This window comes from Schistocerca gregaria, chromosome 4 (genome assembly GCF_023897955.1).
Source record: "Schistocerca gregaria isolate iqSchGreg1 chromosome 4, iqSchGreg1.2, whole genome shotgun sequence".
NCBI lineage: Eukaryota > Metazoa > Arthropoda > Insecta > Orthoptera > Acrididae > Schistocerca > Schistocerca gregaria.
The window spans coordinates 176769911-176914089 of NC_064923.1; the positions used below are offsets into that span (position 1 = coordinate 176769911).

General features: G+C 41.6%; 1 protein-coding gene across 1 annotated transcript; it reads right to left on the reverse strand.

The window, feature by feature from the left end:
• Positions 1-7996: 7996 nt before the first annotated feature.
• LOC126267536 (lathosterol oxidase-like) lies at positions 7997-115855 on the reverse strand. Its single transcript, XM_049972837.1, has 6 exons — positions 114736-115855; positions 53437-53630; positions 35683-35931; positions 15783-15966; positions 13114-13286; positions 7997-8362 (listed from the first exon to the last, which is right to left on the reverse strand). Exons 1-6 carry the CDS (start codon positions 115022-115024, stop codon positions 8150-8152), a joined length of 1302 nt encoding a protein of 433 aa, XP_049828794.1. The 5' UTR covers positions 115025-115855; the 3' UTR covers positions 7997-8149.
• Between the last annotated feature and the right edge of the window lie 28324 nt (positions 115856-144179).

Consider the following 144179-nt stretch of genomic DNA (forward strand, 5'->3'; position numbering starts at 1 on the left):
AACCGCGGTGTTGGCCGTCGAATGGCGCTAGCTGCGCAGCATTTGTGCACCGCCGCCATCAGTGTCAGCCAGTTTGCCGTGGCATACGGAGCTCCATCGCAGTCTTGAACACTGGTAGCATGCCGCGACAGTGTGGACGTGAACCGTATGTGCAGTTGACGGACTTTGAGCGAGGGCGTATAGTGGGCATGCGGGAGGCTGGGTGGATGTACCGCCGAATTGCTCAACACGTGGGGCGTGAGGTCTCCACAGTACATCGATCTTGTTGCCAGTGGTCGGCGGAAGGTGTACGTGCCCGTTGACCTGGGACCGGACCGCAGCGACGCACGGATGCACGCCAAGACCGTAGGATCCTACGCAGTGCCGTAGGGGACCATACCGCCACTTCCCAGCAAATTAGGGACACTGTTGCTCATGGGGTATCGGCGAGGACCATTCGCAACAGTCTCCATGAAGCTAGGCTACGGTCCCGCACACCGTTAGGCCGTCTTCCGCTCACGCCACAACATCGTGCAGCCTGCCTCCAGTGGTGTCGCGACAGGCGTGAATGGAGGGACGAATGGAGACGTGTCGTCTTCAGCGATGAGAGTGGCTTCTGCCTTGGTGCCAATGATGGTCATATGCGTGTTTGGCGCCGTGCAGGTGAGCGCCACAATCAGGACTGCATACGACCGAGGCACACAGGGCCAACACCCGACATCATGGTGTGGGGAGCGATCTCCTACACTGGTCGTACACCTCTGGTGATCGTCGAGGGGACACTGAATAGTGCACGGTACATCCAAACCGTCATCGAACCCATCCTTCTACCATTCCTAGACTGGCAAGGGAACTTGCTGCTCCAACAGAACAATGCACGTCCGCATGTATCCCGTGCCACCCAACGTGTTCTAGAAGGTGTAAGTCAACTACCGTGGCCAGGAAGATCTCCGGATCTGTTCCCCATTGAGCATGTTTGGGACTGGATGAAGTGTCATCTCACGCGGTCTGCACGTCGAGCACGAATGCTGGTCCAACTGAGGCGCCAGGTGGAAATGGCATGGCAAGCCGTTCCACAGGATTACATCCAGCATCTCTACGATCGTCTCCATGGGAGAATAGCAGCCTGCGTTGCTGCGAAAGGTGGATATACACTGTACTAGTGCCGACATTGTGCATGCTCTGTTGCCTGTGTCTATGTGCCTGTGGTTCTGTCAGTGTGATCATGTGATGTATCTGACCCCAGGAATGTGTCAATAAAGTTTCCCCTTCCTGGGACAATGAATTCACGGTGTTCTTATTTCAATTTCCAGGAGTGTATACTTCCTTCTTCCATCGATCAGTTGAAGTATTTTTTCTGTTATCCATGGTTTCTTCAGAGTTATTTGTACCTACCTTTTCTTTCCAACTTCTGTGATTGCCCTTTTTAAGAGATGTCAGTTCATCTTCAACTGTACTGTCTACTGAGCTATTCCTTATTGATGGCTCTACAGCCTTAGAGAACTTCAAGCCTATCTTGTCATTCTTTAGTACTTCTGTATCACACTTCTTTGCGTATTGATTCTTTTTGACTAATGTGTTAAACTTCAGCCTAGTGTTCATCACTATTAAATTGTGATCTGAGTCTATATCTGTTCCTGGGTACGCCTTACAGTCCAGTATCTAATTTCGGAATCTCTGTCTGACAATGAAGTAATTTAACTGAAATCCTCCTGTGTCACTCAGCCTTTTCCAAACAGAGTTCGCAATTACTAGCTGAAATTAATTACAAAACTCAATTATTCCTTTTCCTCTCTCTCATTTCTTGTCCCATACCCATGTTCTCCTGTAACTGTTTTTTCTACTCCTTCCTTTCAACTGCCTTCCAGTCCCCCATGACTATTAGATTTTCTCTCCCTTTGCCTACTATACTATCCTCTCAATATCCTCATATACTTTCTCTATTTCTTCATCTTCAGTATGCGACGTCTTTATGTATACCTGAACTATCATGGTGTTGGTTTGCTGTCAAATCCGATATGAACAACCCTGCCACTAAACTATTCACAGTAACACACTATCTACCCTACCTTCCTATTCATAATGAATCCTACTCCCGTTATACCTTTTTCTGCTGCTGTTGACATTACCCTGTAGTCATCTGACCAGAAATGCTTGCCTTCTTTCCGTTTCACTTCAATGACCCCTACCATATCTAGATTGAGCCTTTGCATTTCCCTTTTCAGGCTTCCTAGCTTCCTTATCACATTCAACCTTCTGACATTCCATGCCCCAAGTCCTAGAACATTACCCTTTTTTTGGTTATTCAATATGTTTCTCATGGTCACCTCCCCCTAGGTAGTACCCTTCTGAAGATTCAAATGGGAGACTATTCCGAAGTCTTTTGCCAATGGAGGGATCAATTACAGACCACATGTCCTATGAATAAACGTTGTGTGTCTTTGATGCAGTGATTTCCATTGCCTTCTGCTTCCTGTAGCTGTTGGTCTTTTCTGATTCTTTCATCTTTAGTGCCCTGAACATCTGTCCCTCCCTCCGCCCTCTTTGACAAAACCGTTGGCAGAATGAGGGTGACTTCTTATGCCAGAAGTCTTCAGCCGCCAATGATTATTATTAATCAAAATTTAAGTGGTGGCGTGTTAAAAACCCGGGACTGAGGACAGATGCTATCCCTAGACCATGGGTGCAGGTTCCAGATAACCCTAAAAAAAGAAATCAAAGCGTCTCCATGAACAAGCTGGCTCCAAGACAATAGTTGTCTCTCAATCCACCATTCGGGATGCGTGCTTAAGTAATTTGTTTCTCCATCATATACAGGGTGGTCCATTGATAATGATGGGCCAAATATCTCACGAAATAAGCATCAAATGAAAAAACCACAAAGAACGAAACTCGTCTAGCCTGAGGGGGAAACCAGATGGAGCTATGTTGGCCCGCTAGATGGTGCTGTAATAGTCACAAACGTGTAAGTATGTGGTATCACGTAACATTCCGCCAGTGCGGACGGAATTTGCTTCGTGATACATTACCCGTGTCAAAATGGCCCATTTAACTAGAAAAGGTCGATATCGTGTTGATGTATGGCTATTGTGTTCGAAATGCCCAACGGGCATGTGCTATGTATGCTGCTCAATATCCTGGACGACATCATCCAAGTGTCCGGACCGTTCGCCAGATAGTTACGTTATTTAAGGAAGCAGGAAGTGTTCAGCCACATGTGAAACGTCAACCACGAGCTGCAACAAATGATGATGCCCAAGTAGGTGTTTTAGCTGCTGTTGCGGCTAATCCGCACGTCAGTAGCAGAGAAATTGCGCGAGAATCGGGAATCTGAAAACCGTCGGTGTTGAGAATGCTATATCAACATCGACTGCACCCGTACCATATTTCTAAGCACCAGGAGTTGCATGGCGACGTCTTCTAACGCCGTGTACAGTTCTTCCACTGGGCACAAGAGAAATTACGGGACGATGACAGATTTTTTTTGCACGAGTTCTGTTAGCGACGAAGTGTCATTCACCAACAGCGGTAACGTAAACCGGCATAATGTGCAGTATTGGGCAACGGAAAATCCACGATGGCTGCGACAATTGGCCGATCAGCGACCTTGGCGGGTTAATGTATGGTGCGGCATTATGGGAGGAAGGATAATTGGCCCCCATTTTATCGATGGCAATCTAAATGGTGCAATGTAAGCTGATTTCCTACGTAATGTTCTACCAATGTTACTACAAGATGTTTCACTGCATGACAGAATGGCGATGTACTTCCAACATGATGGATGCCCGGCACATAGCTTGTTTGCGGTTGAAGCGGTATTGAATAGCATACTGAGAAAGACAGCTCAGTCTCCTAAGCTCACTGGCGTAGAAGAAAACACGAGGTCTAAAGAATTCATTGTGGCCTTGAAAGAATTACAATGATAGTTTTATAACGATTTTTAGGGCACTGTCTCTTACATCTGTTTCCGAGCTGTTTTCGAGTCTGGTTGCCATTTCAGTTGAAAGTGCCCATTTGCAAGTGCAGATGTAACTGACATGCGAGGTAGTTCCAGTTTGAAAGACAAATGTCCAGGTCATCTACATTGCTTTCCTCAGGTAGAGTTCCCAAGTCTTCAAAATGAGGTGGTAAAAGTGCTACAATATTTCGATCGACATATTTGTGTGAAAAACATTTTTTCAATTATGAAGGTAAACAATTCACGATGAGTGCAACACTGTGTGAAATTTTCTGCATCTGTTTGTATGCCAACGTTTAGTGTCAGAAAAAACATATGTCTTCAGCGCGCCGTAGTAATGAAATAATTCTGAAATTTTTTTATAACCTTTGTGAAATGTAAAACCAAGTGGTATGCAGTGCGCTTGCGCTGTCATTTAAATGCGTTCACAATTTTCCCCTCTTCACCCTCCTCCCACTAATACAACGTGGTGCAGCGGTGGAGGAAATGTGAAGCGAGGCTGAGTGCTTGGCCACCCGTATGTTAAATATTTGTCAATGATCTTAATAAATAAATTCATACATATAAATCATATTGAATTTGAAAAGGTGCTTCTTGTTCGCTTATCACACATGTTACGAGAAAATATATTTGTTTCTTTTGGCATGTGTCAAAAGTATTGCGCAATATTAGCGTCCATGACTGAACTACAGTGCGATCCATATAAACCTGAACTACTTCAATGAGTCGTAACATTTGAACCAATAAAAGGACATATTTATAATTTTGTGAGATAATACACAATTGGGAGATAACATATATACAAAGCTCTCACAGCAAATGTTGAAAGTGCCCTCCACCGGTATCGATGCACAACTGAATCACGTCACTATATTCCGTGACGCTCTGTGAAATGGAGTTCTCGCCATTGTTGATTATTTCGTGTGTAGTGACCTCACATAGTTCTGCAGTTGTCTGTGGCCTAGTACACTCAGGGGAGTGCACTAGGGAGGGGAGGAAGGGGGAAGGGGGCACAAAATTTTTGAGATTAGCCACCAAAGAAACGAGTTATAAGCTGCATGAAAGCTTTAGACATGTGACACGTTGCTCCATCTTGTAGGAAATGGCCTTCTGTAAGTTTGACATCATTCAGCTGCTCCTCAAATGTATTGAAGATGCCCGTATAAGGTGAAAGAAAATGGGCCCAACAATCCTATGGCAGTCTATGTTTACCACTGTGACTATTTAGCACACCAGTCGTTTCCAGCTTCATTACATTCGATAAAATTGTTGGTTTTGTTGTAACATCGCGCACACTGAATTCTATCAAGAATGCACGTTGTGTTGTAATCAGAGAGTCAGTCTTTCAGTATATTTTCACAAAAAAATGGTCCAAAAGGCTCTGAGCACAATGGGACTCAACTGCTGTGGCCATTAGTCCCCTAGAACTTAGAACTAATTAAACCTAACTAACCTAAGGACATCACACACATCCATGCCCGAGGCAGGATTCGAACTTGCGACCGTAGCAGTCTCACGGTTCCGGACTGCGCGCCTAGAACCGCGAGACCACCGCGGCCGGCTATATTTTCACAATAGAAACCCGCCAAGTGTGTACTGCACGTTTCTGCCAACTGAAGGCTGCGGACGAATAACTAATTTTACTCGTTATTGTCAAGCGGTCCGGACTACACACTCACAGATTCACAAACTGCGACCGACGAGACTGCGAACGAATTAATACGAGTCGAGCAAGTGCGCCATTTTACCGGACAAAGCATTTCATGTTCACAAACTGCGACCGACGAGGCTACGAAGGAATTAGCACGAGCTGAGCAAGAGCGCCATTTTACCGGACAAAGCATCTCATTAGCAGAAACAACAATCAACTTGCTAACAATAGAAGATACGATTCTCCCAGAGATAATGAGACCATTAAAAAACTTTCCCGTCTCTACGAGCTTTCGGAGGGAAATTATTACCCTCTGAAGTAGTTCAGGTTTATGTGGATCGCCCTGTATAATGCGTTTGAAACGTTGGAGTAAGAGGTAACAAGAATCAGTGAAGATGTATATTCTTGAAGGTGACTACTTTAAATGATTTGCTTCGATTCATTTCACAAAATCCATTATGTTAAACTCCTGCAGAGCTGCTACAACGAACATGGAGATACAAACTAAGCGTTTTTTCACCAGATCTTCAAGGAAAAAGATAAGTAAATTGTGCTATAGAATTTTGTCAGGCATAAAGGGATCTGTAACGCTGAACTCAGGTGTTGACTGTACATGTAAATCCCTCCAAGATTTCGGGGCCTGTATGCTGTTCGGATTCGTCTACCATACAGGGTTAACTGTTATCTCTACAATATGAGAATTTGTTATATATTAAAAATCAAGATTTGTAGGTTAACATATTCTATTGGCAAAGTTATCCCACAACATTTAACTTCGTAACTTCCCACTCGGTCGTTCCTGTGACAGGATTCCGTCTCTAAAATTGATGTACTTGCTATTTTCTAGTAGTACTTAAAGTTCGCGTCATCATCACGGGAACATTCTATGTGAATCAGAATTTCGTTAGAACCACTATAGAATAATTTGCATAATAAACAGAACACATGGAGTATGGGAAGAAATGTGAAATTAATTGTGTCAGTACGTTTACGTCAACGTGAGCTGATGCTGATGATTTTAGGAGATGTACGTCGTAAGAACATTTAACATTAAAAGTAATTATTCTTTATTTATATAATTGGTAAACCAATATTCTACAGCATTGTAGTCGTTTTCAAATCTGGTGACGTTTTAATACGTTACAGTTGAATTAGCGTACATAGTATATCGTGATGAGTAAAAACGGAATCAGTTTTGTGAAACCAAATTCTGTGTCACATAAATTGACACTTAATACAATACTTGTATTGCGTTGCTACTGAAATAAGCAAAGAGAATGAAATCTCTGGGGACAGTACTGACGGTGCGAAACATGTGAAGGGCTTATTTCAATGGTGGGTTAAGTCCATTATCTCCACTTTTCTGTCTATAATGCTTCTGAAATTAATGAGCCAAACAAACAGAAAGAAAGGTTCATCTGTAGCAAGAAGCCATATGGTTGAATATTTCTGGTATCTCAACTGCAGGTTTTTCAAAGCTCATATAACTTTAGGACTCTGTGTCTCAATATGAACAAAAATAGACTTGTACCACTATTGAAATAAGCACTTCATATGTAAGTGGCAAAATATTTATTCTTATCCTCCAATGTCACTAATGATTGAACATTGTTGACACAAGATTAATTTAATGGCAATGACTGCTTTTTACCTCAATACTTGATTATCAGATGTTTTAATTTCTATACACACCGTATGTTACTATAAATGCTTTATGAATGCAGCACCATATACAACATATCTGCAAATTAATTATATCAGATTATTTACGTTAAGATGGGTTATACACTCTATGAACAAAAAGAACGATTAAGTAATTACGACAGATTAAAACTTCACTGAATAATGGTTGGAAACGAAAAATATGGGAGCAATGAAGGAAAGCTTAGGAGAAGGAGGGAAATACAAGAGGAGTATTTAGCACAGATTCTGTGGATAGAAAAGGAACTTGGAGCGCTGGATTTGTGGAAGGATGTTTTCCCATCCCCCCTTTTTTTAAAGGGATATGAATAAAATTATTCAGAGTAATTTAATGACTGTTGTGGATGGATATGAAAACAAAGTGAATACTGTAAGAAGAAAGACGCAAAGGAGAAAGACTGACAGTTTCTGAAGAGGCACTAGAAAGAAAAATTGCCAAGGAAGGATTAGTTAAGTCCTGAAGCAAACGGAAGAACAGGAACTTCTCATCGTAGCTATACTACAGTGCATGGTTTCGGTCTGGCCTTAAGTTATAATTTTTCTGAAAGGTATCAAAATCATACTACTGTGTTAGTAAAAGCCTGTCGAATTCTGCAGAAAATTTGGCCGGAGTAAAACAGATGCCTGTGCTTGATTTTGAAGACGTTATTCGTCTGCGCAGAATTCGACCTTCCTTCTGTATTAGAAAAAGAAGTGAAAAAGAAGAGTCACGAAAAGAGTATTTATTGGTATTCCGACATCCGTAATCATGAATATATACAATGACTCTGCATTTACTTAAATATCCACAGGTTCCACAATCTAGCTGTGACAGCAGAAAGCAGCGTGGCTGAGAAGACTTAACGGCGCATGCGCTATTGTCAGTGGGCGGCCGTCCGCTTGCGAGTCGCGGCTTCTGCCCCTTCCAGCTTGTACTCGAGGGTGCCACTACGGTAGGCGCGCGGGTTCTCAGACAGCCGCTCAGTGAGGTCCTGCTGGCGCTCTTCTTCTGTAGCCTCCGACAGCGCCTTGCCACGGCCGTAGAACGTGTCTTCCGTGTACAGCCGGTCCTTCTGCCGGTACGTTCCGTGCAGCTGCGAAAATGTATTAGACGTTCTTTTAAATTTGCCCTACACAAAAAACATAGTGGCATAATGAAGGAAAACAGTTCCAACAATTCCATTAGAATTTTCAGCAATACGAGAAAACGCCGAGGAAGTATGCACACCAACGGAGCTAGACATTTAAGAAATCATAAAAAGTACCTCAAAATCAACCAAACAACTGGCGATGACTCGATAACAGGAGACTTATAAAAAAGGTCAGAACCAAAGTTTTTAAGAGACCTACGGATTTGGCTTATGAGAACACTCGGAAGATAGAAAAGATTCCAGAAGTGTGGAGACAAACTGAATGTCAACAATAATAAGCAGTTATTGTATAGTAGACTCTCTACTCGTTGTGCCACAATGCTGAAAAGAGTTTGTTGTGAAGAACCAGAGGGAAAGTGTTTCTCATCAAAGTGGTAATTTCAGATGATACTCTAGTTTTCAAAAAATCGTAGCACTAGACCCTGTAAAAAGGCATGTCTATCAGGCGAGACAGGAGGCAGAGGTATTCCTAAGGAAAACAAAATTACTTTTCAGTTGTCCAAGTTGAAGCATATTGAATATAAGTCAGATATGAGAGGGAAGATGGTTGCTTTTGAGTATATTGATGGACTAACCAAGCATACAAAATCCCTTAAACGCTACAATATCCCTCAAGTCTACCTCTTGAGAAAGCATATGTCACTAGTAGTGTTCCAATAATGATAAAAAGAAGTGAATGATCTGCAAAAAATGGTACATTTTCCTGCAGGATACCGTCACTTTTGTGATGCACTTTTCTAATGGACCATAAGATACACAGAGGAAGAGGACAATTGAGGAGAAAAAAAATGGCCGTAATTATTTATAGGTTTTTCTGGAGACCCATATCAATTTTGCTCTCGTCCTGATTCTGTCATGTGAAATAATATTATGGAAGTTTTTCTGACAGTTTCTTGCTTAATTTATTAAAATTTTTAAATTCCTATAGTTATATAAATCATAATTTGGAGAAAGGGCATATGTCCGGTCTATATAATCCACAATAATTAACTTATATGTCACATGCTAGAGTAGTTTTCTTTCCAGTATTGTGAGAAAATATGATTGCAAAACTGCAGAAAACTTTCATGTATAAACGTTGTTTCGAACTATCTATGAAGTTTATCATATCTGCCGAAAATTTTCACATTTGTTAGATATGTCCTTTTTACATCTTTTAGTTCAATTACAAATGAGAGTCATTTATACTACTGACTTGCAAAATACTTTCAAAACTTCTACTAAATGAATTAAAGAAACTTTAGAAAAGTAACCGAGAGAATACCAGATTGGTACCTAAAGGGTAGCTCATGCACAGAACCTATTTTGATCTTACAATGAAAAATTTTCCACAGAACATTAACCAGCAAATGTGTTGTAGCATCATTTATTGATATGCAGAAAGCATTTGATCTTGAAGACAGAGGAAATAGATAAAACCATGAAAGAATCTGGTGTTGAATCGAAATCAGGAATGAATGCAATATATAGGGCAAATGTTTAAGAAAAATCTCTCAGCAACTCGTAATAGAAGCTGTAGGTTCAGAAAAAAATGGATTGGGAAACCAGAGTTAAAAATCATTAAACAAAATCCATAACACTAGGAAGGAATTAAAGAAAAATGTTTAGCTTTTTCCGACGATTTTGCAATAATTTTAGAAAATCTGCAAGAAACAGTCATTCAGATAAACGTTCTGGAAATAACAATCAATAGAAGTCATCGCAGAATTTCAGCTGAAAAAACAAAATTTATGAAAAAGATAAAAAATATGCACAACATATGTAGAAACACATGTAAGTAAAATAGGAGGAGTTCGTAAATTTATATATCATGGAGGAACGGGAAAGCAAAATGGAGTATGGAGATTTTTAATGGATGTAGAAATTTGTAAAGTGAATTCACTGCATGGTTTACATAAAGCTATCTTCCACCAGAAATAAATCCCTAGAAATACAAAAGTAAAATACTGTATCACAATGGAGATACTAGAATGTTTATTTTCATATTCTGTCGCTTGCTATACACAATCTATTAATCCTACAGAAAAATCTCAACAGGATCTTTTTTGTAGGAAATATAATGTAGTTAAATTTTGTGCTAGGATATGATTTTGCTGGAGTCAACAATTTTCGAGTTATTGAAGAAAAACGCGTTTGAATGTCACTTTGATACGTTTTCCTTGAATAACTACATTAAGGTAGGACTAATAGTTTGTGCTTAACACGCAAGAGAATATGAAAATCTTGCACATGGATTTAAAAGCGCTGAGGGTTGCGTAAAGTCCATGTGTAGGAGCATCTGAAGCCCCCTGCACAAGGACAACAAAAACAATAAGGTATAAGCTAGGTATGATAGTGATACTTGAAATTTGAAGTACTAGAAAAGTAAGGGCTACTATACAAACAACAAAGGGTTGGAAAAATGGAAGCGACGAAGAGAGCTACAAAAATACACAAAAATATTAGAAATAATGGCAACATGAAGATAAATCTTCTTTGGACACCTCTACCCAATGGATGGCAACAAGATAACAAAAAATGTTGTAACTGTGGGAAAAGAAGTTAATAGAAAGGACGACAGGCATAAGAAAAGTACTAGAGAAAAACAGTAAATAACGGACAGAGACTAATTTAAGAACAATATTAAATTTTTACTTTCAAGATGGATGGAAGACAGGAAAATACAACATGGCAAGAAGATGAAAGACTTCTGGTAAACTGGGAAACAACAATGAAAGAAAAAAATGAAGTTGTGTGATTGCAGTTGGTCAAGTCGAAGTTTAAAAATGAAAGAGTTTTGAGGAGAGCATGAAAATCGTGCTATATGTGATTGATAATTAAATATGAGTAAATTCAATTCTAGAGCACTAGAGCCAAAAACTGGTGAAAAAGTTCATTTATAAAATCACTGCAGTGTCAAACTAGCGGTTGCATGAATCGTAACATCGAATCAAAAAGCCATTTGTGTTTCTGGTGAACTGGCTGTAATGATTCCTTGGGTCGAGTCTTTTATACTGACTGCGGGAGAATACTGCTGTTCCAGTTGAGGAATGATCATGAGTCACAGATACATGCATTATGCCTACTGATCACTTAGCGCAATGCTCAGAAGTGAATGCTGAACTATAGCCAAACGCAACTTTGCCATGTTTAGGAAAAGTACTAGACGTTTATAGACACCGCGTGGGTTGGACGCTATCTTCTGGCTATTGGGAACCACAAATGAATTCGTGGATGTGGACAACTTTCGTAAGAAAAAGGAAGATTTGGGTTCAATGCTACTTGAAGAACGTATCATTAGAGACATGGCACAAGCTCGAAGTAGACGGTGTGTATGAGATGGCTTAGCAGTAGCAGGAAAAACTAGGCACTGGCAGAGTGGTAGGCATAAAACATATTCTACAGGGACACCAGACGACGATTACTATGGGACATCAACACTTCTATTCGAATATCCTCTCTTCTTATTTTTCATGAATATTATTTTTCACGCTGTGTTTCAAAATAAAGGTAAATAACTGTTCACACAACACTTCCTATGTAGTGCATATTTACAACTAAAAAATAAATACATATTGTGAACAAATGAAGAAATACTGGGAGGAAAAGAAGAAAAGTTCTAATTAGGTTCAAATGCATCCTTTAATTCGTCATAAAAGAAACTTAACCAAATGAAGTCAACAACAGGTTATGATCCTGTCATGCACATTCATATGTTGATGCTGTTACAGTACATTTTGCCTTTCCTACTAAATAATAAGTTACAAATAAGAGAAGCAAATAGATAATAAATATAGTGTATCCTAAAATAAAATGGTTCAAATGGTTCTGAGCACTATGGGACTTTAACTTCCGAGGTCATCAGTCCCCTAGAACTTAGAACTACATAAACCTATCTAACCGAAGGGCATCACACACATCCATGCCCGAGGCAGGATTCGAACCTCCGGCCGGCTGTGTATCCTAATTTAAGGAACAGTAGAGGATGTTCTCTAGCCCCCATGTTTTGAATACTTGATTACATCCGACCTCTTTTTGTAGTTAAATTTTTAAATTGGCTTTGTCATCAAATCAGGTGTTAGTTAGGTCAAATGTAAGGCTCTTCTGTGATGTAAGCTCTATTCTTTATGATCTTCTTAAATGAGTTACTTCTTTTGCAAATGTTATGTGGTTCATGTAAAGCAGTTTAAAAAGACACTATGTTTTGGAATTAGATGACACAGAGCCATGTCTCAGTATAACACTTTAGACATGGTAATTACTTTCCAATTCACAACTTGAAACCTACCTTGAGGAATTAATTATATTTTTATCAATTTGCGTATTCACATGCACAAAATTAGTCACGGTCATTACATTTATTTATCTGACTTTTTCGATACTCTGGCCCAGCTTCCAGAATGATCCGTTTACAAGAATTGAAGAACAGTACGGAGTACTTTGAAGTTGTTGTTATCACCTAAGTGAAGTTCAGAAATAAGCAATTCACAGGCCGAAAACGCAACAAGCAAAGATACTGATGCAGTATGACTATGTTTTAAAATGCTCTTGGTAAGCATATTTACCAAAGAGCGAAAGATAAAGTATAGCAGACATCACAGTCACCATTCTTTCGCGTGACAGTGACTTCCGTAAAGCAGTACTTGTGCAAGAGCTACAAGTGACATTTCTTTGAATATGTAACAGAAATTCAGTAAAGTGCTATCTGCACTCACCTTGTCCCAAATGTATATGTTGAAGGCAAAGTTGACGTGGAAGTACTGGTGGTGGTTGTCGTGGAAGATAGCGTCTGGCTGCCAGGGCTGCCACCAGTACGCCTTGAAGTTGATGCCAGAGTGATCGATTATGCCATGGTAGTACGTGTAGAGCGCCACGCCACAGAAGGGGACTGTAAATCATTAATGTTGGCTCTGATTAGCACTCAGCAAATGTGTACACTACTGGCCATTAAAACTGCTACACCAAGAAGAAATGCAGATGATACACGGGTATTCATTGGACAAATATATTATACTAGAACTGACATGTGATTACATTTTCACGCAATTTGGGTGCATAGATCCTGAGAAATCAGTACCCAGAACAACCACCTCTGGCCGTAATAACGGCCTAGATACGCCTGGACATTGAGTCAAACAGAGCTTGGATGGCGTGTACAGGTACAGCTGCCCATGCAGCTTCAACACGATACCACAGTTCATCAAGAGTACTGACTGGCGTATTGTGACGAGCCAGTTGCTCGGCCAGGCATTGACCAGACGTTTTCAATTGGTGAGAGATCTGGAGAATGTGCTGGCAAGGGCAGCAGTCGAACATTTTCTGTATCCAGAAAGGCCCGTACAGGGACTGCAATATGCGGTCGTGCATTATCCTGCTGAAATGTGCGGTTTCGCAGGAATCGAATGAAGGGTAGTGCCACGGGTCGTAACACATCCGAAAAAATGACGTTTTGCCATTCGTGCACCCAGGTTCGTCGTCGAGTACACCATCACAGGCATTGCTGTCTGTGATGCAGCGTCAAGGGTAACCGCAGCCATAGTCTACGAGCTCATGGTCCATGCTGCTGCAAACGTCGTCGAACTGTTCTTGCAGATGGTTGTTGTCTTGCAGACGTCCCCATCTGTTCAGTCAGTGATCGAGACGTGCCTGCACGATCCGTTACAGCCATGCGGATAAGTTGCCTGTCAACTCGACTGCTAGTGATACGAGGACGTTGGGATCCAGCACGACGTTCCGTATTACCCTCCTGAACCCACCGATTCCATGTTCTGCTAACAGTCATTGGATCTCGACCAACGCGAGCAGCATTGTCGCGATACGATAAGCCGGAATCGCGATAGGCTACAATCCAACCTTTACAAAGTCGCAAACGTGATGGTACGCATTTCTTCTCCTTACGCGAGGCATCACAACGACGCTACACCAAGCAACGCCGGTCAACTGTTGTTCGTGTATGAGAAATCGGTTGGAAACGTTCCTCATGTCAGCGCGTTGTATGTGTCGCCACCGGCGCCAACCTTGTGTGAATGCTCTGAAAAGCTAATCATTTGCATATCACAGCATCTTCTTCCTGTCGGTTAAATTTAGCGTCTGTAGCACGTCATCTTCGTGGTATAGCAATTTTAATGACCAGTAGTGTATGTACACGTTTTCACAGCTATTAAATTATTTCCCACACTTCACTCACTGATTTTCACAAATTTAAATTACAGTTGAGATATTTCTAACAACAGCACATTAGTCAAAGTCAGACCGAGCGAGGCACCACAGTCGTTAGCATACTGGACTCGCATTCGGGAGGAGGACGGTTCAATCCCGCGTCCGGCCATTTGGTTTAGATTTCCCATGATTTCCCTAAATCGCTTCAGGCAAATGCCGGGGTTGTTCCTTTGAAAGGGCAGGGCTGACTTCCGTCCCCATCCTTCCCAAATCCAATGAGACCGAAGTCCTCGCTGTGTGGTCTCTTGCACTAAATCAACCCAACACCAACCCAAGATGCACAGTTAGTCAAAGTCAGTTCCAGTTTCACAGTCCAATGGCGAGAGGATGCAGCGAACACCTGCCCCTCCACTTCATGACTCCTTATGGTGTAAGTCTGATGATGATTTCTATGAAAATGTAAGCGGTGGCTGGAATGTAGCACTTCCACTGACCACGGAATGTTACACTTGAAACATGCAATTCCCACATTGATACCTTAGGGTAAAATAGTCAGTTAAGTATCTATATACTTTTAACCTTGATAACTTGGAAGATGCAGTAGAAAGGATACATTTTTAATTTGTGTTACACACTTCGTGGTGTCGTCCAAAGATCGAGGTGCCAAGGCAAGGTTGGTAGCTTGCGACAGAACTACGAGTAAACATAGTCGCTGCAGAAGCAACGACAAATGAGAGACGGTCGTGTAGACACGCCCACAAGAGTTTCCACGCGCAACGGTACCAGATCGCTCAGTTACTGAGATCAATGACCCTCAGCCCGGTCAGCAATCATCGCCGATGACGGCAGCGCCTTCTCTCTATCGAGACAGCAGTGCGACACTCACATTGCACAGAACTCTGCATAAATGTTAATCGTCAAGTGCACTCTGTCAGAAGAGACTAGTTCTGTATCAGGTGATACAATAATATTGAATGGCAGTAATAAACAATCATTACTTTCCTGTTGACTTGGCATGTTACAGAATTAAGTATTTCATCTTGTTCAACATCTAATGAAGTGATCTGATGTTTTATATGTTGTAGTATCATCTCAGCCCCTTCTGGCGTAAAGCTAAGAACTCACCATTGTACTGACGAGTTTTATTTCGTCTGGTGCAACAGACTGGCTATTAGGTGTAGAGGATATGCACGGTGGAGACGCCAGGAGCTGCTAGTGGACTCACCGAAGTGGCAGGGGATGACGAAGAGCGGCAGACACAGCGTAATCTGGATGTGCATGATCTCCACTGGGTGGATGGCTGTTACGGAGAAGGCCGTCGGTTGCTTGTACTTGTGGTGAAGCTTGTGGAAGTGCTTGTACAGGAACGGCGTGTGGTAGATGCGGTGCAGCCAGTAGGTCGCGTAGTCCTGTGAGGATGCAAATGTTGCAGTGTGATGCTAATCGATATCGGTACAGTTTTCCAATATTAAATCAACGTGAAAATAATCGTTGTACTAATAGCAGAGTCATCTTTTAGATGCTGTTGTAACATTTTTCTATACCAAACATTAAACTGTAAAATAAAGCGAGAAGTGCCACTGTTATTTAATATCGAGTTATGCAAATAGTCTATTATTAAACCAAGCATTAAACAGTGTTTATCCGGCCGATGTGGCCGAGCGGTTCTAGGCGCTTCAGTCTGGAACCGCGCGGCCGCTACGGTCGCAGGTTCGAATCCTGCTTCGGGCATGGATGTGTGTGATGACCTTAGGTTAGTTAGGTTTAAGTAGTTCTAAGTTCTGGGGGACTGATGACCTCAGATGTTAAGTCCCATAGTGCTCAGAGCCATTGGAACCATTTTTGAAACTGTGTTTCAGGTATGTAGGTGCTTTGTAAAACGTACTGGCTTAACTTGAATGGTCAGTTAGTCATTGTTATTACCAAAGCACACCACAGTTTGAGTCATTAAAGCGAGCAGTGCACACGATAGAGGTACAGTACTAATTGTTCGCCGATTCGAAAGTCGCCACTGTTGCGACACCTTCCAGCTCCCGCGCGTGCCTCTGCGGCTACCGCTGTTAGGTGACTCTGTAGGCGGTGATCTGTTAGCCCATGTTTTTGAGCACTTTTCATAATTTATTGTGGCCGACGCAGTCAAAAGCTTTTGCATAATCAATAAAGCAATTCTTTTGGATTACGGAGAAGGAAAGAGACTTCCGGAAAGACGTGTATCTTGCTTTATTGATTGTGCTAAAGCCTTTGACTGTGTCGGCCACAATAAATTATAGGAATCTTTATAAAACCTTGGAGTACCAGATCACCTAGCATGGAACTTATACTCTGATCAAAAAGCCACTGTGAGGACCACATATGGAGCAACTAAATGGGAGAAGATTCAGAAATGAGTACAAGGCTGCATATGGGATACTGTGTATTCAGTCTCTAATGCAGAACGCTTTATGAGGAATGCCGGGCTAGGTGAAGAAGAAACTGTAATTAAAATAGATGGGATAAATACCTGTATAAATAACTTAATATATGCAGATGATACCATACTGATGACAGAACGCGAACAAAAGTTAAAGATCTTCTTACTGAAGGTGAAAGAAGAAAGTGCAAATGCTGGTCTATGGTTGAACGTCAAGAAAACGAAAATTATGGCAACTAAATCTCTCTCTTCATGGCGTATAGGAGGAGAAAAAATGGAGGTAGTTTATGTTCAGTTATCTCGGCTCCCAGATTTCTGCTGATGTTGACTGCAGTTGTGACATCAAGAGATGCTAATTACTTGGTAGGAAAGCAATGTCCAACCTTGACAATGTTTTGAGGAGTAGAGACATAAATTTAACAAGTAATGTCCGTTTCGTGAGGGCTATGGCGTTTGCAGATACGCGGCTGTGGCTTCGGAACTGTAAGACAGGCTGAATGGCGTAGAACAGACACTTTTGAAATTTGATGTTGGAGGAAACTCCTTGGATTTCCATGGATCGCAAAGAGAATGACTAGGTCAATAATACAGCTAAAAAAAAAAAAAAAGCAGATTGATCTTTGGAAGGTCTGACACTGAAGCAACAACTTACCTACTTTGGGCACAGCATGAGAAGACATGATCCTGTGGGAAAGACATTAAAGCTGGGAAGATCAAAGGAGTAGGAGAAGAGGGCGGCAAAGGGTAAGACGGATGGATGGCATCACATGTCTGCAGGAGAAAGTGCAGGACAGAAGAAGTTGGCAGTTTTTAGTTCATGGAGTCACGGAGAGTCTGAATCGGCTAAACGAATGGAGAGAGAGAGGGAAAGAGATAGTGAGAGAGAGGGGGGGCAAGGGGCGGCGGTGCGACTGTGGCTCATCCAAGACGAAGGCGCCTGCTTGTCTTCGGCAGACTGTCAACACCAGTTCTCTTCCGCCATCAGCTTGAACCCTGCAGCGACCATCTACGGTCTCAACCCCGCCGTAGGCCCTGCTGAACCCGTTTGTTTTGCTGGATCTGTATCGTCAACGGCGGCGCTTACCATCGGGTGACCCAGTGACATAATGGCCAACTGTTCCGGGTTGTGAATCCTGGTGTTCCTCGTTGAACTCGCAGAGAGCTCTGTGGCTATTTTTTAGCTGGAAAGACTCTGGTTATGATTCAGGACACCGTTGGTATCCGAGCGGTCTAAGGCGCTGCAGTCATGGACTGTGGACAGTGCGGCTGGTCCCGGCGGCGGTTCGAGTCCTCCCTCGGGCATGGGTATGTGTGTTTGTCCTTAGGATAATTTAGGTTAAGTAGTGTGCAAGCTTAGGGACTGGTGACCTTAGCAGTTAAGCCCCATAAGATTTCACACACATTTGAACAACATTGGTATGGTTGACCTAAGCAAGTTGGCTCTTACGTGTGGCTCCACTCTTGTCGGTTGCAGTGTGTAATTGGAGCACAGTTTTGGGACCAATTCTAATAAGTTTTATTAATTGTGTTCATAATTGTTGTACCCGTGGTCTAGGGGCAGCCGGCACGGTAGTTCAGCGTGTTCGGTCAGAGGGTTAGCTGCCCTCTGTAATAAAAAAAAACTGGGCGTCAGGTGACGTCCGCCACGAACAATTGAAACGAACAATAACGAACAAAATGAGATTACAAAAAAAAGGTAGTGTCTTTGATTCATAATCAAAACGTCTTCGGCCCCGGGTTCGATCCCCGCCACTGACTACATTTTGATAAATAATCAGCATTGGCGGCCAAAGACTTCCGGCATAAGAAGTCAGCCTCATTCTGCCAACGGCCTTGTCAAAGAGGGCGGAGGAGCAGATAGAGGTTCAGGGCACTCTCTTGTCCTAGGGGTGGGAAATTGCCCCTAAAGGCGGAAGAATCAGCAATGATCAATGGAAACAACTGCATTAAAGACACGTAGCGTGTATCCACAGGACATGTGGCCTGTAGTTAAAGAAGTGTCATGATGATCTCTCCATTGGCAAAAGATTCCTGAATAGTCACCCATTCGGATCTCCGGGAGGGGACTGCCAAGGGGGAGGTTACCATGAGAAAAAGATTGAATAATCAACGAAAGGATAATGTTATACGAGTCGGGGCGTGGAATGTCAGAAGCTTGAACGTGGTAGGGAAACTAGAAAATCTGAAAAGGGAAATGCAAAGGCTCAATCTAGATATAGTAGGGGTCAGTGGATTGAAGTGGAAGGAAGACAAGGATTTCTGGTCAGATGAGTATCGGGTAATATCAACAGCAGCAGAAAGTGGTATAACAGGTGTGGGATTCGTTATGAATAGGAAGGTAGGGCAGAGGGTGTGTTACTGTGAACAGTTCAGTGACCGGGTTGTTCTAATCAGAATCGACAGCAGACCAAAACCGACAACGATAGTTCAGGTATACATGCCGACGTCGCAAGCTAAAGATGAACAGATAGAGAAAGTGTATGAGGACATTGAAAGGGTAATACAGTATGTAAAGGGCGACGAGAATCTAATAGTCATGGGCGACTGGAATGCAGTTGTAGGCGAAGGAGTAGAAGAAACGGTTACAGGAGAATATGGGCTTGGGACAAGGAATGAAAGAGGAAAAAGGCTAATTGAGTTCTGTAACAAGTTTCAGCTAGTAATAGCGAATACCCTGTTCAAGAATCACAAGAGGAGGAGGTATACTTGGAAAAGGCCGGAGATACTGGAAGATTTCAATTAGATTACATCATGGTCAGACAGAGATTCCGAAATCAGATACTGGATTGTAAGGCGTACCCAGGAGCAGATATAGACTCAGATCACAATATAGTAGTGATGAAGAGTAGGCTGAAGTTCAAGACATTAGTCAGGAAGAATCAATACGCTAAGAAGTGGGATACGGAAGTTCTAAGGAATGACGAGATACGTTTGAAGTTCTCTAACGCTATAGATACAGCAATAAGGAATGGGGCAGTAGGCAACACAGTTGAAGAGGAATGGACGTCTCTAAAAAGGGCCATCACAGAAGTTGGGAAGGAAAACATAGGTACAAAGAAGGTAGCTGCGAAGAAACCATGGGTAACAGAAGAAAAGCTTCAGTTGATTGATGGAGGAGGAACTACACACATGTTCCGGGAAAATCATGAATACAGAAATACAAGTCGCTGAGGAACGAAATGAATAGGAAGTGCAGGGAAGATAACACGAAATGGCTGCAGGAAAAATGTGAAGACATCGAAAAAGATATGATTGTCGGAAGGACAGACTCAGCATTCAGGAAAGTCAAAACAACCTTTGGTGACATTAAAAGCAACGGTGGTAACATTAAGAGTGCAACGGGAATTCCACTGTTAAATGCAGAGGAGAGAGCAAATAGGTGGAAAGAATACATTGAAAGCCTCTATGGGGGTGAAGATTTGTCTGATGTGAAAGAAGAAGAAACAGGAGTCGATTTAGAAGAGATAGGGGATCCAGTATTAGAATCGGAACTTAAAAGAGCTTTGGAGGACTTACGGTCAAATAAGGCAGATGGAATAGACAACATTCCATCAGAATTTCTAAAATCATTTGGGGAAGTGGCAACAAAACGACTATTCACGTTGGTGTGTAGAATATATGAGTCTGGCGACATACCATCTGACTATCGGGAAAGCATCATCCACACAATTCCGAAGACGGCAAGAGCTGACAAGTGCGAGAATTATCGCACAATCAGCTTAACAGCTCATGAATCGAAGCTGCTTACAAGAATATGTACAGAAGAATGGAAAAGAAAATTTAGAATGCGCTAGGTGACGATCAGTTTGGCTTTAGGAAAAGTAAAGGCACGAGAGAGGCAATTCTGACGTTACGGCTAATAATGGAAGCAAGCCTAAAGAAAAATCAAGACACGTTCATAGGATTTGTCGACCTGGAAAAAGCGTTTGACAATATAAAATGTTGCAAGCTCTTCAAGATTCTGAAAAAAGTAGGGGTAAGCTATAGGGAGAGACGGGTCATATACAATATGTACAACAACCAAGAGGGAATAATAAGAGTGGACGATCAAGAACGAAGTGCTCGTATTAAGAAGGGGGTAAGACAAGGCTGTAGCCTTTCGCCCCTGCTCTTCAATCTGTACATCGAGGAAGTAATGATGGAAATAAAAGAAAGGTTCAGGAGTGGAATTAAAATACAAGGTGAAAGGATATCAATGATACGATTCGCTGATGACATTGCTATCCTGAGTGAAAGTAAAGAAGAATTAAATGATCTGCTGAACGGAATGAACAGTCTAATGAGTACACAGTATGGCTTGAGAGTAAATCGGAGAAAGACGAAGGTAATGAGAAGTAGTAGAAATGAGAACAGCGAGAAACTTAACATCAGGATTGATGGTCACGAAGTCAATGAAGTTAAGGAATTCTGCTACCTAGGCAGTAAAATAACCAATGACGGATGGAGCAAGGAGGACATCAAAAGCAGACTCGCTATGGCAAAAAAAGGCATTTCTGGCCAAGAGAAGTCTACTAATATCAAATACCGGCCTTAATTTGAGGAAGAAATTTCTGAGGATGTACATCTGGAGTACAGCATTGTATGGTAGTGAAACATGGACTGTGGGAAAATCGGAACAGAAGAGAATCGAAGCATTTGAGATGTGGTGCTATAGACGAATGTTGAAAATTAGGTGGACTGATAAGGTATGGAATGAGGAGGTTCTACGCAGAATCGGAGAGGAAAGGAATATGTGGAAAACACTGATAAGGAGAAGGGACAGGATGGTAGGACATCTGCTAAGACATGAGGGAATGACTTCCATGGTACTAGAGGGAGCTGTAGAGGGCAAAAACTGTAGAGGAAGACAGAGATTGGAATACGTCAAGCAAATAATTGAGGACGTTGGTTGCAAGTGCTACTCTGAGATGAAGAGGTTAGCACAGGAAAGTAATTCGTGGCGGGCCGCATCAAACCAGTCAGTAGACTGATGACAAAAAAATTTTTAAAAAAATAAAAAATGTGGAATGTTATTGTCTATGTAAAAAGCAAATGTTTTCCATTTTATTAAGGCTTAATGTCCGTATCACAGCAGTATTTTTTCCCTGCATGGATAATTCAGAATTTGTAAACTAGTTTCATTAAATTTGCTTTATTGTGACACCTTTTATAAATTATTGTTGTGGCATTTTATAACTGCTGAGAGAGTTGTAGAATGTATCTATTTTACTGTTTGATATTGTATTATTTTAGATTGACTGAATGAGACTTTTGAATATTGTTGTCCTCTTTTATAGGAGTTTTTGAAATAAAAGTGTAACGTCTTCTGAACAAACCTAGCACACTCATCTAAATCTAGCCCTTGCATGTATTTATTCGGTAGCAAATTGTACTCTTTAAATTTGCTCGTCTGCAGAGGGTGGTGGCGGCGAAAGTTTGCGATCGGCTCTTAGAACATTACTTGTTGGTTCAAGCATCGCCTTCTTCTCCGAGGACAGCGAAATTATAAAAAATAAAATAAGCCACCATCTAATAGCTTAATTCGTCGCAGAACTGTAAAAGTCGACGCTGAGCAGCTAGAATGACCAGGTACAGCCTCTCGGCTCATTTTTCTTGATAACAATAATAACCGCTACGCACAGTATTTTCACGGTGGCTGCTTCATAGTTGCGGCGCACAGTGTTGTTTCGTAGCTAAGGTTGACAACGAGCGTAAGCAGTCCGTAGCAGCACGAAGTCAACCAACTTTCACCGACCAGAGAGGGCTCAAGTGAATGCGTACTATTCGTCCTCATACAACCCTGAAACTGTAAGGACTCACTATAGCATGCTAGATGGCAGTTGGTGATGGAAAACCAAACCCTGTTAACAAGTTGACGAATTATACCGGCCTATAGAATGAAGTACTCTACAAATGATATAAACGTGGTTTTGGTCGTGGAACAGGACGAAGATCGCCGACATCATCACGTGTGCCCACAAGTCGACTTTGCTTTTACCACGTAAAGGGCCTTGTTCACAAATGTGAAAGCGCAAATCAGCTGCTTCAATAACGTGTGTCATTTTCTTATTAACTCTAAATTCATGATGTTTATATGAATCCAGAATGTTGTCAGCACTACTAAACATAGTTGAAGTACCTATTTAAAATCCATAAACTGTTTTGCGCCTCATTACAAAGAGCAGCCATTTGGGTAGTTGTGCGAAGAAAAACCTTGCTCAATTGTGGCCAGTGATTTATTGTTTCTATGTCATAATGATTAAAGTGTTCAAATGGGTATATGCATGCAGACTGAGAATATATGTGTTGATACGGGTATGTGAGGGAGTGTATTTAATTTTGATTCGCTGACTCCGATGCGACTGCCATGTTTTATTAATTTTGCTTTTTTTTATTTTGTATGCTCAGTACTATGCTGAATTTTTAAAGCGTTTGTCTTGTGTACATTTTGTAGGGGAATAATTTTTGTTTATTTGTAAAGGCGCACTATGGGACTTAACTTCTGAGGTCATCAGTCCCGTCGAACTTAGAACTACTTAAACCTAACTAACCTAAGGACATCACACACATCCATGCCCGAGGCAGGATTCGAACCTGCGACCGTACCTTTGTGTGTAGAACGATTGGGTAACATCCTACCATCAACTGGCATAGTAATCTTAGTCGCATAGCCAACGTGTATATCAACAGCCCTATTACCAGGGGAGATCGTTCAAAAAAGTATGTCGTCGTTTTGCATAGTGATTATTAGACACATATGTACGGTCTGTGGTTTTCGTAGGCCTACCATTTTTCGTCATGGCGTAGTGTATACACATTGTAACTTGCGTGCAATGATCCGTGTTTTGGTGTCAATAGAAGAAAACGAATCCAATAAATATGGGTCCACAGACACATACTTTCTGAAAATTGAACTTGTTCATAGGAGGGGTTAAATGTGACGTCGGTTCCGTACAGTTGTTGATGGCTGGAATTAAATGTGACATCCATCTTTTGCAACGCATCATTTAAGGAATCACGTGGCGCTCTTTGTAGCTGACCCGATTGTCGTCGTGCGTGCGTGCTGGTTTGTGCGGAATATGCGATCCTGTAGTGTTTGAACAGCATTGGCTGCAATGATAGAGAAAGTTTGGGAAAATCTGGGGACTGGTGTCTGTGGAACGTAGAGGCCAAAGCGCGTGGCCATCCCTACAGTCCAGTAGTGTGGAAATGTCGATTCCAAATGTTGAAGCACAACATTGTGAAAATGTGCTGGTGTGACGTCGTGCAGAAACCACTCATGTAGTCTTTATTGCCACAACACATCCTCGAGAAAGGTCTTCACTACGTTGATGAGAATATACAAATAGCGAACGCCATTTAATTTGCGTGCTGGCACGTATGTCCCTGTTAATCTACTACCAGGTGCTTCTCCGCAAATTGATCTAGAAACGTTTCTGATATTCCCGTTCCGCAGTTGTTTAAGTATTCTCATTAATGTACATGTTGGCTATGAAAATTCCAAACATCATCTGTTATGAGCCCATCTGATCGGTAAACAAAATCTAAGACGTAAACAGAGATCTGCCAACACTCGAATGAGCAGTGACTGAGCTGTAATCTGTCTGGTGCTCTTTTGTGGTCTTACGGCTTGGATGCGCTTAAGATGGCACAGGCACAACAATTGTTCACGTAGTACGCTCAGACGAAGTAATAACTCACGACTTCCTCTGCTACTAATCGCTGCTCACTGATCTCAGGATTTGTGCCCAGTAAACGTAGCACACGCTCCATCTCAGGCATGTGGACTGAGCGAGGTCATCCACAATTTATCTTTTGTGACACTAGAAAACCTGTGCCCCTAAGTCGTGGATATTTTTGAGCACTGACCGACGGGCTCACATGTTACTTCCATTCGGTAAAATGTAACAGGAAATGCGCTACATCACACTGTAGATCATCTAACGCACCAACTGAAGTACTGAGATAGTAAAACAAATCAAAAGTTAGTGATGCAAGCATTGACAGAATACCGAAGCAACGACTGTGCTCATATCCGCAGCCAAACGTCTTTAAGCTCCTCCTTCGAACAAATGTCCAGACTTCAGAAAATTTGCATTTGGAGACCCTATTTATTGGAATAAACGTTCTTGTGTCGATGAATACTACTACTTCTCAGATTATTAGGCACTTTTTTAATCTTCTGTTCGTTTACAACGTAAATTACCATAAGTAATAACGTTTTTTTGAAACCAACAGCTCACTTGTTTGAATGAGTACTAGAAATAAAGTAACTTTGTTTTTCGTCACACTTATGAACACTACTACACTTAGAATTTCTGGAAGGAACATTAGCATATAATTTCTTTTGTAAATATATATTTGGTATTTTTATTTTTCTGATGTGTTACACATCCAAAAGGATGTCCTCGGTATGGGTCTACAGAACGATATGTTTATCAAATCGAAGCAATAAAATCTAAGAAAATTTTGTCTCCAATTGCAATCTAAAAACGTTATATGATCAAAGAAGTTATGCAGGAGGGATCTTGTATTCGAACTACGTTTGATTTATTTTGTTACTCAACTTCCGACGTTCCCGACTATTAACTGCCAGCCACAGCTTAAGTAGAATTTTGGGCTGATACATTTTTCCTCCTCACCGCATAGCAGTTTCAGTTACTTCCAACGTGGGAGACAAAACGTCGGAAATCCAATAGCGTTAAACTAGAGGTTTACTGCGCTTCTCTCGTTCTGCCCAAAGCGTGTTAAAAATGGGCCGAATGGCAGACGCTGTTTCAATTGAACTTTGTCCTCATTGAAGAATGCGGTATCAGTCAGAGAGAACGTAACCTGTAACTTCCTACGTACAAACAGGGTTTGGTGCACGCACATCAATCAATCTGATTCATGCTGCGTATCTAAAGCGATAAACCTTAATTTATTCTTATCTCTAGATTTCCGAGATTGCAGTCCAATATATCGACAGCTTCTCTTACCTACCTTCATCTGGTGTGTCGAGCTAGGATTTCGGTTGCTCTTTATCTGAACCCCTAGCTACCAATCTATTATTATTATTATTATTATTATTATTATTATTATTCGTGGATCTTTCACAACAATATTTGTCTGCCAGCGCTGACAACTGTCTTCCACTGCAAATACGCTAGTGAGGCGTTTCCTGTATTGGACTGGCGCGTTTTGCAACGATGTCTGAGCAAACTGATCGCTGCATTAGACGTTTTACTTAAAGCTTATGTCTCTGTTTATTGAATAATCCGGACAGAATGTTGCACATTATGTAATTTCTTTGCTTTCACTTTGAATATTCACAGCTGCGACGGAAGTCATATAGGAATCACTTGGATCTCCACAATTACAATCACGTACCACCCTCGCATTCGCAGCTTAACTAGAGTTCAGACATTGAACAATCGAAATCTATGCTAGACACACCTGAGGTACACATCTAGGAGAACTTAAATTATTTGAGAAGATTATTCAACTCGACTAAAAACATGTGGATATTATACTTCACCGGGTAAGTTTGAAATATCACGCTATTGTAACAGAACGGTTTGCAACCTAACATTTTATGCATCGTTAGTCTTAAACACTTTTTCTTCTCACATAAAACTATATTCGACAGTCCAACCAATCTGACTGTCGTTAGTTGTTTACGTGTTGTTGTTGCGGTCTTCAGTCCTGAGACTGGTTTGATGCAGCTCTGCATGCTATTCTATCCTGTGCAAGCTTCTTCATCTCCCAGTACTTACTGCAACCTACATCATTCTGAATCAGCTTAGTGTATTCATCTCTTGGTCTCCCTCTACGATTTCTACCCTCCACGCTGCCCTCCACTGCTAAATTTGTGATCCCTTGATGCCTCAGAATATGTTCTACCAACCGGTCCGTTCTTCTTGTCAAGTTGTGCCACAAACTCCTCCCCAGTTCTGTTCAATACCTCCTCATTAGTTGTGTGATCTACCCATCTAATCTTCAGCATTCTTCTGTAGCACCACATTTCGGAAGCTTCTATTCTCTTCTTGTCCAAACTATTTATCGTCCGTGTTTCACTTCCATACATGGCTACACTCCATACAAATACTTTCTGACGTGGCTTCCTGACACTTAAATCTATACTTAATGTTAACAAATGTCTCTTCTTCAGAAACGTTTTCCTTGCCATTGCCAGTCTACATTTATATCCTCTCTACTTCGACAATCATCAGTTATTGTGCTCCCCAAATAGCTAAACTCCTTTACTACTTTAAGTGTCTCATTTCCTAATCTAATTCCCTCAGCATCACCCGACCTTAATTCGACTACATTCCATTATACTCGTTTTGCTTTTGTTGATGTTCATCTTATATCCTCCTTTCAAGACACTGTCCATTCCGTTCAACTGCTCTTCCAAGTCCTTTGCTGTCTCTGACAGAATTACAATGTCATCGGTGAACCTCAAAGTTTTTATTTCTTATCGATGGATTTTAATTCCTCCTCCGATTTTTTCTTTTGTTTCCTTTACTGCTTGCTCAATATACAGATTGAATAACATCGGGGAGAGGCTACGACCCTGTCTCACTCCCTTCCCAACCACTGCTTCCCTTTCATGCCCCTCGACTCTTATAACTGCCATCTGGTTTCTGTACAAATTGTAAATAGCCTTTCGCTCACTGTATTTTACCCCTTCTACCTTCAGAATTTGAAAGAGAGTATTCCAGTCAACATTGTCAAAAGCTTTCTCTAAATCTACAAATGCTAGAAACGTAGGTTTGCCTTTCCTTAATCTTTCTTCTAAGATAAGTTGTAGGGTCAGTATTGCCTCACGTGTTCCAACATTTCTACTGAATCCAAACTGATCTTCCCCGAGGTCAGCTTCTACCAGTTTTTCCATTCGTCTGTAAAGAACTGGCGTTAGTATTTTGCAGCTATGACTTATTAAATTGATAGTTCGGTAATTTTCACATCTGTTAACACCCGCTTTCTTTGGGATTGGAATTATTATATTCTTCTTGAAGTCTGATGGTATTTCGCCTGTTTCATACATCTTGCCCACCAGATGGTAGAGTTTTATCAGGACTGGCTCTCCCAAGGCCGTCAGTAGTTCCAGTCGAATGTCGTCTATTCCCGGGGCCTTGTTTCGACTCAGTGCTTTGTCAAACTCTTCACGCAGTATCGTATCTCCCATTTCATCTTCATCTACATCCTCTTCCATTTCCATAATATTGTCCTCAAGTACATCGCCCTTGTATAGAGCCTCTATATACTCCTTCCACCTTTCTGCTTTCCCTTCTTTGCTTATAACTGCGTTTCCATTTGAGCTCTTGATATTCATGCAAGTGTTTCTCTTTTCTCCAAAGGTCTCTTTAATTTTCCTGTATGCAGTATTTATCTTATCTCTGGTGAGATAAGCCTCTACATCCTTACATTTGTCCTCTAGCCATGTCTGCTTAGCTATTTTGCCCTTACCGTCGATCTCATTTTTGAGACGTTTGTATTCCTTTTTGCCTGCTTCGTTTACTGCGTTTTTATATTTTCTATTTTCAGTTAAATTCAAAATTTCCTCTGTCACCCAAGGATTTCTACTAGCCCTCGTCTTTTTACCTACTTGATCCTCTGCTGCCTTCACTACTTCATTCCTCAGAAGTACCAATTCTTCTTCTACTGTATATCCTTCCCCCATTCCTGTCAATTGTTCCCTTATGCTCTCCCTGAAACTCTGCACAACCTCTGGTTCTTTCAGTTTATCCAGGTCCCATCTCCTTAAATTCCCACCTTTTTGTAGTTTCTTCAGTTTTAATCTACAGATTGTGGGCAGAGTCCACATCTGCATCTGGAAATGTCTTACAATTTAAAACCTGGTTCCTAAAACTCTGTCTTACCATTATATAATCTATCTGATAGCTTCTAGTATCTCCAGGATTCTTCCATGTATACAACCTTCTTTCATGATTCTTGAACCAAGTGTTAGCCATGATTAAGCTATGCTCTGTGCAAAATTCTACCAGACGGCTTCCTCTTTCATTTCTTGCCCCCAATCCATATTCATTTACTATGTTTCCTTCTCTTCCTTTTCCTACTGACGAATTCCAGTCACCCATGACCATTAAATTTTCGTCTCCCTTCACTACCTGCATAATTTCTTTTATCTCATCATACATTTCATCACTTTCTTCATCATCTGCAGAGCTAGTTGGCATATAAACTTGTACTACTGTAGTAGGCATGGGCTTCGCGTCTATCTTGGCCATAATAACGCGTTCACTATGCTGCTTGTAGTAGCTTACCCGCACTCCTATTTTTTATTCATTATTAAACCTACTCCTGCATTACCCCTATTTGATTTTGTATTTATAACCCTGTATTCATCTGACCAAAAGTCTTGTTCCTCCTGCCACCGAACTTCACTAATTCTCACTATATCTAACTTTAACCTATACATTTCCCTTTTAAATTTTCTAACCTACCTGCCCGATTAAGGGATCTGACATTCTACACTCCGATCCGTAGAACGCCAGTTTTCTTTCTCCTTATAACTACGTCCTCTTGAGTAGTCCCCGCTCGGAGATCCGAATGGGGGACTATTTTACCTCCTGAATATTTTATCCAAGAGGACGCCATCATCATTTAACCACACAGAAAATCTGCATGCCCTCGGGAAAAATTACGTCTGTAGTTTCCGCGCCGGCCGCGGTGGTCTTGCGGTTCTAGGCGCGCAGTCGGGAACCGTGCGACTACAACGGTCGCAGGTTCGAATCCTGCCTCGGGCATGGATGTGTGTGATGTCCTTAGGTTAGTTAGGTTTAAGTAGTTCTAAGTTCTAGGGGACTGATGACCACAGCAGTTAAGTCCCATAGTGCTCAGAGCCATTTTTTTTTGTAGTTTCCGCTTGCTTTCAGCCGTTTGCAGTACCATCACAGCAAGGCCGTTGTGGTTAGTGTTACAAGGTCAGATCAGTCAATCATACAGATTGTTGCCCCTGAAACTGCTGAAAAGGCTGTTGCCCCTCTTCAGGAACCAGACGTTTGTCTGGCCTCTCAACATATACCCCTCCGTTGCGGTTGCACCTACGGTACGGCCATCTGCATCTAAGGCACGCAAGCCTCCCCCCCCCCCCCCCCCCCCCCAACAGCAAGGTCCATGGTTCATGCTTGCATATTACTCTTAATTTAGCGGAAGCAGCACTGACTGGAAGAAACTTTAAACTGTGAATAATTGCCCCGAGGAATGTCTGATTGTTCGTAGCCGTTAAATCGAAGTTTGTCTATGAAAATGGTACTATTTTTTGCGAATATTAACTCTCGATATTCTGCTCGACGTGGTGTATAAGCACAATGACGCAGAGGCTGCAGAAGAAATGCGAAGAAATCGAAAAAGAAAGATTGATTCAGCATACACTTTCTTTTTGAGTCATCATTTTATTACTGGTTTGATGCGATCTCCATGAATTCCTCTCCTGAGCTAACCTCTTCATCTCAGAGTAGCATTTGCATCTTACGTGCTCAATTATTTGCGGGGTGTATTCGAGCCTCTGTCTTCCTCTACAGTTTTTACCCTCTGCAGATTTCTCGAGTACCAAGGAAGTTACTGCTAGTGTCTGAATAAGTGTCCTGTCATTCTCTCCCTTCTTATTGTCAACGTTTTCCGTATGTTCCTTTTTTCCCCGATTCTTCAGAGAACCTCTCATTCCTTATCAGTCTACCTAATTTTCATCATTCTACTGTAGCGCCACATCTCAAACGCTTCTACACTCTTTTATTCCGGTTTTACCATTGTCCATGATTCACGGCTATGCAATAGAGTGTCCAAACGTACATTCTCCGAAATTTCCTCCTGAAATTAAGGCCTATGTTTGATAAAAGAACATTTCTCTTGATTAGGAATGCCCTCTTTGCCTATGCTAGCCTGCTTGTTACGTCCTTCTTGCTTCGTCAGTCATGGTTTATGACTAAGTTCATTCTGAAGCTGTCCGGCATTTGGCGAAGTTTGAAAGTTTCTGTGGCTAGGGGTCTAATACTGAATCTTGACGTTCTGTGATTAAACTCGCGGAGGAAGCTTTTGACGATGCTGCTTTATCCGTTCTACGGAAAGGTTTCAATTTTGCAGCGTCTCCCAAGCGTTCGCTAGTGGTTGTTCTGTTGATTAGGCTAGTTTCAAACTACCTCCTGATATTGCAGAGGAGGCTAGGAAGGAAGCATGTCGTGAATTGATTGGGCATCCCAACTGATGCGCAAACATTACGATATAGAACTCTGTGCCATAAGGACACACTCAATAAGTGACTATGCAAATCACAATATATAAAATTACTAATTTAGTTTATTATTATCATTATACTTTGAATTTGTATGGCTATTTGACTGCGATAAAGTTATTATTAAAATTTAATTTATCTTATCATATATTTTTTCAATTTCTTCGCTGTCTGCAGAGCTAGGAGGTATATACTCTATGCTCATGTCTTTTTTGTTTATGTACTGAAGTTGCTGAACTTGTAAGTACATTGACCTCTAAACAAGAAATTGCTGAACTGCTTGACAGCAACATTGAAAAGCTGAAAATGGAAATTTTAATGCCAACAGTTCCTATGGTAAAAAGGACAAAAGTGTAAGTTCAACAATAAAAAGAAACTACAACTACAGATATGTTTTAATCCATGTGGGCACAAACTCCGTATGCAGCATTGTTTAGGAAGAAATAGTGACTGAAACACAGAATCTTGATTAGATCAGCAAAAACAGTGTCAACAACCTCTAGTGGTAATTGATGGTATAATTCACAGAAGATCAGCAAGCGATACTTACGTCAACAGAATAAAGACCTGCATTAGGGAACAGTGCGTCAGACTTGGAGCAGTATTCATTGAATGAAAGAAGTTTTTACATGATAAATGTCTGGAGGAAGAAAGACTAAACCTCAAAATGTTAAGCTCTCTACGCTTCAGGAAAATGTTGACAGGCATGTGTGAAACCTCTAAAAGCAAGAGAGACCAATGCATGAATATAGGGGTGACAAAATAAAGGTACGAACTGAAAATAGTAAGTGTGTATACCAAAGAGAATGCAGTGAAAATCACAGTCAAAAACAAAAATAATGTACTGATGCAATGGAATATTAACTCTTTACAGCAGACCTACCTAACTTGAATAGTCTAAAATTGATGAACTTAAAATTCTGCTTTCAGAATCTGAAAATAAAAATATAATTTGTGTAAATAAATACTGGTTAACAGAAGATTGTCTACAAGTGTTAAATAGTATTAGTAATTTTAAGGTAGCTAACAGCTTTTGTAGGAGTACCAAATCTCGTGGAGACTCCTGCATTCTTGTTGATTCATTGGTAAATTCTAAAATAAGAGAAAATTTTAATTTTTTTTTATGGAGAGAGTGTGCTTGATAGTTGCTTTATAGAGTTAAGTGGCTTTCACAAAATTTTGCAACTTAGTTAAGAAATATGGTTTCAAGTCGAAGTTCCTGAAGGCACTAGAGCAAACAGCAGATGAACGACCTGCGCTGATAATATTATGTCGCACTACCAAATTGAAAATGCGAAGAAGGAGACCTAGGTATATCAGATCATTCACCTCTGTTTACTGATGTCCCTAAAGTGGAGTTATTAATCCAGGTGGAGTAATATCACAGCGTCTGAGACAGCTGGTTTACGTTCGCTTAGAGCTGATCCGGGTTATGTTATTTTACCTGCGGACGAGATCAAAGCTACCGTTGTTTTGGACAAGCAGGATTACGCTGCAGTGTTTGCTGTCTGATTCAGCGTATCGCAGGCTCGGTGCTGATTTCACAAAATGTGCTTAGAGAAAGATTAACAGCCTCCTGAAGGAAAGTTCCTTGTTGCAGGAGACTATCAACAGTCGTAATTGTTTCTGTGCTGTTCCCCCTACGTTATACGGTATCCGTAAGTTCGTCTTCGTCCGATTGTGAATAACATCGGTGCCCCGACATATCGTGTGCCAAAACAACTTTTACTCTGTTGACCCATAGGTCGATGGCTAAAAAAATGGTTAAAATGGCTCTGAGCACTATGGGACTTAACATCTATGGTCATCAGTCCCCTAGAACTTAGAACTACTTAAACCTAACTAACCTAAGGACAGCACACAACACCCAGTCATCACGAGGCAGAGAAAATCCCTGACCCCGCCGGGAATCGAACCCGGGAACCCGGGCGTGGGAAGCGAGAACGCTACCGCACGACCACGAGCTGCGGACAGGTCGATGGCGGCGCCACATTAAGAACTCGGTGGATTTATTACGTCGATTAGAGGGAATGCTTTTGAATGACTGATATTATTGTAAGTTTTGATGTGGTCTCTCTCTTCACTCGTATTCGTCTTTCTGATTCTTTACGGTTGTTTGGGTTTAGATTTGGTGCTGATTTAACGCACTTATTTCGACATGTATTGACTTCCACTTACTATTTATTCAGTGACCAGTAACTACCAGCAGACAGATGGATTTGCGGTGGTAAACCCGTTGTCTCAATTACTGCCAATTTGTTTATGGAAGATTTCGAAGAACGCGCCTTGGAGTCGGCGGCTTTGAATCCTGCGTGTTTTTCCAGCTGTGTAAACAATACTTTTATTGTTTGGCCTCATGTCAGTGAGAACTTGAACGACTTTTTAGAAATCTGAATTCAATCCACCCGAATACTGTTTTCACAATGGAGGTGGAAAGGGATGGCTGTCTTCCCTACCTTGACATGTTGATAAGGAGGAAGTTGGATGGTACGTTGGGACATGACTACTCACACTGACGCACTGACTTGTATCTGTTGGCTGATAGTTGTCAACATCCGGCGCAACTTGGGGAGGAAGGTACTTGGCAACTTGCTTCACAGGGCCCATGTCATTTCAGACTCTTAGCAGTTTGTCAGCTGAGGTAGCCCATCTCGAGGTCATCTTTCGTCAGAATGGTTATAGTGAAAGGCAGATCAGACGAGCGTTGCGCTATCTACCAATTGTGCGCGTGGTTGATGATGATACCGAGCTGGCACCAAAGTCTACGACCTTTTTGCCTTACGCAAGAAGCGTTTCGAACAGGATTGGTCGTATTTTGCGAAAATATGATGTGAAGTGTGTTTTTCGGCCACTTTATAAGATGAGCTTCCTCGTAGGTTGAGTAACGTATAATGTTGGTTTGTGTAAGTCGGGTGTCTACTGTATTCCTTGCAGCTGTAGCATGTCATATATTGGTCAGGCTATCAGGAGCGTGGAGGATCGGTGTACTGAGCACAAGCGGCACAAACGCTTACAACAGCCAAGCAAATCCGCCTTTGCAGAACATTGTTTTGGCACCGATCGTCCTATGGAAGACAATGGAATGGAGATTCTGGCATGCACTGCCAGCTATTGGGCTAGTGTTTGTAAGAAAGCTGTTGAAATTACGTTAGTTAGTAATCTTATGAATAGAGATGTTTTTTTTTTTTTTTTTTTTTTTTTTAAGAAAAATTCAGCATAAAATCCCGCTCTCTCTGCTGTCAAAAAGCAGCGGGAAAAAGTTTATGTTGCCTCACCCATTGATCATTACTTTCTTTATGGATAACTTCTGACGCCGATCATCTTTGTCTTGCGACGGCGCCAGTGTTTACAGTATGTGTGTGCGTGCGTGCACGAATCCACGCGCGCGCGTTTGTGTGTGTGTGTTTTATCTTTCCGGAATTTCTCTGAAAACCGATGTCTTAAATTTCTTGCACAGCACTTAACTGGTGCAGATTTCGAAAATGGTAGGGTGCGCTCCTGTCGAAATATCGGCGGTTGTCGGAGACGTCACCTTGCTTCATTCCCGTAAGTTATTTGAGAACTGCCACACAGTCGCTGCTTAATGACTGGGTGCACTGTCATACTGATACGAACATTTATTATCTCTGAACTGTTTCTCGACTGTATGCAGTACAGAACGCTCTAAAATGTATTCATTTCCCTTTGCAGTTAGCATTTTCTTAAGGCGATAAGAGACCACATCCTACCCCCGAAAAACGCCCTCAGACCGTAAGACAACTCCTCAGAAGTTCACTGTTGGCACTTTACATGATGGCAGATAACATTCTCCAGGCATTCGCCCAACTCTTAGGTAGGATCGCCACAAGATATAACGTGACTCACCATTACAAACCACTCGTTTTCAGTCATCCACGGTCGAGTGGCCGCTATTTACATAACCCCAAGCGGCACTTAGCACTGACTTCAGAAGTGCACGACTTACAGGGAGGTGCTCTTGTACCCAATTCTTTTTGACTCCCTACATTCACTGTGCTAGGGAACTGCTGGTAGCACTTTAGAACTCACAAGTGATTCCGTCCATTGATTTCATGCGATTTTCTTACATCTGCTATCCGCAATGCTCGACGGTCCCTATCCGTCTGCATATAATGTCTGCCTCTTCTTGGTTTAGCTGTCGTTGTTCCTTCGCGTCTCCACTTAACAAGGGGCCGGCTGTAGAAGTTTGAAATGTCTCTGATGGATTTGTTACTCGGGTACATCTAACTACTTCACGTTCGAAGTCACGGAGCTCTCTTGACCGACGTGCTGTTACTGCTCCTCTACTGACAACACAATATTTCCTGCTTCCTGTTATATTCTTGAGTCCTCCTCTCGAGACACCTAGTTGTCAATTCCGCGTTACATAAGAGTGTCCGGATAATTTTGATCAGGTAGTGTACGTCGTTTGAGCAGATCTAGAAATTGTGGAAGTTCAGCAGTTCGAGAGACTGTGCGGCTGTGATTACACGGGAGACTCACCTGGTAGATGAATATAACCGCCCACTGCAGGAACCACCAGGTCCATCCATATTCGTCGAACTCGTAGTAGACTCTGCTCCAGCCGCCGTTACTGATGTAGCACGCGAGCGTGGCCGTGAAGGAGCTGGTGATGAGCAGGCTGAAGGAGCCCACGAGGATCTCGTGGCGCTCCAGCTCCGGCGACAGGAACTTGGTGGGCTGGCACTTCCACTCCTCGGGGCGGTCGCGCTGACGTACGTAGAAGTACCACTGCCAACAGGCGAGGACCACACTCACTCAGGCGGCGTTTGGCCAATTTTATGGAACCGTTCTGACGTTTAGGACTAAAGCAAAAAAGTGGGCAACTGTCTCTGAAAATGTCATGCAACATATACTACTGGACATTAAAATTGCTACAGCAAGAAGAAATGGAGATGATAAACGGGTATTCACTGGAGAAATATATTTTACTAGAACTGATACGTGATTACATTTTCACGCAATTTGGGTGCATAGATCCCGAGAAATCAGTACCCAGAACAACCACCTCTGGCCGCAATAACGGCCTTGATACACCTGGGCATTGAGTCAAACAGAGCTTGGATGGCGTGCACAGGTGCAGCTGCCCATGCAGCTTCCGCACGATACCACAAGTCATCAAGAGTAGTGACTGGCGGATTGTGACGGGCCAGTTGCTCGGCCACCATTGAACAGACGTTTTCAGTTGGTGAGAGATCTGGAGAATGTGCTGTCCAGGACAGCAGTCGAACATTTTCTGTATCCAGAAAGGCCCGTACAGGAACTGCAACATGCGGTCGTGCATTATCCTGCTGAAATGTAGGGTTTTGCAGGGATCGAATGAAGGGTAGAGCCACGGGTCGTAACACATCTGAAATGTAACGTCCACTGTTCAAAGTGCCGTCAATGCTAACAAGAGGTGACCGAGACGTGTAACCAATGGCACCCCATACCATCACGCCGGGTGATACGCCAGTATGGCGATGACGAATACACGCTTCCAAGGTGCGTTCACCGCGATGTCGCCAAACACGGGTGCGACCATCACGATGCTGTAAACAGAACCTGGATTCATCTGAAAAAATGACGTTTTGTCATTCGTTCACCCAGGTTCGTCGTTGAGTACACCATCGATTGCTAGTGATACGAGGCCGTTGACTCCAGCACGGCGTTCCGTATTACCCTCCTGAACCCACCGATTCCATATTCTGTTAACAGTCATTGGATCTTGACCAACGCGAGCAGCAATGTCGCGATACGATAAGACGCAATCGTGATAGGCTACAATCCGACTTTTATCAAAGTCGGAAAATTGATGGTACGCATTTCTCCTCCTTACACGAGCCATCACAACATCCGTTCACCAGCAATGCCGGTAAACTGCTGTTTGTGTATGAGAAATCGGTTGGAAACTTTCCTCATGTCAGCGCATTGTAGGTGTCATCACCGGCGCCAACCTTGTGTGAATGCTCTGAAAAGCTAATAATTTGCATATCACAACATCTTCTTCCTGTCGGTTAAATTTCAAGTCTGTAGCACGTCATCTTCGTGGTGTAGCAATCTTAATGGCCAGTAGTGTATTTCAGAATATTTTATGCTCATTCCCTTGATCAATGCAGTCCATTTCTGACGCTTCTTCGCAAATGCAGATTATATTCGATAACACCAGTTGTTTATTTTATTCTTTTACTTCTTATTTTTAATTACTTTTTAGCACTGTGAAGAATTGAGAGTCTCTGACCTTGCTAGCGAAAGATAGGAGTCTTTTTAACAGGAACAGGCTAAACCATAAAAAAGTTCAGAGTGTAAGACTGGGTCCCCCACCCCCATACTCCATGCGGTGATCGGGACGGCTCTTTCTGTCGAAAAAACAGCAGCAATGTTTGTAGAATGCTTTAGAAAGATAAGGAATATCTAGTCAAGTGTCGCTCTCCAGAGGCTGGCGTGTGAACAGCCGTTTGCCTTAGGAGCCACTCCACAAAATAATGTTGGTCTAAATTTCAGATTCAGCGACGTGATAGGTTTTTACTGTTGATTTTGAAGAGCACGCGCTTCCTCACCTATCACTGCATGCTGGGTGTTTTATAGCGCTGTTACAAAATTGTACCGTGGAGAGGGAGAAACTTCCTGCCTTCCTCCCCATCCCAGAGCACTACTGGTGAGATATAGCGAAAGGCCGAATGAATAGGAGACCGTTTATCATTTTTACACAAGTTTTAATGAACAGAACTTGCAATGTCTGCCACCATTGGCCAACGACACTCCTGCTCAGACAGAAAAAGCGAAATTTCATAGCGTCCAGTAAGAGTACACTCACTGATAGACGATGGGAGAGTAATGACTTGCAGCTAGGCAGTGGAGGATGTCGTCAATTGTACTCTAAGTACAGAGAGAGAGAACTGAACTTAGAGCCTCCAGCCAGTACCGCCACTGACTTTAAGTAATCTATCTAAGATGGGCCACCGTTGCAATCACCGATTCTGTACGTATGTGGTATTAGATCACTCCCATCAGGAGATGGTTACACAGTTTTAATGCTTTGCAACCAGCCAGTTTCTTGCAATAAGTACTTTCGTGATCTTACTGGTGTTTGAGCCTGTTTTTCCGTATTACTCCTGTAATTTACTAATCATGCTTATGGCCACTAGTCGTATTCGTGGACTTTTCATATAACTTTGCGTTTATCATGCTACCTACCTATGCGAAGATTACAGTTTTCCATTAGAACCCCACCGGCATGTGTGGCCGAGCGGTTCTAGGCGCTTCAGTCCGGAACCGCGCGACCGCTACGGTCACAGGTTCGAATTCAGCCTCGGTCATGAATGTGTGTGATCTCCTTAGGTTTGTTAGGTTTAAGTAGTTCTACGTTCTAGGGGACTGATGACCTCAACAGTTTAAGTCCCATAGTGCTCAGAGCCATCCATTAGAGCCCCTTGTACAAGTGTCAAATATTCAAGTATTAATCTTACTTAGCAACTGATCTGTTCTCTTTATCGATAATAAACGTGATTGTTACAGTAACCTATTGTTTCCGTTATAGATTAGAAGATCCCTCCTCTCATTAATGTCTCTATGTGCGTGGCGTGGTACCCATATTGTCATGCTTGATTGGTCCACCCTGTTAATTACCATTATTAAGATCTTTTTGTTGCGTGTCATTATCATTTCCCTTAATTAATTTGCATGATAAACTGTATGCTTCCCTCTTCTGTAGGCCACCATAGATCTGACTCTAGCATTATAAGGGTGTTCAAAGACGCACTATCGATACCCCACAGTAAGATTCACGGACGTCTCTGCTTTTTTACCTCGACCTTCTCGTGGTTCAGCATTCTCTCTCTGATTTGATCGCAGTTTTGTGAACCTCCCTATGGTATCATGACAAGCTTTCTGAGTCGTTAGTCGTTGTGTAACATCACTGAAGATTGCGGCTTAACATTGTGTTTAGCTCAATTCTGATTTCTAAATGTATCAATTTTTATTAAGCCTAAATTTACTTTTCATTGCTATTTTGGCATACTTCCACCTGGGATTCAAACAAATCAGAGACCTCCCCCCCCCCCCCCCCCCCCCCCCCGCAAGCAGGAACGTTGACGATGCCTTTAGCAGTCTGATGCAGCCTAAGTAATCAATTTAAAATCCTGGCGGTTTGCCACTCCTGCAAATTGGGGCACGCTCCTTTCATTTTACAAGAAATGTATTCGCAATTGTGAATACAAATGAGACTCCATATGTACAATTTGTTGGCTACATATGAAAATTTTAAACGGAGCGGGACTCGAATGCTGATTTTCTCCTTTACACGAGTGGTCACTGCCTTAGTTACTTCGTATTTGCGGCACGCGTCCAGGACCGACCCGAACCTCCACATGTTAACCATTTCTCCACGCCCTGCGTTCACACAGTCGCCGTGACTCTTGCAGGGGAAGAGACTTACCTTTTACTCTCGCGGACTTTGCGTAGGAATGTAGTAGACCGTTAAACACAGACACTGTAAACAGTAGTCCATTCGTTTCCTCCGACGTGGATTGTAAGAGCTGTGGAAGACGGCTGGGTGAGGTAGAGCAGCGTTGCATTCTAAGCTGTCCTCCAAACTTCTTTCGTCTGAGAGGTGACACACAAACTATAGCAATAACGATAAAACTGTTAAATAATAGCCTCTGCTAAGCCATCTCTTTGTTCAACAATTCTAGCGAAGCTACAACTGCAATTCGGTTTTACTTAATAATTTGCAGCCTTCCAGGTTGAAGTCATGAACGCAGATTAGTTAGCAGCGAACGTCTCCAGGGCATCAGTATTTCACCAGCGGGAGAGGAGAAGTTTTCGTTCAGTTCCTGACCAGTCGAATGTGCGGCAGTCTTAACAACTATATTACAAAACTTTCTGCAGTGCCTAGAAAAGTAAAGATTTATGTCTATTGACAGCGATACGTTCGTCGGGTGAATACGTTAAGCTTAGCTACTCTTTTGATGACATTCCATAGGTATCAGCTGTATACTGAAAGAAGTTTCTATCCTCTCTCTCTCTCTCTCTCGTAGTTTAATTTGCATAGTCGTCCGTAATAACTCGGAAAAAGTCGTTACATTCCGCAAGCTCTCATTATACTCCTCAACTACACCAACAGCTACAGTTACGTGTTATTTATGTCTGCATTGTGATTCCGCAGAGAAAGGTGTTGAGATGCTTTAACAATGGCTCAGAAGTGCGATAGTAGCTGATCTACACATGGCATGCTCTCATAAAGAAGAATCGGAAAAATGTGTAGAAATTCATTTCCTTTCCCGGACACATCATGGTTCAAGCTACATTCAGATCCAATGTTTCTATCAAAACGACGCGGACATCACTGTTTTTGAATGAATCAAATGGACCATTGACAAGCTACTTTCAAAAAGTGTTTGAGAAGTAAGAAGTCAGAAAAGTTGTTAAGAAAAAGAAATTTTTGTTGTTAGGTAATTCACATGGTAGAGGCGTTGGCCAACTGTTACAGGATAAAATAGAGTCATGTTACGGTAACAGGTCATAAGATTTTTTTTTTAACCTAGTGCAAGTCTGGATCAGGTGTTAGAAGATGTAGGTTCACTTTGTAAAGACTTCACAAAGGAAGACACTGTGGTAATTATGGCTGGGGCAGGCAACTGCATAGACAGAGACCCTAGTTGTTCTTATTCAGTTGAGACTGACTTGGTGAAGATAGTGCAGCAACGAGACATACCAGTGTTGGGCTTGTGTCTGTTCTGAGCCGCCATGACCGGCCTCATGTAAACTCTTCTGTTAGGAGAGTTAATTTGGAGCTGGAAGTGCTGCTTGAATCAGGTAGGAGGTTTCGTAATGGGGTGTTTCCTCCTGCCCTTATTAGTAGGTGGGACTACACTAGGAACATGGTCTTCACCTCAACAGGAAAGGGAACGGAAAACAGTCTGGGCTAATAGTAAATAACTTAAGGGGGCCAATATCACATGTGGTAAAGTACCAGCGTTTACAAGTGACAGAACAGCAGATTCTCTAGGGTAGGAAGAAGGTTGAAACAGATATTCACATTGACAATAAAGGACGCTAGAAAGGAAGTTTTAATGTACAAAATTCGTGCAAACAGCACCTAATTGAAATAGCAGATGTTCAGAAACTGAAACTAACAAAAAAATGTGGGTCATCCAGTAGTAATTCAGCCAGTGCCCAAAATCAGTTATCCTTATTGCATAAGAATATCTGAGGACTGATTTAATCTGCCTCTCTGAACATCATGTGACTACTGGAATAGATATATTATATGCTACAGGATTTAAGCTAGCCTCTAACTATTGTAGAGAAAATATGGACATAGGAAGAGTTGCCACATTTGTCACAAACTGCTTTAATTTCAAGCACTTAGATGCTTGTGCAATAGGTATAGTATTTCGTAATAAGTCCTTTAAATAGTAAGTACATATAGAGCATCTTCAGGGAACTTTAACTTCTTCATAAAAATCTGGAAGCTCTGTTGTCCCACCTCACAGTAAAAAACAAAGAAATAGTGGTTGATGGTGATTAAAATGTGGGTTTATTGAAAAGCTCTGTCAGTGAACGATTGTTGAAATCAATAACACTGTCATTCAACTGAATTCCTACTGTGAACGTTGCAACTGGGGTATGTAAATGATCTGAGACCGCTATTGATAATGCCTTTGTAGGCAAATCTAGGAAAAGAGACGTATCTCAAAACCAGTAGTAAGTGGGATACCTGATTATGACATGCAGCTTCTCACATTAAGTGTTGAAACTTGTCAGGATACAAAATCTATTAAATCTGGGTACAGAAGGATAATGAAACAGTTAACAATTGAGAATTTTAGGAGATTGCTCAAAGCCGTGAAATAGATAGATGTTTACAATATTTCTGACTCAAATGGAAAATACAAGGTATTCATTAATAACAATGTAATTTTACGGTTTATCAAAATTTCATTCCCTCAGCAGGTTTCGAAACCTAGGTCAACGTACCTAACAGTTATTTGCAACCGGTTGGCAGTACAATCCTATGTTGAAACTAGTATACGATTGCTGAGTGACATCCGTGTTTACAACTGTAAATATTCGTTAATAAAGTTACTTCCTGATTTGAGAATTGTTTTCTCCTAAAGGTAATCAAAATCAAACTTAAGTCTATAAAAAAACGATGGGTTGGACAAGGAATAAACGTATCAAGTGGAACACGATGGAAGCTTCATCTACTGTCTAGGAAAGCTCTGCAATGTATCACAAAGAATACTGCAAGATATTGAAGCAGGTAATCCAGATATCTAAGCAGCTTTATTATGAGGATAAGATAATTACGTCAGGCAACAAAGCTGTAAAAATAACTGAGACATTGGTAATAAGTGCATGTAGTTTGTAAACCTCTTAAACAAGTACTTTGTTTCTGTTACTGGCAGCTTGGGGTTATCAGGTTCGGTGAACAGTGCATTGGAGTATTTGAGACCAGTCTTTAAAAATAACTTCAATAAAATGGAAATAACACTCACATCTCCCAAAGAAGTTGTATCCATCATAAAATCCTTAAAATCCAAGTATTCTAATGGTTTTGATAACATATGAACGAAGTTAATCAAAGAATTCTATGTGAGTTGAGTTCTGTCTTAAGTTATTTGTGTAATCAATTTCTTATCAGCGGAATATTTCACGACTGGATGAAACATGCTAACGTTAAGCCTCTTTTCAAGAAGCGGGTTAAAGAGATACCGTCAACTATCGACCAATTTCACATTTGCCGACTTTTTGAAAAATATTTGGAAAGGTTGTGTTCAAGTACCTTCTTAAGCATCATTTGCCGACTTTTTGAAAAATATTTGGAAAAGTTGTGTTCAAGTACCTTCTTAAGCATCTGACTTCCGATATAAAGAAAGCGATTTACACGTACAGTGAGAATGGACTTAATTCGTTAACTAACAAATTAGAAACTACTGTCATTTTCCTTCATCTATCAAAAGCCTCTGACTGCGCGAATCAAAGCATTCTCTTAAGTAAATAAGAATATTATGGTGTCGCTGATAGTGCTGCAAAATGGATAGCTGACAGAAAGCAAAGAGTGTCGTTGCGAAGTACCAGAGGAGTAAACAATCAGGGTTCATCTGACTGGGAATTAATTACATGTGGTGTTCCTCAAGATTCCATCTTGGGGCCGTTGATTTTTCTTGTGTATATAATAAACTTTCGTCTGTTACATTGCCAGATGGTAAATTTGTTATGTTTTCAGATGATACGAACTTATCAATAAATAGTAAGACAAGTACACTTTTAGAGATGGTTACTAACAAAATTTTCACTCGCATTAATAAATTGTTTAAAGCTAATTCACTTTGAAAAGACCCACTATATGCAATTCAGAACCTGTAAGAGATTTCCTTCCAGCTCTTGTATTACATACGAAGACATGCAGATCTTGACAGTATTACATTTCTGGAGCTATAACTCGATGATAAATTTAGTTGGGAAAGGCATACCACAGAATTGCTGAAGCGGTGAACAAGTCTGTAGTTGCAATGCGAATGACGTCACACGTAGGAGATACAAATGATAAAAAAAGACAAGTGGAGCCGAGGCAGTTCCAGATAAGTTTCACGGTCTGACGATAATTCATGGATTTGTAGTTTTAGCTTGACGGTGTTCACTGTGGACAAACGGTAGTTACTGTTATTCTGAAGAAGGTTGGGTTATCCCAACTGAAACCTAGGTAAATTTCTAGGTAAACGATGCAACTGATGTTATTAATTATTAAAATTAAAATTAAGAATCATCTCACTTTTGGGTCTATGAAGCGAAAACTGAATCTAATCTGAACCTACATCTTTATACATTATGTCTACATTTTTAGTTCTCAACATAGTCACCCTGGCGACGAACACATGTCTCCCAACGAGACACTAGTTTGTTGATATCGTCACTGTAGAACGTTTGACTTTGTCGACGGAGCGGCTTTAACCAGTCACAGTGTATTTTTATTTCCAGTACGCAGTTCAGAGGGTTAAACTACCGTCATTAGATAAAAATTAGTGTTTTAACTTATTGTTTTATGGTACCAGAAAGTGCCGTAGATTATCCAAAAGTCGCACACACATCACACACGTCTCTTACTAATTGACATCAGTCTACCTGATTATGGAGGAGGTTTAACGCCCTGAAACGCGTACTCGATGTAAAAAGTCCTGACTGTTTACAGTAGCTTGTAGTTTCAGTTGAGTAGCTCTTAAGACATTGAGGACGGACCCCTAGTTTGCTCGTGTTACGCGCGCCTTCGGTAGCTGACGGATCGCGAGATAACTCGTGTTTACTACAAGCTGCCTTCAGACTTCATCGAATTAGGAGTTAGCACCAGTAGACAGTATAGGAAGCGTGATTGCCTTCATATACCTTTTGCTTATTTACCTTTTTGAGTGTATTTTGATATTTAAAAGATTTACCATTTCCGTCTCGAAGTTCCTCCTACTTTTAGAGTGGCGAATAAACGACTCTGGAGAACTTCTGGAGGTTTTCTCCGATGTGTGTCCAGATGTTCGTAGTGTGAATGAAAATCCGAATGACTGTGTGGACGAATGAATTCATTGATTCGGAAGACTATCTCAGTGACAGTGACATTTTTAGGCCTGTAGAGAAGCGAAGGTGGCAAGGTTGCCAAGTGCAGCTGTTTGAAATTCATTATGTGGTCAGTATATTTCCAGAGCAATATGTCTCTGTAGCTTCCGTGATTATCTTGAGCTTTGGTGACGACCTGATTGAACTGTTTTACAAGGATCAACAAGTCGCATAAAGCACTCAAATGGTCTCCTGTTACACAAATGAGACATGAAGAACTACCTCGGCTTAATTTTACTAATGAGACAAACAAGGAAAGGTATATGGAACGATTATTGCTCAACAAATCCTCTAAGAGATACCTCAATACTTTCAATACCACAAGTCGCAACAGATTTGAATAGATTTAGAGATTCAGTGTTTAGTGACAACACAAAATTGAAAAATAGGCCTGAGAGTCACTTCAGAGTCCAGCTTGTGCTGGATATTTTCCTTGATAAATTCAGGAAAGTTTACAAACCAAAGAAACAGTTGTCTTTGGGCGAGAGGATGTTTCTATGGAGACGCCTGAGGTTTCGAACGTACAACAAGTATGGGTCTCTTATTAAGATGGCTTGCGAGAGTGTCACACACTGTATCTGAAATATGGTGGTTTACACTGGAGAAAGTAAGAATTGGAGCAAGCTATTCTCTCGGTTCTTGGCCCTTATCTTGGTATCTGGCACCATAACTACAGGACTGTTTTTACAATAGCAGTTCTACTGAGTCTGTGGTACTATTACAGTGAACACAGGTTTACCGCAAACTCTGAAAGTCAAAGCATCAAGAATGAGGAAAGGTATCATAATTTTCTGTAGAAAAGGGGACCTTCTTCTCCTCGCATGGAAAGAGATGCGGGATGTCAGAATGATATAAAACATTCATGACGTTTCTGTCTCAAATACAGGGACCAAAAATAGAAAAATTGGAGAGGATATACCGGAGCCTGCGCGTGTAAAACAATACAATGCCCACATGAAAGAGTTGATCATGGAGAGCAGATATTTCTAAGGAAATCGATGAAATGGAAAAAGAAACGTCGTCCTTTAATAAACTGTGGGCTTTTCAATTCTTTTACAGTTTACAATACCCGGAATCTACAGAAAAAATATAACCACTTTCTCCTTTTGACGATGATTAGAAAAGGTTCTTGGGGCCGACAGAGAGCTATGCTCAGCCCGTTATCAACTGGAACAGGGAGAACACCACGTAAAGATCCACCTGGAAGCGTTTCAAGTGGCATGAAGCAACATGAACCTGTGTCCATTTCAAACAACGCAAAGAAAAAAATTTCCTACTAGAGCCTGTAGTTTATGCTGCCAGAGAATGAAGTAGTGAAATAAGGTATATTTGCAAATTTTGGACAATTCCGCTTCATTGAGGGAAATAAAGGGTGCGTCAAAAATGTTTACACACTTTGAACTATTATTGACGATTTATTTCCATTTCTACAAGGTTAAATATCTGTGAGAAAGTAATGTTATGTTTCTTCAACAGGTGGCAGCAGTGGCAAGGAAGTAACTACAACATGGTGGACTTGAGTTTGAGCTTTGAAGCGTGGAAGCAGGTAATTAAGTGGTACTGGAAGTTTGAGAATGTAGCTGCGGTTGGAAGACAGTGGAGAAGTGAGTATGGTACAGAACCACCTTCAAGGTTAATAATTACACGTCTACGAGGTAAATTCGAAATTCATGGAACAGTGTGTGATGTGCAAAATGGTCGATCAGGGCAACCTCGTACAGCTACAAGTGATGATTCCACAATTGCGGTCTTGGAGCTGTTTCAGCGTTCGCCTAAAAAATCTTCAAGGCAAGCGGCACATGACAGTAATGTAAGTGCTAGTAGTGTGCTACGCATTTTGCAGGAAGGCAAGTTTCGTGTGTACATTCCAAGGCTGGTGCAACAGCTAAGAGACGACGATCCAGATCGAAGGTTAACATTTTGTGAATGGGTTCAGGAGATGGTGACACGTGAACCAGGATTTATGGGTTGCATAATTTGGGACTCATAGGGCCTTTCCGCTCTGAAGGTACTGTTACTGGAGAAACGTTCCTAACTATACTTGTTGACTCCATATTCCCTGCCATTCGTGCATTATCCAGTAATGATGAGTTTTATTTCCAACAAGATGGCGCCCTGCCGCACTGCCATAGGGACGTACGAGCATACCTGGATCACAATGTGCCAGGCCAGTGGATAGGACGCAGGGGACCAATCGAGTTTCCTGCACGCTCTCCAGACCTCACGCCACTGGTTTTCTTCTTATGGGGCACAGTAAAAGATGAGGTGTACAAACGTAAACAACGTAACCTCGACACACTTTTGAATGAGATTCAGGCGGTGTGTGCAGAAATCTCATGGGACACTTTGGTACGATGTACGGATTCAGTGGTGACTGGTACTCAGAAATGTATTGATGCTGAAGGACACCAGTTTGAACATTAATCACATTTGCAAAGTACATTTAATTTTCCAATTGGACTTTAAGCTTTCTATTTCCAGAAATGTAACATTGTAGAACGAGAAATAAATTTTCTATGACGCTTCAAAGTGTGTATACATTTTTTTTTGTCGCACCCTGTATATTACGAAGTTACACACAATAAATAGTACTGGTAACCTTTGTCTATATATACGCTCTAACTTAAATACAATATGTGAAATGCCGGCCGCGGTGGTCTAGCGGTTCTAGGCGCTCAGTCCGGAACCGCGTGACTGTTACGGTCACAGGTTCGAATCCTGCCTCGGGCATGGATGTGTGTGATGTCCTTAGGTTAGTTAGGTTTAAGTAGTTCTAAGTTCTGGGGGACTGATGACGTAAGATGTTAAGTCCCATAGTGCCCAGAGCCATTTTTTTTTGAATATGTGAAATAATAGCAACTGTACCGGGTAAGGTCCCCCGATAAATCAAACCAAAGGGCTCAGTGATAATATCTGCAAATTGTCTAAGTGTTTCAATGAAGTGCTACATGTGTAGTAATAGAGCAAATATTATAACAAAGGAACAGATCAACAAATGGACGCTGCAGAAATAGGTGTAGTTGTGTGACATTTATTCTCGTGTACACTAATAAAGTGGATTATAATGATTATTTTCAAATGTATTTTACAATTATATCATGATTATAGTTTATAAAGAGTTGTACTGTAACGCATATGTTAAACATTATTGTTTCGTAATGTGGAAAAACGTTTTATGCCCAAACACTGAAAATTCAAAATAAAAAAGATGCGAAATTGATAAGATGTTAATTTGTTTATGACATATACTAACACGAAGCAGTTAGCCTGAGCAGTGTGCGGCTCGCTTTCATGCCATTTGTTCTTTGGCATTTTGTCACATCGAGTGGCATCTTGTTTCTTCCTTACTTACTGGCGTAACGGAGTTGCTGGCTTGTGTCCTTGAGTAGCAGCAGCAGCGTTTATCGATATTAGTACTGTCCTACTATCTTTGGTGTGACAGAGTGGTGGTGGTGTGTGTGGTGGTCAGTTGGTTGGGACGGAGCAGTAAGTCTCCGTGGCGCGAGGCCAGGCCGGGACCGCTGTTGGATCATGAGGCGCTAGCTGCGAGAACGACAAAGTTCGTTGCCCACCGAACCTGGACGCTGAAGTTGAATGGTTAGTTAACCTGTTATGAAACCTCAACTATTGTGACATCTCTTCGTTTATTTGTGGGTTGTTGCTCCCTGGGCCGTTCAGACTAGCAGCAACATGTGATGTGTTGATGCTGTCCGGTACGGCGTGTAGTTCGACAGCCTTTTAAGTTGTTTGGTTTATATTTTGATTAGTGTGGTTATTGTTCCCTTGGCTGTTTTGGATGCCAATCTCTGAAGATGTAGTGCTGTTCGTATCCTCGTTCTAGGCTGGGCGGCGTAGCTCCGTCTACGTTCGCCTTAATGGTTTTAATTTTGACAGACATAATCTTATGATTATGCGGCATTATTGTTTTAATTTTTAATCTGTGACATGGCCAGTGTTTGGCTCTCAAAATAATTTAATTTTTTGTTCTGAAGAAGATTCCATTACTGGAATCGAAACCTAGGTAAACGAATAAAAATTACCTTCCAACTGAAGGCTGAAAAAAAATTGTTTATTTTCTGTTAGTTTGAAGTGCTGTGCGAGGCCTTCAGCCGTGTATTAATTCGTCTTTTTTAAATTTTACATAAAGGCCTTCAGCCGTGTTAAATTAACATTTTGAAGATTGATTTTATTTTCAAAAACTTTTTTCCTTAAAATTTGTTCTGTCTGAAATTATTTGTAATCCAGGCCCTAAGCCGTTAGTTGTGTGATGAGTTATGTGTGGCCTTCAGCCGAGGATTTACATGAACCCCTTTTAATAAGGCCTTAGGCTGTGTGTATTCTTTATAGGAAAATTTTTTATAAGAAGGAAGGGGTTTATTTTAAATTGTTTGTCTGACTTGTTGTTCAGGCCTTCAGCCGTTGTGTCAGATTTGTTTGTGGCCTTCAGCCATGCAGTAAGTTAATATTTCTTTGATTAGGCTTTCTGCCATTCTGTTGTAAGTTTAAAAAGAAATTTCTTGGTTAGAAAAATTGTTTATTAACGTGTTTTAATTATAGTTGTCCTTCAGACGTGTAGTGTAGGCCTTCAGCCGCTAATTGTTTTCAATTGCATGTTTTTTTAAAAAAAGATTTTTACCTTCTATTTTTAATTGCTTTTGATTTCGAAGTCAAGCCTTCAGCCGTTCTTGTTTTTGGTGTGATTTTGAATCTTCAGCCCAGAAAGCATCTCAAGTTTTCTTTAATAAGGCCTGCAGCTGTCACTGTAGCCTGTTACAGTTCGTTAAGATTCTCTGAAGAAGGTTTTAGTATTTTAACATGAAACTGCCTTCCTTACGTGTTATTCAGGCCTTCAGCCATTGTATATTTTTGAAATGGCTTCTGGCCTTCAGCCGACGAATAATTTTGAACCATCGTAATCAGGCCTTCAGCTGTTGATTGTGTATAACATTGCCTGCAATTTTTCTAATAAGGCTTTCAGCAGTCAGTGTAGTAAAATCTTTTAAAAATGATTGAGAGTTTTTTTAAAAAAACAATAAAGTGTATGTGTTTTCTGTGCAACCAACGGTAACTGATTAGGCCCCGTCCACACATTTCCTACTTTGCGTAAGTCCCACGTTTCATAGCCGAAATACAATAACGGAAAAAATTCACAACACCGAGAAGGAGTTGTGCGACATAAAAGAAAGTTGCTAGGAGCGCCTCTGCGTATGAAAGATGACGTTTGTTCAAATTTCGCACCTGTCGCATAATAGTAGCGCTAGTAGTGCCATATGAGGTTGCAAATGAGCTTTGCTTGAAATACACGCTGCCACGGTCGTGAGCGTTAGCTTCCTTTAAGACTGGTAGTGGTGAGCGGATGTTAGTCAAGAATGTCTTTAAAACGGCAAACACGGCATTATCGACACCTCACTGAGTTTGAACGAGGTCATGTAGTAGGGCCTGGATGTTCCTCCTGCAATACTGCAGAAAGACTTGGCAGTAATATAGCCACTGTACCTGATTGCTGGCAGCGGTGGTCACGGGTGTGTGCGGTCGCAAAAGACCGGCTTTCGAACGGCCACGTCGCACTACCGAAAAGGAAGGCCATCATGTTCGGCGTATGGCAAATCGTGCTGCATCTGCAGCAGCAATTTGAGCAGCTGTTGGGAGCACAGTGACACAACAAACTGTTATAGACCGGTTACTTCAAGTACACCTCCTAGCCAGACGCCCTGTAGTATACATTCCACTGATCCAAAACCACCGCCATTTGCGACTGCGGTGTCAAGCGAGAGCTCATTGGCGGGCCGAGCGGAGGTGTGTTGCATTTGCTGATGAAAGCTGGTTCTGTCTCGGTGCCAGTGATGGCCGTGTGTTGGTTAGGAGGCCAGGTGAGTGCCTGCTGTGACACGACAGCCTATTGTAAACGGAAGAGACACTACTCAGTCACAAACATGCGACCACGGACGTACAGGCGGCGGCTAAGATCGCGTCATTTTTGTGTTTACAGCTGAAATCAGCTTGACAGACTCACGTGGAGTGCCAGTTCCACACTATGCTCTACAGATGGGATTGTCTCTGGACTTCCACCGGCCGCTAAAGTGACCGCGTGACCGGGAAATCCCTTCCACTGGGGGGGCACATTCGTTGCTCGTTTCTCATGGTCGCTTTTCGTGTCCGGTGCAAAATTAAAGCTTACCCCAAAATTGATAAACATTGAACGGTATGTGTCACTGAAGAGTCAGTAAACTCATTTGAAGCGGAAAAGTGGGACGATTAAGCGTGTGAAGACGATCCTTCGATATCCGCATTAGTTTATGAGTTATTGTAAGTTAAATGTTATAAATAATTCCTGATCTGTAAAAGTGAGTACCTCGGCAACGCATCACCCGATTGCCAACAATGAGGTATCTACAGATACATCTCGTAAAACTAAATCGGACTGTGAGCGTCAATTCACTGAAATTAGTCTCACATTTAGATGAGAAGCCGAGAAGTGGATTTCGCGCTATTAGAAACAGCTTTCTTATTAAATAAATAATCATTAAACATGGCGCCAATACTGTAAACTTACATGTAGAAAATTATTTAATGTATGATTTAAACTGCTTGTTAATAGTTGCAATTATAAATCCGAAAATGGAGGAAAACCATAGCAAATTTTTGTTTATAAATACACTACGATAAATAAAAGAAAACTGATAACAGAATAATATTTCTGGGAAAATTTCCATGTGATTTGACGCATATTGTGTGTATAAAAGGTTAAAATGAAGAATTTCAACAGCTTTCACGTTCAGTAGTTTCAACTGACTTAAGTGGTGCTTGACCGAGGTTTCGTGGGTGAACAGCACAGCGGCAATCTGTAGGAGTCCAGGTTAGGACGCCGTTGGAGGTGGTCTGACTGTATTAGAAAGTGTTAGGAGAATTTTTATATCAGGAGCGGTGAAATAGCCGCTAGTTCGCGTGTGTGAATTATTCAGAGTTCCTACTTTCGGACACAGATATTTTTCGGCCTCTGACGAACTTGTTACTTTTCGGGTTCCGTGAGATACAAACCGCACTTAAAATGTTTCACTGTGGAATTTGTAGTTTGATATACTGAGGAATTTTAACAGTTTTTAAAGATAACTGATGCAATTTATCGTGGTTTATTCAACCACCACTAACATCTTAAGAAACTCGATCAGGCTCTGAAATTAATTTATTGTGAACTGTGACTTTCGATTTTTCTATGTTTTTATCGAAAATAAACTCGAATTTGTGAAACTTTCAAAAACATCTTAGTACTTACGTGACTTTTGCATAGCAAATCCTGCCTGTATTTATATTAAATACTTGGTGGAACATTAGGTCCATTGCGACGAATAGCGAGTTGAGGCTTAAAAAAAGGTTCAAATGGCTCTAAGCACTATGGGACTTAACATCTGAGGTCATCAGTCCCCTAGACTTTGAACTACTTCAACCTAACTAAACTAAGGACATCACACACATCCATGCCCGAGACAGGATTCGAACGTGCGACCGTAGCAGCAGCGTGGTTCCGAACTAAAGCGCCTAGAACCGCTCGGCCACAGCAGCCGGCCCGAGTTGGCACCTCATATACGAAACATAGCCAAACTTGTAAATCCAACCGCATTTACGAGGGCTCATTGAAGTTTTTGTGCTGTGTAGTGTGTGGGTAAATCTCTTGCAGCAGCTGATACAGAACTTGTGAGCAGTTTAGAACTTTGATTTTCGGTGAGCTAATGCGGGAGATTATATTTTATTTCGTCATCCACACCACATGCACATTCCCATACAGTCGCATTGAAACCAACCTGTCTGCGTGCTATACACGCCGCATCTACATCTGGAGTTAAGGTCAAGGGTGCAATGTCATATGACAGCAGGAGCAATCCCGTGAATATCCCAAGCATCCTGATTGGTAAGTTCTACATCAGTCTGGTGATTAGACCTTCTACGCTGCCGTTCATGAACAGTACTACAGGGGGTATTTTCCAACAGGATAACGCTCGCCCACATACTTTTGTTGTAACCCATCATGCTCTACGGAGAGTCGAAATGTTGCCTTGGCCTGATCGATCGGCACACGTGTCTCCAGTAGTATATATAGAACATAATGGGACGATAACCTCAGCGTCATCTATAAACATCATTAACTGTCCCTGTATTGACGACCAAATGCAACGGGCATGGAATTCCATTCCACAAACTGACATCCGGCACCTCTAAAACAGAATGCATACACTTTTGCATGCTTGCAGGGTGGTTACACCGGTTATTAATGTACCAGCATTCCGTATTTGCAATGGCTTATCACATGCTTACATTAACGTGTGATCTTGCAGTTTCAATCATTTTAACGTTACCTACCCAAATGTAAACCCGAAATCTCGTTACTCTACGTTAATTATTTTCTGGTACTACGATTGTTTCCGTTAGTGTAATACCGTTTTGTATGCGGTAGGCATATGAAAGTACGGAAAGGGTATTAGAACACCTGCAAGACAATTACGTCGTGTGGGCTGCATACTGATCGGGCAGCGCACAATACCCGACCACTGTCGTAAATGGGAACAACAATAGGAACTCAGAAACCAAATACACACCAATCAAGAAAACATTTTCAGCAGAAAGGAAAAAAAGAGTGGTTTGTGAGGCACTTACGTGTAGGAAACCACCAATGCTGAAGTACATGAAGTAGGAGACGAATGAGGCGACGAGCCAGTAGACGCGAAGGTTCTTGAGGCGCAGCGCCTCCAGGCTGAGGTTCTGCCACGAGAAGTCCCAGCCCTCGGAGCCGTCGCCCAGCTCCCAGCCCAGGTAGCGCGCCGTGTGCACGGCCGTCAGCAGCCACTCACCTGCACAGCACGCCCACAACACCTCGCGTCACCACCATAGCCATAGCCGAGAGCCACGCTTTGCTACAACTAGCGTCGCTGTTGTACTGAGCGCGCGTAAAAATATTGTAGCCTTTCTACCAAGGTCGCTAACACAACTACTTCTTTTCAGTAAAAGTTCACGACATTTGTTACTGTACTGGCTGTCCCCAACCATGCGTTGCTGTGGCTCAGCCAGGTTAAATGGAAAAGAGAGAAAAGAAAAAACACAGGTTTCTAATACGAGTATGTATGGGAACTGGATATAGGTCCCAATCTCCTACTCTGCGCCTTACTCTGTCCATCTCCTCCTCCCTCTCTCTACATCTAAATCTACATTTATACTCCGCAAGCCACCCAACGGTGTGTGGCGGAGGGCACTTTACGTGCCACTGTGCGCGAGAAGAACGACTGCCGGAAAGCCTCTGTGCGCGCTCGAATCTCTCTAATTTTACATTCGTGATCTCCTCGGGAGGTATAAGTAGGGGGAAGCAATATATTCGATACCTCATCCAGAAACGCTCCCTCTCGAAACCTGGACAGCAAGCTACACCGCGATGCAGAGCGCTTCTCTTGCAGAGTCTGCCACTTTAATTTGCTAAACATCTCCGTAACGTTATCACGCTCACCAAACAACCCTGTGACGAAACGCGCAGGTCTTATTTGGATCTTCGCTATCTCTGTCAATCCGACCTGGTACGGATCTCACACTGATGAGCAATACCCAAGTATAGGTCGAGCGAGTGTTTTGTAAGTCACCTCCTTTGTTGAAGAACTACATTTTCTAAGGACTCTCTCAATGAATCTCAACCTGGCACCCGCCTTACCAACAATTAATTTTATATGATCATTCCACTTCAAATCGTTCCGTACGCATACTCCCAGATATTTTGCAGAAGTAACTGCTACCAGTGTTTGTTCCACTATCATATGGTCATACAATAAAGGATCCTTCTTTCTATGTATTCGCAATATATTACATTTGTCTATGTTAAGCGTCAGTTGCCAGTCCCTCCACCAAATGCCTATCCGCTGCAGATATTCCTGCATTTCGCTGCAATTTTCTAATGCTGCAACTTCTTTGTGTACTACAGCATCATCCACGAAAAGCCGCATGGAACTTCCGACACTATCTACTAGGTCATATATAAATTTTGTAAAAAGCAATGGTCCCATAACACTCCCCTGTGGCACGCCAGAGGTTACTTTAACGTCTGTAGACGTCTCTCCATTGAGAACAACATGAGGTATTCTGTTTGCTAAAAACTCTTCAATCCCGTCACACAGCTGGTCTGATATTCCGTAGGCTCTTACTTTGTTTATCAGGCGACAGTGCGGAACTGTATCGAATGCCTTCCAGAAATCAAGGGAAATGGCATCTACCTGGGAGCCCGTATCTAATATTTTCTGGGTCTCGCTGTTTCCGGAATCCATGTTGATTCCTACAGTTTAGATTCTGGGTTTCCAGAAATGACATGATACGCGAGCAAAAAACATGTTCTAAAATTCTGCAACAGATCGATGTCAGAGATATAGGCCTATTGTTTTGCGCATCTGCTCGATGACCCTTCTTGAAAACTGGAACTATCTGTGCTCTCTTCCAATCATCTTCTCCTCCGTCCCCTCTCTCGGACCATCATCTCCTCCTTCTTTCTGTGTCCACCTTCTCTCTCTCTCTACCTCCAGGTGCCCCCATCACCTCCTTTCCGCTTTCCATGTCCATTTCCTTCCATCCCTCTGTTCATCTCCTCTTCCTCCCTCTCTCTGATCTTGAGCCTTGTTTGTTATTACTGCAAATTCAGATCCTGTAGCAGCATTCTAATGATAATTCTATTAGCCATAAATATAATTTTTCTGTTGGCTTACAGCGTTTTACAATTTATATGTATGTATAGTTGAATATTATGTACAGCGTGATTATAATTAAACTTTCAAAACGTTGTAGAAATAACTCCCTGATCAGAATGACGTTAATCTGCAACGGAATATTATCGGAGAAGGTGGAAAATGTATGGCAGAAGAAAAAAAATTAGTGTGGAAATTGGCCAATACATGGCGCTGTATGTGTCAGAATATGTAAATGAAAACACCTGTCATGCGCACGGCCCACTGAAGTTTGTATAAACACATCGGGTACACAGCTTATCCCCCTTTCGCGTCTGCGACGTTCGCTGTGGCTGTCGTAATGCAGGATCGCGCGCTACTTGTAAAGCTGTATTACAAGAATGATGACTATGCACACGTCGCTCTGCTGAAGTTCCGGAAACTGAAGGTTCAAATGGTTCAAATGGCTCTGAGCACTATGGGACTTAACATCTGAGGCCATCAGTCCCCTAGAACCTAGAACTACTTAAACCTAACTAACCTAAGGACATCACACACATCCATGCCCGAGGCAGGATTCGAACCTGCGACCGTAGCAGCAGCGCAGTTCCGGACTGAAGCGCCTAGAACCGCTCGGCCACCGGTTGAAGAAAGGCGTTGGTCCGATGACTGCAGTGGGTCTGGAGAAAATGATTCGGAAATTCGAAAAGACGGGTTCTTTTGGTGTGCAACTTGCTAGAGGTTGCATCGATGCGCCCCTGTTTCCACGTCGAGTTCTCTTCACAGATGCATGTAGGTTCACAAGGGACTGTATTCTGAATGCCATGTCCGGGCGGACGAAAACCCTCATGCCACGCATGGTATTTTAGACGGTCATGTGATTGGACCATACCTCCTTCCATCGAAGCTCACGGGTCCCGCATACTTAGTCTTCCTACGACACGTGCTGGACCGGTTCTTGGAAGCTGTGCCATTGAATGTCCGCCAGGAAATGTGGTTTCAGCATGATGGAGCACCACCTCACTTTCCACTGACTGTCCGGAAACATCTCAACAGACGATATGGTGAAAGATGGATAGGCCGTGGTGGTCCAACCGCGTGGCCGCCAAGATCGCCGGATTTAACCCTTATGGATTACTTCTTGTGTGGTTGTATGAAGAGCCTAATTTATGACACACCCGTGAGACAGATGAAGAACTGCTTGCACGAGTTCTGGCCGCTGCACAAGACATTGAAAAGACACCAGGTGGGATGGAGAGAGTGTACCAGAAAATGCTTCTGAGGTACATTGTGTGTAACGACGTTGGTGGTCGCCACATCGAGCCGCTGTTGTAATGCATCGGTACGTTGCCGTTGGTGTCGTAGATACTGAGTTCTTGTTGCTGTCGACTAATGTAAACCATAAGGTGTAAGTCGTAATGCAAATGCGTAAGTAATAACGGAACGAGTCAGTATTTTTTTCAAATGGATTGCAACAATTGTACTAGGTCGCGTCTAAGTACATTCCTCACGTGGGTGTGGATGAGATAATCATCTGCCTTGAAATTGTCGTAGAACGGAAACGATACATTTCCGGACCTGGGTTACTATTCAAAATGTTATGTACTCACTACCATCTACATGTCCTAGAAGTTTGTAACAGGAATTTCCGATCACACTGTATGTATTCTTCATGCTTACGTCATTGGTATGGAAAGAGCCTTACTTGTGTACTCTCCCCTTCATGTCTAGAACGCATAATAAAACCTGACTTGTATACACTTGACAGGATACAACCTTAAAAAGCCGCTGATTTCTCGCTAAAGCCGGACACCTGGTAACTCCACTCCCGAAAATAGACCAGTTGACTCTCCAGTAAAGCTACAGTTGACCTTCTGCTTCGCTTGCTGTCATAGGAGCATGCAGCCCCTTAAAAACCTGTTAGACGGAAGGATATTGAACAACGCCCTAATTCCGCTCATGTGACAGGTGCTACAAAATAGCGGGAAATAGGCGGCGCGTTCTGTGCGCCCGACGGGAACTACAGTGTCGTCTCGCCGGTTAACGCCTGCTGCTCAGGCAACCCTTCTCACTCTGCAGTAGTGTGTGGAGTCTCTCTTCCCCTCGGCTATAGCTTAGGAGAACTCTAAGTAAACTTACCTCCAGAACTCATAGGTTTATGAAATTCGACTTGTTGACGTACTGTCAGATATTGTCTTTTAAGTCGTGAGACATTCTATTCGTTCTTTTCCTTTCTTTCGCTGAACTTTCCATGCCTACGTTAAGTGGTACGTCCAGAATCCTCTATAATCTGTGAAACTTGAGTTTCTTCCGGCGTATGAAATGCTCAGTCAACTTACGGGAATTCTGCTAGGTGACATCATCGACAACCATCGATATTTCGACATGTGCACACTTCATCATTTCCAACGCACCAATACAACGAAAGAGTGCTATGCAAGGTAAGTTAAATCTCCAGTAGGCGGGACTTGGCCGGCCAAGAATCATAATACGGGTTATGCAAAAGACAACACACACACACACACACACACACACACACACACACACACACACACACACACACACACACACACACACACACACACACACATCCTTAACAACTAGCACCACCCCATAATCAAAGACGATAATAGAAGTTTTCGAAGGTGAATATTAATTATGATTGTTTTAGAAACTTTTATTATTATTTTATTCGTGGCTGTAATTTTCAGCAACTGTAGTATATATTTTTCAGAATAATTTAATCGTCAGTTGCAGATATATTTTTATCATTATTTTAGAAATTTGTGTAGTCAATTCAACTTCTTTCTTTTTAAAAACGGCATTTCGGTTTAACTCATGATACGTCTTTCAATTTGTATATTCATGATCCTTGTCCATCATTATGTAATTCGCAGTTGGAGGTTCGTTGTGGCTTTGTGTTCAGGGGAAGACGACTCGGTGTAGAAAGATGGCTCGTTTGTCCTGCAGGTTTCTTCGCAGGTCTTGGAGCGCAATGTCGCTGCTTCTTGATGTTAATAGGGGCACGCGTGTTTGATGTTGTTGCTAAACAAATTATTGTCTATACTCACCACAGTTTATCCACTGGCTTTGTCTAATGGAAGGGCCGGCCGGTGTGGCCGAACGGTTCTAGGCGCCGGGGCCGCTAAGGTCGCAGGTTCAAATCCTGCCTCGGGCATAGATGTGTGTGATGTCCTTAGGTTAGTTAGGTTTAAGTAGTTCTATGATGCCCTCAGATGTTAAGTCCCATGGTTCTCAGACCCATTTGAACCATCTAATGGAAGGATTAGTAAGTTCATAAAGATTTCTTTCCATTTCGGTGTTTTCCCTGTCATTTATTTAATGTAGGTTACATAGATAAGTTAGAAACTATAGTCGCAGGTGATAGACGGAGTAACCCATATGGATAACTATTCAGGCAGTGGCTGATCTCTTGCAGGCAGGGAATGGCTTACAGTTTGGTACTAAGATCGCTATTGCATCGAAACGGTTCGGCGCGGTTAAGGTGACCAGACTAAGCTTTTGTTTACTAATTTACCAAATGGTCCCGACCGTTCGACATGAAAACTTGTGCTCCAGAGTCTCTAGTCCGCTGCACATGTCGCAGTTGTCTGTCCGGACCAGTTTATTATTGATCGGTATCGTCGTGTTTTTAACAACCACCGGCTGAGGACGCAAAGCTAATTCTGACCAGGGAGAGAATTAATGACACTTACCAGTTGGCAACTAATATTTACAACCGGTAACTTCTTATGTCAGTCATCTTTGGTAGTGTTGTGGTGCTAGCTGTTTAGGGTGTGTGCTCGTGTTATCTTTCTGCATTCACCGCATTATGCTACTTGGTCGACGTAGCCGCATCTACCGAGGGTTTAAATTTCCTCACACAGAACTCTGTCGTTGCATTTGTGGCTTGAAAATAGCAGTGCGTCTCCTGGCAAAATATCGGCGGTTGTCGAAGACATCACTCGGCTGCGTTCCAGTAAATTCTTTTGCTTATTACACTCTATATGTCTAGTTTTTTACCTCTTATTGTTCATTTCAGCTCCAGGGCAAGTTAACAATTCCTAGATGTTGAAACAGTATTCCACTGTGACCAACCTGTCAGTTCTTATTGCACAAGCCTTCCGTAAAGTTTTTTTTCTCACTTACTATCATTATAACTTCATTTACACTTTACCCCACACTTTTTTGATTGAGTGGCCATTAAAATGCTTCCCACATTACCGTTATTCGGAATTCCGAAGGTCCATATATACTTTGAATTGATGCTGTTGTTGAGACTATCCATTCAGGAATTTATTCTTCATTTCAGTATCAGTGTCCCACATAACGATTACGTCAAGAAATTCGACGTTGGCCGTGATCTGCTTTTTCTAGCGCCTTTCTGAGAACAGCAAGTTTATTGTTTGCTCTCCGAATCGAAATCATAAACCTGTACCTGATACGAAGGAAACCAAGTATGATATATGAGCGGTCGTATCAGAATTAACATTTTCGGGACAGCCTCAGTCACAGTGGTTAGGGCAGGAGAATGGCTGTTTTTCACACATTTTCCAATGATCATAGCATTGTAACTGTAAATGCAACAAAACCGTGTGCTGTGTCATTCGGAAGCATGAAATTTACTTTAGCTATTTCTGAAAGAAAAGACGACTGAGGATGTGTTAGACGATGATCAATTTGGCTTCAGGAAAGGTAAAGGCACCAGAGAAGCTATGCGGTTCATAATGGAAGCAAGACTAGGAGAAAATCAAGACACATTCATAGGATTTGTCGACCTGTGAAAAGAGTCTGACAATGTAAAGTGGTGCAATATGTTCGAAGTTCTGAGAAAAATAGGGATCAGCTATAGAGGAAGAACGGTAATATACAATATGTACAAGAGCCAAGAGGTAATAATAAAAGTGGACGACGAGGAACGAAGTAATGTAGTCTTTTGCCCCTTCTGTTCAATTTGTACATCGAAGAAGCAATGATGGAAATAAAAGAAAATTTCAGGAGTAGTATTAAAATTCAAGGTGAAAGGATGTCAATGATATGATTCGCTACTGACATTGATATCTTGAGTGAAAGCGAAGAAGAATTACATGATCTGCAGAATGGAATTAAAAACCTAGTGAGTACAGGATATGGACTGAGCGTAAATCGAAGAAAGACGAAAGTAACGAGAAGTAGCAGAAATGCGAACAGCGAGAAACTTAACACCAGGATTGATGACCACGAAGAAGATGAAGCTAAGGAATTCTACTACCTAAGCAACAAAATAAGCAATGACGAACGGAGCAAGGAGGACATCAAAAGAAGACTAGCTCTGGCGAAATCGACATTCCTGGCAGAGAGAAGTTTACTGGTATCAAATATAGGCACTAATTTGAGGCAGAAATTTCTGAGAATGTATGTTTGGAGCACAGCTTTGTATGGCAGTGAAACGTGGGCTGTGGGAAAACCGGAACAGAAGAGAATCGAAGCATTGGAGATGTGCTACAGACGAATGTTGAAAATTAGTTGGACTGATAAGGTGAGGAATGAGGAGGTTCTGTGCAGAATCGGAGAGGAAAGGAATTTGTGGAAATCACTGACAAGAGGAAGGGACAGGATGATAGGACTTCTGTTAAGACATCAGGGAATGACTCTCATGGTACTAGAGGCAACTGTAGAGGAAGACAGATTTGAATCCGTCCAGTAAATAATTGAGGACGTAGGCTGCAAGTGCTGCTCTGAGACGAAAAAAAAAATGGCGCAGGAGAGAGATTATGAGACAGTAAGATTAACAGCTATAGAAACAGTTTTACCGAAGTGTGTTGTTATTCCGGATAAACTTGTACACGCCGTTCGTGTTCATAATGTGCCTGAGTGTGGTATGCTTTGAAACTCTCTGTCATACAGAGAGCTCTCTGAGAGCATCACAATCGGTACGCCGCACGAACGTATGTCTTCGGCGTGCTTTTCCCTTTTGGCTCTTACAGACTTCGGAGGATATTTTGAAGTAGGTGTTGTGTTGGTGTGTGTGTGTGTGTGTGTGTGTGAGAGAGAGAGAGAGAGAGAAAGAGAGAGAGAAAGAGAGAGAGAAAGAGAGAGAGAAAGAGAGAGAGAAAGAGAGAGAGAAAGAGAGAGAGAAAGAGAGAGAGAAAGAGAGAGAGAAAGAGAGAGAGAGAAAGAGAGAGAGAGAAAGAGAGAGAGAAAGAGAGAGAGAAAGAGAGAGAGAAAGAGAGAGAGAAAGAGAGAGAGAAAGAGAAAAAGAAAGAGAAAGAGAGAGAGAGAGAGAGAGGAACACGCGATCTAGTGTGAGGAAGAGAACTGTAAACACCGAGCAGTAATTCAGTGTATATATATTTCGTACCGTCGTTATTCGAGATTATTTTTAATTCGTTTTAAAAATATATGTATATACATAGATAAAACCAATCTGTAATATTGTAGCTGCAGAGGTTGGACACAAATGTGGAAACGTCGCGAGAAATTCATGATCGAACTTAAATGGAGATCCTAGCCAAACTTGCAGGTTGCGCTGTTTTAACGTGACCATGAACGACAACTTCGCCATGTCCTCTATACGCTGCAAGCGACAGTCATGGTCAGGACAGTATTCTGCGTAGTTGTGAGAGAATTACGTCGCAGCTCAATGAATCCGAACGTGGGCAAGTTATTGGTGCTCGCTTGCTGGGTTCCCCGTAATCAATGTAACCAAAGTGTTCGGCGTTTCTAGAGACACCGTATCGAAGATTTATACTGCATGCAGGGAAAGCGGGAAAGTATCATCCGCTAAATCACAACGCTGACGTATGTGCTGAGTGATGGTCAAGGACGGTCATTAAAGAGAGTTGTGAGGAAAAGTATGAGGATGATAGCTGCCAGAGCCGCTGCAGAATTGAATGTCGCACTCACGAACCCTGTCAGCACCAAAACAACACGAAGGGACGTCCATAGCCAGGGAACTGCAAGGCGAGTTAGAATTCCGAAACCACTCATTAGCCATACAAATGCCGTTAACAGCAGAGCGCGATCGGAAGCCTAAATTTTGGACTATGGAGCAATGGAAGGAAGTAATGTAGTCGATAAGTCTCATTTTGCACTGTTTCCAACTTTTGGCCTAGTTTATGTCCCAAGAGCGAAACATGGAGGGGGCCTGGTGGTTATTGGGCCAGTCATATCATGGCCCTCCTTGGACAACCATCGTTACACTGCAAGATCGCTTTACTGCCAACGATTATGTGACCATTCGTGCTAATCAGGTCCATTCCATGATGCAGTATTTTTTCCCGCAATGGTGCTGCTGCGTTCCAAGACGACAGACAATTTTCCATCGTCCAGGACTGGTTTTGTGAGCACAGGGATGAATTATCGCTTGTCCGCTTGCCATCAGTTAAGAGATATCAATATTATTGAGCCTTTGTGGTCTACTTTGGATAGAATGACGCGTGATCGCTATCCAGCTCCATCATAGTCACCTAACCTGCCACTGCTTTGCTAGAAGAATGATATAAGATGGAATGTGGAGAAAGCTTCTCTTTCTGCTGCCTCGATCGCGTGTATTTACACTGGAGTACTAGTTTCGACAGGACTGAGCTGCCATCTTCAGATCCACAGAGTATAGCATAATTTCATAACCTGCACGCTGTGGATCTAAAGATGGCAGCTTAGTCTTGTCGAAACTAGTATCAGTGTACATAAACGCGATCAAGCCCATAAAAAGCTTGCTATCAGAGTTTTCCTAAAACGGAATTAAGTGATCTACATCTACATCTACATGAATACTCTGCAAATCACATTTAAGTGCCTAGCAGAGGGTTCATCGAACCATCTTCATAATTCTCTATTATTCCAATCTCGTATAGCGCGCGGGAAGAATGAACACCTATATCTTTCCGTACGAGCTCTGATTTCCCTTATTTTTATCTTGGTGATCGTTCCTCCCTATGTAAGTCGGCGTCAGCAAAATATTTTCGCATTCGGAGGAGAAAGTTGGTGATTGGAATTTCGTGAGAAGATTCCGTCGCAACGAAAAACGCCTTTCTTTTAATGATGTCCATCCCAAATCCTGTATCATTTCTGTGACACTCCCTCCCATATTTCGCGATAATACAAAACGTGCTGTCTTTCTTTGGACTTTTTCGATGTACTCAGTCAGTCCTATCAGGCAAGGATCCCACACCGCGCAACAATATTCTAAAAGTGGACGGACAAGCGTAGTGTAGGCAGTCTCTTTAGTAGGTCTGTTACATTTTCTAAGCGTCCTGCCAATAAAACGCAGTCTTTGGTTAGCCTGCCCCACCACATTTTATGTGTGTTCCTTCCAATTTAAATTGTTCGTAATTGTAATATCTAGGTATTTAGTTGAATTTACAGCTTTTAGATTAGACTGATTTATCGTGTAACCGAAGTTTAACGCGTTCCTTTTAGCGCTCATGTGGATGACCTCACACGTTTCGTTATTTAAGGCCAACTGCCACTTTTCGCACCATTCCGATATTTCTTCTAAATCGTTTTGCAGTTTGTTTTGGTCTTCTATTGACTTTATTAGTCGATAAACGTCAGCATCATCTGCAAACAACCAAAGACGGCTGCTCAGATTGTCTCCCAAATCGTTTATATAGGTAAGGAACAGCAAAGGGCCTATAACACTACCTTAGGGAACGCCAGAAATCACTTCTGTTTTACTCGATGACTTTCCGTCAATTACCCCTCTGACAGGAAATCGCTTTCCAGCCCACATTGTCAGATTTTTGTATGAGTTTGCTTTGAAAATCATACAGGAACCGATTTATCCATTCAGAAATGACTAAAACCGCTTATGAAGACCAATCGTACTAGGCATGTAGGCATAGTAAACTTGCAAACAACTGCCTGCTGCATCGCCGTTGCTGGTTTCATCTTGCAAAACAGTTCGCCATCGTCTGTGATGTGTCCAGAGTGGAGTTTACCATTGTTAACAGATCATGAGTAAGAGCGGAAGACAAGACCTTAAGCACTACAGGAACATTTAGACATGTATTTAACGTACGGCGCAGTCGGGTCTAGTGCCCAAAAAAGTCGAGCGCTTGCACAGTGAAACATTTCCTAACAGGCACCAATCCAATAGGAAGAAATTCGTTGCTCTCAATACAAGTTTGAGACAATACGAGAAACTTGGTCGTTCACGCCAAAGATAGTCGGCCGTGGATCTGACCGTATTGTTTTTACAACGGAATTTTTATTTCGTCGGTGGTGTTAGACAGTGGAGAAAATTCACGATTACGCACATACCAGTGAGCACATTTACCAGAATACAGAGCGGAGAGTAGTGCTGCAGCATCAAATACAATGGGGCCAAATGATTTTGAAACCAGAGCTCAATTATGTCAGTGCATTGTTTTGTTACGCACAAATAAAGGGTTTATGTATAGAGTCGCTGCTGTCGCGTAATTGTTGCTCTGAGCTGAAGTTGCTGTCGTGAGTTGTAGGTTGTTCATGACAATAAAAAGCGGAATATTTGTTTCTGATAATTAAAAAAATGGTTCAAATGGCTCTAAGCACTATGGGGCTTAACATCTGAGGTTATCAGTCCCCTGGACTATTTAAACCTAACTGACCAAAGGACACCACACACATCCATGCCCGAGACAGTACTCGAACCTGCGACCGTAGCAGCAGCGCGGTTCCGGGCTTAAGCGCCTAGAACCGCTCGGCCACAGCGTCTGATAATTAGTTCCATGTCTCAAAATACGATTTAGGATTCTATATGTTTGACATTGCATCAGTTTCTAGGCGATCTGTTATATTGTTCTTGAAGAAGCCAAGTTTGACAAGATCGCTAGTAATTCTTCTTATTATAATGACCGGTTTCGACATATTTACGCTGTCATCTTCGGATCTTGTAACATTATTAGTTGTACACGCTTGTTAAAATACTGAAACCCACACAGTGATAAAGCATAAAATAAAACGTGGTGGGAAACTTTAGTATGTCACAAAATAAATGTGACTTTCAGTATTGTACTATATTCAGGATTCACTGCTATCCTTTATATTTGGGACATTCTGTATTATTTATCATCTTCTGTTTTATTTAACGTCTTCCTTTGCAAAGAATTTGTTAAAGAAGTAATCTTATTGTCACATATCTGGAGAAACAAATTTAAAATTGTATTTACTGGTAAACAAGTCGTGAATTAGTTAATTGTTCTAGCCATCGTGTAGATTTAAATAGGAAGACGAACTTTCGTGATGTAATTGAATTATAGATTAATATTAATAGAAGAACGTAGGCACTGAAACCACTTTGCACGAATGTGTTAAGAATATTAACTACCATCAACGACAATTTACTATCGTCTATGCTTATTAAGACAATAAATTAGCAAAATCGGCAGGAAAGCCGAGTCTTCGAAAAAAAAGTTACTTTAGCAGTGATGCTATGCAAGTATTTTTTATCTAGTGCTCCAGTACTACCATTCATACGAGAACACTTTTATATCTAAAAGAATTACATTTTTTTAATTTCTGGCATGTAGGTCTGTTTGTAATGAACATTGTTGTTTATGACGATACTGGCAGGTATTTCCAGTCTCTGACTCTAGATAGTATGATCACTTGTATGATAAGATAAGCTTTCAATTCGTTTCTAGATTTTAAGGAAGTCCCAGTTTCGTCTTTAATGTCGAATTGTCGAAAACTTTTGCTACAGAATATGACTCTGAATTCTTTACGAGGAAGCCAAGTTCAGTAGTGAGGTCTTATGTATTAAAATTAACTGATAATTCATTTTTATTTTTACCCACAAATAACAACAAAGATGAAATATTTTGAGAGATAAACGTAAGAAATCACACCTCTCTGACGAGGCTTGTATGGTTGATAATCTTATTTACATGATATTCTTATTATTTTCATGTATCGAGATGAATATTTTATTCACTATAGTTCCATTAGAACAAAAGATAATGTATAAGATAATGTGGAACGAAAGACTGAAAAATAAGACAGAAACTTTGACTTCAAAGGCAAAACATAATTATGAGAAGTTCTAGGTGAGTATATCAATGATTCCGTTTCATGGTATTATCCAAACGAATATGAAGAACGTTTACAAATATGACTTTATTTGGGTTATTAATGTTTTATCTTTGGTGTTTGTTGGCCCTTGTATAAGTACTGTGATTGCTATTTTTGCTGAAAGGAGTGTTGGCACAATGGTAGCCTCTTTAAGAACTGATGCTCTTGTCTGTATGAGTAAAAATAAATTAAAGTTGCAATGTTCGACTAAAACCACGTCCTTATTATTTAACATATCAGCGTTTCAGCCACTACAGTTCCTAGAAGCATTTACCTCGCGCATCCAAAATAAATTATTCTGTTTGGCAAGAGTTACTTCAGTGTAAGGAATGCTATGTTTGTGTGTGTGTGCTGGTTCATATTTTCTGTGTGCGTGTAAGCGTGAATATGTGTGTGAGCTTTATTTGCTTATGCGGGTGGACACATGCGAAAGTTCGCGCTAGTGTGTGTGTGTGTGTGTGTGTGTGTGTGTGTGTGTGTGTGTGTGAAGGAAGAGGTAAGCCAGAGGGTGAAAAAACTGAGCAGCACATCGATGTAACGACGTTAATTAAGCTGGAAGGATGAAAGAATAGACTAATATGTAAAAATGACACTATAGTCGACATCATCACCTTGAGAGATTCAGTTAATGTATAGATATTTAAGGCAATTCTCAAAAAATGGTTCAAATGGCTCTGAGCACTATGGGACTTCACTTCTGAGGTCATCAGTCCCCTAGAACTGAGAAGTACTTAAACCTAACTAACCTAAGGACATCACACACATCCATGCCCGAGGCAGGATTCGAACCTGCGACCGTAGCGGTCACGCGGTTCCAGACTGTAGCGCCTAGAAGACAATTCTCATTTATTTTTCCGTCTCAGTTGCACATTTTTGATTAGGTTACTTGTTTCAATTGTAGTACTCTGATAAGTTGTTCTGAGTTGACAAGACGGGAAGCTGACGGAGCTACTTAGATACGACAATGATCCAGAATGATCGAAACGTCTAATCCAATTAAAAATATGCAAGTGAGACGGAGTAATAAATGAGAATTACCTTCACTATACAAATGAGTATTTATTTGTTCGTTTCCTATACTTTCCTGTACAGTTCATCCGATTAAGACGAAAGTTTGTTGAGTTATAGAACCTATGAGCGCAATGTTTCCTATAGGGATAAGAATCACCTGTCCTTACAAAGAAATAAAGGCACCGCATCGCATGTCGGGAACAGCTAGTCTTATATTTAAAGACGAATGATTATTTGTTCTCTTGATAAACGTTCCTTTACCACTCTTCTCATTACGATGAAACTTTGTTGAGTTGTACACACGCCCGCGAAGGTTTTTGTATGGGTGAAAAGTGGGTGTCAGTCATTATCTGAATAAAAATGCTGTGGGAATAAGATAACTCTACTACCACTATGGGAGGCGGGAGGAGGGGGGGGGGGGGGGGAGGGGAAGATGAGAAGAGGTGAATTTAGAAACGACCTTTTGGTAACTCTTTACTGTAATTAGCTGACTTGGAATACTTTAAAAATATGTATCGCAGTCTGTCTCTTATTACCGTTCTTTAATGCGTCAAACACGTCGTGAGAATGAGCGCTACAAAAAGCCAATAATTTTGCCAGCGTGATTTGGGTTCAAAGATCATGCCACGACTTCATTCACCAGAGGTACATTTCACTTCCTATCTAGAGTCGCGTAGTGTAAGATAACCATGGAAGTAAAAAAGGAAGGGAAGATGGCGCTGTACGTCATTTAGAAACCAGAGGGACGAGGCCTGCCACAATTTAAAATAGCCCTTACCGGACTACTATTTGCGACCGCTTCTTGTTCATTATTTCTGTAATGTGCAAGCAACAGCTGTTTCAAATACTAAAAATTACCTACGGTGCTTACGTGAATAAGTAGTGTCAGGAAGGCAATTTTGAACATTTTTCTGTTATTGAATGCGTATTTGTTCTAGTAATAGGTCATATTTGGCCTCGTTAACGTAACTTGTTTTTCGTTGATGTATTTCGAACATCCAAGAAGAATAGGCTTTGATGTGGAAAGGACGCTTTCTTAATCCATTTATTTCCACTTCTACTGTATTTATAGCGATAGCAAATAAAACTGAACTTCGAAACCAACGCTTTACTTGCTTACTAGTACTGCTTCTTGTTCGTCAAATTTTTAGCTTTAAATTCGTATGCAAAACATTTGTTCGTGTTTGCTAGGAACTTACTTACGCGTTCTTTTTTTAGCCCCTAAAAGTGTGCAACGAGGAAAGAAGCAAGGAATGCCTGTGAAGAAAGTGAAGATTATTGAAATGTCATCGAGACAGAACTGCGTTGGGATTGATAGGAAATCTAACGTTAACCGACAGAAATAAAACCACTACAATAAAAGTAAACAGCGCAAGCATAATTCATGCTTGCAAGAGAAAATATTGTTTGTGTGGCTTCACTTACGAATAAAATGTTATTCCTTTAAACTTTAGATTGCGATCGGGTCGATTAGTACGCCCGTAAACGATGTTTACGGGTTATGCTATTTGGGATATGACCATGAAAGTCAACAGACATCCCCAACGGTCGAAACTGGGCGCAAGCACTCAGAGTGGCGTCACGGGGAAATATCGCCGCCGTGAACCATGGAGGTATAAATGCGGTGAACTTAATGTTTTTAGGTTACATGGCGGACGTCGGCTTCTAGTTTGTAACGTAATGAGAACTCCCTTTTTTTATTACCTCCATGGAAACAACGGATAGTCAGACAGTTGTTAGCAATAGTCCTTTTTTTCCGAAACAATTGAATATTCCTATAATTACACGTCGACGCACGATTTAGATGAAATTTCAGAGAGAAATTTCCTAGAGATACCGATGAAATATGTATGCAAGTATGTATGAAATATGTTACATGTATATGCGTGTGAAAAAGCCGGAGACAGAAAACTAGTAAACAATAAAAACAATACGTTTGGATTTCGTCAAATGTGCCTCAGATTCGCAGCTTTGAGTAATTTTGGAATGTAAAAAGCTCATACAATCAATATCTTTGATTGCTATTTTCTAGATACGTTAAATGAAAGAGATATTCAGCAAGGCGAACAGTATTGGATCTTCTCGTCGGATGGCTACACGTGTTTCCTCTTGATATGTGCTGTCAGCCACGACCTTCCATCTGAACTTGCCCGAAACGTAAACTGACACGATAAAGCGACGATACCTAATCTATCCCAGATAATCAACTAGAGACAGCTTGGCCATTATCTAGTGCTACAATGTTATCGAAATTGCTTGTAACATGATATTCGCAAAAGTGGTTGAGAACCAAGTTCCAGTATTTCACTGATTATGAATATGCTGGTATTTTTTTCCCGTAGTTTTGGAGTATCAACGTATTCGTTCTGGCTCTGTCTGTCGCACTACGTAAGGGTTCTTATCTGCAGTACAAAATTTAGATTGGAAATATGCAGTACTTTGGAAAGACAGTTCGTATTGTGAAAAAAAACCTGACAATCAGCTACCAAACACTAAATAAATGGATAATTTCATGATTTGTACAACTAGCCGGTTGCTACCGGATTAAAGTTGATCTTGGTTCGACACCGACGATGGATATCTTCATCAGAAAAAAAACGAAAAGCAATTACATATAAAAGATTCCCCCACAAAATCCAGCTTTTGTCCCTCTTCCGGCCAGCAGGTAAACGGAGCGCGCTCGGTCCTACAGGCGGCCACAATGGGACGGACCGGTTCCGGCGGCGGGCTCTTTGTGGCCCACGCGAACGCGCAGTCGCTAACGGCTCACTTCGACGAGTTCTGTGACCTGTTCTGCCAATCGCTGTTCCACATTATCCTCGTCTCTGAAACTTGGTTGAAACCAAACATTTCTTCCGACGCTATCCGAATCGCTGGTTACTCTCTCCTAAGGGCAGATCGTGAAACACGACGCGGGGGTGGTGTGGGTGCCTATGTTCGCTCTGATCTGACACCTACTGTACTATGCACATCGGATGCAAAGGGCGAAGGAGAAGCAGAGTTCTTATTTTTCGAAATAAATACATCAAATCAGAAACTGCTAATTGGAGTAATCTATAAACCTCCAAACGTCGGTGCCATGTCCTCCTTTCAGTCTGCCCTGTCCTCACTCGTGACACAGTATGAACACATAATCATTATGGGCGACACAAACATCGACTTACAGTTAAAATCTCCCTCTGCCGAAAAACTAAGGCGACTGTTCCACTCCAATGATATGAGTTTAACACCGCTGGACCCAACTCATCACACGTCACACAGCCACACACTCATAGATATAATAGCAACAAAGCGACCAGATAAAATAATCCGCGCCAATCAGACATCCGCTCCGGGACTCTCTGCTCATGACGTGATATTCTTAAATTACTCAGTGCATACTACCAAAGAAAAATCTCACTTGGTAACCTACAGAAACTTAAAAAATGTTAACCATGACGCTCTTCAAAAGGATTGCTCAGACATCCCTTGGCATGATATATGCAATGAACCGACTTTAGACGGAAAAATTCGGCAATTATGTAGCAAAATTATTGCACTGTATGATAAACATGCTCCTCAACGCATTGTCAAGGTAAAGAGAGCTCCTGCTCCATGGCTCACCACTGCATTACGCCAGTTAATGAATAAACGTGATGCTGCACACAGGGCCTTCAAGCGTAACCCAACTCCCGAGGCGTACGAAGCTTATAGGAAACTCCGAAACAGAACGAAGCAAAGCGTGAGAAATGCCAAAATCAGACATGCCCGCTCTGTCGTATGCGGCATATCAAAACCTGCTGCACTGTGGAAAAAGCTGCGCAGTTTCGGTATAGGGAAGCGAAGATATGACGCTGTTTATCAAGCGTCTGCAGAAGAATTAAACGATTTCTTCTCAACAGCTGTAATCTGCCACGCAGCGACAAATTACCAGCCCCAAGATATCAATCTCTTGAGAGACAAGTTTTCCCTAAAACATGTCACTACCGGCACAGTACACAAGGCAATTATGAGAATCTCTTCCGAGGCAGTAGGAAATGATGGAGTGAGCATTGGCATGATTAAAAGCGTCGTAGCCACTATTATTCCAGTTATCACAGACATCTTCAACCTGTCTCTTGTCAGTAGTATATATCCTACTGAGTGGAAGCAAAGTTTAATCCAGCCTATACCCAAGACTGACAATCCTAAGTCGCCAGATGACTACAGGCCGATCAGCATACTACCTGCAATATCTAAAGCCCTAGAATACATCGTCCATGAACAGCTGACGGATTACCTCAAAACTCATAACATCCATGACGAATATCAGTCAGGCTTTCGAAAGCACCATAGTACAGCAACTGCATTAATCAAAGTAACTGATGACATTAAACATGCTATGGACAGACGTGAAACTACTATCCTAACACTGCTTGACTTTAGCAAGGCTTTTGACACAGTTGACTTCGATATATTACTAATTAAAATGAAACAGCTGAATTTCTCAATCAGCGCAATACACTGGTTCGACAGATACCTCAAAAACAGAAGTCAACAAGTCGTTTGTGGGTCGGAAAAGTCATCATGGAAAAGCGTGCACTCTGGAGTTCCCCAAGGCTCCGTCCTTGGTCCACTACTCTTCTCACTGTATATTAATGATATTTCTTCAGTGATTCACTCCTGCAGATACCATCTATATGCTGACGACATCCAACTGTACATAAGTGCAAGCCCCAAAAACATTGCTGGCGCAGTAGCGAGTATGAACGCAGATCTTTGCTCTGTTTCTCGATGGGCACAGAACCTAGGTCTGAAACTAAACCCCAAGAAATCCCAGGTCACACTTATATCTCATCCAAAGTTAATCAGCCGGTACTTTCGCGAAACGGTCCCTAAAATACTCCTCAATGGTACCCAACTACCATACCAAAAAACAGTAAAAGACCTTGGAATAATCTTGGATGAACACCTAAACTGGGAAGAACAAACAGTCACAGCTTGCCGGAAATCGCTCTCCTCCCTACATGCAATTAAAAAATTTAGAAAAATATTTCCAACCCATGTTAAACAAAAATTAGTCCAAACACTAGTCTTGCCTAATCTTTACTACTGCGATGTAGTTCAACACGGCACAAATAGTGAAAATTCTAGATGCCTCGAGCTAGTGATGAATGCTTGCGTCAGATACGTGTGCAATATTCGGTTGTATGATCATATCAGTCCTTCATACTCCCAGCTAGGTTGGATACGCCCACATAAGGCACGCGATCTCCACACGATGTGCTTACTTCATCGATTTCTTAGCCACTGGTGCCCCCAATACTTATCTTCTCACATTAAACATCTATCATCATTCCACAATCGCAATACCAGATCGGATACGTCTATCATCTTGGCTGTACCTTTACATAACACAAAATCTTTCTCCGTGTCATTCTCCATCTCAGCCATACGACTATGGAACGCACTCCCCTGTGATCTGCGTCTTATCCAGAACTACTCAACATTCAAGAGGGAACTCAAAACTTACATATTAGGGACGGTATAGCCACCATTGTTGTGCCCCTAACATCTCTTTCTTTCTTCTCTCCATCACAGCCTCGAATTTTACCATTCTTTTTCTCTTCCTCTAACCTATCTACCTCTTATATATCTCTTTCACCCCATTCTATCGTCTTATGTCTCTGCTCGATGACAATAACTCACAAGCTGCAAGAATATAACGAAAAAATTCCCAACTAACTGACATTCACAAAAGAAATGTATGTTTACTTTCATATACTTAGTCACTATTATTATTATTATTATTATTATTATTACTATTATCATTATTATTATCATTATTATTGTTGATTGTTATAATTATTTTTATTGTTATAACTATCATTGTACTACTGTTATAATCTCAAATTTTTTTCGTTTGACATCAATACTGCATAATACGTTAAATGTTCTTAATGTTATTTAGAAACTGTAACTCGTTCAATCTGAGTATGCCTGGTTAGGTGTAAGAGAGGGCCTGAAGGCCCTAATCTTGCCAGGTAAAATAAATGCATAAATAAATAAATAAATAAACTATTAATATGGAGGGAATGCCAGGAATCGATGGTTATTATACTAAACAAATTTATAAGGTGACTATCCTCACATGTAGTGACAGTTGAAAACAGATTTACGAGCAGAATGATCTCGTATTATAAAATAACTTCTTAAAATCATGTTTAAAATCACATAAAAATTACAAGTATTGGAACTGACATAACAATGTTCCTTGTCAGTAAAAATTATAACTACAAGACGCAGCACACTGTACACCCCTAAGGGCTGTAAGAGAAGAACAGGACTCAGGTGTCTATAAAATTAGCTGTGACACATGTCCAGCCTATCACACAGGACAGACAGGATGAGCAATTGCTGTCAGATTTAAAGAACGTCTCTAGGAAAGAACGGTACAAATATATATAAATCGTCTTTTGCTGATCATTTATTAATTACAGGTCACAAGCCTAAGGAAGTTCATGACATCAGTATCCCTCATACACAAAAGAAAGGCTTCAGACTTGATGTCCTTGAAGAATTAAAAATTTTCAAACATCTTTGTCTTAATGATGGTTTAACTCTGAATGATCAGTTGCAGCTAAGTAATAAAAATTTCTTTCATGGTAGAAAGCCCTTACTTAGAAACGCCTAAAGTTGGCATCTCTTTTCCCTCAGAGTAGACTCTAAAATACTGTCTTCCTCTCTCCTTTTCATTTATTTCGTTGTAATTCATTTACATACAAAATGTATAGGTTATTTGCCATTGAATTGTCCTAGGTAAAATTTTTATTTTGCCTAATCCAGTATATAAACCTGTGAGATGAACACTAATATGCTATTTAAAATATTGTTGTTGACGTGAGCAGCTGATTTCGTCGATTGTTAACCGTTGGCGAGACCTGTTTCTTGTGCACATTGTAGCGACTGCTCCTCTTAGTCTGATGCCACCTCCATTGTCTGTTTCCTCTAACAGCCCTCAGCTACAATAGTTACTGACAAGTACCATTGTTATGTCAGTTACAGTGCCTGTAACTTTTATTTGGTTTCAAATATGATTATAAGAAGTTATTTTATATGACGAAAGCATTTTTGTTAGTAAATCTGTTTTCAACTGTCACTGCATGTGAGTAAAGTCACCTCACAAATTTTTCAGGTTTTAACACTATATCGAAACCAGATCCTCCATATCGAAACCAAGACAAGTTAAATCTTTATGTAACCGGTTCGCCGTATTATACAGATCATATTTTTGGACGGTTGCTGGCTCACAACCATGTTTAAAATTTAATTTAATTTAATTTTTACTTTCTGTCTTTGTAACTGGTTTTTCACCAAGGCGGTTTATAACAAGGTGGCGTAATGTACAATTTGGTGAATCTTTTTAGTGTTAACGGTACTTTACAAAGTTGGTGCGACCCTGGTCATCGCGACTGAAAATTAAAATTTAATCAAATGACCTCAGCAATAATAATTAGACTCAATCATATAGTCATAGTTCCGTACGGTCAGCAACAAAGACAATGAACGAGGCTGCAGCGAAAACACTGGACGCCTCCAGACGCTTGTTCTCAATTTCCCAGCATGCAAAAAAAAAAACAAAAAAAAAAACGGATGATCAGTACGACGTCCATTCGCCTACAAGATCGATTGAAATGGAGCCTAAGTTTAATTTGTAGGAGTCTGAGAAATGAGATAGGCAGTTTCCGTTTCATAGGGACAATCCCGCCATTTGCCTTGATTCATCCCAGGGAACAACTGAAAATACAAATCTAGATGTGCAGACGGGCAAACTCGAGTCCAGTCTGCCAACCATTAAACCATCTCTCGTTAGGTGCGGCATCGATGAGCTCTCGCAGCTTAAGTTGGTGGGAATAAGGCTTTGAAGACGGTAAAACTGTGACAAAGAAGTATTGAAATTTTGTTTCAGGCATTGTCTGAGGACCTTCTCCAAACAACATAATACAAATGTAAAACAATCAACACACGGTAATGCATATTTTTTTCTTTTTTTAGTTAACACTGTTCTGACTGGTTTTGATGCGGCCCGCGACGAATTCCCCTCCTGTGCCAACCTCTCATCTCAGAGTAACACTTGCAACCTAGGTCCTCAATTATTTGCTGGATGTACCCCAATCTCTGTCTTCCTGTACAATTTTTACCCTCTACAGTTACCTCCAGTACCATGGAAGTTGTTACCTTCCTCTTCTCAGTGTTTTCCATATATTCCTTTCCTCACCGATTCTGCAGAGAACGTCCTCATCCCTTACTCTACTAGTTCACGTAACATTTTTCTGTAGCACCGTATCTTAAATGGTTCGATTCCATTGTATTCCGGTTTTTCCGCAATCCGTGTTTCACTGCCATACAACGCAGTGTTCCAAGCGTACAGTCTCAGAAATTTCTTCCTCAAATTGAAGCCTATATTTGATTCTAATAGACTTCTGTTGGCCAGGAATGCACTGTTTTCCAGTGTTAGTATGCTTTTTATGTCCCCCCTCCCCCGTCCGTCATGGGTTATTTTCCTGCCTATTTTATATTATAATAGGTAGCAGAATCTACTTCGTGATTAACTATTCTGATATTAAGTTTTTCGTTGTTCTCATTTCTCCTACTTCTCAGTACTAACGTCTGTTTTCGATTTACTCTAAAACCAATTTTTGTACTCATTAGACTGATGATTTCATTCAAAATATCAAATAAATCTTTTTCACTTTCACTGAGGATAGTAATGGCGTCAGCGAATCTTATGATTGACAATCTTCTATCATGAATTTCAATCACACTCTTGAAGCTTCCTTTTATTTCCTTTATTGCTTCTTCAGTGTAAAGATTGAACAGTAGGGGCGAAAGACAACCCCCTCCCTTGCTCCCTCTTTAACCCGGTCACCCGTTTTCTGTCTTCCCGTATTACTGTTCCCTCTTAGTTCTTGTACATATTGTATATTACCCGTCTTTCCCTATAGCTTATGATTGTCTTTCTCAGAATTTCGAACGTGTTGCACCATTATACACTGTCGAACGCTTTTGCCGTGCCGACAGGCGCTATGAAATGTCTTGATTTTTCTTTAGTCTGTCTTCCATTATTAGCTGCAACGTCAGAATTGCCTGTCTGGTACCTTTACCTTTCCTGAAACCTAACTGATCGTGATCAACAGATTATTCTTGTCAGAAACCTGGATGCATTAGTCATTAAGCTGATTTTGCGATTCTTGCACCTGTCGGCTCTTTACTTCTTCGGAATTGCGTGGATGATGTTTTTCTGGAAGTCTGATGGTATAACGGCAGTCTCATATATTCTACACACCAGCGGGAGACGTCGTTTCGTTGCCACTTCCCCCAATGATTTTCGAAATTCCTATGAGATGTTGTATGTTCTGCCTTATTTCATCCTGATCTTCATCATTACTTAATTGTAATCCGAGTCTAGATCTGCTCCCGGATACGCTTTACAATGCAATATCTGATTTTGAAATGTCTGTCTGTCCTTGGTACTTCATAATCTAACTGGAATCATCCCGTATCTCCTGGCGTTTTCCAAGTACACCTTCCCCTACTCTGATTGTAGAACAGAGTATTCGGTATTGCTATCTAAAATTTGTCGCAGAAGTCAATTAATCTTTCTCCTCTCTCGTTCCTACTACCAAGCCAATTTTCTCCCGTAATCCTTTCTTTTACTCCTTCTCTTACAACAGCATTACAATGCCCCATGACTACTTGATTTTCATCTTCCTGAATTATCCTTTCAATATCGTACTCAATTAGCCTTTGAATATCCCCATGTTTCTCTATTCTTCATCTTATGCTTGCGACGACGGTATGTATATCTGAACTGTAGTTGCCGGTGTTGGCGTGCTGTCGAACCTGATGAGAGAAACCCTATCACTGAACTGTTCACAGTAACTCACTCTTTGCTCAACCTCCCTATTCTTAACGCATCCTCCTCCCAATATAATATTTTTTGTTATTGTTGATGTTATCCTATATTCTCCTGATCAGATATCATTGTCTTCTTTCTCCCACTATTTCTAGTCGGAGCCTCAGAAGTTCCTTTGAAACGTCCCCTTTAGAAAAATTATACATGACTGCTAAAACTGACACACAATATTTTTTAGCGCAACGCAATCTGAATTTCAATAATCCCTACAAAAGAATGGCCGTGACTAACATATACTTATGTCATAATTTTTGTAACACTGATGTATATGTTATTTCGATTCTTTTGTAAAGCCTATATTACTGCAAATGTTATCTGTACTATTATGTTCTTTAATGATATTTTTTTTGTACCTTTGTTATTGTATTCTCATGTTATAAAATTGTAATTGACACCAGTTCATCAAATTAAGTAACTTGTAAATTACATTTCACTGCACACGTTTCTGTTGGTCATAGTCTATGAAAAATATGTGAGAAGTAGGGACTGATAGTGTTTGCACGTGTGTTAATAATTCAGTAAGAGGCTGGATAACAGCATTGCTGGCTGTAAGAACATTTCAAAAATGGTTCAAATGGCTCTGAGCACTATGGGACTCAACTGCTGTGGTCATCAGTCCCCTAGAACTTAGAACTACTTAAACCTAACTAACCTAAGGACATCACACACATCCATGCCCGAGGCAGGATTCGAACCTGCGACCGTAGCAGTCGTAAGAACATTTCAAAAACAATTTTTGTGAGTGCACAAGTGGTGGTTATGGACTTGCTATATTATCCGCAAGACTCTTCAATGGTGATTGTGCACCTGCACAGTCAAACAGATGGCTGCTGGCCATCTCTACAAGGACTACAGTGGGTCTACACCTTTGACGACCCACCGATACCACTATTTCTACAAGGACTGCAGTGGGTCTGCACCTCTGGTGGCCCACCAATACCGTAATCTCTACCAGGACTACAATGGGTCTACTCTGTGATGACCTACCTACCAATATTCTTCAAAACGTCGACTGACTCTGTTGTGGGTTTGCTCTGTTGTGGCCCATTACCTGTCTGCATGTCAAGAGTCAGCACTGTCTTTCTGTTGGAAGGACAACACTACTTCTTCAAGACTGCATGGAAATCCACATTTTTTTTATTGCTCAGTCTTTGAGAAGAACACTACTATTTTACTGTGATGAATGATCAGGACTGTCTATATGGACTGTGAGAAAATTTTAGCTTTTGACCAACATTGTATCAATAAGTGTGTGCATTTGATTTCTTTGCTATTGTAATCATAATTATGAAAAAAAATTTCAAATCTGTATTGGCCACTGCCCAAAACAATTTGTATATTTTTTTTGTGGGGAGCATGGGGGCTATGTAAGTAGGCTGTTTAGGTTTTTTTATTGGTAACGCCGCCGCCACGTAGCGCTCTGTATGAAAATCACTGGCTGTGCCGTGTGCAGTCTGTGGCTGGTTGGCATTGCTGTAATACTCGCCATTGTAGTGTTGGGCAGCGGCAGCTGGATGCTAACGGCGCGTAGCGTTGCGCAGTTGGAGGTGAGCCGCCAGCAGTGGTGGACGTGGGGAGGGAGATGGCGGACTTTTGAAATTTGTAAGAATTGGTGTCATGAACTGATATATATATTATGACTATAAAGGTAAATACATTGTTTGTTCTCTGTTAAAATCTTTCATTTGCTAACTGTGCCTATCAGTAGTTAGTGACTTCCGTAGTTTGAATCTTTTAGTTAGCTGGCAGTAGTGGCGCTCGCTGTATTGCAGTAGCTTGAGTAACAAAGATTTTTGTGAGGTAAGTGATTTGTGAAACGTATAGGTTAACGTTAGTCAGGGCCATTCTTTCGTGGGGATTTTTGGAAGTCAGATCGCGTTGCGCTAAAATATTGTGTTTCAGTTTAAGCACAGTCTTGTATAATTTTTCTAAGGGGACGTTTCACCTTTTCAAATTTTCTATCTTCCCTACCCCGTTGAAACTTCTAACTTTCCACGCCCAAACTCGTAGAGCGTTATCCTTTCGTTGGTTGTTCAATCTTTTTCTCATGGTCTCCTCCACTTTGGCAGTCCCCTCCCAGAGGTGCGAATGGCGCACTATTCCGGAATCTTTTGCCAATGGAGAGGTCATCACGACACTTTTTCAATTACAGGCCAAATGTCCTGTGGATACACATTACGTGTCTTTAATGCAGTGGTTTCCATTCCCTTCTGCGTTATCATCTCGTTGATCATTGCTGATTCATGCGCCTTCTAGGAGCAGTTTCCTACGCCAAGGTCACCTTGAAAGCCCTCATTGACAAGGCCGTTAGCAGAACGAGGGTGATTATGCTGGAAGTCTGCGGCCGCCACTGCTTGGAATTTTTGTTCAAACTTTAAGCAGTGGAGATGATTGAACCAGGGACCCAATACGTTTTGATTACTAGTCACGAACGCTATCCCTACATTAAGAGTGCAACAATTTCTTTAATGTACCATAAGTTAAGCTCCTATTTTGATATTTTGTGCCTCGCGGTTGAATGGAAATTCGTTCCTTTATTATTTGTGCAAGAATTTAGTTAATAATCAGAGTGGTGTAAAAACGAGTGACAAACTGATACATTGTATCGTCATGAAACAAAAAAGATGAAAGAAGTTATCAAGTACCTATACTGCAAAAAGATACAGTGCAATATTAGTGATAAGATTAAAGTTACTACCAGTGCAACGACACAAAATTTCACTAAGGGAACAACGCTCTTGTTTTCATTTGCACAAACTAAATACTTTCAAAATCTAACTTAACATGCAGTTTATATTCTGTAGCTAGTATGGTTAGATTATTCAATGCTCCCCAGTTTTAGAGGCATTTAATTAAACTTAATTGATTTCATATCAGAATGGGATCCATGCAACGTAGTCTATTGTTAATGGCAGTCATATTTTGAATGTGGTGCAAATAGCTGGGTAAAGATGCAAACGATATTTATTTGAGGAACGTGGTGGCAGAACATACTATCAACACAACCTATAACGAAGCGTTCGAAATTTGCGTGTTTAGTACCAAAACATGCTTTAAGGCCCTAAACATAGACCTTCTATAATTGTTTTGCAAAATATGGATTTTATTCGAACTTGGTTTTGGAAAACGCGATTTAAATGTGAAGACAAATAGATTGTATTATGAAGTTGTTGTTCGAAACCAAAACAATTTTTTAGATCTGAGGGTAAATTGTTCTAATCTGTAGAAAATTATTTTTCATACTGACTGTTCAGATTCCCTTGCTACTTGTTACTGACAGTTAACAAAGAGTAGGTCTGACTTTCTCGTGCACTTCACGATGTTTTTCTTTTCCTGGTAACTGGTTGTAAGATTTTCCTACCTCTCTTCCCAGCATAATTTGAAAGAATTTTTAATCTCACATAGGAATGTGATGAGGAAAGTATAACGTGTACTATAGTGCTCACATGGATTCTTGTGACAGTAGTTTGGAGTTTAAACAGAGTAAAACGTTTCAGAAAAGGTTTTCTTATAAATGTTGTTTTGTGAAAGAAACATTTTTTTAAACACTGGTCTTGCTTCAGCACTAAAATGAGGCTTTCTTACATACGTCTTCGAAAAAAATATTTCAGCGACTTCCGTGTTGAAATCAAACTTGGTCCTAGGAGAAAAGTCATTGCCATGTTATGAACGTCTGTCGAAAGTTTCACTTCATCAGTCTGATTTGCAAAGTGCTTTTGAAGTAGTTAGTACCTTCACTGCAAGGCAGCGAAAGCAGTCTTACCGATGACACTGCCAGTAAAGCGGAATGACTAAATACGGTTTTCCAAGATTCCTTCTCCAAAGCTGACGACGTCAATATTCCAGAATTAGACTCAAGAACTGCTGCCAAAATGAGTGACATAGAAGTAAATCATGTAGCAAAGCATCTTAAAATGTTTAATAAAGGCCAGTCCACCAGTACAGATTGTATGCCAATTAGATTCCTCACAGAATTTGCTGATAATATAGCTCCATACTTAACAATCATATTCGAACGCTCGCTGAACGAAAGATCCATACCTACAGGCGAAAGATGCAAATGTCACACCAATACTCAAGAAAGTGAGTAGGAGTAATCCGACGAATTACGGAATGACGTCGTTTTGCAGTAAGATTTTGGAACACTTGCTGTGTTCGAATATTATGAATTATCTCGAGTAAAAGATCTGTTGACACACAACACGGATACGCCCTTTTACAGTATCCAGAGAGTTGGGAACAGAAACCTACCGAACAAATACTAGTGCTAAAGCGGATTGTAGTACCAAATTCAACGGTGAGGAAGTTTCTGTGTTATACTCTGTAGTGGATCCCATGTACGTTGCGAGTACACGAGCTGGAAGGTAAGGATACTTTAAATGGGTAGGTGCTTTATGTACTTTTACTGTTGCCAAACGAAGTGCAAATTTCTCGGAACGAGTCGTTGTGAGCAATGAATTACACTACATTTATCTAGAAAGGCCGTTTCAATCACGGAACCGATTGTGACACTTTAAAAAAAGTATGTTCGACTGAATTTTGGTCTCTAAAACTGCTGCGATAACAAACGTAATGTAAATTACAGGCTAGCTTATGATTCGATTAATTAACTGAAAAGTTAATGGAGTAATGGTTAAAGTCACTACTCCAGGCAGAGATGTAGGATCAAGAGTTTGTTATCGAACAAGGAATTTACTAACGAAACTGGGAGATGAACATCGTGGAGCGCCTAAATCTTCAGCTCCCAGATCGGTTGGTCTGGGCACAAACGATATCTTTTGGGTAAGTGTGCAACGTGAAGTAATTCAGTGGCAAAATCAAAACTTGCAAAACAAGCACGTACGTTGCATACGGAGGAATGCACTTGCTCTCTTAAACAGCACTTAATTTGGTATTGTTTTTCATCAGGCTTGTTTCTATTTCTAAAGAAGGGTACTGGTCTTCATTTGTTACGATCATAACACAGCTGGTCACTTTGGTAGTCACTGTGTTTCGAGTGGATAATCACTCATCTTCAAGTAGATGAAACAAGGGTTTTTACAGAGATTTGTTCCAGTTGCTCGGACTAGTAGCCATCTCGATGTCAACTTGTGGCGTAATAATAGAGGAAAAAAATGGCACTACAAGAATTATCTCCTTGACTTCAACATTTTTCGGGGCTACAACCGGAATTATATTATTTGCTTTTCCGGAGTGCCGACAGAGAACCTCCAGTCACTGGCAAAGCGCCTTAATGACAGACTTCCGCTTGAGGAAGCATTCCTGTTTATTCTTTGAGACACCAATCCACGTTACTGAGAGCTCACAGAGTGAGATACTTTTTGTTGTTTATAAACATACTGATAACTGTTTCCTGTAGGACATGTTGAGCGAAAACCCGATAAGCTGCTCAGTATGGTGGTCGCCACGAGCTTTGCCTGTAAAGTTACAAATTTTAATAAATCTGTCATTGTGGTAGGAAGCCGGCTGCTGTGGCCGAGCGGTCCTAGGCACTTGAGTGCGGAACCAAGCGGCTGCTTTGGTCGTAGGTTCGATCCTGACTCGGGCGTGGATGTGTGTGATGTCCTTAGGTTAGTTAGGTTTAAGTAGTTCTAAGTCTAGGGGACTGATGACCTCAGATGTTAAGTCCCATAGTGCTTAGAGCCATTCGAACTATTTCGTAGGACACCAGCACCTAGAGAAATTAACACTCTGTATGGAAACCGCCAACATCTCATCATCAGTACCTGTCATTTACAGCTGTGTGAAACTGTGGCTGTCTGTTGGAAGTTGGTACCGCCTCTGTTTTTAATAAATGAAACAGCTAAGTATGGCTGCTTACAGTTTATATCTTTGTAAGAAGTCACGAAGGCACCATTTTATTATGTGAATTGTCGACAAAATAGGAACTTGTGTTTACGCTCGATTCTAATCAAAACAAATCCTTATGGATAGATTCAATAACGTGCAATCTCTGCATAAGACTATTTGCCTCCTTACTGCACCCTGAAAAGCCCCGATACATCCTCATTGGATCTTGGTACATTTACTTCAAGGTTTCTGCGGTTCCCTAGTTAAAAAGCTGAAGATGCTGAAACAGAATTACTACTGTTTTGTTATATTTATGACAATCTACCCCTAAAAGTATTTCTTTTACAAAATGTGTTACTATTTCAATAAAAGACTTTACAGGTTAGTTTATGACTCGAATAATTAATTGAAAAATTAAAATGTCGCAGACGGTACTTAGAGATAAAAATTTTTTGATTGTAATTAATTAAAGACGAAATAATTATAATGTTCTTGACAGTGGTTACGTACAGACATTTTCTTCGAAAAGTAAATACTTTTAAGTGTGTGAAAATATAGCTGATACAACGTTATCTAGTTCTGTCAAGGTAAGTTAGGTGAAATGTCTGTCAGATAGAGAAGAAATGCAATTGAATGTTCCACAGAACTGAATTATTTTTCTTTGCTAACTGACTCTAGACGCTTGACGTAGCTTACTGGGAAGTGTTTGACAGCGGTACGTCAGTCATAATCTGCTATAGGTTAAGGCAATTCTAACAATAGCAGATTTTCGAAGAAAACTCTGTTATACGTAAGCAGTATATCTGGAACTGTTTCCTAGACATTCTGTGAATCATTTGCCACTTAAGCAATTGTAGAGGAACACAGAAATGATAAATACTGGTGTTATTAATATAAAAGTGGTACAAGTAAGTTGTAGGATAATGTTTACCTATTGAGATTATTACTGCTGCTACCTATTGTTTAGTCCAAAACATTTCTCAATTTCTTTTTTTTAGTGTACAGAAACTACCGGTCACAAAAGCCTTGAAGCTAGATAAAAAGGGTTTAAGAATACGTAAGTCAAAATGACGGCCTATTTTGTCAGGTTTAATCTTTCTACTGGCATTCAGTCTCCCGTCGTGTTTCGTGCCTGCCTACATTTCTTTCTGTATCTGCTACACTCAAACTTCAAGAACCTATTCAAGCTTCCAGTGTCTGACGTACTTTACGCCAAGTGTTTGGTTTTCTCTGTCGTGTGCGTGCTGAAATTTAAGGTTTGTCGTTAAGATATTACAAGTGGAGATTCTGTTAACATTTTGCGTACGTAGTAAGTTTCTACATTTTGATTACTACAGAATTCAAAATATTTTGTATATTGTATATTTTTATTGTTCCTTCTTAGATATTCTGGAGACAGTTGGTTTTTCACCTTATTGTGAACAGAAGCTGTAGATGAAAAAAGCTTCATTATACTTTCACTATTCACTTTTTTTCTTCTTTTAGAAGTACACTTTTCCTTTAATTAAGTTTGATTCTCTACTCCTCAATTTTTGTAGCTACAGTAGAGTCTATATGGGAGCTTATGTGAAGTTTCTAGATATTATTCTGTGTTTTAATGCATCATCCCTACCAAATAAATTTCGTGCTTGCACACTTTGCATAACATTAAACTCGGCTATTCCATTTTAGTCATGTATTTTCATTATGTTAAGTTGTTACAAGTTTTTAAATACGTGTGATTCACAACAACTAAAGATGCTGTTTATTATAGCCAATTCAAATGGACTGAAAGGTAGCAAGAATAGTGCACGCACAGTATTCGACATGAAGTTCCGCACCGCCGCCTAGTAAACAAAACTGCGGAACAGGTATGTGACTAGACTAAAAAATTCCGAACTTAGATGCATTATTAATAGAGGGAAATTGGTAGAAGCAATATAAATTTTCAGTAAACTTTAAATAGGTGCGATAGCACCATTTCTGTTCCCAATGTACACTCCTGGAAATGGAAAAAAGAACACATTGACACCGGTGTGTCAGACCCACCATACTTGCTCCGGACACTGCGAGAGGGCTGTACAAGCAATGATCACACGCACGGCACAGCGGACACACCAGGAACCGCGGTGTTGGCCGTCGAATGGCGCTAGCTGCGCAGCATTTGTGCACCGCCGCCGTCAGTGTCAGCCAGTTTGCCGTGGCATACGGAGCTCCATCGCAGTCTTTAACACTGGTAGCATGCCGCGACAGCGTGGACGCGAACCGTATGTGCAGTTGACGGACTTTGAGCGAGGGCGTATAGTGGGCATGCGGGAGGCCGGGTGGACGTACCGCCGAATTGCTCAACACGTGGGGCGTGAGGTCTCCACAGTACATCGATGTTGTCGCCAGTGGTCGGCGGAAGGTGCACGTGCCCGCCTACCTGGGACCGGACCGCAGCGACGCACGGATACACGCCAAGAACGTATGATCCTACGCATTGCCGTAGGGGACCGCACCGCCACTTCCCAGCAAATTAGGGACACTGTTGCTCCTGGGGTATCGGCGAGGACCATTCGCAAATGTCTCCATGAAGCTGGGCTACGGTCCCGCACACCGTTAGGCCGTCTTCCGCTCACGCCCCAACATCGTGCAGCCCGCCTCCAGTGGTGTCGCGACAGGCGTGAATGGAGGGACGAATGGAGACGTGTCGTCTTCAGCGATGAGAGTCGCTTCTGCCTTGGTGCCAATGATGGTCGTATGCGTGTTTGGCGCCGTGTAGGTGAGCGCCACAATCAGGACAGCATACGACCGAGGCACACAGGGCCAACACCCGGCATCATGGTGTGGGGAGCGATCTCCTACACTGGCCGTACACCTCTGGTGATCGTCGAGGGGACACTGAATAGTGCACGGTACATCCAAACCGTCATCGAAACCATCGTTCTACCATTCCTAGACCGGCAAGGGAACTTGCTGTTCCAACAGGACAATGCACGTCCGCATGTATCCCGTGCCACCCAACGTGCTCTAGAAGGTGTAAGTCAACTACCCTGGCCAGCAAGATCTCCGGATCTGTCCCCCATTGAGCATGTTTGGGACTGGATGAAGCGTCGTCTCACGCGGTCTGCACGTCCAGCACGAACGCTGGTCCAACTGAGGCGCCAGGTGGAAATGGCATGGCAAGCCGTTCCACAGGACTACATCCAGCATCTCTACGATCGTCTCCATGGGAGAATAGCAGCCTGCATTGCTGCGAAAGGTGGATATACACTGTACTAGTGCCGACATTGTGCATGCTCTGTTGCCTGTGTCTATGTGCCTGTGGTTCTGTCAGTGTGATCATGTGATGTATCTGACCCCAGGAATGTGTCAATAAAGTTTCCCCTTCCTGGGACAATGAATTCACGGTGTTCTTATTTCAATTTCCAGGAGTGTATGTAAATCACAGGACAGATAACTTTTGCAGCTGTATGAGGTCGTTCACCGTAAAAGCAGTTGTATACAGGGAACGTTACGAATTTTTGCGTAGTACAGGAAAGCTTGAAGATCGCCGATGCTAAGTACAAAAATTTGCAGCTAAATGTAATGGATGAAGCACACCAACACTGTGTCACTGTGCGGGAGCGAATGAGCCACTGGAATCAGTAACAACGGCTAAATAAGCTGGGGTTGGAGACCAGAATGATTTGTGGTGAAAGATTGCACACATATACAAGGGCGAGTTAAAAGTAATGCCTTCGCATTTTTATTCTGTTTTCAATATTGCTTGAGGTATTACATGTCATGAATGTATATTACTCGGTCAACTACCCCGCTTTGCTGATACAAATTGCAACCCTTTGCTGCTAGAGGGCTCCACCTCAGAAAACTGAAAGGACGAACTCGTAGATTACATCCACACTTGAAGCACCCTTTCCTTCAACATGAAAATGCCAGATAGCACACGAGCGCTGCGACAAAAATGGTTCAAATGGCTCTGAGCACTATGGGACTTAACGTATGAGATCATCAGTCCCCTAGACTTGGAACTACTTAAATCTAACTAACCTAAGGACAACGCACAAATCCATGTCCGATACAGGATTCGAACCTGCGACCGTAGCAGCAGCGCGGTTCCGGACTCTAGCGCCTAGAACCGCTCAGCCACAAGGGCCAGCTGCACTGCGAAATCGGTCTCACTGCCATCGATCAATCCCGCCTTGGCCCCCATCCAATTTTATTCTGTTTACAGAACTTAAAGAACATCTAGGAGGGCTTCTCTTTGCAAATGATGAAGCGATACAATGAGAGGTGAGGTTGTGACTCAGTCACTTTCTACAACGACCGTATCAGCAAACTGGCCTTTCCTTCGCCAGGGTGAATATTTTAAGTAAAAAAAATATGAAGACATGAAGAATAAAGATGTGGAATGTTAATAAAGTTCGTTTTATTTAAAAAGCATTAAGAATATTTACATAAAAATTCGGAGGTATTACTTTTCAAAATGTCCTCGTAGTTCTGGAGAAGCAAATTGGTTTATAAAGGGTGCGCGCATAAATCCGGAAAAATGAAACTTTTGTTAAAAAGCAAATTTATTAAAACAAAATACAAATGGAAACGAAAACCCTTTTACATGTAAGTAGTGATATCCTTCCAGAATAACATCACTCTGTGTCACCCCCTTCAGTCGCAACAACCGCCTCCAATCTTGTCCTGAAGCGATCGCACGCATTCTTTAAAAGAGCGCTGTCCATATTCGCGAATGCTGTTTCGATAGCGGTGCGTAGAGATGCAACATTAGGATGCCTCGTCTTATTGGTAACTCTTTCGATTTTTCTCCAAACACTGAACTGTATGTTGACCGGGGGCCTAGAAACGACGGACAGGCTCCGTACCCGCTGCAGCCGCAGTGGTCCACAACCCCACGACGAATACCGCAGTCCACTTCACCCCTCCGCCGCCCCACACCGAACCCAGGGTTATTGTGTGATTCGACCCTCGGTGGATCCCCCCCTCCCCCCCCCCCACTCTTTCTCAGAAAACGTCTCACACCAGACGAGTGTAAACCCTATGTTTGGGGTGTACGCGTACGTGGAGAACTTGTTTGCGCATCAATCGCCGACATAGTGTAGCTGAGGCGGAATAAGGGGAACCAGGCCGCATTCGCCGAGTCAGATAGGAAACCGCCTAAAAACCATCCACAGACTGGCTGGCTCACCGGACCTCGACAAAAGTCCGCCGGGCGGATTCGTGTCGAGGACCAGGCGCCCCTTCCCAATTGGGAATGCCATCAGTTAGACCGCTCGGCTAACCGGGCGGGCAACCAAACATAGTAGTCGAGGGGGTACAAATCCGGGCTATTTGGGAGCCAGAACTCCTTTGACAAGAACATGTCAACGTTATCCGAAAACCAGTTTTTGACTAAAAGGCTCTTATGGGTTCCTCTCTGCTGACATTCAATACTGTCGCCAATTTCCTCAGAGACTGCCTCAGGTCCTCCTTAGCCTTTTCCATGATTGCCGCAGTTCGTGACACCCGTTTCCTCGAATGAGGTTTTCTCATCGGGTTAGCGGAATCTTCCCCATTCTCCGAAGCATTATACCTGGCCATAATATCGTAAACAGTTGGTCTCGGGTACCCGAAGAATCGAATAATTTCACTGGGCGAACGCCCAGCGCGAAGACATTTGATAATCGCTGCTCTTCGATTGTACCCTGTACTGAAGTAACTCTTGAAAGACATCGTGTCACAGAAATCCTCTACAAATTGCAGTGGCAGATGCTATAAGGAGTTCGTTGTGCAGCAGGTGGAGCACTTCAAAATTCCGAAGGCCACATTCGTAAACGACTTAAGAACGTGTTAGTTCGTCGAACATACATCTCTGCATAACGAACACGGAGCTAAAATTAGAGAAATTCTTGGCAATACATGGGGGCACAGACAGTCTTCCAATCCACATATCAGCAGCTAACAGGAGGGAAACGAATCTTGCGCTGTCTACACTCCCTTGCTACACACTGTACAGGGGCTCGCGGAGTACGGATGTTGACACAAAAGCGTAATACTTATACACGACGATTTCATTGTTTCGGAGCTTGCGCCATGTAACTGTTAAGGGGTGCGTAGCAATTTCGTCCGGTTTTGTCACATTTACGCTGAATTGGCTGCTCGTCTGCAACTATCAAAACATATTTTGATTGCACTTAGAGCCTTCAACATACGACAATCGTTCAATAATTAGTGCCTGTCCCTTGTTCTTGTCAATATTTTCCATATATTCCTTTCCTCGTCCATCCTGCGCCGAATTTCCTCATTCCTTAGCTTAACAGTCCACCTAATTTTTAACATTCTTCTGTAGCACCACACCTCAGATCTTACGATTCTCTTGTGTTCCGGCTTTCCAACAGTCCATGTTTCACTACTATACAATGCTGTATTCCAAACGTACAGTCTCTGAAATTCCTTCATCAAATTGAGGCCTATATTTGATGCTAGTAGATTTCCTTTGGTCAGGAACGCCCTGATTGCCAGAGGTGGTCTTATTTTTATGTCCTCCTTGCGCTGTTCGTCATGGGTTATTTTGCTGCTTACGAAGCAGAATCTCTTAACATCATCTACTTACTGATCACCAATTTCGATGCTACATATCTCCCTTTTCTCGTTTCTGCCACTTCTCATTACTATCGTCTTTCTTCGATTTACTCTCACTTCCTGTTCTGTACTCATTAGACTGTTCATTCCATTAAACACATCTTATAATCCTTCTTTCATCGAGGACAGCACTGTCACCAGCGAATTTTGTCATTTATATCCTTTCACCTTGAATTTTAATCCCACTCTGGACTCTTTCTTTTAGTTCCGTCACTGCTTTTTCGATGTATAGATTGAGCAGTAGGGGCTGCATCCCTGTCTTACACCGTTTTTAATCCGAGCACTTCGTTCTTGGTCTCCCAGTTGTATTGTTCCTCCTTGGTTCTTGTACATTACCCGTCTTTCCCTACTGATTATCCTATTTAGGTGCTGCAAATGTGATGCGTCTTCAGCACGTGTGCGAATTTTCGAACAATTATGACAACTCGCATAACCGTAGTGACCTAACAAAATGACGTCTAAGAAACAAATTCATTCGATTTATGTAGCTCAGATGAATATTTGGCGTTGGGAAAATAAACGCTGGTGAACGTCCATAAACGTTTGTGTGCAGTTTATGGTACTGATGTAGATGATAGTAATGTTGGGCGATGGGTAAACAGTCACAGTGTCAGGAAGTGCGGAAACTGAGCTCCATGTTCTGCCACCTCCGTGTTGTCCCGTCGCAACAGCTACTCCCGCTATAATCAGGAGCGTCACAAAACGGCAACTGACCCTATATGTACCGGTGAGAAATGCATCGGTGTGAATGACAGATTCTCAGAAATTCAAAAATGTGCTCGAAATGTATTCCATGTGGAAGGCTCACAAGACAATAACATTCGAATGAAAGCCATTTCATCCGAACTGTTTGAGCAGTTTGAGGCCAATGGAGAGGCATTTCTGTCACGGATCGCTATAGGTAAGAAACACTGAACCATCACTTTGAGCCGGAAAGCAAAAGGCAGTAGCTGATGTGGTACTGCCCGCAATCATGAAAAAGAAGGCAGCTTTCTCTGGTAATGACAAAAAAATGGTTCAAACGGCTCTGAGCACTATGGGACTTAACATCTATGGTCATCAGTCCCCTAGAACTTAGAACTACTTAAACCTAACTAACTTAAGGACATCACACAACACCCAACCATCACGAGGCAGAGAAAATCCCTGACTCCGCCGGGAATCGAACCCGGGAACCCGGGCGTGGGAAGCGAGAACGCTACCGGACGACCACGAGATGCGGGCATGGTAATGACATTCTTTTGGGATAGTGATGATGTCGTTCTCGCGGACGTGGTGCTAAAACGTTCAGCCAGTATTTGAAATGCATATGTGAAGCCGCTGGACACAATCAAGAACCGTTTCCGACACGTTCGGCGTAACAAGAATCCAAAATCAATCTTGCTCCAACACGACAATGCACGCTTACATAGACGTCTCAGATCCTGGGAAAGCATTGTCAGATTCGGTTGGAAATCGTTGCCTCATAAACCCTATAGCCCAGACCTAGCTCTCTCGGACTTTGTTTAGCAACTTAAGAATTCTCTACGAGTGACACACTTTGAAGATGATGAGATCGCAATTAATGCAGCGAAGACATGGCTAGAAACACGGGACAAGAGATTTTACTAACAAGGAATATGTGGTATTAAGCAACTCTGCCGTAAGGCCCTAGAGCGCTTAGACTACGTGGAAAAACAGTATACGTAAAATAATGCTATCTGATATTTACACTAAAATCTGACTGTTTAAGAATAAATACGTTCTGAGAAAAAGTTACGGGGCATGGTGAACGACTCTCGTACATACAAGCCTGTGAAATCCGTCTGATGTTGCTTACTACCAATTCGGAATCTGTTGGGGTACATCATTGAGCAAACTTTTTATAATTACTTTTGTGTGCTCCGCTGTATCCTACGCAAATCGATCAAATTCAAGTTGCGATAACACTCAACGTTTCACTTTTGTTCGTTGAATAACCGTTCTGTTCAGTTACCCTGCCGTGTTTGTAAAAGATGGCGTCGCACATCTGAATCCCAAAGAAATCACGCTAAATAAACTGTAAAATTCATAGTCTCCATAATATTGTTGCAGAAACCGTGGTGCAGTGGTTATGATACTAGAGTGTTGCCTGGAGGGTCAGTGTTCAAGACTCATGTCAACTGTAAACTTTTAATGTCTATATTCGGTTCGAGTACATTCTAGAAGTATTCACAAATGTCAAGATTCATTCTACTGGAATGTTCTGTAACTGTATATATACCGTATGTGTTCTGGCCGGAGGGAGCTCGCTCCGCGCTTTTGTATGTGCAAGTGCTGAATAAACCTTCGTTAAGTGAAGTTAGTGTTCGTCATTCATCTAATTACACCATCTTCTACGTGACATTGTTTTGATTTATTTGAAGAGATAACCTGGCCTTGGAAAATTTGATGAGTGGTCTCTGAAGACAAGAAATGACACGGAACCTCTTATTATTCTCCACGTATGAAGACAGAATGCGATAAATGTAGAGTTAATCACTACCACAATGTGGATGGTTAATACTACGTGGTGATATTGAATTTTTTAGGACAAACATATGTGTATGTTTTTAATTACAACGTGGTAAAAGGGGTGTTAATGATGTATATAAAATGTATCGTTAAGGTATACAAGAATAAAGTAGAAATTAAACTTTTTGCATTGTCTACAGTGTTCTCCGTCAACATGCAACGCAATTTCAACGTAACATCAAATTCAGAGAGAAAGAGAGAGAATGATATAGTAGCCGTGCCATTGTGGAGCGTGATATTGCTTGCCGTGCAGTCCTGTTAAATGTGGTTTCAATTACACCCGCTGTCTGATGTGGGTCTATCCTTGCCTGTTACAGAATGTAGCTGCAATGTGCTGCGTCTGACGGTGCGTGGTCTATCACCCGCTCTGCTTTGGGCGGCAGTATTTGTGGTTCGGAACGCTCCCCATGCACGTGAAACAATGCTGTGAGCAATATAACTCCTGGGCGCACTTTCCACACTTCACACTTCTCTTAGTTTCCCGATGATTCTTCCCGGCCATGTTGTAACGAAGAAAACCACCACAGTGTACCGCAAATCTCGCTGATTAACACTTGCAGTCCTTCTCTCTTTCCTTCGACTGCCTCGTGTTGCGGGGTCAGGCCGATTTGGCACTATAGTCACACTGGTTTCACGCTATGTGACGTCCAACTTCCTGTGCACGACTGGGAGACCTCTGGCGAAATGCTTCCTGACTTTCATTAATTTCGAACCAGTAGTTACTATGTTATATTATTGCATCTCGTCCTTTATCATCACGTAATTCGAGGGCTGGAACTTTAATAGTGGCAACTGTTTATTTACAACTCGTACAAAGTAGAAAGTTTTGCTGACTTTCAAAGTAGTCACCAGCACTGTGTATAACCCACTGCCAGCGATGTGGAAGTCATAGGATACTATACCATCCATTGCACTCCCGTGACTTAAGCCCTCTTAAGTCCAACCCGATTTCTAAACTGAAGGAAACACTTAACGACATTCGCTTCAAAACTGCTACAAATTCTTTGGGCAATAGACCGCGCCGCTCGAACTGTCAACACAACTGGCACTGCTGAGAGTATCCTACGACTTCCACATGGGTTATACACAATGCTGGTGACTACTTTGAAGGTCAGTAAAACTTCCTATTTTGTACGAGCTGTAAATAAGTAGTTGCCTCTATTAATGTTTCAACCCTCGTACTAATTCTTGAAACTTTGTAAGCAGGACAGTTGTCAGTCTTCAAGTTGAGACGAGAACTAGCGGAACATTCTTTGCCAGAAAAACGAACAGCTTCATGGGACATCTGCTACAGCATTCAGCAAAAGGGAACGCAGAAAAAGGATAAACTGCAGGGGTAGACAAAGACTAGAATACCCAAAATAGGCTAGAGAGGATATTGGACACAGTAATCATTCAGAGATGAAAAGATTGACGTAAGACAGGAAAAGTTGGAAGACAGCATTATACTAGTCGAAAGACAACGTGGCCACACGCGCCGGACTTTAGCACTTCTAGGAGCTCTTTTGTTCAGGAGAAACGTTCCAGCTAAATCTCCGAACTACGTTTCACAGGTGTTCAAGTGTCGCGGTTAAACTTGATACGAAACACCTGCGCCGAGAGATAGCCTCGTGTGTCAGAGATATGAGAACACCTGCTGTCTGCAGAGAGCTGGTATCGCCATTCTGATTAGCTCAGGGAACGGGGGGAGAATTTTTGCGAGGCCCAGTTGTAGCTAGATGGCGAGTGATCTAAGAATTCTCTAATGAACTACTAATGTTGCCTTTCTTTCAGATTGACATGAACCAAAATTGACACAGGCGACCGCTCTTAGACGTTTGTAACTGGTACGAATGCCGAGTGCGTCTGCACGCAGCCGGTGATACAGAGAAATGCGAATGTGGGCATTAATACACTGGATTTCTATCAACGTCAGCTGGCATAGCAAGAACAGGCTTCTTGGTCTAGCTCGATTCTTCTTGATGTGCGCACTGATTATAGCACAAACGGCACTCATATTCCTGTAGTTTAGGAATTAATGTTCAGGAGGTGCTTTTGAAAAATTAAAAAAAAAGATTTCTTACTTTAAAATATTCTCAGGGATGTTTATTTCATTGTAGTTTTCTTCCCAAGTTCGCCAGAAGCTCGAGTTACAAGGCCATTTGTGAAAAAGTTTCTCCGAAAACCAAGCACAGCGGGGAAAAAAATAATCGACGTATAATTTCAGCGACTGCCTAACAGGTATTATGGAAGTTATGAAAGTGTTCTAACTTGAGATCAGCCCAGCCTGTTATAACTTCTGCACAAACTAGGGCGAAACATATACGGAGCGCGCAAAGCAGCTAATGGTGGAAGCTGCTAAAGAGGCCCACTGGACCACTATGGCCACGAAGAAGTAGGAAGATCGACTTTTTGGATATGGAAGGATTGCTTTGTGGTCCAGCGAGCGCTAACTATGGGTAGTTTACCTGGACTACAACAAATGTAACCGAAAGTTTTAAACACGCTTTTCTGGAAACCGTATTTTTCAGATCAGATTTGTGGGAAACATAACTTGACATCGATACGTACGACTTTGATTGGAATTTGATGCCGGCATTCTAAATTGAATTCTCTATTAGCGTAAGTAGCCGTTTTGCGATATCTTCAAAAGTCGATTTTCGGTGTCTCGATCGTGTGTACCAAGAGAATGACATTTGTTTCAGCACGTCAGCATTTTGGTAGAACTTAATATTTTTCAGTTATTCTATGTATACCGATGGGAAAATATATTGAAAATGACTTAGCTACACAACATTATTTTGTTACAGATTCAATTGGACATCTTCGGGAATTCCCGCCAGTGACCAATGTTCCGGCTGCAAGGGTTCCTTCCGCCTGGTCCAGAGGTTACAGAGAGCATAGAGCATCCGATGTCGACACAAAAATGATTTCTTATAGAAAAAAATGTAAGGAATAAAACTATATCATCAGATTTAGCGTTACTTTTTACTGTACTCTAAAAAAATTACGAAAATCACATATTTTTCATGCGCTTTAATAGAACTACCGTCTTAAAGATGTTCATTGCCGATTGGTTTTCTTATTCTTTCCTGACTCGAACAACGCCCCATCTCTAGTGACATCAATTTTTAAACTCTTATTCTGTCTTGTTTATTCGATTCCCCTCGTCGTCCTCAATTTTCTCCCTTGATTCTAATTTTTTTAAAAAATTATCCTGTGCCCATGGATAATTTTTTTTCCTTTTGGAAGGAATTGTTCTACATCCACAGTATTTCATTATTTCATTGGTCGCTAATTTCGAAAGAGAAGCTCCGGTTTCAAGGGCGTATGCTCGCTGAAAGCAGCCAAGCTGTCATCGTATATTGCTGGCCAATTGTCGAGGAATATCCACAGTTTTCTGTCTTTCTGTCCACGGCACACTGACATCACTTCCCTGCTTGTCGATTGAGTCTATTATTTGCCACATCTCGTTGTCCAATATGCGTGATTCTTAAATTCGTAGCCAGACGCCAAAGTGAGAGTGACACTAGATAACGTTGCTACAGTGTAATTCGCGACTTTCGATAATATTCGGGATTACAAAGACTTAGTTTTGACTTGTCAGAAGCGATGCAATTATATTCACTGTTTGATATTTGTCTTATCAAAATGAGTGCTATACGCGAGTGCTAGATAAGATGAAGTGGAATTCTTCATTGACCTCTGGCTGTATGGGTCTATCTGAAAAGTAATGCCTCTGATTTTTTTTGTTAACATTCTTCATGTCTACATACCTGTGGCGCGTAACATGGCGGTTTGTATCTTAACTAAAAGGGCGTGCTGAAAATTAACGGCCCGATATTGAGAACAGAATAAAGAAATTCGGGGGCAGCCAGAATGGGTGCATGAACCAAGTGCCTTCTGCAGAGGCCCAAGTACAGCATCGGTCGTTTAGGAGACGCTGTTGTTAGTCTCTTCGTTCATCTGGGAAGTCTGTTGGACAACAATTGCACGTCTGTTCACTCGTACACATCTTTGCAGCCGTTGTTGGCCACTGTCACCTAGACGACATTGCAGTGCCTGTGTTATTCTTGAATTACGATGTAATATTCCTTTCGACATGCTCGAGCAAGCTACTTTCAAGTAAAATGTCCTGCCTTTACGTGAATATACATAACGGATGCACGAATACAGGTTGTAGACGCATTGTAGACAACATATGGAAGTTTGGGTTTGGTCGTGAGCCGTGCATGGATAGCCAAATGTTAAGGCGACCGCTCGCAATAAGCGGGATATCCGGGTTCAAGTCCCGGTCCTGCACAAATTTTCATCATTGTCATTCCATTCTGATGGTTGTCCATATTCTCAGTTGAGAATACATTTAATGCCTGTCATCTACGGCCCGTGATGCGCCACCTTAGCCTCGGCGCCGGCTTTCGAGAGGTCGATTTTACCATACTTTAACCACTACGCTACGCGACCAGTTTACAAACGTGGCTGCTTCGGAAATGCTTCCACCCTTGGTCCGAAAGCCAATCGTCATGCCCCTTTTCGACGCAGATACATCGCTCCATTCCCACATTGTGATTTCCTGTCAGGGAGGTCATAGTTCGTAGTAATTGACGGAAAGTCATCGAGTAAAACAGAAATGATTTCAGGCGTTCCCCAAGGTAGTGTTACAGGCCCTTTGCTGTTCCTTATCTATATAAACGATTTGGGAGACAATCTGAGCAGTCGTCTTCGGTTGTTTGCAGATGACGCTGTCGTTTATCGACCAATAAAGTCATCAGAAGATCAAAACAAACTGCAAAACGATTTAGAAGAAATATCGGAATGGTGCGAAAAGTGGCAGTCGACCCTAAATAACGAAAAGTGTGAGGTCGTCCACACGAGTGCTAAAAGGAATTCGTTAAACTTCGGTTACGCGATAAATCAGTCTCATCTAAGAGCCGTAAATTCAACGAAATACGCACAACTTAAATTGGAAAGAACACGCAGAAAATTTTGTGGGGAAGGCAAACCAAAGGCTCCGTATTATTGGCAGGACACTTAGAAAATGTAACAGACCTACTCAGGAGACTGCCTACACTACGTTTGTCCGTCCTCTTTCAGAATACTGTTGCGCGGTGTGGGATCCTTACCAGATAGTACATCGAAAAAGTTCAAAGAAAGGCTGCACGTTTTGGGCCTTTCTTTGAACTTTTTCGATGTACTCCGTCAGTCCTATCTGGTAAGGATCCCACACCGCGCAACAGTATTCTGAAAGAGGACGGACAAACGTAGTGTAGGCAGTCTCCTTAGTAGGTCTTGTCCAAACTATTTATCGTCTACGTTTCACTTCCATACATGGTTACATTCCATACAAATACTTTCAGAAACGACTTCCTGACACTTAAATCTATACTCGATGTTAACAAATTTCTCTTCTTCAGAAACGCTTTCCTTTCCATTGCCAGTCTACATTTTATATCCTCTCTACTTCGACCATCATCAGTTATTTTGCTCCCCAAATAGCAAAACTCATTTACTACTTCAAGCGTCTCATCTCCTAATCTAATTCCTGCAGCATCACCCGATTTAACTCGACTACATTCCATTATCCTCGTTTTGCTTTCGTTGATTTCATCTTATATCCTCCTTTCAAGACACTGTACATTCAGTTCAGCTGCTCTTCCAGGTCCTTTGCCGTCTCTGACAGAATTGCAATGCCATCGATGAAACTCAAAGTTTTTATTTCTTCTCCGTAGATTTTAATTCCTTCTCCGAATTTTTCTTTTGTTTCCTTTACTGCTTGCTCAATATACAGATTGAATAACATCGAGGATAAGCCACAACCCTGCCTCACTCATTTAAAACGGGGGTAGGCGACGAAATTGAAATTGTGACATCATCCACAATCAGTGACTAGTGAAAAGGTATGTTGATCGGCATTACGTCTTAACCGTTTTTTTTTCTGTTGATCTCATTTTGTTCGTTATTGTATTTGTTCGGGTCGGTTGTCCCAAGACAGTTGTTCAAGTTCATCGTCGATCCATTCACTCAGTTTTTATTACAGAGGGCAGCTAATCCCCACAGGGAACACGCTGAACTACCATGCCGATAGCTTCGGCTATCTGAGCGCGATTCACGTCCGACTCAAATTTCCAACTTGCTGAACACTATACACATAGCGTCCGCTGTCCATTACCTTCATTGCTGTCAGACTCTCGCTCATTCCCGCAACAGGTCGGATGAGGAGAACACCTGCGCTGAATGACCTTTAATTGTCGTCAAGGTTCCTATGTTTACATCTATTGTGTCTATTCTTTCAGACATGTCTTGCCCTAAAGCAGCATCTGTATCACAACAACCTTCCTGAAATAAACTGGCCTGCCCAGAATCGCGACCTGAACCCATGGAAGACCTTAGGGACGACTTAGAGTCTTGACTTCGCTCCAGACATCAATGTTTAACGTCAGTACCTCTCCTTTCGGCTCTCGAGGAAGAACGGCCACTCATTCCTCCAAGACATTCAGACCGTCATTGAATGTGTTCCCAGAAGAGTTGAAACACATCATAAAGACGAAGGGTGGACACACCCCATATTAATGTCCACTATTACTTATACGGATACCTTTGATCAGTTAGTCTTTGTTGTATGAAATCCCAGTAGAAAATGAAGACATTTCGCCTGTTTTGGTCCCAGTTCACTGTCCCACTGAATTATGAACAGAGATGTAAACGTACGCTTCCGCGTCCGTTGTCATAGTCAATAAAATTCTTCTGAGTTCGAGGCCGCATTGTCATCTGTACAATTCCAACGTTTCGGCCACTGTTGCAAGGGGCTTTCCTCAAGGTGTTAGCAATATACCATGAGGAAGGCGCCTTGCATGGGTATTCAAATACAGAGATATACCGGGTAATCAAAAAGTCAGTATAAATTTGAAAACTGAATAAACCACGGAATAATGAAGATAGAGAGGTACAAATTGACACACATGCTTGGAATGGCATGGGGTTTTATTAAAACCGAAAAAATACAGAAGTTCAAAAAAGTCCGACAGATGGCGCTTCATCTGATCAGAATAGCAATAATTAGCGTAACAAAGTAAGACAAAACAAAGATGATGTTCTTTACAGGAAATGCTCAATATGTCCACCATCATTCCTCAACACTATCTGTATTCGAGGAATAATGAACTTTAATTGTACAATTCAGAATGTATTTAAATCTGTCATCACTGTGAAGTTATGTAGAAGTTTTTGGCAAACTGACACACGACGTAATTATCAATAATTTATTTAACATATGATCCACATAAAGTCGTAATATGAGTAGTGTACTTGACTATGCATGCAAGTATGAGTTGTTACAATGCTTGTGAATTCCTTTAGTTTCTGTTACGCCTTTTACCACTCTAGAGTCTATTCTCCCAGCAACTTAGACGAGCTGCCATGGAACTTTTCTGCACGGGGGACAGTATGGGGTAATAAATATGTTTCTTTCTGAAGGCCCTGAGTGTAGAGGCAGTTGCTGTGGCTCGGGGTCGATGGAGGCGACAACCGTCCAGCGGCCCTCACAACAGATGGCGTCCTTGCGAAACTAGGACACTAAAACTTCAGTGCCATGAGTTGCCTTAAGAATGCTTTTTAGACAGATACGTATCTGCAGGGAGGAAACACCATGAATGCTTTGAAAGAGAAGAACGACATCATAGCAAGGAAAGGAGGCAGCCAGGTGTTCTTAATCACACTTGTAAAACGAACTCTGATTGGTTCACGAAAATTATTTCGGTTACTGGGGAAAGGGCTTCCATGTGTGTCTGTGGTTCCTGTCCTGTTGGGCTGGATGGAAAATCACGCTTTTGGCGGGAGAGAACTCTTAACTTTTGCACCCACATTTAGAGACGGTTAACATCAGTGGCCAATCCAGTCTAAGAACTCCGTCTTCAGGCCACGAGTGGCCTACAGGGACCATCCGACCGCCGTGTCATCCTCAGTGGAGGATGCGGATAGGAGGAGCGTGGGGTTAGCACACCGCTCTCCCAGTCGTTATGATGGTATTCTTGACCGAAGCCGCTACTATTCGGTCAAGTAGCTCCTCACTGGCATCACGAGGCTGAGTGTACCCATCCAAGTGCCGACCACGCCCGATAGCGCTTAACTTCGGTGATCTCACGGGAACTGGTGTATCCACTGCGGCAAGGCCGTTGCCCCATCCAGTCTAAGGGAAGAGATTTTTGTAATACGTTTCTAATTTTTCATTGCTTAGATCTCACTATTTTACTATACGTGGCTAGAGAGATTCCAACGCTGGGAGAGCCAGCACAGTTTCAGTAATAGCAGGCTGAAAAGGCTTAATCTTAGGCGACCTCAGAGAGGAGCCTTAGAAGACAAGCAGGAAGCTTCTTCCTTTGAAGTCTTGCAGCTATCTTCGCCTCCATCTTGCAGAGTTGGACTCTGTCGCAAAATGGATGCAGATGGACTTAGAGTCCACAGCCACCACTTAAGCCATTCGCAACAGTAGAACCATATGAGTACGGTGAGAATGTGCAACATTTGCTCATGCCGTGGAGAGAGGATCGTAAACTTTCTTACTTAGAGATTGGTTTCGCCTAACTTAAGCCACACTGGCGACTCACCTGCCTGTTACGGACTTAGATGAGGGAACTCGTCCTTGCGTATAACGTTCTGGATCTATTGTTTCTTGTGTGACCTTCAGTTCTATTGATTAGTGGCATTCACATTCGTTGGCATTTACATAGAAACTTTTATGCACTTTACTTACAATGTTAACATGTCCTTTTGTGATTCTCATCGAATCATTGTGCACTTAATGCTGACCGTAAACTTCTCATTTTTGTAATAAATTTGTGTGTGACATTTAGTTTCATTCGGTACCTAGACGAAGCCACTCTTCAATATATCTATGTGAGCTATTGGCCCACGTTGTCTTGTCTGTTGGGGCCACCCTGTTGTCACTCCAGACTGCAGTAGTTTCCCAGTGTGACATTTTCATTAATTAATTTCACATGATTTCAGGCGGGGCGATCTGGTTATTGCTTAGGTCATCAGTTACAGGTCTTAGTAGCATCGAAGATGTATGCTGGGCACCAAAACGTAGTCTCACAATTGGAATGTTACTCTCAGATTTTTGTAAGATTACTAGAAAAGGGAAAAGGAATCGCTGTTGAGCGGAGAAAAAGGCAACATTGAATATCGTTACTGAAAAATGCCATATATATATGATTGTTAATTGATACAGTTAACAGTACTAATCTGTCATTATGTAAATTAGTGATTTTGTAGACTTTTTTAAAAGTCAGATGTTAATATCATTGATTTTTACAAGCAGAAAGAAAATATCTAACTAGCATGCGATGGTCACGGGTTCACTTTCAGTTCTGCCAGGTATTCTTCGTTGGTAGGAGGACTGAAATGGGGTGCAGTAAGCCTCGTGATGAGAACGCAGGAACTACTTAAATGAGAAGTAGCTGCTTCAAGGTCTGGAAAGCCGACAGTGGCTGACCACATGTCCCTCCATATCACATTCAAATGGCTCGACTAGATAGAAAATGGCAGGAAACCAGTTGGCAGAGCACCGTCGTCAGGACCACATCGTGGTGTTCATTTTCTTTTATTTTTATATTTGTGAATCCCCGTCTAACCAATGCCTTACCTATCCACACTAAAGGAATTACGGGCAGAGCGACACATGGTGAGACTGCCTTCCCCGGTTCATAAGCACTGAATATCCTGACGCAGGTGTATCCTGAGTGCTTCTGCACCTCCAGTCACCGAGCTATGCTTCTCATTTACGCTCCCATCGACTTCAGTATCCTTTATCTGCCATAGCAGGTAGACCGTTAACCTTTGAATCGATACCCCGAATGCCGTACTTTCCTTATCAGAGAAGAGCGAAAAGTTTATCGTCTATTTCCTTTATACTGATGACGCCAAGAGTTTTCAATAAATGACTCAATAAGAAATCCGCAGTGTGGTTTCACATTAGATATGTTTCAACTATCTCTTTTTTTTTCTGTCGTGGACGATTAGTCAGTTAGTATCACTGGAACACATCCGGTCACAGAAAAATCGGAAACTCCAAATCAAGGTTGCGCGAGTGTTCATTGTGTGCGAGCTAGAAAACGAGAAAAGCACCAAGAAAGGAATACTTCTCCAAGCATTAGGAAAAACTGAACAATTTAACGAATGAATTACTTTTGAATACATTATGGGAGTGACAGTGATCAATGTGTTACAAATATTTACTATTAAAGACAGTCTTGATCACGATTTAATTATTAAGGTGACCAATTTCGACCACTACTGTGGTCTTCTTCAGACCATTGAGTAGGAACCTCTTTCTGCAGGAGAATCACTAGTAGTGATTTAACGAATGAGTATGAAGAAAATGAAAACAGTGAATGAAACTGAGTTCTTCACAGTATTTAGTGTCTATGAAAAGAGCTGGAATGTTTCTTTGATCATCGAAAAGCCATATAAGAAATGCGACTATGTGAAACTACTTTAATACACTCTTACTTTTTTCTGAATTTTTGAGTTTGAATGAAGCAAATATACTATGGAAACGTACACTGCGATGACAGAAATCATGGAATACCTCTCAGTATCGTGGCGGATATCCCTTTGCCTCGTTAGTGCAGCATGCGCTGAACAGGTCGTTGGAGGTTCCCCGCAAAATTATTGATTGGGCCACGCTGCCTCTACAGCCGTCCATTATTACGAAAATGTTCCCGGTGCAGGATTTTTTGCAAGAACTGATCTCGCGATTATGTACCCTAAATGTTCGATGGGATTCACGTCAGGCGATCTGGGTGATCAAATCATTCGTTCGAACTGTCCAGAATGTTCATCAAATCAACCGAGATCAGTTGTGGCCCCGTGACATTGCGCACTGTGATTCATAAAAATTCCATCGTTGTTTGGCTGCTAATGGTCTACAAGTAGCCTAACATAACCATTTCCAGTCAATGATCGGCTCAATTGGATCAGAGGACCCACTCCATTCCATGTAAACACAGCCCACACCATTATGGAGTCACCACCAGTTTGCACAGTGGCTTGCTGACAATTTAGGTCCACTCTCGAGACATCAGCTCTTACAAACTGAAATCGGAACTCAATTGGCCAGGCCACGGTTTTCCAATCTTCTATGGATCAACCGATATGATCACGAGCCCAGGAAAACGTTGAAGGCGATGTCGAAAAGCGCAAGGCAGATTTCCTTCCACAACGAAAGGGTAACCTGCTTAGCAAACTTACTTCAATGCTAGATGACTATGGGACAAATCTGACAGTCCTAGGATTTATGAAATATGGAGGATAAGCTTTTAGTGATTTATAGAACAGGTAAGTCATATAAGGGTTTTGAAGCGTAATCAATGTACGCCTGTGTCATTATTTCGACTTTAAGTTACAAGTTTATTTATCCTATATAAAGAAAAATTTACAGTTTTTGATATCTTAATAGTCAGGTCCATTATATCGAATTTCAACTTAAAACACTGTGCGCTAATTACCTCATTGTTTCACGTTATTGAACAGAAATAACTGCAATCACAGCGTCGTGATTGCAGTCAGATCTTGAACAGAAATTTTCTTGCTACTGAATTACAATTAACAAGCGTAGGTATCTGTAACCTCTAAATAGTATGTCTCGAAATCACCAAGCGGGTATTACTCTCTGCTAGATGTTCCATCAGTTGCGGAGTGGTATACATCATTTGGTTAAAGCAGCGGAAAAATGTTAGGTGCTTCTTATAATTTGCAGACTTACGTAAATTTTAATGGCGTTATGTGCATTTTTGAATGACGTTGCTAAGTTAGAAAGTGCCGTAGACGAGAAGGAGATTGCACTCACGGTGGTCAGACCAGTTTGCTAAACGTGTTAAAACCACATGCGGATTTAGCTTCAAAATGGTTCAAATGGCTCTGAGCACTATGGGACTTAACATCTGAGGTCATCAGTTACCTAGAACTTAGAATTACTTAAACCTAACCAGCCTAAGGACATCACACACACCCATGACCGATGCAGGATTCGAACCTGCGACCGTAGCAGTCGCGCGGTTGCGGATTGGAGTGCGTAGAACCGCTCGGCCACCGTGGCCGGCGATTTAGCTTCCTCCTCATCTTTTTGGCCCACATTAGTGCGACGGGATATCTCTTTGGCGCCTGCCCATAATGATAATTCATATTTTAAACATTCCGTCAAAACGTTCTGACAACACTGATGCATTCTGCGAAATTATTTTCTAGTTACTAGGGAGTTCCCTGTACCATAAACACACTAACTTAAAATTTTCATAAATTCATATTATCCCACAACAAGAGCCTCTTGAGTCGGACTTCAGTTTTAATCGCAGTAAACATTTTTGTAGGAGAATTACCTTTTTTGCACAGGTCTTAGTATGCTCGTGGAGTAGCTAATGGAGACATTTTCCGGAAGAAAGGCTCATAAGACGAAACGTTTGTTTGAGTTAGGGCAGTTTAAATACTTACTATTAATATATTTGAATAACAACCCGACTTTAATATGCGAGTACAAGTGTATTTTAATACGATGTGCACTACTATAAAGTAAATCCTTCTGTATTACTAGATATTTTGACTATGTTTCCCATTAATCAGTGTCAGTAGGTTATAATGAGCAGACATTTCTTTCGTAATATTATCTGTAGTAATATATAAGCTGACAGACCCCTTAGAAAGGTACAAGACTACAATAGTAGTAAGTACATTCACGACAAATTTCAACTATAGAAATAAAATACCATTGTCTTGTCCTGTGGTCCATACATTACGATCGACAGTTTCTATAGTATAGTTTGTATTTACTGAAGAACCTATTGTTTCTCTTCTTCTTCTCCTTCTTCCTGCCACGCATGGATATCTATTTTCAAAATAACAACTGGCTGCTGCTTACTATCTTCAAGCATATTCTGTAGCCATGAACTACTTTCATCACCCATCTACTTTAAAAAAATGCCTGATATCTTTCCTTTTTCTAGCTTCACTGGATTATAAGCCAGGCCAAATGCCGATGTTCCAAGTAAGCTGACCTACACATAAGTACTCGCTACAATAAACTCTGCTGCACGTACACGGACCAAGAAAACGTTACCCGTATCTTTAGTATTCAGATAATGAAACAAAACCTGAGTACAATATTCTACATAACCCGCTGATTAATTTTAAACGATTTCCCGAAAAAGGGGATTTAGTCGAATTAGATGGTGCTGAAGGAATTGCCTTAGAAAATGAGAATCTAAAATTAGTACACTAGTTTTGCTATTTGGGAAGCCAAGTAACTGACGACGAAAGAAGCAAAAAGGGTGTAAAATGGCTATTGACGATAGTAAGAAAAGCTTTTACGAAAAATAAAAAAATTGTTAACATCGAATATGAATTCAGATTTTAGGAAATCTTTCTGAAGGTATTCGTCTGGAGAGCAGAGCTAAATGGAACTGAACCGTAGACGATCAACAGTACCGGCAAGAAGAGAATAGACGATTTCGAAATGTGGTTTACTCGCATCCTTGTACTGTCATCGAATGGCTCCATAGGTAGAGGCTGAAATATACTGATTGTCTTCTAGCAATATGTCCTGACTTCGACCGCAGCGTCAATTTAGTTTAGTTCAAGGAAGGGCAGAGGGAGCGTCATGAAGAGCGATAAACACTTAGTCCTACCTGCCTTGACATAATATTATTTATTCCCATTCCTACTGAAATTGCAAATGGAACAAGGGAAAAGCGACTGCCATTGCGACCCATACGCATTAAAATCTTTGACTTATTCTCCTTGTTCTAAATATCTAAATAGCACTTTGGACGCCACGAAATAATTATAAAAGCTGCAGAGTGAAAATTAGATTTGGAAACAACCCATAGACTGTGGCTAAGCCATGTCTCTGGAATATTCTTTCTTCCAGGAGTGTTCGTCACGAACATTTCGGCAGAGCTGTGAAGTCTGGAAGGTGAGACATGAGGTACTGGTGTAAGTAAAGCTAAGGATGGGTCGTGAGTCGTCCTAGGCTAGCTCACAAGATGGCCACACGCCAATTCGATTGTGGTAATTTTTTATATGTATGGTACATGAAGTTCAAAACCCAAATATAAATCTGCCTGAGAACTAATTCTCAAAAAATTGTGGAGAAAATCGACTTTGAAAGCTTCTAAACGTCTGTAATATAAAGCAGGGTTGCTCAAACCACCGATCGCGATCGACAACTGGCGCGCAATGACTGTAGAAGCCGATCTTTCAAAATCTTTGTCAGAAATCTGTTTAAATGAGCTGTTTTTTTTGTAGAATACCAGTTTGTTGACAATGTGTCTTTCGCCATGTATTTTTAAGCGGAAAATCCGACAACACTGTCTGCGTTTCTTTTGCCGCCATCTATATTTGACCGCCTTTAACGCTTGCGCGAAGCAACAATCATCCAGACTGCTTGGTGAGATTACACAAGCGTATGTTTTCCATCTTCCACGACAGAGGAAATTAACTCGATTTCAAAATAACATTTTTTTAAAGTCTGAATACAATGAAGATAACTTTCGTAAAGTTTTGAGTGTGAAAATGTATATTAACATTGCAAAAGTCGCATGGCATTGTTGTTTTTTTGGGTCAACTTATCTACGAGAGGCAAAGTTTTCAGCGATGGACATAGTGTAGAAATAAAGTGACTGAGCCTCATCTTTCATGGAGTGTTAAGGCTGGATCTGGCGAAGTATGTACCGGATTATAATAGATTTGCCAATGATATGCAAAGCAAGTATCTATTTTTTTCCAGCACTTATGAATGTGTGTATTTTACTTTCTTTCAGTTGTGTTATATCTAGAGAATTGAGTAGTATACCCACGACTTCTGATGGAGAGAAAATTACCTTTTATGTATTTTGTGTAATTAAAATTGCTAACGGGGGTTACAGTTTAGTTTTGAGCCTGAACGTTTAAATGTGCTGAACTGCATATAGCAGTTATCAAGTCTAAAATGGTTGAGCACCACTGATCTCAAACGAGGTCAGTTTTTCCGACAGGTCGAGTGGCTCTGTGGCCACGTTGGAGGCTTTGGCTCGATTCATCTACATCTACATCTGTTACTGCATGAATACTCTACAAATCACACTTAAGTGCCTTTCGGAGGGTTCACAGAACCACCTTCACAGTATTCTCTATTACTCCAATCCCGAACAGCGCGAGGAGAAAACGAACACCTATATCTTTCCGTGCGAGCTTTGGTTTCACTTATTTTATTGTGGTGCCGTAATTTTTCCCGAGGGCATGCAGCTTTACTGTATGGCTAAAAAATCTCTTTCAAATTCTGAAGGTGGCAGGGGTAAAATACAGGGAGCGAAAGGCTATTTATAATTTGTATAGAAACCAAATAGCAGTTATAAGTGTCGAGGGACATGAAAAGGAAGCAGTGGTTGGGAAGGGAGTGAGACAGGGTTGTAGCCTCTCCCCGATGTTATTCAATATGTATAGTGAGCAAGCAGTAAAGGAAACAAAAGAAAAATTCGGAGTAGGTATTAAAATCCATGGAGAAGAGAGAAAAACTTTGAGGTTCGCCGATGACATTGTAATTCTGTCAAGAGACAGCAAAAGACTTGGAAGAGCAATTGAACGGAATGGACAGTGTCTTGAAGGGAGGATATAAGATGAACATCAACAAAAGCAAAACGAGGATAATGGAATGTAGTCGAAGTAAGTCGGGCGATGCTGAGGGAATTACATTATGAAATGAGACACTTAAAGTAGTAAAGCAGTTTTGCTATTTGGGGAGCAAAGTAACTGATGATGTTCGAAGTAGAGAAGATATAAAATGTAGATTGGCAATGGCAAGGAAAGCGTTTCTGAAGAAGAGAAATTTGTTAACATCGAGTATAGATTTAAATGTCAGGAAGTTGTTTCTGAAAGTATTTGTTTGGAGTGTAGCCATGTATGCAAGTGAAACATGGACGATAAATAGTTTGGACAAGAAGAGAATATAAGCCTTTGAAATGTGGTGCTACAGAAAAATGCTGAAGATTAGATGGGTAGATTACGTAACTAATGAGGAAGTATTGAATAGGATTGGGGGGAAGAGGAGTTTGTGGCACAACTTGACAAGAAGAAGGGATCGGTTAGTAGGACATGTTCTGAGGCATCAAGGGATAACCAAGTTAGTATTGGAGGGCAGCGTGGAGGGTAAAAATCGTAGAGGGAGACCAAGAGATGAATACACTAAGCAAATTCAGAAGGATGTAGGCTGCAGTAAGTACTGGGAGATGAACAAGCTTGCACAGGATAGAGTAGCATGGAGAGCTGCATCAAACCAGTCTCAGGACTGAAGACCACAACAACAACAACATTGTGGTGCTCGTTTCTCCCTCTGTAGGTCGAAATCAACAAAATACTTTCGCATTAGTAGGAGAAAGTTGGTGACTGAAATTTCGTGAGACGATTCCACGGCAACGAAAAACGCCTTTGTTTTAATGATGTCCACCCCAAATCCTGTATCGTGTCAGTGACACTCTCTTCCCTATTTCTCGATAATACAAAACGTGCTGCTCTTCTTTGAACTTTCTCTATGTACTCAGTTAATCCTGTCTGATAACGATCCTAAACTGCCCAGCAGTACTCCAAAAGAGGACGGACAAGCGTAGTGTAAGCAGCCTCTTTAGTAGATTTTCTAAGTGTTCTGCTAATAAAACACAGTCTTTGGTTTTCCTTCTCCACAACATTTCCTATGTGTTCTTTCCAATTTAAGTTTTTCCCAATTGTAATTCCTCGGTATTTAGTTGGATTTACGGCCTTTAGATTTGACTGAATTATCGTGTAACCGAAGTTTAACTGATTTCTTCTAGCAATCATGTGGACGAACTCACACTCTTCATAATTTAGGGTCAGTTGCCAATTTTCACCCCATGCGGATATCTTTTGTAAATCGTTTTGCAGTTTGTTTTGATTTTCTGTTGACTTTACTAGACGATAAACGACTGAATTATCTGCAAATAAACTGAGATGGTTGCTCAGATTGTCTCCCAAATTGTCTACATAGATACAAAACAGCAGAGGGCCTATAAGAATACCTTAGGGAACAACAGAAATCACTTCTATTTTACTCTATGACTTCCTGTCAGTTACTTCGAACTGTGACCTCTCTGACAGGAAACCAGGAATCCATTCACATAACTGAGACGATATTCCAGAAGCACGCAGTTTCGCTACAAGCCGCTTGTGGGATACAGTGTCAAAAGCCTTCTGGAAATCTAGAAATACGGAATCAGTTTGAAATACCTTTCAATAGCATTCAAAACTTCGTGTGAGTAAAGATGTAGTTGTGTTTTACAAGAACAAAGTATTTTAAATCCGTGTAGACCGTGTGTCAATATATCGTTCTCTTCGAGGTAATTCATAATGTTCGAACGCAATATATGTTCCAAACAACTGCTGCATATCGACGTTAATGATCTGAGCCTGTAATTTAATCCATTACGTCTACTAGACTTCTTGAATGTTGGTGTGACCTGTGCAACTTTACACTCATTAGTTACCGATCTTTCGTCAAGCGAGCGGTTGTATATGACAGTTAAGTATGGAGGGATTGCATCAGCATGCTCTGCAAGAAATCTAATTCTCGGTTGCAGTAATTTCTTTAAACAAAATTATCACTTTCATGAAGTGTAAAATACATAACGATCAAAAACTTAATTTATATTGTTCCTTTTTTAATTTAAACAATCTTTATTAACACTTTTATAAAGTATCGGTAATTAATGCTCTATATTTGCAACAAAACTGAATTTTTGTGTGCGACATGTAATTAGAAAGAAGTGCATGTGTTTCTTCCATAAAAATCATAATTAGATATGTGTTAATGAGCATATGTGTGGCGTATTTTGTTTTAAATTATCACAGGCATTCTAACTGAACAGAAAAAGAACCGAAAAGAATAACGAGCGAAAAGAGACTCGATTCAGCTAATACCAGACTCCAGTGTTACTGTTTTTTTTCATCTTAATGTATTTTACACTAAATGGAAATACTCGTAGAACTTTCACCATTGACTAAAAATTTGCATCGGTCAGGAAACGAACCCAGGAGTCCTACATGGCAGACGAGCATTCTACCTCAGAGACACGTTGCTAATCTATAAAATCGAACCTATGAGTATTTTAAAGACGCTTGGAAAACTTCAAAGCCGACATTCTCGAGAATTTTTAAGAGTTGCGTAGAACTGCTTTGGTTGATTGATGTTTGGGCTCTGAACTTCACGTACCATACAGGGTATTACAAAAAGATACGGCCAAACTTTCAGGAAACATTCCTCACACACAAAGAAATAAAATATGTTATGTGGACATGTGTCCGGAAACGCTTACTTTCCATGTTAGAGCTTATTTTATTACTTCTCTTCAAATCACATTAATCATGGAATGGAAACACACAGCAACAGAACGTACCAGCGTGACTTCAAACACTTTGTTGAAATGTTCAAAATGTCCTCTGTTAGCGAGGATACATGCATCCACCTTCCGTCGCGTGGAATCGCTGATGCACTGATGCAGCCCTGGAGAATGGTGTATTGTATCACAGGCGTCCACAATACGAACACGAAGAGTCACTACATTTGCTACCGGGGTTGCCGTAGACAAGAACTTTGAAATGCCCCCATAAATGAAAGTCAAGAGGGTTGAGGTCAGGAGAGCGCGGAGGACATGGAATTGGTCCGCCTCTAAAAATCCATCGGTCACTGATTCTGTTGTTGAGAAGCATACCAACACTTCGACTGAAATGTGCAGAAGCTCCATTGTGCATGAACCACATGTTGTGTCGTACTTGTAAAGGCACATGTTCTAGCAGCACAGGTAGTGTGTCCCGTATGAGATCATGATAACGTGCTCCATTGAGCGTAGGTGGAAGAAACTAAAATGAGCTCTAATATGGAAATTAAGCGTTTCCGGACACATGTCCACATAACATCTTTTCTTTATTTGTGTGTGAGGAATGTTTTCTGAAAGTTTGGCCGTACCTTTTTGTAACACCCTGTATATATAAAAAATTGCAAAAACCCAATTACCACGGGGTTTGCTAGTCAGTTGGTAGAGTATTTGTTCACGACAGGCCAAGGCCTTGGATTCGAGTCCCAGTCCGGCACACAATTTTATTCTACCAGGAAATTTCAGTTATAAAAGCTGTTTCGAAAACACAAAATTTTTCCCAGGTAGTGCATTCAGGGGAACGTCGTCTCTCATGTCTGACTGGTGATCATGTGTTCCTCCTCAAGTGGTCTGTAACAAAACCAGCTCTGTAAATCGATAATTTCACACTTACTGTTGTCACTGACGATTCACGCGTCGACAGAAGGACTAACTGCTGAAGCATTTAGTCTCAAGTTCATTTCCAAACACAACAAGAGTCATTATGCAATGTCTTTAGTCTCAAACATTTTCCGCTACTCTCATGGCTTAATCGCACGAAATGAGATGAAAAGAAATGCTATAGGAGCAAAAACACGATGATCGCTGACATATCATGTTCCTTACTGTTATCACAAGACCCAGCTCCAATGTACAAACAATAGGATTGTTAAAATCTATTCACGAGGAACTGTTAAAGAGGTGGAGTCGCAAGATTATTTTATTATAAGTTAATCCTTAGAGAAGAATACCTACATGAGTATTTTGTAAGTGGCCTTTCTCGATAAAGTCGTGTGAATTATCATAAATATTCCTCACATCTTCCACATGGCTTTCTGTAGCTGTTTGGTAATCGAACAAGCAGGCATATATGTGATGATGGATATCAAAACTATTGAGTATTTGTAATAATTTAAGCGCGTTGTCCCATAGTCTCGCCGTGTAAAACCACGCAGTGTTTCGTACCTGCCAATAAAACCTTTCATCCAGTGATAAGTGAGGGAGCTTGTTCTAAGTGACAGTAGTTTTGTGAAGGAATGGCACAGGGGGGCGGTGTGATGCGCTCTGACGTTGTCACCATGGCAGCGATTCGCTTCACTTGATACAAAACATAATTTTCCTGTGCACCACGAACAGCGCCTGGAAAACTGGTCTAAGGGTGAAATAAAATTTTAAACACATTTGAAGTGAATGGTCACATGTGCTTTCCTTAACAACAGGTTGAGCGTTTGGAATGGGTAAGATACAGAGTGTTTCTCCTAGTCAGAACCAGCAGGAAATATTCCGTTACGACATGGTCTTCTTATTTTCATATTCTCATTTTCGGCTACTATGTCCTTGAGGACCCAAGAAAATTATGACAACATTAGACAAAATGTCTCCATTTTTTGGCAGCTAAGACCAGCATTTTATCGCAAAAGCAACACTATTTTAATCTGAGAAGTCTAGTGCAGCTGGCCCCCATTTCGGAAAAGGGTGACTCAAGAAAATTAAATCCATGTGTGTGGCGGTATCCCAGACCATGCGTGTTATGAAAAGTGTTCCGCTGATTTTCTTCTCAATTTTTTCTTGTCTTCTACGAGCTTATTTTCCACCTCTTAATGACCTCAATGTCGATTGGGAATTTTGTCAGACGAAAGACTCGTGACGCAAACCATTAAAGAAGAAATGAATAGTCACTCACAATACCTGAAATATGCAGAAAGAAATGCACCTACGAACGTTTATGAATGGCTCAGAATTTTTAGAGGGTACCGAGTACATGAATAGACTAATTTGGTATCACTCCATGAAACAGACACATAAAATTCCACACTAAGCTTTAAAACGTATTAGAAGAAGCGACAAGATTCTCACATATAGGAAAATAATAGGCCAGAAGCAAGGGAGATCAGACATATATTGAACCTGGAGATAGAAAGCTTTCTTCATTGAATCAATTTACTGGCATAAAATTGCCCCCGAAGAAGTACTTGGAGAAGTGCACCAGGTGCAGTTCATTGTAAGGGAGTGAAATGCGAACCGAACGAGAACCGGTTAAGAGGAAAACTATAGCATCTGAAATATGGTGCTAAAAATGATGTTAAAATTTGCATAGACCATACCGTATGCAATGAAAAGTTAGTAGAAATAATAGGTGATAGAAGACGTCTATGTTAAATCTTTGACAGAAAAGGGAAAATTTAGCAGCAATAATAGTAGTAGTAGTAGTACATTCGTAATGGAAGCAGAAGGCAAAAATTAGAGTACATGGAATATGTGTTTGATAAAACAGGTATGTGTAGATGAAATGAATTCATTTAAGCTACAAAAAAAAAAAAAAAATGGCTCTGAGCACTATGGGACTCAACTGCTGTGGTCATCAGTCCCCTAGAGCATAGAACTACCTAAACCTAACTAACCTAAGGACATCACACACATCCATGCCCGAGGCAGGATTCGAACCTGCGACCGTAGCAGTCGCACGGTTCCGGACTATTTAAGCTACAGATAAATGAAAATAAAAATACCTAATTCCCGGCATGTCGTTGGTAAAAGGATAAAGTGTGAAAAGACAGTCTTTGTGTTTAGCTTTCTCGAAGCTATAACAATTTTTCATATGATAAATGAAAGGTTGTTGTTGTTATTGCTGTTGTCTTTAGTTCGAAAACTATTTTGACGGAGCTCTCCACATTAGTCTATCCTATCCAAATCTACTAATTTCTGCATATCAGCTGCGTTATACATAGGTTTGAACCTGCTTACTGCATTCAAGTCGTCTTCTCCTCTACAACTTTTACTCATTAAACTTCCCACCATTGCCAAATTATATATTCTTTGATGCCCGAGGACGTGTCCTAACAAACTATTCCTGCATTGAGTCAAGTTGTGCTGCAAGACTGTGTTCTCCCTAATTTGATTCAGTTAGTTAATCGATGTAACCGCCCAATCTGCGACATTCTTATGTAACACCACTTTTAAAAACCTCCTATCCTGTTGTCTGTACTGGTTATGGCCCACGTTTCACGTTCATATAAGGTTACGCTCCAGAAAAATACATTCGCTTATATTTGACATCAGTAACTTTTTGTCTTTTTCAGAACCGATTCTTTTTTCTGCAATTTATATCCTTTTCTTCTGAGCGTCGTCAGGTACTTTGCTAACCAAACAGGATAAACTGTCTACTATTTTTGTTGTCAAATTTCCTATGTAATTCCTTTAGCACCACCTGTTTAATTTGACTACAACCTGCTACCATTATTTTACTTTTGTTGATGCTCATTACAACCTCTTTTTGAGACACTATCCATTCTGTTCAACTGACCTTCCAAGTCCTTTAATATGCCATTAGCAAACCTCGAACTTTTTATGTATAAGGCAGATAACACTGGTATACCTAGGACGAATACTAACTATCGAAGTTGACATTATATTGCAACTTTAGTCTCATGTTAAAGATGTAGCACAATCGAAAGTCTGCAATGAGGAACAAAAACAATGAAAGTAACAGCAGATCGTTATTCACCTCTCATTGTGGCTCCGAGGATAAATACGGCGAGCGTGACGATGGTGGAGCGGACGAAGGATGGAAGGCGGCTCCAGATCTTCTCCATGGGCGCGTTGTACTTCTCCATCCAGGTGACCGCCATGGGGTCGAAGAACTTGCCGGGCTGGTCGGCGGCATTTTCGACGGTCTTCGCTGCCCCGTTGGACACTCCCTTGGCAGCCCCGTTGGACACTCCCTTGGCTGCCCCGTTGGACACTCCCTTGGCTGCCCCGTTGGCGACGCCGCGGCTCCTCTTGCTCGCCCCCATGTCCGCTGAAAGAGCGACGAAGCACGGCCGGCCACTCCTTTATACACAACAGATGTGGCCGTTCCGTGCCCGCCTTATCGCTACTCAAATTACTCTGCAAAACAGTGTTATCATTCACATATGATAAAGTGCCACTGCCCGTAGGAATTCACTGGCGAATCACGTAAGCCAATAAGCTATTAGAATTCCTTTCTCCGTTCACAACGACCTCGTACTTGAAGCCTAATCAGCCAATAGAAGGTTGTCGGCTTTGGCACCTGGCATGTGTACTTTGTAAGCTTTTGTGCTGTAACGGCGCTTGTTGTTCATTGGCAAAGAGCGTTGGTATCTGACAATCAAACATTTTTGAGTATTTGTCTTCTGGAAAGTTTGATGCGACTCGCCCCGAATTTCATTCCTGCAACAGCTTCTTCACTTCCGAGTAGCACTTGCGCCCTACGTCTTCAATTGTTTGTTGTATATTCCGATTCTCTGCCTTCCCCTACAGTTTGTGCGCTCTAGAGATCCCTCTAGCACTATGGAAGTTATTCCCTGATGTCTTAACACACGTCCTATCATCCTGTCTCTTCTTCTCGTCAGTGTTTTCCATATTTTCTGTATCGTGTCTTGCGCGCTTTAGAAACATCTCGCCTCCTTCGACGCGGTCTGTCAGCCTTACGCTCCCTGGCGGTTGTTATGCGCTACCTCACTCGTGCAACGGACAGGAGTAAGAGAACTTCTCTCTCGAAACTTGCTTCAGTACGGAACCAGCTGGCAGTATTGGCCGCCTCGTGCGGTGCTGATCATTTTCCTCGTTGTGTCGCCTAGGCAGCAGTGCTGTATTTAGATGCTCTGGTGACAGTAATGATACCACGACATTATGGGGAGAGTAGTGGACTTGGGTACCTTTCAGTATTCTTCTTACAAGGTACGATCAACTAAACGTTTCTTCAAGTCTCGAGTCATGCTTGTCAGTTTCCGATGTTTGCAGTTTTATCTTGGACTTTTATTGTCTGTTTATGCCCTCTGTCCCAAGAGTTTGTTTAGCCAAGAACGTTATGCATTGGCGGTGCAGTACGTTGCTGAAAGTATTGCGTTTCCGGGTTCCGCTTAATAGGTCAGGAGTCCATTACACATAGAAAGCTGCTACACGAATAGCGGGGGCTGTGTGGAAGGGATTGGGCGGTTTTTTTTAGGTTAGAGGATCTCAGGAAACCACAGAAAGGGCGTCCGTCCAAAAGGGTGCAGGTAAAGCACAGTAAGGTACTTGTAGAAACGATCGGTGTTGTAGTTGTAAATTTTCGTAGCTGTGTTGGGAAAGAACCAGAGCCCCAAGCCCTAATAGAAAGCACTGAAGCTCAAATAGTTATAGGTACGGAAAGCTGGCTACAGCCGGAAATAAGTTCATCCGAAATTTTTTCAAACGACGTAACAGTGTTCAGAAAGGATAGATTAAATACAGTTGGTGGTGGAGTATTTATTGCTGTCAGAAGTAGTTTACCTTGTAGAGAAATTGAAGTAGATGGATCCTGAGAAATAGTATGGGTAGAGGTTATTCTTGACAAGAATACTTAACTGTTAATTGGATCGTTTTACCGACCCCCCCTCGACCCAGAAGATATAGTTGCCGAACAGTTCAAACAAACTTGAGTCTCATTTCAAATAGGCATTCCACTCATACAATTATAGTTGGTGGTGACTTCAAGCTACCCTCGATATGCTGAAAAAAATATACGTTTAAATTCGGCGGCAGGCATAAAACGTCTTCCGGAATTGTACTGAATCCTTTCTTAGAAAATTATTTTGAACAGTTAGTTCATAAGCCCACTTGAAGCGTAATTGGTTGTGGAAGCATACTTGACCTCTTAGCAACAGCCGGCCGTTGTGGCCGAGCGGTTCTAGGCGCTTCAATCTGGAGCCACGCGACCGCTACTGTCGCAGGATCGAATCCAGCCTCGGGCATGGATGTGTGTGATGTCCTTAGGTTAGTTAGGTTTAAGTAGTTCTAAGTTCTAGGGGACTGATGACCTCAGAAGTTAAGTCCCATAGTGCTCAGAGCCAATTGAAATCTTAGCAACAAATAATCTTGGACTAATAGGGAGTATCAAGACGAATACAGGGACTACCGACCACAAGGCAGTTGCTACTAGGCTGAATACCGTGACACCTACAACCATCAAAAAGAAACGCAAAGTATATCTATTTAAAAGAGCTGATAAAAATTCTCTTAACGCCTTTTTAAGAGACAGTCTCCACTCCTTCCGATCTACATCTACATCTACATTCCTACTCCGCAAGCCACCCAACGGTGTGTGGCGGAGGGCCCTTTACGTGCCACTGTCATTACCTCCCTTTTCTGTTCCAGTCGCGTATGGTTCGCGGGAAGAACGACTGTCTGAAAGCCTCCGTGCGCGCTCGAATCTCTCTAATTTTACATTCGTGATCTCCACGGGAGGTATAAGTAGGGGGAAGCAGTATATTCGATACCTCATCCAGAAACGCACCCTCTCGAAACCTGGCGAGCAAGCTGCATTTTCTAAGGACTCTCCCAATGAATCTCAACCTGGTACACGCCTTACCAACAATTAATTTTATATGATCATTCCATTTCAAATCGTTCCGCACGCAACTTCCAAATATTTAACAGAAGTAACTGCTACCAGTGTTTGTTCCGCTATCATATAATCATACAACAAAGGATCCTTCTTTCTATGTATTCGCAATATATTACATTTTTCTATGTTAATGGTCAGTTGCCACTCGGTGCAGATCTTCCTGCATTTGGCTACAAATTTCTAATGCTGCAACTTCTCTGTATACTACAGCATCATCCGCGAAAAGCCGCATGGAACTTCCGACACTATCTACTAGGTCATTTATATATATTGTCAAAAGCAATGGTCCTATAAAACTCCCTCGTGGCACGCCAGAGGTTACTTTAACGTCTGTAGACGTCTCTCCATTGATAACAACATGCTGTGTTCTGTTTGCTAAAAACTCTTCAAACCAGCCACACAGCTGGTCTGATATTCCGCAGGCTCTTACTTTGTTTATCAGGCGACAGTGCGGAACTGTATCGAACGCCTTCCGGAAATCTAGGAAAATAGCATCTACCTGGGAACCTGTATCTAATAATTTCTGGGTCTCATGAACAAATAAAGCGAGTTGGGTCTCACACGATCGCTGTTTCCGGAATCCATGTTGATTCCTACAGAGTAGATTCTGGGTTTCCAAAAACGACATGATACTCGAGCAAAAAACATGTTCTAAAATTCTACAACAGATCGACGTCAGAGATATAGAGATCGACGTCAGAGATATAGATCACGTAAGCGTAGTAAAGATGTGGAATAATTTCAAAGAGATAGTATCGACGGCAATTGAGATATATATACCACAGAAATTAATAAGTGATGGTTCTGATCCCCCATGGTACACAAAAAGGGTCAGATCGCTGTTGCAGAAGCAACAAAAAAAACCATGCAAAATTTAAAACAACACAAAATCCCTAAGATTAGGAAAGTTTTGCAGAAGTTCGAAATATAGCGCGTACTTCAATGCGAGATGCTGTTAATAATTTCCATAGTGAAACTCTGTCTCGGAACCTGGCAGAAAACCCAAACAGCTTCTGGTCATGCATAAAGCACGCCAGTGGCGAGACGCAATCAGTACCTTCACTGCGCGATAACACCGGTAAAGTCACTGATGACAGTGCCACTAAAGCAGAGTTATTAAACACGATTTTCCGAATCTCCTCCACTAAAGGAAACGAAGTAAATATTCCTGAACTGCACTCAAGAGCAATTGCCAAGATCAGAAACATAGTAGATATTTTCGGCCGGCAGGAGTGGCCCAGCTGTTCTAGGCGCTACAGTCTGGAACAGCGCGACCGCTGCGGTCGCAGGTTCGAATCCTGCCTCGGGTATGGATGTGTGTGATGTCCTTAGGTTAGTTAGGTTTAAGTAGTTCTAAGATCTAGGGGACTGATGACCTCAGCAGTTAAGTCCCATAGAGCTCAGAATCATTTTTAGATATCCTGGGTGTAGCAAAGCAGCTTAAATCACTTACTAAAGGCAAGGCCTCCGGTCCATATTATATACCAGTCAGGTTCCTTTCAGAGTATGCTGATGCAGTAGCTCCATATTTAGCAATTATATACAACCGCTCGCTCACAGAAAGTTCCGTACCTAAAGTCTGGAAAATTGCTCAAGTCACATAAAGGGAAATAGGAGCAATTTTCTGAATTACAGGCCCATATCTCTAACGTCGATTTTCAATAGGTTTTTGGAACATATACTGTATTCGAACATTATGAATTACCTCGAAGAAAACGATTTATTGACTACTAGTCAGCACGAATTCAGAAAACATCATTCTTGTGAAACACAACTAGATCTTTATAGTGATGAAGTAATGAGTGCTATCGACAGGGAAAGTCAAATTGATTCCATATTTTTAGATTTCCAGAAGGCTTTCGACGCCGTTCCTCACAAGCGTCTTCTAACGAAACTGCATGGGTATGGAATATCGCCTCAGTTGTGCGACTAGATTCATGATTTCCTGTCAGGAAGGTCACAGTTCGTAGTAATAAACGGAAAGTCATAGAGTAAAACAGAAGTAATATCTAGCGTTTCCCAAGAAAGTGTTATAGGTCCTCTACTGTTCTTGATCAATATTAACATCACAGGAGATAATCTGAGTAGCCCTATTAGATTGTTTGCAGGTGATGCTGTCATTTACCGTCTTCTAAAGTCATCAGATGACCAAAACGAATTGCAAAATGATTTAGATAAGATATCTGTGTGGTGTGAAAAGTGGCAATGGACCCTGAAAAAGATAAGTGTAAAGTCATTTACATGAGAACTAAAAGAAAACCGCTAAATTTCGGTTAGGCGATTAGTCACACAAATCTGAATGGTGTAAATTCAACAAAATACTTAGGGATTATAGTTACAAATAACCTAAACTGGAACGATCACATAGATAATGTTGTGGGTAGAGCAAACCATGACTGCGATTCATTGGCAGAACACTTAGAAGGTGCAACAGATCTACTAAAGAGACTGCTTACATCACGCTTGTCCACCCTTATTCTGGAGTATTGCTGTGCGGTGTGGGATCCGCATCAGGTGGGACTAACGTTAGACATTGAAAAAGTTCAAAGATGGGCGGCTCGTATTGTACGATCGCGAAATAGGGGAAATAGTGTCACAGACATGATACGTGAATTGGAGTCGCAATCATTAAAACAAAGGCGTTTTTCGTTGCGACGGGATCTCCTCGTGAAATTTCAATTGCCAGTATTCTCCTCCGACTGCCAAAATATTCTGTTGGCACCCACCTACATAGGGAGAAATGATCATTGGGACCTGGTAATCAAGGGAAGGCATGGTTCGGTTACGATTGTGGACGGGGCTGTAATCAGTTACTATTGGTTGCCTTTCACAGTAAAACACATTTATTTTTAAAACAGTAATTCCAGACTCAACAATAAATAAAAAAATACCACACATTATTAATGAAAGAATAAACAACTGTGTAAATAGTGTTTTCAGTGCGTTATAGTTTAGCAAATCACCATAAAATACAGATAATGTTAAAAAAAGCCACTGTGATCACAGCTGAAGGCCTTACACTTCAAGAATGGCAATAAATTAAGAATGTTTAAGAACTCGCTGCAATTGCAATTGGAATTACATGGTACCGAAATATTAAAAAGTAAGTGGTCACAAACAAAGCAGAAGGTATCAGACGCCAGGAAAGGCAGTAAATAAGGTCTTAAGGCTTACTGCTGAAATACAAATATCGAATTATGTTTTTAAAGCAAATGACCACAATCATGGCTGAAGACCTTCTATGGCAGGAACGGCAATCATATAAAAATGTGGAAACCTGCTGTAAAAGAGCAAATACAAGCAAAGGTTAATTAAAAGAAACAACCAACTGACCACCAAATGGGTGAAGTAAGATGATGGGAACCTTGTAACACAAACCTTACACTGCTAGATTTATTCCAGAAGGCGACCGGAACCATTAACTAGACATACATAACCTTTAATGTAGGCATTACAAGGTGTGGTAATAAATAATATAATAATAAAACACAAGGCCCAGACACAGACGGTGCTCCAGGAATTGACCTCTGGGAAGGTCCAGCAACAAACACTTTCGCGAGCGATGAGACAGGCAGCCAAGAGTTACATTCACTTCACAAAATGGTAACTCAGACTAGTGGCAGTCTAACGAGTTACTAATGATAATCTTGCTGAAGCTATCTGACTTGCAATAAACCAAATGCAAGAACGGAACAACACGCCAAAGCCGGAACCGGCGGACTGCTTTACACCCACAGAATACTATGCTTAGAGCGCCTGGAACGAGAAACGAATCACCACCACAAGAGTAGAAGAATCACAAACGGCCTACAATCAAGAAAGCAGTCAAAACTACACGCCTTACCGGACAGCAGTGGCAAGGCGAGGAAACGTACACTAACCCCCGGGGCAGGTAACTTGGGGTGTTAGCGGCCACCAGGCAGGAAAACTACCGCTGGTTGAACTTAACAAATTCTAACAAGCTGAATGCAGTAAATAGTAATAAGAAGTCGAGGAAAGTTAATCTGGTCCGCTTTCCCTAAGCACTCCACTGGCTGCTCTTCGCCTCGGCGACAGTACGAGCAGTAACATGAACCCAATTCACTGGAGAGTCGCAAGATGTCACAATGGTGGAGGTTTCTCTACTTGAACTGAAATTCACTCTTCTTAAAGCCTGCAGGATCTGGTTTCCGAAGAGGTCCAGCGCCAACGTGACCACAGCCCTTCCATCCGGCGGTCCATGCGCGCCGCCGGGCGTGTTCTCGCACTATGCGGACATGGCTCCTCCTGAGTCCCCAACCGAACTGCCCACTCACACGACACGGAAAAACAACGACGTCGCCCCCCCAGATATGGTTAAAAATGGTTCAAATGGCTCTGAGCACTATGGGACTTAACTTCTGAGGACAGTCCCTTAGAGCATGAGTTTCTTAGTAGTAGATACCTTAGGGGTTGCGAAGCAACTCAAATCGCTTGATACGTGCAAGTCTTCAGGTCCAGATTGTATACTGATTAGGTTCCTTTCAGATTACGCTGATACTATAGCTTCCTACTTAGCACTCATATACAACCGCTCGCTCACCGATAGATCTGTATCTACAGATTGGAAAATTGCGCAGGTCGCACCAGTGTTTAAGAAGGGTAGTAGGAGTAATCCATTTAACTACAGACCTATATCATTGACGTCAGTTTGCAGTAGGGTTTTGGAGCATATACTGTATTCAAACGTTATGAATCACCTCGAAGGGAACGATCTATTGACAAGTAATCAGCATGGCTTCAGAAAACATCGCTCTTGTGCAACGCAGCTAGCTCTTTATTCGCACGAAGTAATGGCCGCTATCGACAGGGGATCTCAAGTTGATTTCGTATTTCTAGATTTCCGGAAAGCTTTTGACGCCGTTCCTCACAAGCGACTTCTAATCAAGCTGCCGACCTATGGGGTATCGTCTCAGTTGTGCGACTGGATTCGTGATTTCCTGTCAGGAAGATCGCAGTTCGTAGTAATAGACGGCAAATCATCGAGTAAAACTGAAGTGATATCAGGTGTTCCCCAGGGAAGCGTCCTGGGACCTCTACTGTTCCTGATCTATATAAATGACCTGGGTGACAATCTGAGAAGTTCTCTTAGATTGTTCGCAGATGATGCTGTAATTTACCGTCTAGTAAGGTCATCCGAAGACCAGTATCAGTTGCAAAGCGATTTAGAAAAGATTGCTGTATGGTGTGTCAGGTGGCAGTTGACGCTAAATAACGAAAAGTGTGAGATGATCCACATGAATTCCAAAAGAAATCCGTTAGAATTCGATTACTCGATAAATAGTACAATTCTCAAGGCTGTCAATTCAACTAAGTACCTGGGTGTTAAAATTACGAACAACTTCAGTTGGAAGGACCACATAGATAATATTGTGGGGAAGGTGAGTCAAAGGTTGCGTTTCATTGGCAGGACACTTAGAAGATGCAACAAGTCCACTAAAGAGACAGCTTACACTACACTCGTTCGTCCGCTGTTAGAATATTGCTGCGCGGTGTGGGATCCTTACCAGGTAGGATTGACGGAGGACATCGAAAGGGTGTAAAAAAGGGCAGCTCGTTTTGTATTATCACGTAATAGGGGAGAGAGTGTGGCAGATATGATACACGAGTTGGGATGGAAGTCATTACAGCAAAGACGTTTTTCGTCGCGGCGAGACCTTTTTACGAAATTTCAGTCACCAACTTTCTCTTCCGAATTCGAAAATATTTTGTTGAGCCCAACCTACATAGGTAGGAATGATCATCAAAATAAAATAAGAGAAATCAGAGCTCGAACAGAAAGGTTTAGGTGTTCGTTTTTCCCGCTCGCTGTTCGGGAGTGGAATAGTACAGAGATAGTATGATTGTGGTTCGATGAACCCTCTGCCAAGCACTTAAATGTGAATTTCAGAGTAGTCATGTAGATGTAGATGTACATGTAGAGCTTAGCATTCCCGTTGCACTTCTAATGCTGCCACACTTGCTTTTAGGTCGCCGAAGGTTGTTTTGTCTCTCCTAAAGGCTGAGTCAGTCCTTCCGACAGCCATTTCTTTTTCAGTTTCTTCATATTTTACATGCAGTCATTTTGTTTTAGCTTTCATGCTCTTCCTATTTATTTCACTTCTCAGTGACTTGTGTTTCTGTATTCCTAAATTTCCCTGAATACTTTTTATTTCCTTCTTTCATGGATCAACTGAAGTATTTCTTCTGTTCCCCACGGTTCCTTCTCAGTTATCTTCTTTTTACTTATGTTTTTCTTCCCAACATCTGTGATTACCCTTTTCAGAGATGTCCATTCCTCTTCAACTGTACTGCCTTCTGGGCTATTCCTTATTGCTGTAACTTCAAGTGTGTCTCGTCATCTCTCAGTTCTTCCGTATTCCACTTCTTTGCGTATTGATTCTTCCTGACTAATCTCTAGAACTTAGAACTTCAGCCTCGATTGTGATCTGAGTCTATATTTGCTCCTGGGTACGCCTTACAATCCAGTATCTGATTCCGGATCTCTGTCTGACCACCATGTAATCCAACTGAAATCTTCCTTTATCACCCTGTCTTTTCCAAGTATACCGCCTCCTCTTGTGATTCTTGAACAGAATATTGCCTATTATTAGCTGAAATTTATTAGAGAACTCGATTAGTCTGGGTGCACATGTTTTTCTTTTTAGGTTAGAGAATTCCCTCCCTAGGCCCGACAAGACGCCTCCTGAGACGCGGCAAGGCAGGAGTAGGCAAAATGCAACAGGGAATAACAATATTAATGTGCTAATAGTAAACTGCAGGAGCGTCTATAGAAATGCCCCAGAACTGCTCTCATTAATAAACGGTCACAACGCCCATATAGTACTAGGGACAGAAAGTTGGCTGAAACCACATGTAAACAGTAATGAAATCCTAAACTCAGATTGGAATGTATACTGCAGAGACAGGCTGGACAGTGAAGGGGGTGGCGTGTTTATAGAGATAAGAAGTGCAATAGTATCGAAGGAAATTGACGGAGATTCGAATTGTGAAATGATTTAGGTGAAGGTCACAGTTAAAGCAGGCTCAGACAAGGTAATTGGATGTCTCTATAGGCCCCCGGGCTCAGCAGCTGTTGTGGCTCAGCACCTGAAGAATAATTTGGAAAATATTTCGAGTAGATTTCCCCACCATGTTATAGTTCTGGGTGGAGATTTTAATTTGCCGGATATAGACTGGGAGACTCAAACGTTCATAACGGGTGGCAGGGACAAAGAATCCAGTGAAATATTTTTAAGTGCTTTATCTGAAAACTACCTTGAGCAGTTAAACAGAGAACCGACTCGTGGCGATAACATATTAGACCTTCTGGTGACAAACAGACCCGAACTATTTGAATCAGTTAATGCAGATCAGGGAATCAGCGATCATAAAGCAGTTACTGCATCGATGATTTCAGCCGTAAATAGAAATATTAAAAAAGGTAGGAAGATTTTTCTGTTTAGCAAAACTGACAAAAAGCAGATTACAGAGTACCTGACGGCTCAACACAAAAGTTTTGTCTCAAGTACAGATAGTGTTGAGGATCAGTGGACAAAGTTCAAAACCATCGTACAACATGCGTTAGATGAGTATGTGCCAAGCAAGATAGTAAGTGATGGAAAAGAGCCACCGTGGTACAACAACCGAGCTAGAAAACTGCTGCGGAAGCAAAGGGAACTTCACAGCAAACATAAACATAGCCAAAGCCTTGTAGACAAACAAAAATTACGCGAAGCGAAATGTAGTGCGAGGAGGGCTATGCGAGAGGCTTTCAATGAATTCGAAAGTAAAGTTCTATGTACTGACTTGGCAGAAAATCCTAAGAAATTTTGGTCCTATGTCAAAGCGGTAGGTGGATCAAAACAAAATGTCCAGACACTCTGTGACCAAAATGGTACTGAAACAGAGGATGACAGACTAAAGGCCGAAATACTAAATGTCTTCTTCCAAAGCTGTTTCACAGAGGAAGACTGCACTGTGCTTCCTTCTCTAGATTGTCGCACAGTTGACAAAATGGTAGATATCGATATAGACAACAGAGGGATAGAGAAACAATTAAAATCGCTCAAAAGAGGAAAGGCTGCTGGTCCTGACGGGATACCAGTTCGATTTTACACAGAGTACGCGAAGGAACTTGCCCCCCTTCTTGCAGCGGTGTACCGTAGGTCTCTAGAAGAGCGAGGCGTTCCAAAGGATTGGAAAAGGGCACAGGTCATCCCCGTTTTCAAGAAGGGACGTCGAACAGATGTGCAGAACTATAGACCTATATCTCTAACGTCGATCAGTTGTAGAATTTTGGAACACGTATTATGTTCGAGTATAATGTCTTTTCTGGAGAGTAGAAATCTACTCTGTAGGAATCAGCATGGGTTTCGAAAGAGACGGTCGTGTGAAACCCAGCTCGCGCTATTCGTCCACGAGACTCAGAGGGCCTTCTACACGGGTTCACAGGGAGATGCCGTGTTTCTTGACTTCGGCAAGGCGTTTGACACAGTTCCCCACAGTCGTTTAATGAACAAAGTAAGAGCATACGGACTATCAGATCAATTGTGTGATTGGATTGAGGAGTTCCTAGATAACAGAACGCAGCATGTCATTCTCAATGGAGAGAAGTCTTCCGAAGTAAGAGTGATTTCAGGTGTGCCCAGGGGAGTGTCATAGGACCGTTGCTATTCATAATATACATAAATGACCTGGTGGATGACATCGGAAGTTCACTGAGGCTTTTTGCAGATGATGCTGTGGTGTATCGAGAGGTTGCAACAATGGAAAATTGTACTTAAATGCAAGAGGATCTGCAGCAAATTGACGCATGGTGCACGGAATGGCAATTGAATCTCAATGTAGACAAGTGTAATGTGATGCGAATACATAGAAAGACAGGTCCCTTATCATTTAACTATAAAATAGCAGGTCAGCAACTGGAAGCAGTTAATTCCATAAATTATCTGGGAGTACGCATTAGGAGTGATTTAAAATGGAATGATCATATAAAGTTGATCGTCGGTAAAGCAGATGCCAGACTGAGATTCATTGGAAGAATCCTAAGGAAATGCAATCCGACAACAAAGGAAGTAGGTTACAGTACGCTTGTTAGCCCACTGCTTGAATACTGCTCAGCAGTGTGGGATCTGCACCAGATAGGGTTCATAGAAGAGATAGAGAAGATCCAACGGAGAGCAGTGAGCTTCGTTACAGGATCATTTAGTAATCGCGAAAGCGTTACGGAGATGATAGATAAACTCCAGTGGAAGACTCTGCAGGAGAGACGCTCAGTAGCTCGGTACGGGCTTTTGTTAAAGTTTCGAGAACATACCTTCACCGAAGAGTCAAGCAGTATATTAATCCCTCCTACGTACATCTCGGGAAGAGACCATGAGGATAAAATCAGAGAGATTAGAGCCCACACAGAAGCATACCGACAATCCTTCTTTCCAGGTACAATACGAGACTGGAATAGAAGGGAGAACCGATAGAGGTACTCAGGGTACCCTCCGCCACACATCGTCAGGTGGCTTGCGGAGTATGGATGTAGGTGTAGATGTAGATGTAGGCTTTCTCCTCTCTCATCACTTGTCCGAAACCCATATTGTTCTGCAACCTTTCCTTCTACTTCTTCCGCTACAACTGCATTCCAGCCCCCATGAGTATTAGATTTTCTTCTCCCTTTATGTACTTCATTAACCTTTCAATATCCTCATATACTTTCTCTATCTCTTCATCTTCAGCTTGCGACGTCGGTGTGTATATGTGAAGTATCGCTGTCGGTGTTGGTCTGCTGTCGATTCTGATGAGGACAACCCTATCACTGAACTGCTCACAGTAACACATTCTCCGCCCTACCTTTCTATTCATAGCGAACCCTACTCCCGTTACACCATTTTCTGCTGCTCTTGATAGTACCCTACACTCGTGTGACCAGGAATCCTTTTTTCTCCATTTCACCTCACCGACCCCTGCTATTACTTCCATTTACCTTTTAATATTTTCTAGATTTTCTATCACATTCAAGCTTCTAACATTCCACTCCCAAATTCGTAGAACGGTATCCTTTCCTTGATTATTCAGTGTTTTTTCATGGTCCTCTCTCCTTTGGCAGTGCCCTCCTGGAGATAATAATGGGGGTCTATTCCGTAATCTTTTTCCAAGGAAGAGGTCATCATGGCACTTTTTCAATTGCAGCCAACAGGTCTCGTGAATACACGTTATGCTTCTTTAATGCAGTGGTTTCCATTGCCTTCTGCATCCTCATGCTATTGATCATTGCTAATTCTTCCGCCTTTAAAGGCAGTTTTCCACCCCAAGGACGACGTACTGCCCTGAACCATTCTCCGCTCCTTCGCCCACTTTGACAAGGCCGTTGGCGGAATGAAGGGGACTTCTTATGCCGGAAATCTTCGGCCGCCAATGCTGATTATTAATAAAGTAGTGACGGGTTTCGAACCTAGAACCCACGGCGTTTTGGTTACTAATCACAGACGGTATCCCAGTCCATGGGTGCTAAATGAGTAAGATACGTTATGAATGGGGAAGTAGCACAGAGACTGAGCTACTCTGAGCAGATCATCAGATTCGACAGCAAATGAACGCCGACAAAAATAGTTGAGTCATATATGCCAACGTTGCAAGCAAAATGCAAGAGATAAAAGAAGTATCGAACATATTGAACACGAGTCATCCAGCACGTAAAGGGAGAGGAAAATCTAATGGTCATGGCGGATTGAAACGAGATGATAGGGGAGTGATAGAACAAAGAGTTACGGGAAACATACGCTAGGCAGTAGGAATAAGGGAGGGGAAAGTGAGTTCTATAATAAATTTTAGATGGTAATAATGAATACTTTGTTCAAGAATCTCACGAGAAGAAAGTATACTTGGAAAATAAATGGAGACACAGGTGATTCCAACATGATTACATCATGGTCAGACACAGATTTAGAAATCAGATATTACTTTGTAAAGCGTACCCAGGAGCTGAAATAGATTCAGATATGAATAGTAAACTGAAGAGAATCGACCGCAAAAATCTCTGTGAGAAGAAGTGGGATAATCAAGTCTTGAGAAAAAGTAAGATGCTTTTGAGTTCGCTAAAGATGTGGATATTGCGATAAACAGTAGCAGAGCAGGCAGTTCAGTGGAAGAAGAGTGGACATCGCAAAATTAGCAACAGCAGACATAGGTTCGAGAAAGAATACTGCAAACAAACCTTGGGTAACAGAAGAAATACTTCAACTGATCGACGAAAGCAGGAAGTACGAAAATGTTCAGGGAAAGACAACAATACAGCAACATAAATCGTTTACAAATTAAATACGTAGCAAGTGCGGGGCAGCCAAGGTGAAATTAAAAGCAATGGTGGTAACATTAAGAGTAAAATTGTAATTCGTTTGTGAAACGCGGAGGAAAGAGCAGATTGGTGGAAAGAGTACAAATGGTTCATATGGCTCTGAGCACTATGGGACTTAAAATCTATGGTCATCAGTCCCCTAGAACTTTGAACTACTTAAACCTAACTAACCTAAGGACATCACACAACACCCAGTGGAAAGAGTACATTGATGCCCTCTATGAGGAGGAGGATATCGCTGATGAGGTAACAGAAGAAGAAACAGGAGTCGACTGGGGAGAGTCAGAATTTAAAAGAGGTCCGGAAGGCCTGAGATCAAATAAAGTAGATGAGATATATCACATCCGTCGGAATTTCTATTACTGGGGGAAAAGGCAATGATTTTTCATTCTGGTGTGTAGAATGTGAGATTGGCGACGTAACTTACCATCAGACATTAGGAAAAGTCCGTCCACACAATTCCGAACTTAAAAAGGGCAGCTAGGAACGAAACCCATCGCACAATCAGCTTAACATCTTATGTATCCAAGCTGCAGACGAGAATAACATGGGCCGGCCGGAGTAGCCGAGCGGTTCTAGACTCTACAATCTGGAACCGCGCGACCGCTACGGACGCAGGTTCGAATCCTGCCTCGGGCATGGATGTGTGTGATGTCCTTAGGTTAGTTAGGTTTAAGTACTTCTAAGTTCTAGGGGACTGATGACCACAGCAGTTAAGTCCCATAGTGCTAAATATATATATATATACAGAAGTGTGAAAAAAATTTGAGGATCTATTAGACGACGATCAGTTTGGTTTCAGGACAGGCAAAGGCCCCAGAGAGATAGTTCTCACTCTACACTTGATAATGGAAGCAATATTGATGAAAATCGAGATACATTCATTGAATTTGTCGGTCCAGGAAAAGTGTTCAACAATATGAAATGATGCCAGATGTTCGAAATTCTGAGAAAAATATGAGTACGCCACAGTGAAAGAAGGGCGATACACACAATATGTACAAGGAGTACGAGGGAACAATAAGACTGGAAGACCAAGAACAAAGAGCTTGGATGAAAAGGGCCATAAACAGGGATACAGTCTTTCGCCCCTGATGTTCAGTCTGTATATCGAAGAAGCACAGTTGGTAAGGCTTTGCTTTTAAGTTATGGCTAGCGACTGTTAAGTTTTAATAGGGGTAATGTCCCACCTTTAAATGAAGCCTGGTTTAAGTTATGGCTAGTGCCTTTAAGGGCATACATAGTTTGTTATAAGGGACTATTGACGTAACAGTAAATGGCACCAAGCTAATTGAAGTATTAACTGTGAGTTCACTAGTTTAAGTAAGCTTGGGTGTCACTCAGAGTGGCTGCTGTTGTTTGTTACCTATGCTATTTTGGATCAGTAACTGAAAATGTAGAGAAACATTAGCTGTCTTACTGTTTGACTGTGGATGCCAGTTTCGGGTCATTCTGGGTGCTTTCTAAATGTTTAAAATTTAGTATGACCAGATTTTCATTAATTACTTTAATGGCAATGAGTAACTCAATGCTCAGTAACAAAAATGAAGTTTTCCATCTACACTTTATGCCAATGCTTAAGTAATGTTTTGCTCTTTGCTTCTTTTTTAATGCAATCGAACGGCGGTTTTGTGCCTTGCAGTTCTATTACAGAACACGCTAGTCTCGCTTTCTCTGCGTGTTGCCCCTTTGGCGGCTGATGGGGTGCGTGCCATCGTTGCTACCCATGTCGAATCAGTACTGATGGTATGTTATCCTGCCAAATTTGAATATTTTGTACCAAATGTTTTCTCTAAACGCCATTGTGTAGTACGAATTTCACAGAAAGGAAATAAAGCAACCCATTGAAGATAGCACAAGAAGTGCTGAAACATTTTGGGTAAAACAAAACTCCAAAGGCGTCTTGCATAAGGCCAGATTCCCAACAAAATTGCATGTAAGTAGCCAGCTACCGGCAATAACTGTAATCTGGTGCTGGTAGAAGCTGACCAAGACTACACAGTACTTCGGCATTACAAAGGTCAGTCAACAAATAATGTGACAGCGGACTGAACAATTCATCTTCATCAACATCTACGTGGTTCAAATGACTCTGAACACTATGGCACTTAACTCGAGGTCATCAGTCCCCTAGAACTTAGAACTACATAAACGTAATTAACCTAAGGACATCACACACATCCATGCCCGAGGCAGGATTCGAACCTGCGACCGTAGTGGTCGCGCGGTTCCAGACTGAAGCGCCTAGAACCGCTCGACCACACAGGCCGGCCCAACATCTACGTGATTGCTTTACTATTCACAATAAAGTGCTTGGCAGAGGGTTCAACGAACCACCTTCTAGCTGTCTCTCTACCGTTCCACTTTCGAACGACGCGCGGGGAAACGAGCAGTTAAATTTTTCTGTGCGAGCCCTGATTTCTCTTATTTTACCGTGATGATTGAGCCGTACTGGGCTCGTGTTGGTGCTGTTTGTAGGTTTCCGCCCTCTGTTCGAGGCCATACCGTATCCTTTAGCTGGCATGATTGCGGTTGTTTGTCGTCTTCTCGTCTTCACTGGCGTCACTCGTTTTGCAAGCGTTGCCTGTCCGCTAGTGGCCCTATCTTTGGAGGCCGGCGTTGGTAGCCGAGCGGTTCTAGGCGCTACAATCAGGAACCGCGCGACCGCTACGGTCGCAGGTTCGATCCTGCCTGAGGCATGGATGTGTGTGATGTCCTTAGGTCGCAAGCAAAATGCAAGAGATAAAAGAAGTATCGAACATATTGAACACTGTTAAATGCAGATGATAGAGCGGATAGGTGGGAAGAGTACAATGAAGGCCTGTATGAGTGGGAATATTTGTTGGATGTGATAGAAGAACAAGCAGGAGTCTATTTAAGAGATCTAGCAGGAAAAAAGGAAAACAAACGTCTCAAAAATGAGATCGACAGGAAGTGCAAAATGGCTAAGCAGGGATGGCTAGAGGACAAATGTAAGGATGTAGAAGCTTATCTCACTAGGGGTAAGATAGATACTGCCTAGAGGAAAATTAAAGAGACCTTTGGAGAGAAGAGAACCACGTGTATGAACATCAAGAGCTCAGATGGCAACCCAGTTCTAAGCAAAGAAGGGAAGGCAGAAAGGTGGAAGGAGTATATAGAAGGTTTATACAAGAGCGATGTACTTGAGGACAATATTATGGAAATGGAAGAGGATGTAGATGAAGACGAAATGGGAGATTCGATACTGCGTGAAGAGTTTGACAGAGCACTGAAAGACCTGAGTCGAAACAACGCCCCCGGAGTAGACAACATTCCATTAGAACTACTGACGGCCTTGGGAGAGCCAGTCATGACAAAACTCTACCAGCGGGTGAGCAAGATGTATGAGACAGGCGAAATATCCTCAGACTTCAAGAAGAATATAATAATTCCAATCCCCAAGAAAGCAGGTGCTGACAGATGTGAAAATTACTGAACTCTCAGTTTAATAAGTCACAGCTGCAAAATACTAACGCGAATTCTTTACAGACGAATGGAAAAACTGGTAGATGCGGACCTCGGGGAGGATCAGTTTGGATTCCGTCGAAATGTTGGAACACGTGAGGCAATACTGACCCTACGACTTATCTTAGAAGAAAGATTAAGAAAAGGCAAACCTACGTTTCTAGCATTTGTAGACTTAGAGAAAGCTTTTGACAATGTTGACTGGAATACTCTTTTTCAAATTCTAAAGGTGGCAGGGGTAAAATACAGGGAGCGAAAGGCTATTTACAATTTGTACAGAAACCAGATGGCAGTTATAAGAGTCGAGGGACATGAAAGAGAAGCAGTGGTTGGGAAGGGAGTGTTGTAGTCTCTCCCCGATGTTATTCAATCTGTATATTGAGCAAGCAGTTAAGGAAACAAAAGAAAAATACGGAGTAGGTATTAAAATTCATGGAGAAGAAGTAAAAAATTTGAGGTTCGCCGATGACATTGTAATTCTGTCAGAGACGTCAAAGGACTTGGAAGAGCAGTTGAACGCAATGGATAGTGTCTTGAAAGGAGGATATAAGATGAACATCAACAAAAGCAAAACGAAAATAATGGAATGTAGTCGAATGAAGTCGGGTGATGCTGAGGGAATTAGATTAGGAAATGAGACACTTTAGGTACTAAAGGAGTTTTGCTATTTGGGGAGCAAAATAACTGATGATGGTCGAAGTAGAGAGGATATAAAATGTAGACTGGCACTGGCAAGGAAAGCGTTTCTGAAGAAGAGAAATTTGTTAACATCGAGTATAGATTTAAGTGTCAGGAAGTCATTTCTGAAAGTATTTGTATGGAAGTGAAACATGGACGAGATAACTAGTTTTGACAAGAAGAGAATAGAAGCTTTCGAAATGTGGTGCTACAGAAGAATGCTGAAGATTAGATGGGTAGATCACATAACTAATGAGAAAGTATTGAATAGGATTGGGGAGAAGAGAAGTTTATGGCACAACTTGACTAGAAGAAGGGATCGGTTGGTAGGACATGTTTTGAGGCATCAAGGGATCACAAATTTAGCATTGGAGGGCAGTGTGGAGGGTAAAAATTGTAGAGGGAGACCGAGAGATGAGTACACTAAGCAGATTCAGAAGGATGTAGGTTGCAGTAGGTGCTGGGAGATGTAGAAGCTTGCACAGGATAGAGTAGCATGGAGAGCTGCATCAAACCAGTCTCGGGACTGAGGACAACAACAACAGAAGTATTAGAACCAGAATTTGATAGAGCTTTGAAGGACTTAAGGTCAAGTAAGGGAGAATGCATAGATAACATTGCATCAGATTTTCTAAAACCATTGGGGGAAGTGGCAACGGAACGACTATTCACGTTGGTATGTAGAATGTATGAGTCTGGCGACATACCATATGACTTTCGGAAAAGCATTGTCAGCGCCATTCCGACGACTGCAAGAGCTGACAAGGGCAAGAATTATCGTATAATCAGGTGAACAGCTCATGTATCCGCGTTGTCGACAAGAATAATATATATAGAAGAATGGAAAAGAAAATTGAGGATGTGTTACATGACGATCAGTTTGGCCTTAGGAAAGGTAAAAGCATCCACAGGCAATTCTGACGTTGGGGCTGACAATAGAGGCAAGACTAAACAAAAATCAAGACACGTTCACAGGATCTGCTCGCCTAGAAAAAGAGTTCGATAATTTAAAATGGCGAAGATGTTAGAAATTCCAAGAAAAATAGGGATAAGCTACAGGGAGGGACGCGTAATATACAATATGTACAAGAGCCAAGAGGGAATAATAAGAGTGGACGACCAAGAACGAAGTGCTCTTTCGCCATACTGTTCAATGTGCACATCAAAGAAGCATTAATGGAAATGAAAGAAAGGTTCAGGAGCGGAATTGAAATTCAAAGTGAAAGGATATCAATGATACGATCCATTGATGATATTGCTATCCTGAGTGAAAGTGAAGGGGGATTGCGTGATCTGCTGAATGGAATGAACAATCTAATCAGTAGAGAACATGGATTGAGAGTCAATAGAAGAAAGACGAAGGTAATGAGAAGTATTAGAAATGAGAACAGCGAGAAACTTAGCATCAGGATCTATGGTCACGAAGTAGATGAATTTAAGGAGTTCTACTACCTATGCAGCAAAATAAGCAATGACAGACTGAGCAAAGAAGACATCAAAAGCAGACTAGCACTGCCAAAAAGGGCATTCCTGCGCAAGATAATTCTACTACTGTCATATATAGGCCTTAATTTGAGGAAGAAATTTCTGGTAATGTGCGTCTGGAGCACAGAATTATATGTTAGTGAAACATGGACTGTGGGAAAACTAGAATAGGAGAGAATCGGAGGGTGCGTTGAAAATTAGGTCGACTGCTAAGGTAAGGAATGAGGAGGTTCCTCGTAGAATCGGAGCGAAAAGGAATATATGGTAGCGAACACTGACAAAGAGGAGGGATAGAACGATAGAACATCTGTTGGGAAGACGTCAAGGAATAACTTCCAAGGTACTAGAGGGAGCTGTATAGGAAAACAGAGATTGGAGTACATTTAGGAAATAATTGAGGACATAGGTTGCAAGTGCTACTTTGAGATTTAAGTTTTGGCACAGGAGAGGAAGTCTTCGCGCGTGGCGTCAAACCATTCAGGAGACTGACGACTCAAAGAAATATGTATTGTCTTTTCCCGGAACTCTTCCAAACATTTAAGTCTTCCATTCGCCTTCAATAGTACTAATTTTTCTTGATCGTCTCTTTATCATATCGTCTGTCAGTATTGACGGGTTCAAGACGTCCACCAGGGTTCCCTCTATCTATCTACATCTCTCTGTCTGTCCCCCCCCCCCTTCTCTCTCTCTTCTGTTATCGGCATTGTGTAACTTTTGCTTACATTAAACGAGGGCTGCCATTCAATACACAAAGTGACATTTTCTCAGTCTTTCTGCAATTACCTACAATCTTCCTGTGGCGATATTTGCCTGTACACAGTAGCTCCGTTAGCGAACAGACATATAGTGCTAATGACGGCATATGACCGGTCTTTATGCTGAGAACGTCAGAGGAAGTGCTGCGTTCGACTTCTCTTCCAGAATATCATGTCGCACCGTTGCAGCAACTATGCCCTCTCAGTATAGGTACTTCCTTCGCAGCCTAATCCGAATGGCTTTTAATGAATTTAAGCTGGCAGACATTTTCCGATACTAAAACCATAATTTAGGTCGAAAATTGGGAGCACATTGCACAGGTTGTCTTACAGTAACCCTCTGAGTCACAAAATGTTTTATTCGGCATAACACTGGAATACGTGTCAGCATTTACTCTTTGGGAATAGTAAGCAGATTATATACTTCTAAGTCCAACCGCGAGTTAAGGCGAGATAAATATTCATGCAAAATCTGTGCTGAAAAATGTTGAAAAAATTTGCAGGGGATCAGCAATGTCAACTTCTGTTAGTTAACATGTACCCTCACGAGGAAGATATATCACAAAGGACTAAGATCCACAACCAACTTTAGACTTTGCACATTTACCCACATTTGCAGCCACTTGAATATCAGAGCCTGTTTCACGATGGCCATGAAATGCTTTTACAAGTACAGGCGAAACGTCTACTCTACCTCCTGCCTCTGTGCTCGATTTTACTCCCACTGGTACACTTGGCGGTGCGTTACGCAGACTGACACCAGTTAACTGAATTAGCGTTTGAAACAACAGAAGTAGTAGCTACATCATGTAAATCAGAGCTTATGCAAATTCTGAATCTTCTGTGTCCTCTTCCCAGTAGTTCATTACACGATCAGCCAGAACTTTATCTGACATGGAAGTACGCTACCACCATAAAGTCATCCTTGGAGACCTATGAGAAATATTCACGAATATCAGTATGATACCTCTAACTATAAAGCTCAATGAAAGTTGAGTAAATAGCATGTCTATTGCTTTGAAATGCGGTCCATAAACTGTTTTATTCATGTAGCATATTTTCGTTCATCATTCTGCATGCGCACATTCAACGGAAGTACCGTAATTTATACTATCTGACTGGCTAACATTTTCGGAAGAACTTCGGAAGCAATATTATCCACAGTTTTCATTCTTCATTAGAAGAGGCATTTCACAGCGTGTAACCAGCGAAAGTATGTCACCAAGAACTGAGTTCACGTCAACCCTCTTGCATACATGTACGACGCGGAATGAAATTCCCTATATATATGATCACAAATGACTCCCGTGGAATTTGTGATTTGGGAGATGTTACTTTTAATAGAGCGGAATGAAATTCCCTATACACATGCTCACAAACAACTCCTGTGGAATTTGTGATATGGGAGATGTTACTATTAATAGAATGGGTTAGGTTAGGTTAGGTTAGGTTAGGTGCTATGATTGTTTACTTTAGGGAAGTGCATCCAATTTATTTGCGGCAGCGAATGAAGCGACTGCGAGAATAAACTCTGTGTAGGCGAAGCTGTTATTGGCTGATATAGTATCCTTGACACTAGATACGCTGATATATTGATTGCTTGAGATGTTGGAATAGAAAGACGTGTTGTAGGAGCGTATCTAATTGTATTGTTGAACGGAAGCCATTATGGAATTAGTCAGAGAATTATGTTTATATAAAGGCACTTGACACTAGATACGCTGATATATTACGATTGCTTGAGATGTTGGAATAGAAACACGTGTTGTAGGAGCGTATCTAATTGTATTGTTGAAAGGAAGCCATTATGGAATTAGTCAGAGAATTATGTTTATATAAAGGCTGAGGCGTTATGAACAGAAATACGAAAGTGGTTGTTTTGTTAAAGAACATTAACGTATAAATAAATGTTTATTCAGAGGTGATCAATTTCATCATTTTAACAAATTTGGAAATTTGTGCTTGAAGTTTACATATACGCATTATTAGATATTCGTCTCCGCGGCTTTATGACTGTTAATTCGAGCCTGCATGCGTCCGGTTCCGTCGCAATAGGCCATCTTTGCACTGGAACTGTAATTTACTAATATTTTCTCCCCCCAAAATCTGAGACGACTGCATTCATACATCCGAGACTGTGCTACGAATACAGGTAGCCACGCATGTCTCACGTGAGAAAAATAAGCTTTTCAGGAGAGCGGCGTGCAACGGCAGCGGTGCACATTGCAGAGGTTACATGTTCGTATAGCTACCATTTGATCATTACGACGAATGTACGAATTTACATCCTATAGATAAACTTATTAAACATAGGCATTACTGGATATTCCTGGAAGCTTAGATCCATTTAAAGGCTCTCTTAATTAAAGGGAAAAACTTCTTCGTGTTACAAAATAACATTTAACTTAACATTCAAGTAACATTCATTCCAACTTTAGCTCTTCAAGTTTAACATTCATTGAAGTAAATCGCAATTTACATTTCTCTCAGTTTATTTCTCTGTAGCCACATAAAAAGCAGATGGACCACAGTTTCGGGCGTTTGGTGAGCTCTCGAACGTTCGAGGTGTCTTCATCGAGCTTTGGACCAACCCATATGGCCAAAGTGAATTGCAGTGGAAGTTGACTGCCTCACCAACACAGTGAGACCACAATAGACCGGTGATGCTTGCAGAGAGTGTTGACGAGTCGCTGCCTCCGAAGTTGGAAAAGACACTCAGTCCTCACATATCGCCAGGAAACCGAATTCATGTCCGCCCGCCGATTCCTTCTGGAAGTCAAACGCCATTGCCCCTGAGTTAGTCAAGAAATGATTGCCATTCACTGCGAAAGCAGACACCTGAGGAGACGAACTTCCGGATGGCTGGTGAGCTGACATAACTGAGCGGTGGCGGCACCAGTTCGTTTTATCTTCTTCTTTCCGGCGCAGTATTTCACTGTCGCTCCGATAGGAGACGCAAATTTAGCTCGCAGTTTTCGTAGATCACTGGCTGAGAGAGTTTGAAATAGGCCAGCGGTGGGTTGTGAGGTGAGAATAGGCAGGACGGTTACAGTGGAAGGGTATCACAGGTGGATTTTTGCGCGCAACGGTTCTTTCTGCCGTTAGTTCTGTTTGAGCCTAGATCGAATTGTCACTCCTTTGGGCAGTGTCAGTCATATTGCTGTATCGACGGTGTCTTCCTTCGGTCTTCAGTGGATCTGCACTTTCATGTTTAGCCAGGCTGCGATGACCTGCAGTTTTGCCCTCATCTTTTCCGCGAATGAAAGGACAATTACTGCAAAGTGTTGCATTAAATATTACTCGCGCTCTGAAATCTGTGCCTCTAATTTATTGTGATTAATCTTGACCACAACCGGTTGTACTTTTTCATTTATTTCATTGGTGAAAATTTTGGGTGTAAATTGATGATTAAAATTAATAAATTATCCACATGTGGCGGGAGCCGCTCGCTGCAGCCGCTCGGTCTGGGGCGCCTTGCCATGGGCGCCCCCCCACCCCACCCCCCGCCTCCCCCCCTCCCGCCCACTCCCCCACTCCCCCTCGGAGGTTCGAGTCCTCCTCGGGCATAGATGTATGTGTTGTCCTTAGTGTAATTTAGTTTAAATTAGATTAACTAGTGTGTAAGACTAGGGCCGATGACCTCAGCAGTTTGGTCCCATAGGAACTTACCACAAATTTCCAATTTCATTACGCCACTTCCTTCCATACTGTTTCTTCCGCACGACTCTCTTTCGACTTTAGCGTAAGCTTGATCAATACTAAATTCTGATCTGAGTCTATGTCTGCTCCAGGGTACGCCTTACAGTCCGAAATCTGATTTTTGAACTTTTGTCTGATCATGATGTAATACAGATTGAATCTTCCCGTGTCTCCCAATTTTTTACAAGTGCACTTCCTCTTCTAGTGATTCTTGAACACAATTCGCTATTACCATCTGAAATTTTTTTCGGAACTTATTTAGTCTTTGTCCTTTCCCCTACATCCCCATTCCATTACTACTCTTTCATCTGTCTTCGCACACTGATTGTTATTGCAGCGTTGGCATGCATACCCTAATTATCGTTGTCGACCTTAATTTTCTGTCAAATCTGATGTAGAAAATCGTATCATTGAACTGTTCACAGTAACTCACCCGCTGCCCTACCTACCTATTAACAACGGAACCATGCTGGCATTGTACCATTTTCTTCTGCTATTGATATTACACTGACCAGATATTATTCTTTCCATATCACTTCACTGACCTCCACTATATCTGGTTTGAGCCGTTGCATTCCCACTGTCAGATTTTTTTAATCTTTCCTACTACGTTCAAAATTCTGACATTCAGTGCTCTGACTAAGAGAACGTTATCTCTTCGCTGCTTATTACATCTCCATCCCGGAGTTCCGAACGGGGGACTAATCCGGAATGTTTTGTCAATGATCGTCAAGTAACTTCTTCAGTTCCTCGCCACATGTCCTGTATATACGCAAAATGCTGTCGTTTCGATTGCATTCTACATTCTCATGCTGTTGATCATTCCTGATTCCTCTGCCTTTTAATGGCAGTTTCCCATCCCAAGTCCAAATGAGTGCCGTGGACCACTGTCCATTCTTCCGCCTTCTTTGACAGGGGAGAACGACTTCTTATGCCTGAAGTCCTTTTTTCAAAATTTAAGCAGTGGCGACGTTCGAACTAGGATCCGAGGATGTTATGATTCCTCGCCAAAGACGATACCCTTTATTTTTTATCCTTTTGTTCGTTAGAGTTCGTTGCATTTTACCGATGGCAGAACGTGTAACTAAACCTCGTTTACGTGCAGACGTAACCGAAGGCGCCCGACAGTACTAAACAATACCCGAATGACCCTGGCAGCTCGGCGTTGAACAATCGAGTTATGCTGATGCTATAGTATATTAAAACTGATGCGTATTCTTGGCGTCTGCTGAAATGTACGTTATCGGAGAGTACGCTCAGATGAAAAAGTGTTAATAAATAACGTAGTTTTAGTTCTGGCGATAAATACTTAAAAGCTTTGCTAATACGGTTAGAAGGAGCTATGGTGAGAGCAGTAGCTCCGTTACAAAACTGTTCAGCCCTTACACGGATTAAAGGTATTGTGTACACTTATTATGCAGCATCTAGCTACACATACCCTAAAGCTTTATACTTTAGCTATTAGATTATAAAACAAATTTGATTTTTCCATACTAGTTTGTAAAATTATGTAATAGCAAATCCAGATCTGTATTTGTTCGTCTGTATTTAGTTATTAGTTCATGCACCGAAATGTCTATTTAATTTTTATCTCTTACGCTTTCCTGTAGATTTCCGTATTAATACCGAACGTGTTTTTTAATCTTCTACACATTCAACTTATTAGTTCGTGAAATGACAGTTTAATTTTAATTTTGAAAACATCTCTTTAAAAGTAAGTATTAACTTCTAATGTATGACACGTTCGCTTCCGTTTTTAGATCGTAACACAACTTTTTTGTTTTAATTTTCAACAGTTTCGTATAAAAGAACATATTAGAAGTGAATATATAACAAAAATACGTTGTCTCATACACGCTCTGCTGAATTTTTACCATAAAAGAAAAGTTATTTTCCTTGTGTTCGTTTCTGTTGTCTTTCGACAGCAGAATGTGTTAACACAATGCAGTTTTAAGTTTGTTTTATCCGATGTTGTACATCAAGTGCAGTTCAGGAGCCACATTACATTGTGAAGTGATGGGGTAGTAGTTATTATTTAAACATGTTTTTTTTTTGGGTGGGAGGGGATGGGGAGGAGGGACATATTATATGGTGTGCCTAGGGGCGCAAAATTTTTAAATCCGCCACTTACACTATCTGACATTGTGCACTCTTCTAGTACACTCTCCAAAATGCACAAGTTTCTTTGACATAAATTATTAAATATAATCTGTTGACTTTCGCTATGAAGGGTCATATATAGCTAAAACCTGTTATGTTTTACATATGTCACTCATATTCGGGAGCTTTCATAATTTTAGATTTTCTTAGTTATCCGAAAATAGGGTATCTTATAAGGATAATATGAGAAACAAGAGCTAATACAGGGTCTGATGATAAATAACATTTATGAGACAGAATACTCTTGGACACAGATACTACAGCTTAAGCCAGAGTGGACAGAATGGCGAAGTATGATGTCAAACTTCAGATTAGTAATCTGATTTTTAACAACCGAGTTACTGTCCTGTATAATTATATAAAATAACGTATAGCGTCTACTGTTATTGCTGTCAGGTACGTCAGAACATTTTTTGGAATGTGCCCTAATAAAATAACTGCTGCTCGCGGAGAGAAAATAACGTTTTGTAGTTAGAGAGAACACAGAATATTTAAACTGAGCGTAACTTCCGCATTATGGTTGGGTGAATTTGCCGTGCCCAGTAGCGCTGCATCGCAGTGACGAGTGGACTTCGACAATCATTGTCAGTAACAGACTACAGCTTCAGATAGAGCTGCAACATTAAACTAATAATTTATTTTTATATATACATTTCTTTGTCCTGGTAAGATTTGTGCCTCTCGGTTCCCTCTTACATCTGCTTGGAAATAGAACTGCAGACATAGTAATAAAAATTTTAGCTGTAGCAGAAAAAACATAGTTTATGTATTTTTCCATTTACTCATTCTGCTGATTTTCTTCCTGGATGAAGGTTGTATCATGTTTTCCTTCTTTTTCTTGTAAAACCATCGATTTTATATATTTTGGTTCTGACTTTTTCTCTGTTTTATATTTCTTCTTTTCATCTCTTCTAAGTCATCTGAATACCTTACATGCACTAATTTTTCTTTTTGGTAAATTTGTAGGTTCTTTTAGTTAAATCATAATCCTCCATTCTTTTCACAAGTTTAAAGAAATGGACCCATCTTTCTAATTGTGCACGATAATTTGGGAATTTTTTAAAGAGATTTTTTTTTTGCTTCTTAATTTTGAATTTTTTGACAGACTTCTTTTTCACTTCTTAATTTTTCTGTTTCTCCTACTTTAAGTGTGGCAATGTGCTCTGTTGCATGGAGTACTTCTGTTCTCATAACTACTTCAATGTGTATAATTTTCACATGAATGGATACTGATTTTGTTAGGCCGCTCTCCCATGTGTCTGTTTGGAACAAAATTTATGAACACAGCTCAGAATCGGCTGATAGTATCACAGTGTGGGAATAGAGGTGGGAGAGTAAAAACGGGGCGACAAAGAAGCATAGCGCATAGCGCCACCTGTCCAATTCGAGTTCCTGCACGATGGCTCTGTTTAGCAGATAGCGTCACAGCCCCTGCAGGCGTAAGTTACCCGCTGCAGAAAGAGTCTGCAACAACTAATTCGATTCATAGGCGCTCCTCTGTAACGCCTGAAACAGTTTCTACCAAACTAGACCCTTGCGTCATTGACAAAATTGAAAAAAAACTACCTTGGCAGTGAGACGTCCATTGCACTTCTGCAGCTGAGGCACGGGCTGAAAAGTGATGCTACGAAAGCATAACCCAAAGACGCTTGGGGCAAACTGATTCAGTTATACTCTGCATTACTATTATTATTATTATTATTATTATTATTATTATTATTATTATTTCGAGTCATCAGTGTTGTGACCGATTTGATGCGGCCCGCCGCGAATTCCTCTCCTGTGGCAACCTTTTCATCTCAGAGTAGCAGTTGCAACATACGTTCTTAATTATTTGCCTGATGTAATCCAGTCTCTGTCTTCCAGTACAGTTTTTACCCTCTGCAGCTCCCTCTAGTACCATGGAGTTAGTAACAGATGTCATCTTGCCTGTTTTCCAAATGTTCCTTTCCTCGCCGATTCTGTGGAGAACCTCGTCATTCCTTCCCTTCTCAGTCCATCAAATTTTCATCGTTCTTAAGTAGCACCACATCTCAAATGCTTGGATTCTCTTCTGGTCCGGTTTTCCCACTGTCCCTATTTTGCTACAACACAATGTTGTGCTCCAAATGTACATTCTCAGAAATTTTTCCTCAAATTAGGCCCTTTGTGTCATTGTAGTTGAGTTTTCTTGGCCAGGAATGCCCTTACTGTCTGTGTTAGTCTGCTCCTTATGTCGCTCTTACTCCGTCAATAATGGACTCTTTTGCTGCCTAGGTATATGAATTCCTCAACCTCGTTCTACATTGTGATCCCTAATTCTGACATGTTTCTCGCTGTTCTCTGTTATACTACATATCATAACTTCAGCCGTAAGCGCCCATTCCTTCGGACAGGTACGCATGTCCGATGAAACACAACATCGTACTTCACAAGACTGCAATTTCCTGGTTTACGCCTATCTTCAAGTGTCTGCCAGTCGATTTCTAGTAACGTATCTGTGATACCCTCCAGCGGGTTAAATAAACCTGTGACCTTTCGTGCTATCCTTCGCTGTATAATTTCAACATCCCCTGTTAGTCTTATTTGGTAAGGGTTCCACACAATTCATGAATACTCTAGGACGGGTCGCACGAGTGATCTGTAAGCAATATCCTTTGTAGATTTCCCTAGTTCTACCAATGAACCGAAGTTTGTTCCCTGCTTTACCCACGACTGAACCTATGTGATCCTTCCATTTCATGTCCCTACAAAGTGTTACACCTAGGTATTTGCATGAGTTTACTGCTTACAACTGTGACTCGTCTATTCCGACACTGGGTGCTATGTTTCTTCTTTTTTTGAAATGCACGATGTTACATTCCTCAACACTTAAAGGAAGATACCAAACTACGCGCGACTTCGAAACCTTGTCGGTGTCTGAGTGTGAAGTTGCTTCCAGACTGTAATGTAGGTAACTGAATCATCTGCGA

Excerpts from the sequence above, each read along its gene's own strand:
- LOC126267536 (XM_049972837.1), bottom strand. The coding sequence starts at position 115,024 with ATGGGGGCGAGCAAGAGGAGCCGCGGCGTCGCCAACGGGGCAGCCAAG. Across the intron at positions 53,631-114,735 it reads CCTCGGAGCCACAATGAGAG|GTGAGTGGCTGCTGACGGCC; the intron begins GTGAATAACGAT and ends CGTGCTGTGCAG. Across the intron at positions 15,967-35,682 it reads CGGTTATATTCATCTACCAG|GACTACGCGACCTACTGGCT; the intron begins GTGAGTCTCCCG and ends GCATCCTCACAG.